General features: G+C 45.2%; 2 protein-coding genes across 2 annotated transcripts; both read right to left on the reverse strand.

Annotated features, from left to right (window-relative positions):
• Nucleotides 1-9,848: 9,848 nt before the first annotated feature.
• Kif14 (kinesin family member 14) lies at nucleotides 9,849-60,575 on the reverse strand. The gene is made up of 29 exons (XM_051183194.1): nucleotides 59,469-60,575; nucleotides 57,278-57,532; nucleotides 56,578-56,665; nucleotides 51,601-51,699; nucleotides 49,713-49,765; nucleotides 48,997-49,027; nucleotides 48,350-48,457; nucleotides 47,096-47,212; nucleotides 46,696-46,811; nucleotides 42,481-42,653; nucleotides 41,819-41,966; nucleotides 41,334-41,397; nucleotides 38,279-38,463; nucleotides 36,538-36,640; nucleotides 35,630-35,790; nucleotides 34,907-35,054; nucleotides 34,089-34,241; nucleotides 33,155-33,281; nucleotides 31,181-31,274; nucleotides 30,528-30,657; nucleotides 27,363-27,463; nucleotides 23,112-23,206; nucleotides 21,557-21,781; nucleotides 21,180-21,364; nucleotides 15,020-15,175; nucleotides 13,769-13,888; nucleotides 11,490-11,564; nucleotides 10,623-10,755; nucleotides 9,849-10,284 (listed from the first exon to the last, which is right to left on the reverse strand). Exons 1-29 carry the CDS (start codon nucleotides 60,545-60,547, stop codon nucleotides 9,902-9,904), a joined length of 4,905 nt encoding a protein of 1,634 aa, XP_051039151.1. The 5' UTR covers nucleotides 60,548-60,575; the 3' UTR covers nucleotides 9,849-9,901.
• A 17,758-nt stretch (nucleotides 60,576-78,333) lies between these two features.
• Ddx59 (DEAD-box helicase 59) lies at nucleotides 78,334-97,997 on the reverse strand. Its single transcript, XM_051183197.1, has 8 exons — nucleotides 97,960-97,997; nucleotides 96,035-96,843; nucleotides 94,077-94,244; nucleotides 90,778-90,867; nucleotides 86,091-86,342; nucleotides 84,772-84,924; nucleotides 83,981-84,109; nucleotides 78,334-78,666 (listed from the first exon to the last, which is right to left on the reverse strand). The coding sequence occupies exons 2-8, from the start codon at nucleotides 96,830-96,832 to the stop codon at nucleotides 78,406-78,408; spliced, it is 1,851 nt and encodes a 616-aa protein (XP_051039154.1). The 5' UTR covers nucleotides 96,833-96,843; nucleotides 97,960-97,997; the 3' UTR covers nucleotides 78,334-78,405.
• Between the last annotated feature and the right edge of the window lie 46,182 nt (nucleotides 97,998-144,179).

Here is a 144,179-nt window from a genome sequence, read left to right on the forward strand (position 1 = left end):
CCTCACCCCCTTTCTTGGAAAAGTGGCCAGCAGAATTAGGTCCCCTTCTTGCCTGATCATTGGCCACCAGGCTTTCTCTCCTGGCTGTTCCCTGCTCCATCCTTGGGTATGAGTCAAGTAGCAGGTGACAAAGGTCAGAGAACAGCTTCCCTACTTGCCAGGTCCCTGCAGTGGGGAATTCTGAGCCCAGCTGTGGGTAGCAGTGTCCTCTACTACTACACAGGACCAGGGCTTCGGGGACTCCATTTCCTAACTGCTCATCTTTTGCCGGATCTGCTGATCACACACATATCACTTAGGCCACTGCCATTGGCAGCCTATCCACCACGGCTCAAATGTTTGGTAGAGATTTTGGTTATTAGTCATAGAAGTTTAATTACTTCATGTAACTGGGAAAGCCCAGCTCACAGCAAACACATCTGGGCCCAAGAACAGCTGACGTCACTGGACGGCTGGGCTCCCCGCCTGCCCCTTCTTGTAGTTTAGGATGTAGATATGGAAAGGGTTAAGAGCACTGGCTGCTATTCCAGAGGATCCTGGTTCAATTCCCAACAGCCCCACAGTGGCTCTCAACCATCTATAGAGGGATCTGATGCCCTCTTCTGGCATAAATGTGTACATGCAGACAGAGAACTCACACATACACAATAAATAAATCTTTTAAAAAAAGAGTTAGAAAATGTTTGCGATGGGGGATTTGCCTCTCTTAGCCACCCTATCCACACAGTATCAGTCTCAGGGGACAAATGTAGACATTCACCATTCATTTCATTAGGACCCCAAAGACATTGGCAAGCTGCTGGCCATCATTTATGAGCCCACCCTCCTCTGAATCAATTGTTCTGTGTGACATTCATGCCTCCAAGGCATTCTTGTGGTTTTGCTTTTTTGCATGCTGGTAGCCCAACACATAGGAATTCTACCATGTCCAGCTGACCATCAAGGTAAGTTACAGATGTGAAGTACATGTCTTCCGACCTTTACAGCTCCGCGCTCTGCTTAGCCAGTCCTGCCTGGCGGAAGTCTTTGCCACAGGACCTAGGAAGGTGATGTCACTCAAGTGCATTGGTCAGTGTGCTACGTTTTACAATTGTTTTGCAGTATGGGGTTGGTTAGCTTAACTTTTAGCTCTGCAATAAGGGTCTAAAAGGACCCTCTAGGAAACCCCTGCCCTCAGCGGGCTCTGCTCAGATGAAGAATGCAGCCTCTGGGCTGTGTGAATTGGGGAGTAAACACATGACTCACGTGGCTGCCATGGTTGTCCCGGCTCATGAGTGTCCCTGCTGTGTCCTCTGTCCATGACTGCTGGAGAGTGCCAGTCATAGTCAAGCCAGGAGGGACAGAGATGGGTCACAACTGTCGCCAACTCCAGTCCAAGGACATCCAATGCTCTCTTCTGGCCTCCAGTGGCAATGTAGTATATGAACATGCCACACCACAAAACAAAGCTTCCTAATTTCTAACTTCAAAAGTGACTGTTCTGGATAGTTTTATGTCAACTCGACACAAGCTAAAGTCATCTAAGAGGGGGGTAATCTCAACTGAGAAAAATGTCTCCATAAGATCTAGCTGTTAGGCATTTTCTTAATTAGTGGTTGGTGGCAGAGGGCCCGGCTTACTGTGGGTGGGGCCATCCCTGGGTGGGTGGTCCTGGGTTCTATAAGAAAGCAGGCTGAGCAAGCCATGGGGAGCACCCTCTGTGGCCTCTGCCTCCAGGATCCTGCTCTGTTTGAGTTCCTGTTCTGGCCTCCCTCAATAATGGACTACAATGTAGAAGTATAAGCCAAATAAACCCTTGCTTTTTGGTCACGGTGTTTCACTGAAGCAATAGCGTAGCGCCCACGCTACAATCTGTTCTACTAACCCGGGGAGGGCCTTGAGATTTAAATAAGAGACAAGACAGCTGGTCATTAGTGCAGCTGGAATGCTGAATGCCATTTGTTGAGGGGAAGGAGCGGGCTTATACACTGACTCACAGCACAGCGGAAAACAATCAGGGGTCAAGCGTGCAGTTCTCGGGCTCAGTTCCTCCCCAGCAGATGTGTGTTAGCAAATCAAGAAGAGAACCAAGAACTACTCTGGGGCAAGATGTTCCAGCCAGCAGCTCCAGGCTTGCTCAGGGTGCCTCGGGGGTCCACGCAGGGCCCTACACAACAGAAATCCTAAGTAGGACAGTGACCAACATTTATCTCAATAATGACTCTTGTCTTTATTTTTTGTTTGTGGTCAAGGCCAATGGATTCCTTGTTTTTACTCTTTAACATTTTTTGTGCTTTTAACTGGCATATACTAATTACAGATACACATTTAAAAATAAATAGTACTAGCAGGGAGGTGGTGGCACATACCTTTAATCTCAGCACCTGGGAGCCAGAGGCAGGTGGATCTTTGAGTCTGAGGCCAACCTGGTTTACATCTAGTTCCAGGACACAGAGAAACCCTGTCTCAAAAAAAAAAAAAAAAAAAACCAACCCCCACATCCCCCCAAAAAAACCCAACAATAAAAATAAATAGCACTTACTTAATATTTAATGCAACTTCATCTAAAATGAGAAGTCACCCAGGAGGCAGGCGGATCTCTGAGTTCCAGGCCTGGTCACCAGAGCAAGTTGCAGGGCAACCAGGGATACACAGAGAAACGCTGTCTTGGAAAACCAAAGCCAAAACTCAACCGATCAAACAAACAAAAAACAAGCAAGGAATTGTGAAAGCCCTAGGCAGAAATCAGAACAGTCACTCACTGTTCCAATGGCGACACCTGCAGGCAACTGCAGGCAACTTGGCAAAGCTTTCAGCGTCAGCGCGGCAGCTGCCACACCCAGGCCAGTGAAGTAGATAGCTGTGTTAGTCAGGGTTTTCTAGAGGAATGACTGTTAGAATGAACCCATATACACAGGCGATTTTGTAGAGTCTGTAGTCACGCTGGTCCGACAATGGCTGTCTTCTGACAGAAAGGCCAAGAATCTGAGAGTTACCCAGTCTCCAAGGCTGGGTGTCTCAGCTGGTCTTCTGAAACCTTCTGGAGCCCTAAAGATTTAGGCTCTAACACCAGGGAAGGGAATGACCGCCTCAGCAGCAGAGTAGACGAACTTACCAGCGAGAGCCGGACAAGAAGGCAGAAGGCAAAAGCGTGGGTCTTCTGACCTCAGATGATCTAGATCTAGGATGGGTCTTCCTCTCGCAGGTGAGCCCAGCTGCTTGGCTTTTAGTTGGTTCTAGATGTGGTCAAGTTGACAACCGAGATTAGCCACCACAATAGTGTTGTAAAAGGCTCTGATTCAGAATTTCCCAACCCAAGCTGGGATGGTGACCTTCCTGCCTCTGCTGAAATTGCAGGCATGTGCCGTGACCATGTCTGGGAAAGTGCTTTATATATATACACACCTTTTCATTGTGTGTGTGTGTGTGTTCACGTGTGTACACAAGTGCAGGGGCCCACAGAGGCCAGAGGGATCCGGTCACTGTGGAGCTGGAGTTACAGGTGTTTGGGAGGGGCTGACAATTGACTTCAGGACCTCTGGAAGAGCAGTGTGTGCTCTTAACTGCCGAGTCATCTCTACAGCCCTTATGAAGCGTTTTAAAAATGATCCCCATCGCCAAGCCAGCATCTTCCCCAACAGACATGCCTTTGGTAGACCACCAGGTCGGAACAAACAAGGGACCCGTCCTGTGCGGCGGCATGAACGCCCCCTTTCCTCCTCACGAGCCGCCCTATGAAGGGGGCCTCAGGGACACCTTTGTTCGGGTTCCCGGCACTCGGCACCTAGATCTGGGCAGCAAGATGAATGGAAAATGGCCGCAGAGCAGTCATTCACGCATCCATCCATTTGTCTGTGCAGCAAGAGTGGGAAAACACGCTGGTCCTTTCAAGACTTGTGGTGTGAATGAGAAAGTCCCTCTTGCGCTCAGGCATTTGAGCACCTGGCCCCCAGGGGGCGGTGCTCTTTGGGAGAGGCTAAGGAGCCTTTGGGAGGTGGGGCCTTGCTGGAGGAAGTGCATCCCTGGGGGCTGGCTGTCTCTGCTGTGTGGTTGAAGATGGGACTCTTCCGCTTCCTGCCCTGGCGTCTTGCCACTCCTCCCCCATTACACGCTCTCCCTGTGAAACCACTAAGCCCAAACTCTTTATTTTTTTTTTTTTTCAGTTGTCTTTGGCTGTGCTATTTCATCTTAGCAACAGAAAAGTAACCAACATGCAAAGGTTTTCTATTTGATGGGGGCAGAACACATATGAAAATGAGTACCCTAACAGACTTTTTTGGAACATGATCAGGTGTTGCTTTTTATTTCACATAAGGCACCTGACATGCTTCGCAAGGGAATGCCCATAGGTTCATAGACTCCTATATTGGAACACTTAGTCACCAAGGAGTAGAACTGTTTGAGGAGGGTTAGAAGTAGGTGTGGCCTTGTTAGAGGAAGTGTGTCACTGTGGAGGTGTGTTGGGAAATTTAAGTCCTTGTCCCTCACAGCTCTCTTCCTGCCCACCCAGCTGTAGAACTCCCGTGCTCTCAAGGTTGATCAGACAAGGTTGTTCTCATAACTTTCCGGTGTGCAGGGCCCGTGCCTTGACCCCAGGTGTGGGCGGTGCATGATTCCTCCTATGCTTAGCTCATCCCCTGGCTTGGGTAGAAAAGCCCATCACTCTCTGTAATAAAGGGCAGCAGCTTCCTCTTCAGTTCTCTTGGTGGTCTGTTAAGTGTTTCAATCCCGACACCCTCCGCCAGCTCGGTACTCTGGCCATGTGGGCTTTGGAATTTCACAAGCCTACACCTCTCTGAGTGTGGGTCAGGATGTAAAGCTCTCAGCCACCTCTCCAGCTCCATGCCTGACTGCTTCCTGCTAAGTTAACAATAGACTAGCACTCAACTATAAGCAAACCCCAATTACGTGCTTTCTTCTATAAGACTGTCTTGGTCATGGTGTCTCTTCTCAGCAGTAGGACACTAAGACAGTACCTAACTGACACGGATTATTTTAAAGATTAACTGAGTTAATGTAGGCTGTCACTTATTAGTGATATGAATGAGTAAGTGATGGTTAATGAGAGATTGCTGTCATTGTTTTAGGCTGCAGTTCATATAGAGTTTTTCCCCCGGAGATCCCTCATGGAAGCCCAAAACCATGGATAATATCAAACCCTACACATATGAAGATATTACATACATAATAAATATATTTTCATAAGCACATGTACTTGTGCTAAAGCAATTGATAAATTAGGCACACCAAGAGATGAACAGCAGTAACTAATAACAAAATGTGACAATGTTAACAGTCAGGGAGAAGTTGGTTACCTGTAGCTGGAACTTCAGAAGGGGGACTAATATGGAATGAAGCTGTGGACTACCAGAACATTCTTCCTCTGCCTAGTCAGAAGCTGCCACGTAATCTTGCCACTCAGAACAAAGGTTCTTTCTTGGAGGAGTAAAAGAAGGTCAGAGGGCTGGAGAGATAGTTCAGTGGTTAAAAACACTGGCTGCTCCTCCGCAGGACCCAGATTTGGTTCCTAGCAGCCACGTGGTGACTCGTAACTGTCTGTGACTCCGGCTCTAGGGGATCTGATTCCCTCTTCTGGTCCCTAAAGGCAGCAGGCATGCATGGAGCACACAAGCAAATCATACACAAGTCACAATGTGTCCCCTCCCCAGTCCCCACATTGCCAGGGGTCTGCCTTTGTGTCCCTGTGCCCGGTTCTTCTGCCCAGACCCTGCTTCTGCTTGCTCCCGGAGCCCTGCAGGGGCCTTGAAGAGTGGCACACTGACCATTGCTTTGTTTCATAAACATCAGGGTCAAGAATGAGAGACCCTGAGAACGCAGCTCTGCGCGCAGAAAGCTGATGGCCATGAGCTTCCAGAGGCCATACTCCTGCATATTTATTGACCCGGCAGGCAGCAGAACGAGCCTGTTTTGCTTTATGTGCAAAACTTTACTCTCGGGCCAATTTTCTGGTGCCCCCAATGACAAATTACAAAATGAAATAGAAGTATCAACAACGGTACTTTATCCCTGGAATACATCTTCCAAGAGCTCGACCGGCCGTGTTGACCTTTCCTAGCCTGAACCCAAGCTGTCACCAATGTTAAATTACTTTCTAAATCAGAGGCGAACTTTACATCATAAAATGCCATTCATAGCCACATCAATCCAGTCTGAGATCTGCATTGCTCTCTCGACCCAGAATCCTAGATATCCACAATTCACAGTTCGACCAGCTTTGCTCTATCAATATGCCTCACCCAATGGGGTATCACACTAATAGATTACTGGAGCTGCCGCCCACCACATTGATGTATAAGTGCAATATGTTAGGCAAGCCCCCACTCACCTGGATGATGGACTGTGGCAATGGTCCTCTCAGGAAAGCGTGCTGGTGATGGATGGCCCATAAGTTCAAATTGGGTTCAGTTTAGCTTGTAGAGACAAAGAGAAGCAACCTAGGTCCCACCAGGACCCGCCAAGCCCCATGTTTACAGGCAAGAAGGCGGCTGTTCACACGCAAAGGCCTGCACTCAGATACCCCTGCCTGAGGCATGATCATTCCTGACTCCTGTCAATGTCCTGGAGCTAGGATCACTCTGTGGACATGTGATACATTGTATAACACAATTACTAAAAGGAATCGCACAAGGATGTCCTTTTGGAAACTGTTAACTGCCCCTAGTTTCTTTTCCATGGTCAGACACCCTGACAAAAGCCAATAAAGGCCCAGCTTATTCGGCTACCTTTAGGCTACAGTTATCATTGTGGATAAGTCAAGGCTGCAGGAGCCAGAAGCAGCTCTGCATTGGTTCCCAGTCAAGAGCAGAGAATGATGAATTAATACACGCGTTAGTGCTTAGTTCACTTTCTCCAACTTATACAGCTCAGAATCCTCTGCCAGGGACTAGTGCCACTCAAGACAACCTCACTCAGACATGCACACAGGCCAACCTGACCCAGACGATCCCTGAGTGAGAGTCCCTTCCCAGGTGACTCTAAATGGGCCATCTAGATAATTAAAACCAACCATCACATTGCATAGCCTTGGCTGTCACTCTATAGATCAGGCTGGCCTTGAACTCAGATCTACCAGTCTTTGCCGCCCAAGTGCTGGACTACAGGCATGCGCCACAACGGCCATGATCTTGTTTATATAACAAGGTTTTGCAGCTAGCTATGGAAAGGCTAACATTTGCTCGTCACCTACCATTGGCCATTCTTCCTGTCTCCCACTTAGTGACTGCGTAGTCCATGAAACAGCGGGACTTTTCCTTCTGCAGACGAGGAACCAGAGATGAGGCAGCTAGCTAGCTCCTCGAGGTTGCGAAGCCTGTATTGCCTGAGATGCAGCTTTCAAATGTGTAAAAAAAAAAAAAAAAAAAAAACCATGCAAAGCACTTGCTCAACAGGGAAGTAAGTGTTTCATGCTCAACCACCTCAAGGAAACGAGAGGGCTGATGGGGGACGGCCTTCTGTGTATGTTTCTCTTGTTGGGTGATGAATAGAGCACTGATTGGCCAGTAGCCACACAGGAAGTGTAGGCGGGGCTACCAGATGAGAATTCTGGGGAGGCGCCATGTAGTGGCCAAAGGAGTAACATGCTGGAGTGTTCTCTGGTAAGATAAGGCCATGTGGAAATACACAGATTAATAGAAATGGGTTAATAATTAAGAGAGAGAGATAGCCAGTAAGAAGCCTGAGCCATCAGCCAAACCGTTTATAATTTTAATATAATTCTCTGTATTTATTTGGGGCTAAACGGCTACGGGGCCAGGCGGGGCACAAACTTCCATCCACAGGGGATAGGTTGTAGCTCAGTGGCGGAGTGCCTGCATTCAGTCCCCTGGCTCCAGAAGTGGCCCAGTAACCACAATGATTTTAGCATTTGTTTACTGTTTCCTATTTATTTGATTTGCAAAGTAGGATATTGGCCAGGCAGAGAACTACTGTGACATTTTTGAAGTGGATGAGAAGAATTCAATAAAAAGGAGGCAATTCTGAAGCTCACAGGATTTATTAAAGCACTCTCTTTACGACACTTTCCAGTGCACATGATTCTAACAGCAACATACTTTACCCATTCACTCAAATACAGTACAACTTATCCAGCATAAATATAAATAAGCTTGCAAGCATACCCCAAACATTGCCGAGGACAGACGTGAGTGAGTCTAGACACTGGTGGGATTTGGGGTGTGCACTATGGCCCCGCCCAGCGCTCAGGAAGTGAAGGCAGCAAGATAACAGGGCAGGGCCACACTGGGCCACCCAGCAGGCCCATGTCTCAAGGACAGGAAAAACTGACAGAGAAGGGATGGAGAGAGTAAAGATTGCAGCAAGGTGTAATCTCCAGCTAATTCTGGCACGTTGCTGAGTTCGAGGAAGTACAGGCTTCAGGACAGACGGGTCCTTCCTTCTGTGCATTTCAGTTTGTCAGACAGTAACTGAGGGCTGCTTGCCAGAACACTGACTGATCCACAGTGAACCTCAGGAAGAAAGCACAGTGTCAAAAACAGAAGGCGGCAAATGGACACCAATCGTGTGCGTTGCTCCGGGAGACAGGAGTGATGTCCCCAGGGTGGCTCGGCTTACGGTGGCCCGGTGACCACACCCCAACGTTTCACAGTCCCAAAAGCAGAGGTGTCGCTGTACGCTACTCTACAGTCCCTCCCCAGAGAAAAGGACAGGTGTACTCAAGCAGTAAGCATTGACAAGTAGCGTCCACAAGTGAAGGGGTCAGGCTAGGACTCCGGAGAATTTCCCTTCAGGAGCTGCTTAGGTCACCCAGGCAAAGATGCTAAGTATCTTCTTAAATCACACATATTCTTTTTTTGTTTGTTTGTTTGTTTTTTTAAGATTTATTATGTATGAAGTGTTCTGCCTGTATGTATGCCGGCAGGCCACCAGATCTCATTGTAGATAGTTATGAGCCATCACATGGTTGCTGGGAATTGAACCTCTGGAAGAGCAGCCAGTGCTCTTAACCACTGGGCTCTCTCTCCAGCCCAAATTACACATATTCTTGTGGTCAAAAAATGTTATACTATTTCCTTAAGTTAAACTCTAAAGCAGGTAGGAATTATCTTTATTGCTTGATTGTAGATGAAGGGGTTTTTAAAGCTGTGAAATGCAGTGAGGATCTTTAATCTCCATTGAACATGTAAACAAATTACCCTTTAGCAGAGCAAGCACTATCGAAAACGGGCCAGCCTCTGATCCCCCATATGATGCTACTTTTAAATTTTATGAATATAGCCCCCATCATGGAACACAGACAACACAGTAAATCATGATGTTATCTGGTCATACATTAATATGTAATTATATTATCTTTACGTGGTTACAGCTGGAAAAGATACAAACCTCACATGAATTACTGAAGATGGCCAACAGTTAACCATTTGACAGAGTCGTGGTAAGCTGCCGTAGTTAAACTTGGGTTGAGAACTCCACCATAAACCTAACCCTCTATGCTGTATTTGAGGCAGAGAGTGCACAGGCCCAACGTAACCAACTGTTCAGATTTCCATTCATGAGGAAATACACATCTGCAAACAACTACTGAACCAGGCAGAGACAGTATACCAGGGCTCAAGGTAAGCATTTAAAATTCAAGGCAACGAGAAACTGGAGACAGTCTCGCACGTGGTCCTGAGACCTAATTCACTCTGGTGCCACGGTTCCGGCATGGTAAACTCCTAGTTTGAAAGTGGTCTGCTTGGAAGATTCTGAGCACACACGGAGGCATTTTGAAACCAGGACTCCATACTGTTTGTATAATCCACACACCCGGCAGGAGGCTACCCATGGACACGGACTCTAAGCATTGCACACGTCTCTTTTTATGTTCTCCTGTGTGAGGAAAAGCGTCACCGAGCGCTCTTTTTGGTCATGAATGGTCACAAGGTGCGTATGCAAAGTTTCACACCCACTGAATCCTGTTGCGGGTACAGCCCCGAGAGGACGCCGCTGGGCCCGGGCCCGGGCCTGGGTCTCTGTGTAGGTCACAGGCCTGTGTTGACACATGCCCGCTGCTGTCAGCCACGCTTGGCTCATGCTGTTCTTCCTTGCTGTTTTGGTTACAAGATTCCTGGGGTTTGCACAAACCAGGTCTTTCTCCATGTTCAAAACACGAGAGGAGTGATTTGGCCAGAGCTTCTAGCTCTCCATAAGCAGCCCGAGGTACTTTATCCCTGTGGCTGCCGGCAGAAGCAGAAGGCTCAGTGACGTCACTGTGAAGTTTGTGAGCCAGGCTGCAGAGAGTTTCAGTGCAGCTTCTGAGGCAGTGCAGGTCACTGGGGCACCCTACGCAGACAGAAAGGACAAGTGGGTTACCCTTCCCAGGTGCCAGCAGGTCTTATCATTGCGTACACTCCAGGCCGCTTAGGTGACACCCCAAACCACTGACCCAAACCCTGCTCAAGTGCCTCTTGGACACCTGGTACTCCACCTCCCTGACTGTGCAGGCGGAAGTACAGACTTGTGCTATGCGGAACTTAACAGCCCAAGCTCCTACACTGGTAACTAATCTCAATGGAGTAGTGGTCAGTGAGCTGTAGTCACAGCTCAGGCTGTGAGAGACGAGGCATGTGTGGGTCCTTGGATTACACAGTTCCAGGTCCAGATCCCACTGGGGCACATACCGCTCAGCGCAGATGTAATAATCTCAATGGTTTTCTCCAAACAATATTTTAACTTCAAGAATTCTGATGGGAGAGTTAGCATCTTGGAACCTTGTTGTCTAGAATTTTCTTGTATTTGAGTTCTGAAGTTTTTCTGTATAAACAAAATTAATATTAAAAAAAATAGATATTATATACTTCATGGCAGCCAATTTAGTCAAAATGATCTTAATTGCCCAGAAATTTATCATTAAAGTAGTTTATGCTATTATGTACAATGGAACTACATCAGTAACAGATTATACTGAAAATGTTCAATTTCCTCACCAGTACATAACTTCATTTCTAAATGAACACTGATTACTTTTAAAAAGCAGTAAAAATTTAATTCTAACTTAATTTAAATTATGGCTGTATCATCCTAGCACATACGAGCATAATGAAGCAGGGCGTAACAGAATCTAACAGCACAAAAGCTGACGCTCAGCTTCAAAGAATTCCGTTTACTTAAATACTCTTCGACGTGGGCATTGCTTTCCCTCCCAGTACCCGATTACGCCCTCCATCCTTTTCTATAATGTGGGCTCTGTGACGTGACACTGCTTGAATTCAACTCTGTTTGACGCTATTTGAGCTCATTAACGATGAAATGTGGTTTTTAGCCTATAACGGCTATACTCAAGCAAAAGCTGGCAGCACTGGGAAATCCCTGTGCCATCGTGGACCTGTTACTAACACTAGTGCATCAAGACTGCCCAGAGGGAGACTAGAAAACAAGTGCGCTCCGTAACACACACGACATAGCCATCCGTCTCCAGCTGAGACCGAAGGAAATACAAAGGTCTCCAAGTGAACCAAACGAGATGAACAGGACAACAAGCCTCTTACTAGTCTCCATTCGGCAAAGATGTCCGCAAGAGACCCGACCAGTTCCACAGCATTAGCCTTCATCCGCTCGGTGACCTGCAGACAATGTTAAAACCCTTTGTTATAGAAACCATCAAGAAACACATCGTTTTTAGACCTGTGTGAGACCAGGCGGAGAAGTTCTGGTCTACGATCCAGCAGAGATGGAAGCTCCACCTCTAAGGTAAGCAGAACGTGGCTTGAGAGTACTTAAATCATACAGATGGAATTTCCTTAGAAACAAATGATACATTGATTTCCGTATCATATCAAAAGGGCCACACTTGGGCTCAGCAGGCGCAGCCACTTGCCACGCAAGCCTGTGAACCCAGGCTGCTCCTGGAACTCCTCATGCAAAGGTGTGCAGAATGAACTGACTTCTCAAAGCTGTCTTCTAACTTCCACATAGATGATGTTATATGTAGGTCCCCACATGCACAATACAATAATTATAAAATGTAAATAACAATAAAATATAAATATATTATAGGTATGTTACAAACATTATATTTTATAAATTATATAGTAATATGTAAATTTATTATAAATTAGTATAACTATAATATAAAGCTGATGTCTTCTATCAAAATGATACCTGCATTTTACTTAAATATTTATATGGATGAACTTCCCAAAATTTCCCTTAGAAGTGAGGGTTTGAGCTGTGAAACAAATATGAGATGTTCCTAGAACATTACAAGTTTGATCCGAGTATCTGTTACACCCTTATGCATAAGGCATTTCCCATCTTGCAGACTGAGAATCACATCCCAGATGATAACCCTTAGATTAAATAGAAAAGTTGCTTTCTGCTGCTCACTGCTGCCCCCCTCAGGTGGAGCCAAGCATCTGCAAGGGGATTCTGTGTTGGTTTAATTGGCTTTCACTAAGCTGTAGTCTAGGTCAGCTCAAACTTGCCGTTACAGGAAGAAGAGAAGTCGGCCATGCAGTGAGAGGCCAGGGGATTACTGTAAGGTTCAAGCCAGTCTGGATGACAAAGAAAGTTCCAGGCCACCCAGAGCTCCCAAATGAAGAAAAGAATTTAGGCACACCTAAATTCTTTACTTCATGGACCCAGCTTTGAATCATAATTCCAGTGCCTTCTATGAGTCTATTTGCTATTTCTCTTATAGTTCTACTTTCTGCTATAGGTCCTTTAAAAAAATATAGTGCAGTTCTGTGTGTGTGTGTGTGTGTGTGTGTGTGTGTGTGTGAACACCATACAGTGCCCATAGACCAGAAGAGGGTGTGAGGTCCCCCGGAGTTCAGGTGGCTGTGAGCTGCCTGCTGTGGGCGCAGAGATTCAAACCCCAGTTCTCTGGGACAGCAGTGAGTACGCTCGTCTGCCCGGCCACCACTCCAGCCCGCCATAGGCTCTTACGACTTTTGTTTTTGCTTTTCAAGACAGGGTTTCTCTGTGTAACAGTCCTGGCTGCCCTGGAACTCACTCAGTAGACCGGGCTGGCCTCGAACTCACTGAGATCCTCCTGCCTCTGCCTCCCCAGTGCTGGGATTAAAGGTGTGCGCCAAAACAAATGAGCAAAACACATAATCGAGAGAGGCAGACGTATTCAGAGAATGCAACATGTACAACAAGCAAGACCAGTAATTTTTCATTTGGCAGTCACTGTTTCTAATATTTCTTTTTTTTTTTTTTAATTTTTAAAAATTTTATTTTATGTGCATGGGTGTTTTGCCTGAGCATGTATCTGTGGACCACATACGTGGCTGATGCCCTTGGAGGGCAGGATAGGGGTCAGATCCCCGGAAACTGGAGTCAGACTGCTGTGTGGGTGCAGCCCTCCATCCCTGCCCCTGCTCCTGCTTCGGGGTCAGGTGTCTGACGTCACTGATCGACACCGGGTGTCTGACGTCACTGATCGACACCGGGTCTGTATCTGTGTCATGGTGTGAAACCATTGATGTGAATGTTCCTGGAAAAACACTTAGTTCAAGATGATTGGATCTGTAAGTGCTGGCTCCTGCTTTTAGGTAGAGGAGAAAAACCCAAGAGAAAGACAGAGAAGGACATTCAGAGAGTGGACAGTAGGTGTCACTGCCATCCTCCGTATGGCTCAGGAACTTCAGAGACATGGTCTCTGCCTCTTCTTTAAAAAACTAAGTCACTAAAATACACAAATACACAACATGTAAAGATAGAACCCAATGTATCACATGATTATTTGTACATTTAAAGTAGCTTGGACAATATACATCCTGAAATAAACCTCCCTGACGATGAAGCCTGCCACCCATCATACCTCCTCGTGTGCACTCTGCCTTGAGAGGTCTCGCTCCAATTCCTGTGCCTTTTCCAGCCCGGAATCTAGGAGGCTTTCCAATCCCAAGGCTACGCCGTCCTGGAGGGCAGCTGTGAACTCCTGTTAGGAAAAGGTTTAGGCACTGAGCTGGTAAGCTCAGGTTTTACACACTGACATTGTTTTTACACTTTGTGTGTGTGAGACAGACAGACAGACAGTGTACATGGGGTCACAGGACAACGTGTAGGAGTGGCTCCTCTCCTTCTACCAAGTGGCTCGAAGAAATGGACTGAGGAATCAGGCTTGATGGCTGGTACCTTCCCCACTCTGCCATCTCATGGGCCTGGTTTTACACACTCCTCAAAATTATAAGGTAATGAAGATATAATTCATTCCCAGTTTACTAAATTCAGCTAAAGTTATTATAAGAACAATCTACGGGGAAATAAAATTAGTATTCCATGTGCTGTGAAAAGAACGTCCATTTAGGTAGGACCTTATTTGATAGGTTAGAATACATTTTAAAATAGTATAGTTTATATTAATAAATAATTAATAAAAATAAGGTGGGCAAATACAAATGTTCTACAATGTATAAACCGGATGAGACCACACTCCACAGTTGATAGCAGTCATCAAACCACAGAACAAAAGGAGCATCTTTGATGCTTCTGAGGTTGGTCTCACTAGCCCAAGTTGTCCCTGTTCAACCCCTAAGTGCTGGGCAAGCGCTCTATCCTGAGCCTCAAAACGATCCTTTGTTTTCTGAGACAAGGTCATGCTGTCCTGGAACTCACTATGTAGTTCAGGATGGCCTTGAACTCACAAAGATACACCTGCCTCTGCCTCCTGAGTGCTGGGACTAAAGGTGTGTGCCACCATGGCTAGCTCCAAAAGGATTGTAAACATTTTAATCATTTTTGCTTGTTAGTTTAGAAAGTACTCATGTAACCCAGGCTGGCCTCAATAGCCAAGAGTGACCTTGTCCTTGTGACCCTCTCGTCTGCCTCCCATGGGTGGACTACAAATGTGTACTGCCACATCCTTTATACAGTGCTAGAGCTCAAACTCATGCATGCTGTCCTAGCCCGATTTTATCCAGGGTTGGCCAAAAGGATGGCAAGTCATTTCCAAACTATTAAAAGTACAAGGTATTTTGATAAAAAGAAATGAGCTTCTTCTGTGCAGTGATGCTATCAGGAGTCTCTAACATCCCCACAGAAGTCTTTCGGAGCTAACGTTAGACATTACCTGGGTACTGGGAATCTTGTTGCTGTTCTCCAGAAGACAGAGCGTGCTCCCTTTCAGAACAGCTAGCTGACCCACACACTGAACAGCCTGCTGTATAATCTGGATGACTTTGTTTTGAGCCTCTTGTACCATCGATGAAATATCCGAACAGCACCCCTATGAAGTAAAAATCGATCAGTCAGTGTATACATATATGAGATTTTTTAAGAGGTGATAAAGAAAAATGGGACAGTGGGTGAAGTTAGCAATCGTGAGGGGCTTTCCCCCCAAATAACAACGACAGAGCTGGCTGGAGAGATGGCTCAGTAGATTAAGGGCACTGGCTGCTCTGGTTCCCAGCACCCACATTAGGTAGCTCACAATCTTCTAGAAAGGAAATTCCAGAGGATCTGACACCCCCTCCTGAGCTCTGAGGGCATCGGGCATTTATGTGGGGCCTCAGGCATGCAAGCAGGAAATTCCCATACACATAAAAATGAAATTCATAAAATGACGACCACTGGAATGCTCGCGCAGCCCTGAAGCTATACAGCTATAATGTGGGCAAGAGCCAGCTTCTTCTCCCTCAAAGACTCGACACATTAAAGGGAGACGTAGAGCAAGCATGAAGTTAAACCCAAGGCAGGACTGGTAAGGAAATGTCAGGAAGGTCTTTCAGCTTTAACTGTCCTGATTACACATGATGCGCTCGCTTGGTGCCCAGGCCTCCAAGGCACAGGAGTGTTCCCTTGAAGGGTTCTTCTTTCCGGTCCTCCCTGATGGGAGATGTCATTCTGTATATGTTTCTCATACTGGTTAATAATAAAGCACTGTTGGCCAATAGGAAAGGAAGATAGGAGGGACTAGGAGACAAGGAGGAAATAGGAAGTAGTAAGGAGGAGTCAAGATGGAGAGTCTGGAGAGAGCTGGACGCCAGCCGCCTCCCCGGTAAGAGAAGGCCATGTGAAGATACATAGAAATGGGTTAATAATTAAAGGCAGAGCTAGCTGATAAGTAACAAGTAACCGGGCCAACAGTATTGTATCAAATACAGAGTCTCTGTGTGTTATTTGGGGCTGGTGGCGTGGTAGCAGGACAAGACCGGGCAGCAGGCGGAAAAACCGTACCCCTTACAAATGGCGCCCACGTGGCTAGTAAGAACTTCCACTTAAAATTTAACAAAAGCTTAAAAAAGGGTTTTAGAAACAAAAGAACAGAGATAAGCAAGGTTTCTTGGTAGCAGCATTTTTCTCAGTTGAACTCTGCTTTGCTAGAGACAAGCAGATATTCGCGCGGCTCCTTTAAGGGAAGATTCCTGACTCAGCTTAAGCGACAAAAAAAAAAAAACCGCACAGCTTTTAAATAACTCTGCTAACAATTTATTGGTGTGTATGAGAGATGGCAATGGCAGTGACCACATCTCCAAGCCGGCAGCATGCTTTCTGGGTGGCAGCGCAGACCAAGGCGGTGAGCACAGCTCTCAGTGCTGGCGGTAAAAGTACCCGCCACCATCTTTGGTAAACCGTGGCAGAAACAAATACTTTCATTTTAACAATGTTGTTGTTTAACAGATAAAGACTCATGGCCAGAAAAAGATAAAGATTTACAGTAGAGACAGATTCACATTAAGAAAAGGTGCTAAAAGTTTACAGTGTATTTTAAAAAAAAAATACATAGGCTTGGGAGAGAAAAATAAAATGGTTTTAAAGAGACAAAGAGGAACTGGGTGTTGTAGCACACGCCTTTAATCCCAGCACTCAGGAGACAGAGGCAAGCAGATCTCTGTGATTTGCAAAGTAAACCTGGTATGCAGAGTAAATTCCAGGACAGATAAGAGTTACAAAGTGAAACCCTATGTCAAAAAAATAAATAAATAAATAAATAAATAAAATTAAAATAAACAGAGCAATAATAAAGCCATGTAAAGATGAAAAGCTCAGAGAGAATCTGGTTACTGTATGCTGTTGTGTTGTCTCTGCATTGTTTGACTGCTGAGAAAATAACAACAACTGATAAAGGAAATGCTGCTGGATTAATTCAATTTATATATTTTAAAAAATGCTTTGACTCCAACATTTAAGTTCAAGGACAAGTTACTGGGGAAAAGGATTTCTATTTTTGTTTCCACAGAAAATGAAAAGCTATGGATTCCTTCCAGACTAATGTGGTTTGATCAAGCCAGGCCCCCTGAAACAGTCGCTGATGATCCAACATTCAAAACAGCTTGGACAAAGCAGCCTCGAAGACTACAGCCAAGATTTCTGCAACTTCTCAGGATCCCCCATGACAGCGCCCCCTGTCAGCAGGAAGTAGTTTGGAAAGAACGACGCCCAAATTCCCAAATATTGTTTATAAATGTTGGTTTTCATTTAAATGGGGTTGGTTATAAATGGTTAATGATCACAGCCAGTTCTTTTTAAAGGTAAAAAGGGAATTATGGTGTAGATATGAATACTTTGTATTGGAATGGATTTTCATTTACTGATACAATTTAAGGTCAATGTTCTGATATGTATATTTCTCTTCTTGTTTAGGTATTGTGATTATATAGTTCATTTAGAAATGTAATGTGTAATGTAGTACAGATTATAGATAATTACCTATGATAGTCAAAGCTTAGAGTTAAGTTAGTTAGGTTTTTCAAGATACACAGAGATGTATTTGAGATAGATAGGCATTCTTCAAACCTTTCAAAGACCTACAGAATATGGCATTTAAAATGGTTTAGGGTTTTCGTGACAGTGAGACATAATTGCTCTTGGCAATACCACCTGCAACAGAAAGGAAGATGGACATTGAAGAAACTCGTTATGGAGTTTGCTTTCAATATGGCAAGACTAGCCATTTGGACAAGATACTGCTCTTGTCTGGACTGTTTGACTTTGTGATGTATAAACTGGACATGCAGGACCCACAGGAAAGTGACTGCTGATTCAAGATGGACATTGCTACAGAGTTCCTGCTTCATGAAAGAGTCTGCAAGACAGTATGCAGGACACAGAGAAAAGTGACTGATAAACTGCCAATACAAGAAGACAGTTTAAAGTTTCCTGCATTGCTGAAGAGTCAGCTAGACACACTATGGCCTATGGGCTGAAGATGGAAGATTACAAAAGAACTTCGGGTGACCAGGCAGTGAATTGTTTCTGTCATTTCTAGAGTTTATATACTATCCTTCTGTAGTCTTTGAAGGAGTTGAAGACAGATAGTTATGGTTATAGTTTTCCTTAGTTAGGATTCAAAGATAAGTTACATATAGGACTTTAGACTCACAAAGATGGAATAGATGATGGAATAGTTTCTTAAATCTTGATAAATGTTAATGAACTAAATATTGTTAACTGTGATTCTTATTTGGTAACTGTTGTATTATATATTTTGCTATGTTAAGGTTGAAACCCTTTTTATTTAAACAGAAAAGAGGAGATGATGGGAGATGTCATTCTGTATATGTTTCTCATACTGGTTAATAATAAAGCACTGTTGGCCAATAGGAAAGGAAGATAGGAGGGACTAGGAGACAAGGAGGAAATAGGAAGTAGTAAGGAGGAGTCAAGATGGAGAGTCTGGAGAGAGCTGGACGCCAGCCGCCTCCCCGGTAAGAGAAGGCCATGTGAAGATACATAGAAATGGGTTAATAATTAAAGGCAGAGCTAGCTGATAAGTAACAAGTAACCGGGCCAACAGTATTGTATCAAATACAGAGTCTCTGTGTGTTATTTGGGGCTGGTGGCGTGGTAGCAGGACAAGACCGGGCAGCAGGCGGAAAAACCGTACCCCTTACACCTCCCCACTGTGGCTCTGAGAGTGCCTGCCTTGACATGCTATATGGAAGATGCTCATCACACACTACAAGGTGACAGACCACACCGGCTTCACTCAAGTCTTCCTTCAAGTCTTCCCGAGCCCAACCTAGCGTCTTCCCAGTCACCCGAGTCTCCATCCTCCCTCCGTTCCTGGTATAGAACGTGTCTCACAAGCCTGTGTGTTAAAACTCTTAAGTTCAAAGCCTTCTTCCGGAAAATGAAGAGAAGGAAAGAAATTTCACGGCAGAGACTCCACCAGGTACCCTCTCTGTCATCAATGTTTCTTTTCTTTGTCTTTTTTTTTTCCTTTTTCTTTTGAGCAGGGCATCTCTGTGTATCCCTGGCTGTGCTGGCGCTCACTCTGTAGACCAGGCTGGCCTTGAAATCAGAGATCTGTCTGCCTCTCACATACTCTCTTAGGCCATGATTTCATCTGATAATCACAGCAACCCTGCCAGGTAGACATTACTGTTTTATTTTCAGGTAGGAAAATGGAGAGACTCAAGACACTAAGCAATTTGCCTGAAGATACAAATTAACATAGCATGCAGACTAAAACAGGAGTTTCTGGTTTGTGGGTATATTACAGCCCCCTCCCATGCACTATTCTAAAGCTGCCCCTCCTTAATTTCTACCACGACCATCCTGAGCATCATTCCTTCATTAGGATTTAACCTAAGTCACACCCTCACTTCTGACTGGGAGCTTCGCCCTCTGACCAACTCCAAGCTTCCATGCCTGAGGCTCTACGGCTGTCAGATCTTTGCCTGAAATTTGCCCACATCTGTCTGTAGTCCACCTCTGTGTCACATTTTTCTCTTCCCCTAATGATCAGATCCAAAGTGACCCTTCACTTGATGTGAATTTAAGATTCGTTTAACATGTCCATCACATGGTGAGGCCTTGTGAAAAGACTCAGGTCCCACACCTACAGAAATCCCAGTCATAGAAGCTCGCATGCTTACCGATAGTCTGGCATGTTAAAGGCAGAATGGGTAGCTTTACTCAGGACTAACAAAATACAAACAAGAGAGGTACCCAACCAAACTGGGGAGACTAAGGGAGCCCTCCTGGGGGGAGAAAAACAATGTATATATAGTAAATGTCTCCCTAACTCAGTCCACTCAGGAAGTACTTGTCACAATAAAATACAGTACACAATATAAGATGTGGAGAGCAGGAGCTGGGAAGAGAGTGGGCTCAGTGTGTGCAGGAGGCTGCCCTCAAGTGCCTCTGACCTCAGTTTGGTCTCTGGAGCCCACGCGGCAGAAAGAGAAAACTGACTCCTGAAGTTGCCCTGGACCTCCACGCATGTGCCTAACTCCTACACACACACACCCAAATTTAAAAACATTTAATGTGGAAATCACTACATAAAATATAGTGGAAATCACTACATAAAACCTGACCAAATATTTTAGAAAGCTTAAATATCCACCTATTTGAGAAATTCTCATAGAGATCTCTGGTACAGCAACAAAGAGATATTTTTCAACACTAGTTCCTTACTTTTTCTATAAAAATGGAACCTTTGATTTTTTTCACTTGATCCATAGGTGCCTAGAATAAAAAATCCACTTCTTAAGTATAGGTGAAGTCTGGCCAAGCATATATGAGAGTACTGTATGATACCTCACAAAAAATGCCTTTTAAAAAAAGGGCCTTTCCTTGTCCACACAACTCAGATGGTGCTCTATCGTGAAGGAGCATGAGGAGATCCCACTTCTGTGCGGAAGAACCTCCTCGCCTACCTCTGCATTCTAGCAGACAGAAAACAAGCTTTTATCTCGCTTCTTCCTGGAGGCCAAATCCAATGTTGCTTGATACAAAGTAGCAGGAAACAAAAGTACTTTTCTCTCCAAGCTATCAACAGGTTTGTTACTTTTGTAACAATGTTACTTGATACAAAGTAGCAGGAAACAAAAGTACTTTTCTCTCCAAGCTATCAACAGGTTTGTTACTAATTTAGCGTGAGCTCAACAAGACTCTGCTTCTCTCTCTACCCAGTGACCTCAACCAGAGGCTAGCAGGGTATAACCAACCAAGACAATGAGCATTCAAATCCACCCCTATTACCGAGTGGTTACATAGCCCTGGCTGAACCAGGCATTCACAAGCCTCTGCTTCCTGATCTCTAAAGTGGTGAGAGCAGCACCCATTTGAGGGTTGTCATGAGGACAAAAAGAATCAGTACCTGCAAACCACTTAGGACACAGAGGACACCAAATCTTTGCTCAATAAACCAATTGCATCTAGACTTAGCACCCCAAAACAGGAAGCACCCAAAAATCCTCAGAGGTAACCTCAGAGGTGGTAGAAAGCCAATAAGTACTTTTAGAATAAATAAATTCTTCAAAAATAAGAAAGCAATGTACCTGCAAAAACAATTGTAAATAGCCTCCCAGTTTTTTAAGATCTTGTCTCAATTCATCTTCAAGCCTCGCTGAGCTGGTGCCAGGTGGGAAATCACCCAACCAGTGTTTGAACAAAACTACAAGCTGCTCAAAGGCACAAGCAATCTGGACAGAGAATGCCTGTACCGCCCGGTCAGAAGCAAACACTGCGGAAGAAAAAGAAAATTACTGCAAGGAATCGTGTTCAGATAAAAGAACTCACGTATGGGCACCATTAAAGCATCTAAAATTGGTCGAGAGACATCAGCCAGATGCATCAAATACTCATCCCCAAACAAGAGTCAAGGGCAGAGAATCCCCGCCATGGGGGGGTTGGGAGAAGCGGTACAATTACTTACAGTTATTCTGACTGTCTTCGTCTTGTTCTTCATGGGCTTTGGAAATGGCAAACAGCCCATTATAAAGTTTAAGGAGATTATTTATCAGGCTATCTGCTACAGTTTTTTCTTCCTCATAACTCTGTCCAAGAAAGTCTATTGATGAACCAATCAATTCTTTGCAAATTCCAGAAAGAAACGATTCTGATGAATTTGAGTAAACGGTGCTTGGTTTTTCCATTAAACCTACACCAACAGAAAACAGCCAGTGTGAGCCTAGTTTTTAAGAATAAACCTTTCAAACAAATGCATGAATGCAGGTATACTGAAGAATCATTGGTCAGTAGTTCAAGGTAGGCTATTCCTATCTCAATGGGGTCAAAACAGTTTCACGTAGGGACCAATTAACCTCTGACTAGCATGAGCTTGTATTTCTTCACCCTTAACACAAGTAACTGAGAATCAAAATACCCCATGTGCCTACTCACTGAAACCTTTCTTTTTATATTTTTGTGTGTTTGGTGTTTTGCTTGCATGCATATCTGTATACCATGTGCATACCAAGTATTCACAGAAGACAAACGAGCACCAAATCCCCTGGAACTGATTTCCAGACAGTTGTAAGCTGCTATGCAGGTGCTGGAAATTGAACCCTGGTCTTCTGGAAGAGCAGTCAGTGCTCATATCTGACTTAAAAACACTTTTATAAAACACCTGGCTTTTGAAACGGAAAAAAAATAAGTTGTTACTATTTCTCTCCAAGCTAATTTTGAGAAAATAACAAAACCAAACCCTATTTCTTTGAAGATGAGTTATAGTTCCTTTTATTCTTACTCATATTCTATCAGGACCTTTACCAAATAGACTAATACATTAAATAGTAACTTTCAAACTGAAAAAAAAATAGATTATTTATTTTATTATTTTATGAGCATAAGTGTGTGGCCTACATGTGTGTCTGTGTATTGTGTGCAACCTGGAAGACGGCATTAGATCCCTGGGATTGGAGTGTGGCTGTGAGTCACCATGAGGGTGCTGGGAATTGAACCTGAGTTATTTTGTATGAGTAGCAAGTGATCTCAACTGCTGAGCCTGTTCGTCAGTCCCATCACTTGGGACTTCTTATAAGGGCCTACATATAATGAGGTGCTCAGTGCAGCAGTGTTTGTCTAGCATGCTTTTGGCCCTGAGCTCAACCCCAACATTCCCCACATGCAAACCAAAACAAATTCCTCCCTTGTCCAACACACGCACACAGACAAGCAGCACTCTCGAGCTATGGGCAGTTTTTTGGAGGGTCTTACTCAGTGAAGCATCTACATACATGCCTCCTTTCATTTCTCCTTCACACACATCACAGATGCATGCTCTGGTATTTGCTCATAAGGAAATAACAATCTAAACATATTTTCCCATATCTGAATTAGCCATCCCACTAAAAAGCTTTAAAACAAACCAAAGAACAGAAGTTGAGAAACAGACTAGCCATCGAATTCCCATCTGCATTTTATAAGGGAAGCCCGCTGCTAACGGCTGTCACAAGCCCACTCCTCGGGCAGGCTGCGGAGTACAGTACCTGACAAGTGTGAGGAGTGCAGATTCTGGATCGGATGGACCTGTATGTCATGCAAACAACCAGAAACTCGCCCATTCTTCATCAAACTTCTGCTCCTGAACCAAAGGCAACCATAGGATTAGTCGCTATATAGCACAGGAGCATTAAGAATGTGGCCAGCTCTGTGGAAACACATACTCAGAGTGCTCAGAAGGCGGGGACTTTGAGGCCAGTATGGCCTACATGAGACCCTGTCAGGGGGGTTGGGAGTCAGGGAACATTCTACCATAGGCATGTATATGTGTTCTTCCAACAAGGACGGACTCATTTCCACTCCTGAGCAAGCATTTTCCCATGTGCAGGCATTGCCCTAACAGTTCATGAAATGGGGTGTTTCTTATACACCAGTATAGGCTCTGAGCATGGCTATGAAGCCTGGCATCTGGCCTAGTTCAATGAGTGCTACTTCAGCAGGCTGGGCCGTGGAGTTGGCAAGGCGTCTCAGAAGAGTGACCCTGAAGGGTAGCAGGGCTGGTCAAACAGGGGGCAGACTTGGGGAGCAGGGGTAGTGTCTGAGACACAGGCATGGGCGTGGGGAGGCTTGGTGGTGGAACATGCAGAGAACTAAGCACAGCGCTGTCTGTGGTAGAGAGGGGAGAGAGAGAGGGAGGGGGAGGGGGGAGAGAGGGAGGGGTAAGGGGGAGAGACAGAGAGAGGGGGAGAGAGAAGGAGGGGGAGAGAGAGAGAGGGAGAGAATGTGGCTGGGAGATGTGCTAGGACCAGCCTGCCTTATCTCGGGGAGGAAGTTAAAGAAGGAAATGATCTAGGCAGAAGAGCTTCTAAGCAGACTCTGTGAGAGCAGCCCCCCTCAGGAGGGAGTGAGGCCCTCCACAGCACAGGCACATCCCTGCCCTCAGCCTACAAATCACAGGCTCTCCCTTTACCTTGAGAACAAAACTCCCTGAGCAGTGACCTACACCCAAATCCAGGTGACCTTCTGGTGTCTTCCTAATCACACATCTACTACTGTTGACTCACCAGAAGAAAATACTGCTTGTTGAAAAGATTGTTAAATCCAAGTATTCTGTCCACGAAAGTTAAATGTTCCAAATATAACCCTCCTGTGAATTCTTACAACAATAACAAAACCACAGAAATATGACTGGAGACAAAGGGGTGCTATCAATTTCCCAAGTATTTGTTTTTCTAGAGGTTAAAAGAAAAAGTAAGTTAAGCTAGGAAAAGTATTATTCTTGCGACAATGTCACGTTAAACAGTGTTTAAACTACAAAAATGCTTGTCACATTCCTTTCACATAGTTTTTATTCAACCTGATAGAAAAATTTACTTTTAAGTGTCAACCATCTGTGTGATCTGCAGGCGGCCGATCAGGCTGCTTTATTGCAGGGCAGCTGAGTACAGCAGTGCCCACGGAGGCGTCACAGCAATCTGTCAGCGTCCCCATTACCTGCAGGAACTCTCAGGGTTTGGAGTGTGTCATAAACATTCGTACAAGGCTGAAACTTCAAGCACAAGGTCTCAGACTAAGAGCAACTCATTTAAAAAAAAAAAAAATCATCACACCATTAAATTACAGACGTTCCCAAAAGTATTTGCCAAATGAAAACACTTCATTTTTAAATCTTGAAAAATAGGAACAGGAATTTTGGTTTAGGGGGAGTCACACTTTTTTTTTTAAAAACTTGTTTAATTGTTAACCCCAACTTTGACAGTTGTAAGAATCACCAACATTCAGTAGGCTAAATGCTACTGTCCTACAACTAATGACCATATTGTGGTCCACAATGCTCTTTTTCTTACAGTTAAGAAACTAGTAATCTTAAAACCCAAAGGGTCTCATAATAATTCTCTCGTTTGTTGGTACGGTTGAAATTTGGAGGAAGTCGTTATTCCTCTAGGTTGACCTACTTATCTCCAGCCCTCTACACCCATTCCCATCAAGGACCACCCTTAGGGCCCTTTAGTGACGCCACCCAGCAGAATCTTTCACCCTTAGATCAAATCACCTGTAGACATCACTATCTGTTCACCAGTATTGGATCAGAAATTCTATTTCCTCTATGCCAGAAGAGGAAAGGCACCAGACCTCATTACAGATGGTTGTTAGACACCATGAGGGTGCTGGGACTTGAACTCAGGACCTCTGGAAAAGCAGCCAGTGCTCTTAACCTCTGAGCCATCGCTCCAGCCCCAGAAATTCTATCTTCTCTATACTGTAACATTAAGAAAAGTCTTTTCTTAGTGCTCAAGATTGAATCTCAGGATGCTAGACAAGAGCTTTAACCACAGACCTAAGATTTAACTGTATAGATGTGCAACAGTCTAAGCAACCATTACTGAACAGCCCAGTGAGAGGTTTGCACACTTTATCTCCTACCCTCGCTATACTCTGCGGCATCGTTGCCAAGCTGCAATCAGACGGGATTCAAGGCAGCGAGGGTGGCAGGTACTCCTGGAGGAGCCAATGCCTGGAGATGCTGTGTGTGTGTGTGTGTGTGTGTGTGCGCGTGTGTGTGTGTGTGTATGTGTGTGTGTGTGTGAAAGGAGCTCAGGGTCTGTGTGGAGAATCTGTAATGCATATTTCACTCAGGACCATTCTGGTGATGGTTCAACTTCTGCATTTATAAAATGGATGGTCATAACAACACTTTACCTCAGAGGTCTGTGGTGAGTACTGAATGAGGTCATCTCATCAATAATTGATGTTTTCTTTCTTTCTTTCTTTGTTTTGAGACAGTGTTTCTCTGTGTGGCTTTGGAGCCTGTCCTAGAACTCACTCTGTAGATCAGACTGGCCTTGAACTCACAGAGATCCTCCTGCCTCTGTCTCCTGAGTGCTGCCCCCATGGTGAGCTTGTTTGTTTAAGACAGGGTCTTGCTGGGTGGTGGTGCACACCTTTAGTCCCAACAATTGGGAGGCAGAAGCAGGGGAATCTTCTGAGTTTGACACCAGCCTGGTCAACACAGAGAAACCCTGTCTCGATAACCAGCTCCCCTCTCCCCACAAAGAAATATGGGATCTTACTATGTTGCCCAGGTTAGGCATATTCCTCTTGGCTCAATTTTCAACATCCTGAGCCCCCAGGCATGCCCCACATCACCAGGCTGATGAGTATTATTGGTGATGACTGTGCTCTGTGGTTGGGACAATGGTGCTGATGCTCACACCCTGAAAACTCCCTCACCCAACACTCCTGACTAAACATAGACTTCACATCTGGAGGAAACCTCGGTTTTTTTCATCACCTTAACTGCACAATCAGTCACCAAGGCCTATTGACTCTGCATCTCAAATACGTGTGACATCTGCATCTCAAATACGTGTGACATGTGTTCTGTCCAGTTCTCTTCACCTAGTGCCCCTCCTCTCACTGATGCCTGGGTCATGAGGACAGGGAGGTTTTTACTTACCTGGGATTCTTCAGAACATGGTAGCTATCACAGAAATATTTGTTTTTAATAAATAACAACAACAATTAAAGCACTAAATGTTCCTCTCAGGCCAAGGCCTTTCCATACCATTTGCTTCTACACCAAGAGCATCCAAGAGCATCTACCACTATGGATGTCTTTATGTTTTGCTTTGATAGATAACACTTGTCATGTATAGATGTTCTGTATCACACTGATTTACTCTTTTGTGGTGCTCAGACTAACTTGATTGTATTCAAATGTATAACTTACAATAAAACATCAGAGTATGGCAAATTCTTGAGGTGTTAGAAGTAATGCTACTCCTTTTCCTTTTCTAAGTGATTTATTTTTATTTTAGGTGCATTGGTGTTATTCTTGCATATCATGCATGTCAGTGTGAGGATGGTGGATCTTCTGGAGCTGGAGTTACAGACGGTGGTGAGCGGCCATGTGGGTGTGAGGAGTTGAACCTGGGGAACCTGAGGAAGAGCAGCCAGGGCTCTGAACTGCTGAGCCACCTCCAGCGCTTACCGTGCTATGCCTTTCCCAGGTGGGAAATTAGATGTATGCCGTTCTAGGCTGCTCTTAAAACCAGTATGGTAAAATGCTGAGCAGTTTTGCTTATATAGCGAGCTAATCAACAATGCAATGCTGTACGCACTGTAATTTAATCGCTAACATCAATGCCGTTCATATCTGCGGGTCCCCATTACAGACATATCATGGCAGCAGGTCTCTGAAGATCATTCTATATATGCATGCATATGTTAATCTGTAACTTAAATACTTGAACATGTGCATACACAGAAGAAGAAAAGCAACGATAAAACAACTTTACCTCCTTCTAGAAAGGGAAGAAACTGGCGTATTTGTAATGTCGGGTTCCCACTCATCTTCAGGGTCACAAAAGACATCCTCAGCCTGGTTACCACCGTCACTCTAAGAAAAGTAAAGTATAGCCTTTCCATTCATTGTCATGTTTACAATTCAACAAAAAGACTATGTAAATAATTTTAATTTTTAAAACACAAAACTAGCAAATCACTGGTTATCTACTTAGTCTTAAAATACCATATTATGGATCAAACTTAACAACTAATAACAAATTATAATAAAAACATATATGCAGATGCCATTATGAAATCCATTATTTTGTATGTTAACCTAAAAACCATTATTTTGAAAGCTAACCCACCCAAAAAAAAACCTAAATAACAATAAAAACCCTAATCACGTGATGCTGGGAATTAAAGTAAGTCTTATAAAAACAACCAAAATTATTAGATACTTCAAAAACAGTCACCCGGACTGGGGAGATGGCTCAGGCAGCAAATCGTTACCTTGTACGCACAGGACACGAACTTGATTCCTAGAACCCATGTGAAAAGCGCATGGTGTGAGGGCACTCATTAGTCCCAGTGCTGGGGCCTAGACTGCTGGATCTCTAGGGTCCACTGTTGGTGAGCCCAGCCCAGCCCAGCCCAGCCCACACGGAGAGATCTAGGGCCAGAGATCACATCTAAAATGGGAAAGTGGATGGTGCCTGAGGCTGTCCTCAGGCTTGCTCGCTCACACACACACAGACATGCACACAGACACACGCACGCATGCATGCACACGCGCACGCACACAGACTCTCTCTCTCTGACATGAGTGTACACACACACAGACACACACACACAGACTCTCTCTGACATGAGTGTACACACACACACAGACACACACACACGCACACACACAGACTCTCTCTCTGACATGAGTGCACACACACACACACACACTCTCTCTCACATGAGTGCACACACACACAGACTCTCTCTCTGACATGAGTGCACACACACACACACACACACAGACTCTCTCTCTCACATGAGTGCACACACGCACACACACACTCTCTCTCTCTCTGACATGAGCGCACACACACACACACATACACTCTCTCTCACATGAGTGCACACACACACACACTCTCTCTCACATGAGTGCACACACACACACAGACACACACACACACACACACTCTCTCTCACATGAGGGGCTTCGAGGGCCCCTGCTCTTTCAGAAGCCCTGGGTTCGATTCCCAGCACCCAGAATGGTGCTGTTAATCCCAGCTCCAGGCCACAGATGTGCACATTTAACATAAAGGTGCATAGACATATAAGCAAAAATAAATCAAACAACAATTGTTTAAAAAGCACTTGCACTTAGAAGAGACGATTAACAGTAAAAACCGAGGGAGGGACAGAATAGTCTGGCAGGGTTAAGGTACAGTCCTGGACTAGAGAAATGTCTCAGTGATAGATAATCACTTGCTTAATTCATGTGAAGTCTTGTTTCTCATCCCCTAAATACACAGACATGCTCTTACAGCACACATCACTTCCTGGTTGAATGTACTAATAATAATCTATATATTAGATATTTAAGCAATCTCAATTAAAATTGTACCTACATACATACTATAGCGCTTCTTTCAAAGAGTGCAGTATGTGTAAAAACTAAGTAAAGAATTTGGAGATAGGATGAAGGGATGGCTCAGAGGTTAAAAGCACTGACTGCTCTTCCACAGGACCTGAGTTCAATTTCCCATGAGGCTCACAACCATCTATAATGAGACCTGGTGCCCTCTTCTGGCCTGCCAGCAAACATGCAGGCAGAATATATATATATATATTAGACAAAAAAATTAAAAAAGAAAGACTCAAATTTAATATATAGGAAGGGCTTTAAGGCAGCATACCATACAGATACTTCAATATCCATGCACATGGCTAGGATATTTACAATACTACAACAACTAGAAAATGGAAACCAGCCTAGATGTCCATGAAAAAAATGAGTGTATACAGAAAATGTAGTACATATACACAATGGACTTTTTATACAATTGCCAAGAGCCCTGAAATCATAACATCTGCAGAGGAATGAATGGAACTGGAAATCATTATGTTAAGCAGAGTAAACTAGATTCAGAAACACAAGGGTATTTAGTTGTTTTCTCTTAGATTTAAAATTATGTAAGTGTGTGTGCACATATGTGTAACAGGAGATCATGAGAAGGGAGGAGGAAGAGGTCTAGCCAAGGGGAGAAAGAGAGGGGGACACAAAGAAAAAGAGATTTAGAGGGAAGGGGGCCAACGCCAGGGAGCCCTGCCAGACAGCAAGGCAGGGCAGAGACAAATGATGACAAAGCATGTGTGTGCGTGTGTGCGTGTGTGTGCATCTGTGCATGCGCGTGTGTCTGTGTGCGTGTGTGAGTGCACGCGTGTGTGTGCGTGTGTGTGCGTGTGTGTGTGTGCGTGTGTGAGTGCACGTGTGTCTCTGTGTGTCTGTGTGCATGTGCGTGCGTGTGCGTGCGTGTGTGCGAGTGTGTGAGTGCGCGTGTGTGCGTGTGTGTATGAGTGTGTCTGTGTGTACGTGTGTGTGTACGTGTGTGTGTGTGTCTGCGCCTTTATATGGTATTGTTTGAGTGATTCGCAGTTGGGCAAGCAAAAGGGACTGTGCTATTAACAACACTGAATTTATTGTCATTAAGAGCTTAGTATTTTCTTTAAAGTTAAGCATCTGGTGAAGGTGAGAGCTGGTGGCTATTTACACTGCCCAAGGATGAGCAGGCTTACTGCACTGCCCAGGGATGAGCAGGCTCACCGCACTGAAATCCTGTAAGGGGAAGATCCCCAGAAACAGTTTCTAAAGGTACTCAGAAAACAGTTCCCAACAGGACCCACAAATTACGAAAATATTTTAAAAACTGTTAAGAAGTGCATTTGTTACAAAAAAAAAAAAAAAAAGCACCCTGGCTCTTCCAGGCCTCACATGGTAGCTCACCACCCTTTTTAACTCCCATCCCGGGGGTCCAGCACCCTCTTCTGGCCTCTGAGAGTACTAGGCACACACACGTTATGCACACAGACATTCATGCAGGCAACACACACACACACACATGCACTCACACACGCACGCACGCACGCACTCACACAGAGAGTTTAATGTCACAAACCTCATAAAGCTCTTTCATTGCTGCAAGTTTAGATTCAAACTTTTCCAGACTCCAGAAAGTCGAGATCCCAAGCTGCAGGTTACGAACTCGAACAGAAGTACCAGAATGACCTCCGTCTGATGTATCGTGTCTGGAAAAAAAAGCCAAAGGGAAATCTTAACCTAAAACATATAGACATGCATGGGGGCAGAGACACGGCTTAACGGCAAAGAATACACACTGCTCTTCCGAAGGGCTTGTGATGGGGCTCAAGCATCCACACTCACTGCTTCACAAGCACCTGTAACACCAGCTCCAAGGGCCCCGACACCCTCTCCTGGTCTCCAATAGCTGCTGTGTGTACATGGTACACACACACAAACATACATATAAATAAATCAATCTTTTAAAAAACTGGAATGCAAGACTGGGTGGGGTGGCTTAGTGATACAGGAGGCCACGGATTCGAGCTCTAGTACAACAGAAATAAAATAAAATGGTAAGCAGATAAAAAAATTTCAACCTAAAAGAAAAACAAGTAAACTCTTTAAAAGCCTCTGGGTCAGGGGTTATGATATCTGGTCTTTCCTGGAAAGACTACTATGTAGACTTCAGAGAAACTTAAATGAAAAATATAAAGTACAAACAGGTTAATGAGTGTAAAAACTACTCACCTGCCAAAAACATAGTATTTTTTGAATTTGTCACTGATGGCATTAGCTTCCTGGATCATCATGGAGAGTTTCATGGAGTTCCAATTTGGCTGAACTATGAAAAAGTATACAAATTAGAACCAAAATGTTTGTCTGATCATTAGCATATGTCACTAGTTAAAATAATCTCATAAAAATACTGACATTAGGGGCTGGCGGGATGGCTCCGTGGTTAAGACCACTGGCTGCTCTTCCAGAGGACCTGGTTCAGTTCCCACATGGCAGCTCACAGATATGCATGTAAGCACAATACCCACATATATAAAGGGTAAAATAATATTTGAAATGACATTAAATGAATGGTTTTAACTCTCTATCACAAGGGTTTTGTTTGGTTGGTTTTTGGAGACAGGGTTCTCTGTATTCACCATGGGGGTCCTGGGACCCTGAGCCCTCAGGTCATCAAACTCTCGCATGCCCAATGAGCTCACCAGCCCAAAAGTCGTTTTTCTAATGTTCCTCCTTTCTTTACTATCTCATTTTTCTAAGTCATCAAGTGAGGTCTACCATGGGCTCCTTTGTAAAGAACGACACCCCTTTAAAAATTTCTAGGCAAATACGAAATTAAAAAGGTTATCTGGAGGTACGGCACCACAAGAGAAATACCTGTTTATCCTGGGGCTTTGCTTTAATCACACACACACACACACACACACACACACACACGCATGCAGACACATACACACACTCGCACACACACATGCGCGCGCGCACACACACGCACAATAAGTAATAAGAGTTAAGAATAGCAATTTAGCTTGCTGCCTCATTTTCATACAGCAAAGTTGAGATTTCTCCCTGAAGGGCTGGGGGTTTAACTCACAGCTTCTCCCATGCTGAGCACATTCCTAGCACCGACTTCCAACCCTTGCCCCTAAGTCTGCGGTGTTAATTTTCTCTACATTATGTCCCGCATAAAGCCATGTTTTATCCCACAGGTGACCTTCACCATCGGTCTTCAGTGTCCCCACTGAAAGCTTTTGCTGGAAGAGGCCCACTCTCTTCACTTCTGTTCAACCAAGTATTGTGAGGCCTAAGTGGAGAAACTGACAAGGAAGAGGAGGAAGAAAACTGCCCTGTAGAGATGAGGGGGCCACCGAAGACTGTTCCTGCACTCTGCGATGACACTATGAAGAAGCCCAGGCTCGACTGCACCACAGCCGGGCTGTAGCTCAGGACTGAAGGGCTTGCCTAGAACACACAGCCCTCAGTTCCGTGACCAGCGCTCACACACTGCACCAAAAGCAACATGATACTCAAGAATACATTTCACCAAAGAAATCAAAGATCCGTACACTGAAAACTATGCAACTTTGATGAGAGAAACTGCACATAAATAGATAGGAGGACAGTGTGCATACATTAGAAGAAAAAAACACTGTTAAAAGAGCTGCACCGCCTAAAGCAGTGATTCAGTGAGCGCCTTCTCAAAATTCCAATGGCTTCTTTCACAGAAACAGAGAAACACTTCATCTGGGGCTACAATTTCACTAAATTAATTTCGGGGCGGGAAGACAAAAACGTTCGGTCTATGGGGCCGATACAACAATTCTAAAAACAGTATTTTAAAACCATGCATACAAATATATTTACATTAAAAAAAAAAAACTAGCATCTAGAACAAGCTTCATCTATCTACCTATTTTTCTACCTATCTCTCTCTATCTATCTACCCACCTCTCTATCTTTATCTACCTCTCTCTTTCTCTATCTCTCTCTTTATATCTCTATCTCTCTTTATCTATCTGTCTGTCTGTCTATCTGGTACTAGAGATTAAGCCCAGGGCTTTCTGCATACTGGAAAAACACTGTCCTATGAAATTCCCCCTCAGCCAACCATTTTACATATGTAAAGGTAACTAACATTTTAGTAACTATATTATAAGAAGACACAGAACTTTAGAAAAGTATATGTTAACATCAGTACATACTCACTTGTGAAAGTTTTATCCCTATTTCCCCGATTCTCCTGAAGAATTTGTACTTCTCTGGCAATTTTTTGCTTTTCATTTTCTAAAGCTTCTAGGATTCTTGCATGGCGGATGCTATGGTCCTCCAAAGCCTAATTGATATTCATTCATATAGACCAGCAGATGAGGATATGCAAAGAGAGAATTTATAAAATCAGAAGTTGGATATGTTCATTTGTTTCACTATACTAGCCATTTTCCTGTTTATATGTACCTTATAACAACATGTTATTTATCTTACACATACGCAAGAAAATAATTCAAAAAGCAGTTAATCAGGCCAGCAAAATGATACTTGCTGCTCTGAGTTCCATCTGTGGGACTCGCGTAGTGGAAAGAGAGAATCAATCCCAAAAGTTGTCCTCTGACCGCCCACATGGGCACCATGACATGTACATGAGAAAAGGAAGTGCTTGACAAAACAGACCAGCGGCCGGGGAGGCGGCTCAGCGGGCCGGGGAGGAGTATGTTTGAGTCCTGCCACTGCACTGTGGGAGAGACAGCTGCCCGCTGGAGCTCCCTGGCTAGCCAGTGCTGCCAAAAACAGCAGGTAGATGGGAGGACCTCTGATGGGAGGACCTCTGATGTCAACCACGTCAACCTCTGGCCTCTGCGCGTGCCCACCTGGGCAGGCACACCCTGAGCGCACAGGAGCCCATGCACAAGAACACCACCCCCAAAGAGAATGATCACTCCAACACTGTATTGGAATTCCACCTCACTCATTTAATTACGAATGCATGCTTAACATATTTTACTAAACACAAGAGCTTTGTAAACACCGATTTATAAGCTTTCCTAATGATTCTCATAAAATCATTAAGATTCTAAGGTTTTATTTATTACTATCATGTTTGCATGACTGTGGGGGGGGGCGCACACGCCGAGGCAGAGGTCACCTGCTTTGTAGCCAAAGTCTCCATCTCCAGCCGTCTTCTGTTCACATACACTTCCTGTTCAAGATGCTGCTTCGCCTTTTCCAGCTCCTCAATTTTGTCATTAGCTTTTCGGTTATTGATTTCCTCCATTTTCTTCCTTTTCGACTCTTCTCTCTTTAAACAACATTAATAACAATTAACTTTGGCAAAAACGCAAACCAATTTTTCCAAAACAGTGGTCCTAGGGTATAGAAGTTCCCCTTGTAATCAACGGACAAGCATTCGCCTGAGGCAAAGCTGTCCTGGAGCATTCTACTGCACTCGGGTTAAGTAATCTCACCAAGCATGAATGTCACTAGTCCAACTGTCAGGGTGTGTCCTCTAAAATGGGTCCCTGGGGCTGAAAGGTTGCCCCTAAATCGGCATGAGGAGCCACGCCCTGTGTTGCGGGGCAGGGGTCTATTTTCCTCTCCCAGCAGCCGTGATCTGCCTTGTTGCTAGGAAATGTGTAGCTCTAACTTGTTACTTGGAACACGTAACTCTAACCCCAGCATCAGACACCTCTCCAGCTACATGTTAAGAACTTTTTCCTTCATTTCACGTATCCCTGACTAGTCAGCCGTGCACCTGCTGTGTAACCGAAGACGCCCTTGAACCTCTGACCCTCCTGCCACCGCTCACGTGCTGGCATGTGCAGCACCAGCCGCAGTTAAGGGTCAAACTCGGGGATGCAAGCATGCAGGACAAGTCCTATACCGCTCAGCTTCACCCGGGGCAATCAGGGTTGTCCCACACCAGTCTAGGACACCAACAGAGAAGGGGAAGGCCCTGCGTGTTACCAGCTCTGCTTGAAGGGCCTGGATTCTGCTTTCGTACGCAGCTTTTTGGGAGGAGAGTTCTCGCTGAGCCATTTCTTCTGCGATTTGAATCCCCTGCATCATTTCCTCCTTTACCTTCAACCGGGCATCTTTAATCTCTGCTTCAAGCCTACAACGTGGCAAGACAGTTTTAGGACAGTGAATATTTTATACACCTAAGCAGTCTTCAGTTTTATTAAAGTAACATTTAAATCTGAAATTTTAATTTTTGGCATTCTATCTACAGTGTTTTCTGACTTTTCACTGGTTCTGAATGGTATCCATACCAAAAGAAAAAAATAGAACAGGATGAAAATAGGGTTATTCCCAGCTTAGTTGTTATTGCAGATGCCTGATATTTAAATTAATATATTTTCTAGTGAGTAAAGAAAATATATCAAAAAAATGTTACAGTAAACGTTTTAGTAAATATTATAGCTAACACAGTGAACCAAAATAAGGTATTTTAGGTTAAGCTAAGAATGCTCCGATTCCATGTTAAGACACTTGGAGGCCGCATCCTAGGCGGTCCTTCACCGCGCTCTGTGTCTGAAGATCCACTGACTTACGAGGAGACCCTTCTCCTTCTCCTTCAGCCAGCCTACGCAGTATTTCAGGGTCTCTGAGCTCAGCCGCAGCCTGGTGAGCATTTAACTGATGCATGCCTCCCCTGCACACAAACACCCACGCCAGCCACGCACTTACTGTGACCTCTGTGCCCGAAGTAACTCGTTTTTGGCAAACTCAAAGTCTTTTGGACCTTCGATTGTGAGATTATGTCTACTCGACGGTCTCATCCCTTTCTGGACTTCGACAGGATGATTAAATCGAAAATAATGATCACCACCAAGAATCACCCGATCACCCTGAAACACAGAAAAACAATGAAAAAAATTACAAACTTTTCCTAAAAAAGAAAAAAAAATTAAAAATTGGAGGAGAAAATAATAAAATATTGACAGTGGTTTCCTATGTGAGATACAGTTTTAGTGTTTTATTTTTCCCATTATTCCTTTAACACCACAATTCAAGATGACACAGTAACATTGATGATAGACATTAAAATTATAGCAACGGTCACATCTAAGTATTTTCCACATGCCAAATACTGTTGAGGAATTTACATTCGCATGTATGCTTGTGTATCTCTAAAAAACATCTCACGAGCCACATACTGACCAGTGTTGGGAAAGAGGGGACGAGACACACGGAATTTTTGCCTAACAGCTGACACCACCGAGCGCCTACCCTTCCCGAGCAATGGTGTGAGACTATACAGGAATTACTGCTAGTTTAATTCTCCACTGCCCCGGAAAAGCAGACGTTATTCTGGGCTTGACTGCAGCAGCTCGAACCGGTTCTCCTGAGACAGCGGTTAACAGCACCCTAAAAGTGTCCTTACTAGGCGGTGTTGGCCACCACGGAACACACAATGATGCTGTCAGTGGTAACATGACTGGTTCACGACACGGTGACTTCTCTTTGCACAAAGGAAGGCTACTAATGAATTAACCAACAGAACTTCTGAAATGGAAATGTTCTCAAGTCAGATTAGTGACTCGGGAGAAAACATGAGCACCATCGGTTGGCAGTTTCTTCCACTGTTCACTCACATGATGTAAAACTGTGGGCTTCACGATATGCATCCCATTTACGTATGTCTTCGCTTCTCCAGCCGGGACAATACTCACTGTTCCTCCAAAATTTCTGATAGTGCTGTTAAAATAAAAACTGCACTGTTATGATATGATTATAGGAAATTTTTAAAAAGAAAGGATAGGAGGGAATAAATCTTAATTTTAAGTTATTTTTATATTATTTTTTTATTTCCTCCAGATACACTTTAAAGTCTGGTGAAAACAAAAACCAAACAGCAGCATCCCTGCCTGCCAGTGGAGGGGAGCTTCACCATATTTTGATTGCCTTCTGGTCCCTGCAAGTAGAGGGAGCCCACAGGACAAAGTCCAGGGAAAGCCAATCGTATTGGTAATGGGTTACTTGGGTTCTACGTGCTCTTACTATCCTATGCTTCTGGCTTTGTAACTGATTGCATCACTTGTCCTATAGGCCCTGAGATTTGAAATTAGAGAATCATAGTTGCATTAAAACACCTCCCCCGCCCCAAAAGAATCTGAGCAAAACAATTCACTGCTAGGCCACATGCCTCCCGTCAGGAGCCCGTTTTCGGCAGGCAGACTTAGCAACCTCTTACCCTCTCTTCCCTCTCCTACTTCCAACTACTCTGTCGTCACAGCTCCAGGGCAGACAAGCCAGTTCCAACCACCAACCTCTTTCATAAGCCACTATTCTCCACGCGAGCCCATTTCAAGTCCATTTCACTGAGTCCTTCCTCAGGGAGGGGCCTCCTCTTCTTACCAACACCATCCTGGAACCTCACCCTGCATGCCAGGCCTCTGGGAGGCTTGTCTCTGAGAGGTCTCCAGGGGATCCCTCCCACCAAGCACGCAGGGCTTGTCTGGCACTTGACATAGGGACTGGCGGGCACTGAAGTCTTCACTCACTGCACCCCATGAGCCAGAGGAGCGCCAGCGGTGAGGACAGACGCGCAGGCAGCCCTCACGCGCATCGTGTCTAGGGAGGAAGACAAACGCTGGCGAGTCTACTGAGGGCTCAAGACAAGCAACGGACTTCCTGCTAAGTACCCCACGGGCTCTTCATTCTTGTTTAGTTCAGTGTCTGTGCCACGGATGTAACTGACGCAGCACTTATGTTATATAAAATAATAATCAGAGCCGTGCAGGGTTAGACCAGAGTCCCATCTTGCTTATAAACAGCCACAAGAGAAAGAAAGAAACACTTAGTGTAAGGTCCAAGGAGAGCTGGTCACTCGGGCTGGCTCACACTCATAGGCCTTTTGCTTAAGGCAGCCAGGGCAGCCAACAAGAGTCTAGCAGCTGCTAATTAAAGTCAAACGGCCCTGTCCCGTGGCTCTTGGCTCACTAGAGGAAGATGAACACCAGGAACGCTAGGATGAGGAGTTAAAGAACTCGTCATTCACTCCGATAGTGACACATTCATGAAGCTTTCCTCTCTTGAAAAGGGGGTTGAGCTGAGTGTGGAGGCGCATGCCTTTAATCCCAGCACTCAGAAGGCAGATAGATCTGAGGCAATCTCTGAGCTCAAGGCCAGCCTGGTCTGTGAAGAGAGTTCCATGACAGCCAGACCAAATGGAGAAGCCCTGCCTCAAAAATCCAAAACCAAACCAAACAAGAGGAGGGCGGGGAGGGGGTGGTTGGAGGAGCAACGACTGCCTCCCATACACAAACGCCCCATTAACAAGGCCTAGCAGGCTGCTGACCACAGACAAGCGGTGCTTGCAGGAGGCTGACTTACCAGTGGTCATCTGCAATCAGCACTCCCGATAACTGGATGTCGTGGCTTGAGTCTGCCTTATACTTCCCGACTGTAGTTATTCCTTCCTTTACCATGTATAGTAGCATCTCTGACAGCTGGGGGTCTTCATTGAGATTAACAAGGTTTGGCAAATGGTTGTCCATTTGAAAAGTAACTCCAGATTTCTGGTGGGAGGGAAAAGAAAATCTTACCTATAGCAAGAGATTATTAAACTCACCTAAAAAAAAGGAACCTATGTTGAACATAGGGTTACGTTATACAGGGTTTCCTGACTAACAGGGCCTATGTTGAACATTAGGGTTACTGTATATAGGGTTTCAGTGACTAACAGGGCCTATGTTGAACGTTAGCGTTACATTATATAGGGTTTAGTGACTAACAGGTTCACTGAGGTTAAAGTTCAGTGTAGATCTCAGGCCTGTGAAGTGCCCTGGTTTTCATCCCAAGTGCGCACACACCCGCTCACACTCACACGCACACTCTCACACGCTCTAACCCAGCTCACTGTTGGGAACCCTCCTTTGTGGTTTCTCTATGTACTCCTAACTCAAGAGCTCTGCAGCTCTTTCATGCCTCTCCACTCTCAGGCAGGGTCGCATCTACCCGTCACCCGCTTTAGAGTAATCACATCTGCCCATCCCATCAGCTCCGCCTTGAAGGGACACAGCAGAATCCCCGCAGTAGCCTCTGGAGCACCCTGGCAGCCATGCTTTGCTGCACATTCCATCCACACCTGGTAGCTCCTCACCACCTGTCAAACGCCCCTAAGAGCTTTCAACTTCCTAAAGAGCAAGGGCTGAAATCGCTCAGCCTGGAAATCAAAACTATCTTCCTTCCTATTCACTCAGCCTCGCCTACCATGGCCCCTGCGCTCACATGTCCCCTTCTACAACGCCTCGTTCTCACCCAACAAATCTCACCCAACCCCAAATCTCGCCTCTCCTCTTGTTTTGTTTCTTCTTGTGCAATCCAGGCTGGCCTGTAACTATGTACTCCAAGCTCGTTTCGAACTCAGGATCCTCCTGCCTAGCCTCAAAGTGCTGGAATTAGAGGCATGGTCCACCACACCTGGCAAATCCTAACTCTTCTGTTAGGATGTCCTGGCCATTCCCAAAGAACTTTTCCTCCCCTCTCTGAATGTGAGTGTGTGTGTGTGAACGTGTGTGTGAGCTCATGTGTGTGTGTGTGAGATCGTGTGTGTGAGATCATGTGTGTGTGAGTGTATGTGTGAGGGTGTGTGTGAGTGTGTAAGATCATGTATGTATATGTGTGAGTGTGTGTGTGAGATCATGTGTGTGTGTGAGCTCATGTGTGTGTGTGAGTGTATGTGTGAGGGTGTGTGAGTGTGTAAGATCATGTATGTATATGTGTGAGTGTGTGTGTGAGATCATGTGTGTGTGAGATCGTGTGTGAGTGTGTGTATGTGTGTGTGAGGGTGTGTGTGAGTGTGTAAGATCATGTATGTATATGTGTGTGAGATCGTGTGTGTGTATGTGTGTGTATGTGTGTGTGTGAGTGTGTGTATGTGTGTATGAGATCATGTGTGTGTGTGAGTGTGTAAGATCATGTATGTATATGTGTGAGTGTGTGTGTGTATGTGTGTGTGAGATCGTGTGTGTGTGAGTGTGTGTATGTGTGTGTGTGAGTGTGTGTATGTGTGTGTGAGATCATGTGTGTGTGAGTGTGTGTATGTGTGTGTGCATAGGAGTCCACATTGGCTGTCTTTCTCATTCACTCTCCACCTTATTTTTTGAGACAAATTCAGTGACCTGGGCAATTCTCATTTTCAGAGTGCTGTGTGCGGCTCTATTCATTCTTACTGTCCACTCAACTGTCCTCTCCCCCCCCCACACACACTTCAGGACCTTATGAGTTTACAAGGCCACACCCACATTGCTAAATGTGGGACTCACTGCTGACTTCCGCTTTCAATACTACCAAACCAGTTACCCAGGGCTGGGGACACAGCGCACGGTAAAGGTGCTGCTGCACAAACTTGAGCGCCACGCAAAGGTGGGAGGGAGGGAGAATCAGCTGCACAGAACTGCCCTCTGCCCTCCAAATGAGTGTTAGGCAAGTGTGCCCTATGACATATACATATACATGCACACACATTTAAAACGCATATACACCATAATTAAAAATTGAAAATAATAAAGACGTTGTCCCTTTTCCCACACTTCTGCTCCTGAACTCACCTCCTCCACTATCATCAGCGCCCTCGCTCCAAGCTCTAAGCTCTCCCTCACTCATGCCTTAACCACACCAGCAGCTCCTAAATGCCTCTCCTTCCAACACCGGCCTTTGCTTCTTCTAATCCACCTCCCCCGTTGTTACTAGAAGAACCCACGGAAGGAGCGTTTAACTGGGTGTAGTGGCACAGGGTTACAATCCCTGCACTTGGAGGTGCTAGGCAATCCCAACCTAGACCCAACCCCACCCCACCCCCCCACCCCACCCCCACCCCACCCCCCTGCATCCTGATTCTTCTGCTCTGGGTAGTAAAGCTCAGCACACACCAGCAGGGGCAGCTGGTGATCCCAGGCAGCCTCCATGGTGGAGAGGATAAGGAAGGCAACCATCAAAGAGAAGAGCCCCGTGCCTCAGACAGGGCAATCCCAGAGTGGAACAGGAGAGCTCCTGCCAGAGGGACTGGCTCCTGATACAGCCAGTAATCAAGCTGCCAAACAGAACTCCAACGCCAGGCCCTGAACCAGCCACACCAACTGTGGAGGCCCCAGCACCTACGAACTTGGCCGCCTGGTCATCGTCCCGGGAGCCAGCACTGATCTGGCCACCTGGACAGGGGAACCTCTGCTCAGGTGGGGCAGACACAGGCCCGACTCCCGGAACAGGAGGAGATCAGAACCGGAGAAACCAACAGGGCCTTTGTGGTCGGCACCTTCCAGCTTTAGCCCCTGGTCTCTACCAACTCTTTAGGTTAATCACCTCTATGTATTTCTCTGTACAGAGTCATTGTATAATAAAGATGAAAAATGAAACTTAAAATTAGTTTAGGAAATTGAAATGATACCTGTAACTCCTTTGTCTCTTGAAGTTTTCTCTTTTCAGCTTGTTCAAACTTTTCTTTCCATACCCTTTCCAAAAAGAAAAAGAAAAATTGAAGTTGAAACATCAATTTATGCAAGACCGAAATCAAGAGGCCATCTGTGAAGTCTGCGGATTACTACCATTTAAAACAGGACAACTGGACGGGTGGTGGAGGCGCACGCCTTTAATCCCAGCACTCAGGAGCCAGAGGCAGGCAGATCTCTGTGAGTTTGGGGCCAGCTTGGTCTGCAGAGCAAGTTCTAGGACAATTAGGGCTAAATAGAGAGTTCTAAGACAGCTAGGACTATTCAATGAAGCCCTGTCTTAGAAAAAGAGGACAGTTAGTGGAAAGCAAGCTGCTCTCTTCTGAAGGCGTGAGAAAGATTCCGTGCGCACGTCCCTCCCAGTCTGGTCTGCAGCAGTAGAGCCCCTGCCGGTGGCCCTGCCGGTGGCCCTGGGGACACTCACCTTTGCATTTCTACCATGTCTCTCTCCTGCTGATGCAGCCTCATCCGTAAGGATGTTATCTCTTGTCGATAGACTCTATACCGTTCAGGGTCAACATTCCGGTTGTTTCTCTGAGCAGCTTTTAACTTTTCAATTTCTGCTTTCAATTCTAAAGATGTATAAAAGACGTGACAAATGGCTGAATCTGGAAAAAGGTGTTTCCACTTGCTGCTTCCGTCCACTCACGCTCTTTTGTAACCGTTCCCCGATTTCCTTCTCGCTACTTCCTCTCTTTTTCACTGAATACCCAGCTTCCTCCACCACTGTCAGGGTCATAACTAGGGTGTACTCGCAACAGGCATGGAAAAAATAGTTGTCAACAAATCTAAGGAGATGGCTCATTTGGTAAGATGCGTGTGGTACATTCTTGAGAATGGGATTAGCACCCATATAAATGCTGGGTGGGTGAGGCAGCCTGTCTGTAATCCCACGACTTGCCAGGCAGAGACAGGGAGCTCCCAAAGCAAGCTGGCTGGACAGCAATCTAGGGAGACTCCCAACTTTAGCCTGGGGCTTCCACAGCATAGCGTACAAACACACACGCATCTACACGCAAACGCATGGACAGTGTGCACAAGCATACACTCGCAAACACGAACAGCGGTGTTTGAGACAGTACCCACCTCTAATTAGCTTTGCATTCATATCTTCATTGACTCTGGCGACATTGACTATCAGACGGGCTTGGGTGGCGTACCTAAGCGTGCTTAGGGTTTCCTCTATGTTGCTGGCTGCAGGGCTCACAGTAGCAATCATTGCTGTCTTTGAATTTCCACCCAGGCTTTCTTTCAATAGCCTTTAGGAAGAAGAAGGGAAAACACTCACGATTACCCTTTTCTTCTACAACCACCTAGTAGCACTAACCGTCTAGAAAACCCAAACCAATGACTAACAGCACGAGACACAATACTGGCTCTCCACTCACACCATTAAAGCCACTTACATCTCATAAAGACGTCGTTTTCTCTTACATTTTCTTTTCATTTCTTTCTTTTTTCAACTATTTATTTATTTATTTGGAGACAGGGTCTCACTATGCAGCCTTGGCTGGCCTGAAACTTACTATGTGGACCAGGCTGGCCTCGAACTCACAGAGATCTGCCTGCCTCTGCCTCCCGAGTGCTGGGATTAAAGGCATGCACCACCACTGTGCATGGCTCACACTCCTGGCTTATTTTTTTTTATAGTGCTTTATAAAGTAATAAACTGTTTATAGGCTTTTAAACATGATTAAACGTGAAATATTTAGTAAGATGTTTTCCCTTTCGGCTGTCAGCTTCTACAGCAAGGAGACTATGTCTTGATCATCTTGGTGCTCCAAGCACTAGCATAACCTGCAGGAGTGAGTTCCCAATGCATGCTGAAAATGATGAACTAACACATAAACATGCAGTATTGCACTGTGTGCAATATAGAATAAAAGACTCGAATATATCTTTATTAACACAGAATGAATTTCACTATTCCTAGCTTTTCAAGTCTTTAAAAAAATGATACTTTCCCTTTTAAGTTTCAAAATAAAAACAACATTATAACTAAGCAATTAAAATTTGGGCATGGTATGAGCCACTCGGAAGGCTAATGCAGAAGGATTGCAATGGGTTCAAGGCCACCCTGGGCTACACAGTATATTCTAGAACAAAGTTAGAGCCTGTCTAATAAAAATAAAACCTAAACTAAACAAACAACAACACACCAATTATAAGGGTACACTACTGTTGTAGGTGTGGCTCTTGCCCAATTGTATACCAACACTCCTTCGCTTGAGTTAAGGTTACACAACAATAAATCCATTAGTAAACTGAAAATACCATGTATTTAACAAAGCAAGTGGAAAACTTGTATAATAAAACATTAAGGCAGTAAAGAAATACATCGAAGAAGATGGAAAGCTCTCTGATGTACATGGATTGGAAGGATTAATATTGTGAAGATGTCCATTCTGCCAAGAACAAGCTATTGGGTCAACGCAATCCCCACAAAAATTCCAACACACTTCACAGAAATTAAGAAAAAGCAATCTACTACTTCATATGGAAACACACACACACAAATTCAAAAACAGTAAAAGCCCCAAACAACAACAACAACAAAACAAAACAAAACAGAATAGCCTCAACAATCCTGAATCGTTAAAAGAATTTCTGGAGGTGTCACCTTCCCAGATTTCAAGTTGTAGTATAAAGAGAGCAATAATGATAAAAAGACATGGTATTACCATAAAAATAAACAAGTTCATCAACAAAGTAGAACTAAAGTTACATACATCTGCAGACACCTGATTTTTATCAAAGAATACAATATTCACACTGGAGAAATCCTCAACCAATGATGCTGCTCAAATGGATAGGTCTGTATGGAGAAGAATGCATATAGATCCATATTTATCACCTTGCACAAAACTCAACGTCAATACAAAATCAGATACCCTGAATCAAGTGACAGAAGGTAAAGTGGGGAGTGGGGAGTGGGCTCAAACCCATGGGCACAGGCATTAACAACATCGGGTACAAACGGGACTCACAAAGGCAAGAAACTTCTGCACCGCAGAGACCACTCATTCAGACAAAGTGACAGCCTACAGAACGGGGAAGATTTTTACCAACTACACACCCGGAAGAGGGCTAACATTCAAAATATATAAAGAATTCAAAGGCCAACATCAAGAAAACAAATAACCTGATTTAAAAACGGGGTACAAAACCAAGCAGAACCTCAAAAGAAGAAATACGTAAAGGAATGCTCCACACCCTTAGCCATCAGGGTCAATAAAACAAATGCAAGCACACAGTGTCAATGGTGCAGGGCAAGGGGAACTCAATCTGCTGCTGGTGGAGCGCAGGCCTGTACAGTCACTGTGGAAATCAGAGTGGTGGCTCATCACGATGCTGGAGCAGATCTACCTCAGGGTCTTGGACACATGCCCAAAGGACGCTTCAGCACACCACAGAGATGCTCGCTCACCCATGTACACTGCCGCTCTCCTCTTAATAGGCAGGAACCGGAAACAGCTAGATGTACATCAAGAGGTGAATGGTGTGTTTACACAATGGAATTCTACTCAGCTGGTGAGGAAATGAAATTAAGGAGTACGCACGCAAATGGACGGAGCTAGAGGAAGTCATCCTGAGTAAGGTGACCTTGTATGTAAGACCTCTGCATGCATACTGCAACATGGACACGCAGGATAATGTCAAAAGAGAAAAAGGAATCCCCCCAAAGCAAGGAGTCATTTCTCCTGAATACTTTCCATTTCCCACACCATCATAAAGTAGGTAAATTTCAAGGAAAACCATTATAAGCTGCAGGATATCTACCTATATTAGCATTTATTAGAAGTTGAACATTAAATGATGCATCAGAAGTAAAGTGTATAAAAACACGGGAGAGCTATGTCTTAGTTGTTAAGTGCTAGCAAACAGAATTATTCACTTTACACAGAGTGAGCGTTCTGTAACACACCTAACGTACTAATGAGCATAAGCAGAGGGCTTCATACATGTCTTAAGACTTTTACATTAACTTCACTCCGCTTTAAAACAAAGGTTTTGATATGATCTCTATTTCATAGCTGAGGAAACAGGACATACTATTAAGTGAGGTTATCAAGTCAGGCTTTAGAAGATGCAAAAGCTGAGATTCAACCTCAGGTAGATTGTTTCCAGAATTCATAATTCTCTTCTATGCCAAAATTACACGAAATCAGTCCACCACCTTCCACCCGTGTGTGTGTGTGTGTGTGTGTCTGTGTGTGTGTGTATGTGTCTGTGTGTGTCTATGTGTGTCTGTGTGTGTGCATGTGTCTGTGTGTGTGTGTCTATGTGTGTCTGTGTGTGTGTGTGTGTCTGTGTGTGTGTATGTGTCTGTGTGTGTGTGTCTATGTGTGTCTGTGTGTGTGTGTGTCTGTGTCTGTGTGTGTCTGTGTGTGTGTGTGTGTCTGTGTGTCACTGCTGTGCAAGATCATGCAGGCACTCTACCATCCCAGCCCACTGTATCTTATATGATTATTTATTTTCAGGCGCTGAAGAGATGGGTTAGTGGGTGCTTGCGGTGCAAGCGCAAGGATCTGAGCTCAAGTCCCCAGTGCCCACAGAAAACTTGGGCACGACTTCCTGTGGCACACACCTTTAATCCCAGCACTTGGAAGGAGAGGCAGGAGGATCCCTGAGTTCAAGGCCAACCTGGTCAACAGAGCGAGTTACAAAACAGCCAGAACTGTTACACAGACAAACCCTATCTCAAAAAAACCCAAAAAGCAGGAAAAAAGGTTGGGCACGGTGGCACATACGGGTTTGAGCCATTCCAGTTAGGACCCCCCCACACACACACACACCGCCCCCATACACACATACTCCCCCCCACTCCCCCACACCCCTTCCCCATTCTTTTGCCCCATGGTCGTGGGCCAGGTGCAAAGCGGCTCTCAGCTACTGCTCCAGCCCCATGCCCGACTTTCTCCCCACCATGGTAGTCGAGGACTAGCTCTCCGAAACTGTAAGTCTTCAGTTAAATGCGTTTTTATGCGTGGCCTTTGTCACAGCAATAGAGGCGTAGCCGAGACACACACCTACACCCCGGTGCTGTGGAAGCGGGTAGACTCCAGAGGCTCCCAGCCACTCAAACAAGAACACCGAGTGAGCCCCACTCAGTGAGAGGTCGTGTCTCAAAAGTCCAGTGGAGAGGCCAGAGGAAGACTCCTGAATTGGACCTGGCTTACACACACACACAGGCAAGCATACCTGCACACATATGTACAATCGTGCACACACCATAGACACACACTAAACATACACTGAAACAAAACCAAACCAATTACTTATGCTTTGGAAGATACTTGCCACGTAAGAACAGATTCGCGGTATGGAATGAAAACCCTCTTCCCGTTTGCTCGATCAGAGAGCGCAGATATGACCTTCCCCAGAGTCAGCAAAGACTTGTTAATGCTCACACCTTCCTGTGTGCAAGGGCAAAAATGGTATTTTTCTTAACATGTCAGCAACCAATTTATTCCATAAAATAAATACACTTCTCTCGTACAATTAGTGGTAAATACTTTCTTCCACAACTATCAACATTTTGTTGTGTTTGTTTTTCAACACAGGGTTTCTCTGTGTAGCTTTGGAGCCTGTCCTGGAACTCGTTCTGTAGACCAGGCTGGCCTCGAACTCACAGCCTCAGCAACACAGACCCCACCTTATAACAGAGAGAGGAGGAAATGGCGAGCAACCCCATCCTTACCTTCAGTCGCTCCCCACTGCTGTGGGCTGTAACACAGCGCTCACTGCCGGCCAAATCTATTAGGTTGATGCGGCTTGTGATCCTGTGGTCATGGTCTTCCCCTTCTACCTCCTCTGTCTACAGCATCACAGGGGACAGCGGAAGAGGCTTTAATGACTTACCATCCTTGCCATCAACATAAGCCTTTTTGGGGGTGGGGGGGGTGCTTTTCAACACAGGGTTTCTCTGTAGCTTTGGAGCCTATAATGGAACTCACTCTGGAGACCAGGCTGGCCTCAGACTCACAGAGATCCTCCTGCCTCTGCCTCCCAAGTGCTGAGATTGAAGCCCTGTGCTGCCATCACCCAGCTAACATACACCTTTAAGAGGCAAAGTTATTCAAGTTACAAGTTATTTATTTTTAAAACCACTTCAGGGCTGTCTTTTTTTTAAATTTTATTTTATATAACCAAGTCCACTTAAATGAAAACAAACATTTATAGACAATATTTGGGAATTTGGGCGCCGTTCTTTCCAAACTTCTTCTTCCTGCTGGTGAGGGGGAGAAACACTGTCTTGGAAAAAAAAAAAATGAAGACTAGAAACAGGAAAACATCGCTTATTTCATTTGTTGTTTATCTCGGCAGTATAACAACAAAAAATTTTAAATCAAATGTCTAACACCAGAGAAAAGTTCTAAAACTTTAAGAGTTACCTCTACAAAGAATTTCTATGCATGTGATTATTAAAAGTTATGTGAAATTTCATTGTGATTATAACCAACTGAAAGATTATATAACGAAACAGAAACTTGATGAGTGGAACCTATGGGTTATTTTCTTTTAAATCCATTACTCTTTTTTTCTGACCCGGTACGTGTATGTGTTATGTGTGTTATGTGCGTTATATGCACATGTGTGTGAATGTTCATGCACGTACACACGCATACGGAGCTGGAGACTAACCTCAGGGGTTTCTCTCCTGCACTGTCCGACCCTCCTTGCCCTGAAGTCTAGCACAGCTCCGGCGAGACCTATACCCTGTAAGTGCTTATCCAATACCAAGTGGTCAACTCCGAAATCATACTCCTAAAAACAAACTGAGTAGTGTGTGTGGGTGTGTAATAACAATTTAAAAAAAAAAAAAAAACAGAGGTCATGAATTGGCGAAGGAGCAAGGTGGGGGTCACGGGAGAGACTGGGGGAAGGGAAGGGAGGAGGGGGAATAATGTAATTACATTTTCTTTAAAAACACTATTAATCGCAATAAAAATACCTTGGTCTGGGCCATCACCAGGGTGAAAACCGAGTGGGATCGAGAGCTTTTGTCGTTCATGCCGGTAGCCGCCGTTGCTCTTTGCTTATTTCCCAGCTCCAGCCAACTCTGAGAACAAAGAGCCAGGCCAGGCCAGCCACTGTCATTTGTTTGGAAAATTTAAGTAACAAAAAAGGAAATACAATTGATTCTTATATACATTTGTAACTTCCACACTGTTATTTTTCAATCATTTGCAAGGCCACTGCCTCTCTTTTTTTTTTTTTTTTTTTTTTTTTTTTTGTTCTGCTTGTTTCTGTCACAAAAACCTGTACCAGGAAATAATGCCCTTAAGAGGCTTTTTCTACCCTGGTCTATGGAGTGAGTTCCAGGACAGGCTCCAAGGCTGCAGAGAAACCTTGTCTCGAAAAACCAAGAAAAGAAAAAAAGCTTTTTCTAATTAAAAAAACCTTTTTCTAAAGTGACACGATGTCACTTTATTTTAACTGAGAAAATCAACTAGTTTGATTAAAGCTTAACATGCAGACTTAGCTCACAAGATTTTCCTTTTACTCATCACAACAATTCAGGAGAAATAGTCTCATAAATGTTTATCACTGTGTTCTATCTACTTAAAATAAGATAAAATAAAATATAACCCATCTTACCTGAATATCAGAGTAAGAACTGACAACGTTCCTATTTTTAAAAAAGTAAAAAGACAAAAAACAATTTTAGTGATGATTTTACTCTTGTTCTTATAATTACTAATCTTTCAATAACTACTAACAATCTTAACGAACTAATTCACAAACATTATTATACTAGATTTCTCTAAGACATTTCCTTAAAAAGACAAAAAAACATGATAATGCCTTAAATTTTACCAGGGATTATGATTTTTTTTTCTTACTAAAGCCCCTTGGAATTATAATATTATAATATTCTACTGCATGCAGAATACACATGTATGGGTGTAGGTACACACACGTCCAACAGAATCTAGTTATGAACAGGGCTGAATGTACACTGACTGCTTTCCCTTTCCTTGATGAAAAGAACTATCATGCTGAAAGACAGGGAATGACTTAAGGCAGGTGTGAAACTCTTCACTCAGCCTGAAAGTAATTGGAATAAAAAGTAAATGCAAAGATCCTTAGTTGACAGGGGAAGATGAGATTAGAAGGAAATCCATATTTAATGCTCAGATTATACCAACACCTGCTATCAGGCACTTCACAGATATCTGGAAAGACACAGAAAAGCAGTTAGATGACAGGTTTCGGAGCTGTGATGGCAAAGGCAGTGTGTAAGGACCGCGGGCGAGCATGCTCTCTCTCTAGTCATCGGCTCTCCCGCTCGAGCTGGCTGAGCAGACACTTACATGGACAGACCTTCAACGTATGGTCCAGAGACAGGGCACTCCCTCACTCTCAGCTGGAGAAAGAAACATTCATCTTTAAGAATGGGACAAGTATTTAGTAGGAAATACAATTCTGAGTCTTTATTTTTATATTCAGGTTTAAGATAGAGCTTTATCTTTACTCTATCCAGAAAAAAATACAAAAGTTCTCAGGAAATACATAAGACACTAAGAAATGTCATCAACAGAAAGAAATATTTACAGTATCATAACATACAGTGTGCACATGTCTAAATTTTTATCCTTAAGTTAAATCCTACAACAGCTGTTATATATGCTTTTAAATCTAAAACAAATTCACTGTAAACTTCAGATATTAAAATTTTTCACCTATACTTTAAACTTTATCCAGAAAATTTAAAATGCATAGAAATCATTGAACAAAATTTTAAGTTTCTCAGTGTTACCAACTTCATAATATTGGGGAAAGAAAATTATTTTAGAATTTCCATTTCTTATGCTGAGAGGTCCTTCATAAAATTAAAACTTAATTCTAAATGCAGTTTTGTTCTGTTTTTTAACTGAAATCTATTTCACAGATGATCTACAAAGCATCAAATAAGTCAGGTGGTAGGTGGTGGTACATGTCTTTAATCACAGAACTCAGGAGGCAGAGGCAGGCCGATCTCTGTGAGTTCAAGGACAGCCTGGTCTACAGACATCGTTCCAAGACAGGCTCCAAAGCCACACAAAGAAACCCTGTCTCCAAAATAAAACAAAATAAATAGAGACTAGGGCACTAACTCGGTGAAGTGGTGGTTCTCACAAGTGAGGAGACCAGATTTAATCCCTAGGAAGCAAATGAAAATGTCTGTCACAGTGGCACACACTTGTATCCCCAGCACTGGGGAAGCTAACCTGGTCTAACTGGTGAGCTCTAGGCCAATGAGCCGCTGTCTCACAGTAGGTAGACAATATTGTGAGGGTATTTGAGGCTGTTCTCTGGCCTTCACATGCAGGCAGACACACATTCATTTGTGCACACACACATGCATTTTAAAAGTCAAATAATCCATTTAAATGAATATTCTAGAACACTGGTTTCTCAACCTTGCTGTGACTTTTAATATAGTTCCTTATGTTGTGGTGACCCCCAACCATAACATTATTTTCATTGATACTTTATAACTGTAATTTTGCTACTGTTATAAATGATAATATATAAAATCTGATGTGACCCCTGTGAAAGAATATTATTTGATCCCCAAAGGGGTCATGACCCACATCTTGAGAATCACTGTTCTAGAGTACAATTTTTAAAGCTTTTAGATTTTTTGGGCTCGCAAACTATTAGAAATTTCGTATTTGACTCACACAGTCTTACTAGGGAAAATATTTTATTTTTAACTTTTAGATAAAATTAAATTAAATTATTTATTTATTTACTTGTGGTTTTGAGACAGGGTTTCTCTGTGTAGCCCTGGCTGTCCTGGAACTCACTCTGGAAGACCAGACTAGCCTTGAACTCAAGAGATCTGCCATGCTCCACCATTCCTGGCTACTTGATTAAAATTAATTTCCCTTGTGCTAATGTTCAGATACTTTCAGTTACCAATGTAACAAATGCCAAGCCCTTGTTATCACGGGAAAGTATTTTTTAAAGAAATTAAAGCCATGTTCTCACAAATATATGCAGTTACACAGAGAACTGGACACAAATGATAACTAAGTCAGCAGGGAAAGGGCTTGTCCGCAAGCGTGACGACCTGAGTCCAACCCCTGGGATCCGCATGGCGGAGACTGGATTCCGGCGACTTGTCCAGACTTCCCCAAGCGTGCACTGGCAGGCGCTCCCACCGCTATCCCCCGTAAGCAGGTGAGTCAGCAGTAAAAAGGATTTAACTCTTACTGGTTGTTTTCTCTTCGAGTTTTCACCTTTACACACCAGAAGGTCGTGAATCTTCTCATTATAAACTTCAAAGAAGCTCATTTCAAGATGGTAGCTGACCTGGACGGACAGAGACAAAGTACTCAATTTACTCTAAAATCCCTTGCGTTTCTGCAAATCACATGTCTGATACGGATACAGATCCAGAATACATGGAAGACTTTTACCACCAACGCAACATAAAAAATACAGTTAGAAACCAGGCAAGGAACTTGAACAAACGTCGCTCTAAACACACGAAGGGGGCAGCATCACTGCCAGCCCAGCGGGAAAATGCCGATGAAAACGACACTGAGGCAGCACGGCATACCCATGAGGACGCTGTACACAACAACAAATGGGGCTGAGTGACGCTCGCCACAGCAGGGAGTGTCTGAGTGACACAGCGGGGAGCATCTGAGTGACACAGCGGGGAGCATCTGAGACAGCGGGGAGCGTCTGAGTGACACAGCGGGGAGCATCTGAGTGACACAGCGGGGAGCGTCTGAGACAGCGGGGAGCATCTGAGACAGCGGGGAGCATCTGAGACAGCGGGGAGCATCTGAGACAGCGGGGAGCATCTGAGACAGCGGGGAGCATCTGAGACAGCGGGGAGCGTCTGAGACAGCGGGGAGCATCTGAGACAGCGGGGAGCGTCTGAGACAGCGGGGGAGCATCTGAGACAGCGGGGAGCATCTGAGACAGCGGGGAGCATCTGAGACAGCGGGGAGCGTCTGAGACAGCGGGGAGCGTCTGAGACAGCGGGGAGCATCTGAGACAGCGGGGAGCATCTGAGACAGCGGGGAGCATCTGAGACAGCGGGGAGCGTCTGAGTGACACAGTGGGGAGCATCTGAGACAGCGGGGAGCATCTGAGACAGCGGGGAGCGTCTGAGTGACACAGTGGGGAGCATCTGAGTGACACAGTGGGGAGCATCTGAGACAGCGGGGAGCGTCTGAGACAGCGGGGAGCGTCTGAGACAGCGGGGAGCATCTGAGACAGCGGGGAGCATCTGAGACAGCGGGGAGCGTCTGAGTGACACAGTGGGGAGCATCTGAGACAGCGGGGAGCGTCTGAGACAGCGGGGAGCATCTGAGACAGCGGGGAGCGTCTGAGACAGTGGGGAGCATCTGAGACAGCGGGGAGCGTCTGAGACAGCGGGGAGCATCTGAGACAGCGGGGAGCATCTGAGACAGCGGGGAGCATCTGAGACAGCGGGGAGCGTCTGAGACAGCGGGGAGCATCTGAGACAGCGGGGAGCGTCTGAGACAGCGGGGAGCATCTGAGACAGCGGGGAGCATCTGAGACAGCGGGGAGCGTCTGAGACAGCGGGGAGCATCTGAGACAGCGGGGGGAGCGTCTGAGACAGCGGGGAGCATCTGAGACAGCGGGGAGCGTCTGAGTGACACAGTGGGGAGCATCTGAGACAGCGGGGAGCGTCTGAGACAGCGGGGAGCGTCTGAGACAGCGGGGAGCGTCTGAGACAGCGGGGAGCATCTGAGACAGCGGGGAGCGTCTGAGACAGCGGGGAGCGTCTGAGACAGCGGGGAGCATCTGAGACAGCGGGGAGCGTCTGAGACAGCGGGGAGCGTCTGAGACAGCGGGGAGCATCTGAGACAGCGGGGAGCATCTGAGACAGCGGGGAGCGTCTGAGACAGCGGGGAGCGTCTGAGACAGCGGGGAGCGTCTGAGACAGCGGGGAGCATCTGAGACAGCGGGGAGCGTCTGAGTGACACAGTGGGGAGCATCTGAGACAGCGGGGAGCGTCTGAGACAGCGGGGAGCGTCTGAGACAGCGGGGAGCGTCTGAGACAGCGGGGAGCATCTGAGACAGCGGGGAGCGTCTGAGACAGCGGGGAGCGTCTGAGACAGCGGGGAGCATCTGAGACAGCGGGGAGCGTCTGAGACAGCGGGGAGCGTCTGAGACAGCGGGGAGCATCTGAGACAGCGGGGAGCATCTGAGACAGCGGGGAGCGTCTGAGACAGCGGGGAGCGTCTGAGACAGCGGGGAGCATCTGAGACAGCGGGGAGCGTCTGAGACAGCGGGGAGCATCTGAGACAGCGGGGAGCGTCTGAGTGACACAGTGGGGAGCATCTGAGTGACACAGTGGGGAGCATCTGAGTGACACAGCGGGGAGCGTCTGAGACAGCGGGGAGCGTCTGAGACAGTGGGTTAGGTCACATGGAAATTCACTGTTTTATGAGCTTATTAAAGCTATAATTAAAAAAAGTATACCCCATGGATGAATAATGTTCCTCCCAGAAGCCATGGCTTATTAAACAAAAGTCTTGGTGCCAGGTGGGAGACAGCTCCCTACAAGTTATCGGATGGGGAAGCATTAAAGGCTCCCAAACCATACAGGCTCATGCTGTTGCTTAGTTGCCCACCAGAACTAGATGGCACACCTTTATTGCTGAGGACACTACCATACAGCTACACAGAAAGCAAGATGGAACTGGTTGGAAGCCCCCGGAGTAGCGAGCATTCACAGGGACAGAGTTGTTATATAAAACTCAAGTCTTTCTCCCAACGTGAATCTCACGGGCTACAATAACGACCTGCCAGACGATCTGTGCCCTCTGGTACAGTAATGGCATCGCTGGTTTGGGGTAATTAACTGCTCCACAGCAGGGACTCATGCCTGGCTCTAGAAACTGAGTCAAAGGCCTATGCCTGGGGAGGTCCCAGGTACTAGGGGTGAACTAACTACTGCTGCTTCCCTCAACAGTCATGATGTCACACTGTTAGCTCCTTGTCATGATTTGTCCACCTCGAGTCCCAAGTCCCAGCCAGTGTTTTATTTAAATCTAGTATTATTTTCCTTCAACTCATTTCCACATTTCAGACAGGAATATATACAAATACATATGAATAAATATGAGGATCAATCAAAACTAAGTATATGAAATGCCATAAAGAAATCTGTTTCTTTTCTTTTTCTTTTCTAGACAGGGTTTCTCTGTATTGCTTTGAAGCTGTCCTGGAGTGCCCACTGTAGACAGTCTGGCCTTGAACTCACAGAGATCCACCTGCCTCTGCCTCCTGAGTGCCCCATCACCACCTGGCTCAGAAATCTGTTACCTTTTAATGTTGATTAAAATATAAAATACCAGAATTGGTAGTATACACCCAGAGGCTGGGAGATCTCTAGAAGTTCAAGGCCAGTGTGGTCTACATAGCCAAGGTTTCATAGTTAGACTTTGTTAACTAAGAGCTGGCTCAGCAGTTAAAGTGTTTGCTGCACAATCAGGAGAATCAGAGTTTGGAAAGCCAAACTCATGTAAATGTTGGGCAGGCCTGTGGTCCATCTATGATTCCAGCCTTAGAGAGCGGAGACAGAGGCTTCCTTGAACAAACCAGCTAGCAAGAATAGCTGTAGCAGCAAGCTTTGGGTTTGATTAAGAGACCCTGAATCGGGCTAGAGAGATGGCCCAGTGATTAAGAGCACTGGCTGCTCTTCCAGGACCCAAATTCAGTTCCCAGCATCCATAGGGCCGCTCATACCTAACTCCAGTGGCACAGGATCAGACACCCACATGCAGACATGCATGCCAGCAAAACACCAATGAATATAAAATTAATAAATAATAAAAACAGAGAGGGAAAGAGAGACAGACACACATGTATACATGATGCACACCCCTACACGTGTGCCCGAACACATAGGCATATACATACATACACATGCATGCACCCCCTACACACACACACACACACACACACACACACGAAAAGAACAAAAGTTAAAAGATTATTTTTTAAAAAAATAGGGATATGTTGTTTCCCTGTTTAAAACCTTCCCATGGCCCAAAAATGTCCGGAGCTTGGCTTGTGAAGCCTTCCAAGAGCCAGCCTCTGCCTGCCTGGCCTCTAGTTTCATCTCTTGCCACCCTCCACCCTCAAATCCCACTCACATCAAAGTAAACAGTTTACACATTCTGCAAGGCTCCCTGCTTTGATTCTCATCTTGGTGCCAGCTGGCCCTCTGCGTGGAGTGTCCTTCCGGCTTTTCCTTCCCAAGCCAATAACCCTTCCAAGACGAGAGCAGCTGTCCCTGCTCCTCAGAAAACTGGCCTCCGATTCACTCACTGTCCTGTTTGCTGTGCTTTGCATGTAACCCTCAAACGTTCATACTTTGTGGGATAACCAAATAACCCAAATTCTCTCTCGTGTGCATGCTGTTTGGAGGGAAGACCTTTAGGAGGCAATTAGGGGCAGGAAGTTTCCCAGGGTAAGACCCTATTATGATAGGAGTAACGGTTAAGAGGCAAGCCAACACACCCTGTCATGTCATGATGTAAGAAGGCCCACACCGTGACAGCGTCTTGACATTGGGTTTCCAGTACTGTGAGAATCTTTACTTTTACAAATTTACCTTTGCTATGATACAACAGAAAAAGGGCTAATACAATGTAACAACATAGCCTTTGCTTGACTATAGTTGGCACGTAATTGATTATACTTGGCTGTACACTGGTCCATCTCTTCTGTTTCTCTCTCCTGACTATGGAGAGTCCATGCCCCCAAGTCTACTGTATGCAAGGATAGAAGCTATACATTCTCATGGCCGCACTCTACGGCAACTGACATGGGTTCTCCAGGAGAGATTTAGCGAGACACGCCTGCTCCCATCAGACCCGATGACACTCATGATCATCGTGACAAAAAGCTAGGCACTCCCTGAGGGAGAAGGAGTGAATGAGACAGGAAGCCAGCAGACTATTCTGTTGCAGAGTGGCCGAAGGGCCTGGCTTTTAAAGCTGTCTGGGTCCCACTCTGGCTCACTAACCCTTTGTCTCAAGTTGCCCAAGTGTTGCCTACTGTGTCCGGCTAAGTCTGTGTGTGTACCTACTCGACTACAGATCTATGTGCTACACCAAAGGACCACGTGGAGAGGAGAACACCATCTGTTAGACCTCGTGATGGGTCAGAGGTCAGGGGATTTGAATTTGAGCATACCTGGGAGGTTTGCTTTTTGGCTACTTGAGCAAAAAGATCTTCACAAAATCTGGGAATTATTCCTGGCTCTTCATTAAGTCCCATCATCCTGGAAATACATTATGAACAAGAAGAAAGAGACACTGATTAGTTTTGGAAATCTTAAAAATATTCTTTTAGGAGAAGTGGTCTGGGACGGGAACAGAGAACGTGCAATCCCATCACTAATAACTAAGAGTCTAGGCTCCGAGGCCAAATCTGCCCCATCTAAATTGTACTTCTCTTCAAGTCAGGCTCTCATGTGCCCCAGCTGGCCTCAAACTCACTATGTAGCCTTGGATTTCTTCTGTTGGGGGGGATGGATAGGGGGCGAGGGTGAGCTCGAATTGAACCTAGAATCAGGCACCTAGTGTGCATGTGGTTTATGGACATACATGCAGGCAAAACACCCATAAACATAAAAGGTTAAATTAAAATAAACTATATAAGTCACAGCAAAACAGAAACAATTATATTTACAAAGTAAATTACTGAATGTAAAGTAAAGCCTAGAGAGTCAAGTGTCTGCCTAAGTATAGAAATTTAGTCTAGAACAATGGATGAGACCCCAGCACAAATCTGTATGATGTCAAAACTATAAACTATTTTTTCTACAGCCATGACACTGACAGAAGAAAAAACGTAAACCTTTTCAGATAGTTGCACGATCAGTGTCACTTACGTGTACGACTTTCCGGAGCCCGTCTGGCCGTAAGCAAAGAGACAGGTATTGTAACCTTCAAAAGCTCTTTGTAGGAGTGGTACCGCCAGCCTCTCATACACCGTCCTCTGGCTAGCATAGCCAGGGTGACAGTCATCAAAAGACCAGAACGAAACATCGTAGGTAAAACTATACACTTGCTTCATGTCGGGATGCTCCACGGTGATTTCTTCCCCACTTCTGAAGACAACCTGGGATGTTCTCTCCATCTTCTCGCTTTGGAAAGAAGCACACACAACAATGTGCCTGTCAGCACTATGACCATCATCTCCACAGAACACAAGGAAGGCCCCTCGAAGCTTAAGGGCAAGACAATCCTTTACCTTTCTGCAGAAAATCAGGGAGCCAGGCTCAGTGGGTCCCCAAAATGCCTGCTTGTCTCGAGTACAGCTACTCAAGGGGAAATCGGAATTTCAAATTCCTTCTTCGTAAAACCAATTTTCTAAAGTTTTCTATGGAGAAGTTTTAAAAGGTTCTCATCCTATGTATACATTTCAATTCAAATCATGAAATGTCTTTTTAGACTACAAAAAAGGTATGGAGGTAAAAAAAAAAAAAAAAAAAAAAAAAAAAAAAAAAGAACCTATATAAAGCTGGCATAAACTATGAATACAATTTTAATGAACCTGGAGCAACACAAATTTAAATCTGAAGTGTCACTGTTAATACTGTTAGCAATTCTTTGCATGAGATTCCCTCATTAAAATCTCCATGTCCATCCTTCTATCCCAGACTTACAAATCTTCACATACTCAGTAGAAAAACACTAGTACTGGCCCAAGTGTCAGCCTCTTCTCCCTTCCCGCTCCTTCCCGCAAGGATCCGCTTGAAAGGCTCATTTAGCCTGCAAACCCTCTGCCTCACCGGTCTCCTGAGTGCCACGCCCACCCCCAGCTTTCAGAGCCTTGGTCCGTGACTTCCCAGGGTCACCTATCACGCTTGGGGCTCGTCTTTCCACGGCCTCTCTTCCTGGCACGGCTCGGAAGCTTCCCTTAGCTTCTTGACTTTCCCAGATCCCCTCACCCCAACTTTATGGACCCTGTCACCTTACCTCTAACTACTGAGTCTTTCCAGTCCCTTCACTGAAACAGCAGTCACCACGTACACTGCTAGGTTACTTAGGTACACGTCACACTACTGACCCCGTGACAAGTTTACTGTCTTCCCTTAAAAGTATTTAAAAGTAATTCTATTCCATGCTCACATTTTATATCTACTTTAAAAAAAAAACAAAAAAAACAAAAAAACTTTTTTTTAAAGACAGGGTTTCTCTGTGTAACATCCCTGGCTGTCCTGGAAACTCACTCTGTAAACCAGGCTCGTCTTGAATTTAGGGAATTGCCTGTGAGTGCTGGGATTAAAGGCATGACCACCAGACCCAGCTGATTTTTATTATTATTATTATTATTATTATTATTATTATTATTATTATTATTTTAATCTTATCGTTAATCTGTGGCTATTGCAACCATAAACACCTTTATAGATTTTGATGGCATGGAATATTTCTATAAAGTGTGAAAGCCTCCGTGTTTATTACCACGACATATCAAATACAGGTGACACTGTTGACTATCACCATTCTGGAACATTTTGGGGGAAGCTATGAACTGGTGTGGCTCCTTTTAAAGGAAAGGCAGACATTACCAACCTCTACAAGTCATGAGTATGAAAGGAGACTGCATTACATACAGAATTCAAGGACTCTCTCAGCAACAACCCTTCAGAACGGAACCTCACTCACTCTGTGGCCTTGACTACAAGCCTGGAACTTGCTAAGTAAACCATGACAGCCTTGAATTCAAAGACCCACCCGCCTCCACCTTCCAAACGCTGTGATTAAAGGTATGCGCAATTATGCCTGGCTCGGCTTCTACAAGCAATATGTCTAGGAGCATGGATACAAAGTACAGATTTTAATTTTTGTAGTCTATCATAAAAAGCATCAGTGTACTACAGTTAAGCCTAAACATTGCTGGGCTGGGGATACGGCTCAATGGTAGAGCCTTGGGTTCAACTCCCAGCACCATGAGAAAAATTCCAGCAAGGTTGAAGACACAAGACTGCTACACTCTACTAAAAGCAGAGAGGGATTAAAGACACATGGTGACGTGGGACTGATCTGGCCTGAGAGCTGAAACCTTGGACATACCGTTTGCTGAAAGGCCTCACTCGAACAGCCACTGTCACTTGACTATTTTCTACCCTTAAGGGGTCTGCTTCCGTGAAGGTATTCTGAAGAGCCGATTGTTCTTCTGGAGGGAGCGTACTTTCTTGTGAGCGGTCCCTTTTATTTGCAAGAAGAGAACTTTTGGGCCTTTGTCTAACCTGAGGGCTTGCCACCCTGTTTCTCAGGGTAGATACGGCTGGGCTTTTAGGCGGAGGCAGGTCATGCCTCGGTGTCAATCTGTGTTGGGAAACACATCGCACAGGCGCCCTTGTTTCCAAGCTTCCACACTTCAGGACAGTTTTTGCAATGTCCTTCCCGCCATTTCCATGGTGTGACTCTCCTGCTCCTGACACTCTGACATCGAGCTTGTCCTCAGTGGGTTTCACTGCTGGGTGACCTGATCTCACCGAGACAGTTTGACACTGGGAGCCGGCAGGCAGACCGATGTTTGAGTTCTTAACTGTCTCCCTTTCATTTGCTGTACCGAGGGCAGGAAGTGTGTCTTTGCGTTCTTCACCAACCATCATTCCAGCGCCACTTGAGCCTTCCGTGGACACTACAGGGGGCATGGCACCAGTGTTGTGGTTGCTCACAAGCTTGGCTTTGGTCCTAGTTCCCTGTGAAGCACAGATATTTTCCGTGTCACCTCCCACGGTACACGCTGTTCCCAACTTTTCCACGAAATCTGTTTTAGCATGATGACGACGTTGTAACCTGAGACTTGTGTCTGTGTTTTGCCCAGTGGTGTCTCCCAACTCACTACCAAGTAAAGAAGACTCTTTGTTCCAAGTAGCCCTTCTCTGAAGGGTCAGTCTACTGCGGTCAGGGGCAACCGGCATCTCTCTTGCTTTTTTACAGGCAGAGATAATGTAAGTGCTATTTATGTCTCTGGTTTTACTTCCAGCACTCAGCACTGGACCATGATTCTCACTCTCTGACGTATTTGACTTCAGGTGTGTTCTAAGTCGGCTGCTGTGGGTGAGGCCACTTGGCGACGAGCTTTTCTGATAGCCCTCCAGGCTGTCACTGTCCTGTCTGTTAAGCGAAGTGTGTACCGACATCTTGGCAGCGAGTTATTTTAAAAGGGATGTTAAGTTTAACCACTTTAGGCTCTTGTTTGATTGCTGGACATTTTGGGCTTTTCAGTTTCCAAAAGTAGTTGATCAACTACAAAAAAGAAAAACAGTTACTACAAACTCCACAAACTATAGAAGCAGATTCTCAGAGGTATGCATTAGACCAAATCACACCTCCCACCTCCCCGGAGCTCCGGACTACCTCTGCCCTCAGAAAGCTTTCACTCACTATTCAACAAATATTTACTGCCACGGGCATTCCATACCACGAATTGCATGTACAGCCACGTGTGATGGTCCTGGCCTGTAATTGCAGCCTCGGGGAAGCTGAAGTAGGAGAATGGAACTTTGAAGGCCAGCCTGACCATGTATATTGCAAGCAGGAGCCTGTCATCGATGCCCACTCTCCCCCTCAAATTAGATACATGGATTGCCATCTATTCGTTATACAACAACCTAGCCAGGCATGTGTGCAAATACCGGTAAACGTCGGCCAACAATGTCTATTGGGCATTACTTTAAAAAGAACAGCGGCACTCTCCCGGCTGTGAGCCCGCTAAAAATCACGCCCCTTAAAAAGGTGTAAAACAAGTCTTTAACGCTGAGTCTATCTTACACAACGACGCTGCTTCAAACTAATCCAAGCACTGTTACAAAACAAGGGACAAATGACCAGAACTCGTTTTAAAAAGCCTTTTAAGGTTTGACATAAGTAAGAGGCATCGCTGCAACAGACAAACAAACAAGGGTCCAACTACAAGCATCCACAGCCAACCTTTCAACGGAAAAGACAGAAGCAGCCGCCCATTACGAAGAGGCGACAGATTCCCTGGGTCTCAGACTAAAAGCCATTTGCTTTCCTGCACCAATGCATCAGCGCGCTCTCTGCTTGCAGGGCTCGGCCACCGGCTTTTTCCAGGACAGAGGGCTGGAAGGAAGGAAGGAAGGGAGGAAGGAAGGAGACAGGACAGTCGGGGGCGCCCACAGGCCGCGCGGCTCCCCACACCCCCGGCCCCCGGCCCCCGGGACAGCGTGCCTGGACCCCTGGGCCCCGGGACGGACCGAGGGGAGGGGGCGCCCCGCGCCCAGCCGCGCTCCCGCGCCCGCCGGGCGAGCAACCGCAGCGCTCGGGGCCGCGAACCTCCTCCCTGCGAGCGCCCAGACGCGCAGCACCCACCATTCCCGGAGCTGCTCCCGCGGCCGCAGCGATTCGAACGCGCGCCTCGCCCCCTGATTGGTTGCTGGGCGCGCGTCAAGCGCCGCGCCTCGCCCGCTGATTGGTTGCGGGGCGCGCGTCAAGCGCCGCGCCTTCGCCCCGCCCACCGGAAGCGAGTCCCTTCCGCGAGGCCGCCCCGCCCTCGTCTCCTAGGCGACGCCCGGCGCCTGCTCTGGGCTCCACCCGACCCCGGCAGCGGCAGCCGCAGTAGAGGGCTTGCAGCTGGGCTCGAAGATGGAAGGGAATGGCCGTGTGCATGCACCCGCGTTAATTACAACAACACACCCGCTGTTTCACGCGCTAGCCGCCGAGCGATGGCAAGGGCCGAGGGTCTTGGATGAATTGAAAATATTTCATCCTGAAAACCTTATGAAGTATTAACGCTGCCCGGCCTGAATGTAGATAAGGAACCGAGGTTTGCAAACGTGTGCGTGATCTCACCGCCAGCTAGAGGTGTGGTTCGAAGTGTAAAGCTGTTGCGGTAAAGGTTACAATAGCTTAAAAAAAAAAAAAAAAAAAAACTGGAGAAAAAAAAAGGTAATCCCTAAAATAACCATCTCAATATGTATTCCAAATGAACAGTATGGAGATAATTGAAATTATTCAACAAGACAGAAAAGGAAGCCAGAAGTAGCTTCACCTGCATGAAAAGTTACACGATAAAGTAGTCATTTTTTTCTAATACTTTTATTTGTTCCTTGACAATTTCTTTCTTTCTGTTTTAAGTGTATGGGTCTTCTGCCTGTACGCATGTCTGTGCACCATGCTTCTGGTGTCCACAGAGGCCCTGGAACTGGGGTGCTGGGAATTGAACCCAAGTCCTTCAGAAGAACAAGCAACGAGTGTGCTCTTAACCATCTCTCCAGCCCTCATTCTTAAATCCCTAAAAATCTTAAAATATACCCATGGGGAAATCCTCCAAATAAAATATATTGTTTATCAGATCAATTGAGAAACCATTCAGCTAGTAGTAAGAAGATGTGATAAGGAAAAAGACTAATAAATTCAATACATGAGGATTTCAAAATCAAGTATAACTCAAAACATAAGTAAGTGTAAGATAACTAGGGAAATATGATATATAAGTAAAAAATCTTCAACTTAGATGACAATAACTTCATAATAGACTATAACCTGGGTAAAGATGCTTCATTACAAAAAAGAATTCACACACATACGAAAAGAAAAAAACTTCATGTAAAACAAAAGGCAAGCATTCCAGACCTTAAAAAGATAGGTATGTATTAAAAAATCTTCTTAAGTTTTGGGGCTGGTAATTTGTACAAAAATTCAAAGTCTAAATTTCTAGTCGTATTCATTGGCATGTTTCTTGAGGTCAGAGGCATGTCTATTCACTGTCTCTCTAGAGTTCAGTATAGGGACTGATATGTAATAATGCTCAGTAAACATTTGTCAAATAACAAATCCTAAACCTGTAAAAACATACAGACATCTGTTGGGAATTTAAGTCCTTGTCCCTCACACCTCTCTTCCTCCCCACCCAGCTGTAGAACTCCCGTGCTCTCAAGGTTGATCAGATAAGGTTGTTCTCACAACTTTCCGGTGTGCAGGGCCTTGACCCCAGGTGTGGGCGGTGCATGATTCCTCCTATGCTTAGCCCATCCCCTGGCTTGGGTAGATAAGCCCATCACTCTCTGTAATAAAGGGCAGCAGCTTCCTCTTCAGTTCTCTTGGTGGTCCGTTAAGTGTTTCAATCCCGACACCCTCCGCCAGCTCGGTACTCTGGCCGTGCTGGTGCAGCAGTTATATAGGTCAGAGACTTACCAGAGACAGCCTCCTTCCTCGGTGGGATCTGGGGGCTGGACTCAGGTGGTCCAGCACGTGTATGTCAAGTGCCTTTACCTGCTGAGCCATCCTGCCCACATCAAATCCTGAACAACCTATCCCCTCGCCTTTTAAAAACATAAAGCAAGTGTTTAATTTTAAAAGCCTTGTATGTACATCTTCTTTGCATGCACGCTGTATGTGTATGTGTCCCAACCTAACTCGTACAAATTCCATTCCTTACAAAACAGACATAACCTGACGGGCCCGTGATTCCTGCTCCATCACTGCCCTGCAACTTCCCTTACGTCTCTCTGCTTGCATTTTGTTTTCAGCCATTTGGAAGTGGCCCTCCCTTTGTTCTGAATGTCACCTGCATGTGCTCCTTGGTGCCCAGGTAGCTGTCAGGGAGCAGATATACTCACCCTACTTCTGCCTTCCCCTCCAAGAGCCCCACTCAGATACATTCAGAAACAGGGTTTAGAAATTCTGCAGCATGAACCGGGCTGAGGACAGATGAACTCGTTCCTTGAGCAAAAACCCATCCCAAGGCAGGCATGACTGAGCACTCCTATGATCCCAGCGCTCCAGAAATAGATGCAGGAGGTGGCTGTAAAGTTTAGGGCCAGCTGTATCTAGTTCTACACTGTCTAGGCAAAGTAGACAAAACAAATAAGCTGCGTGGTAGTCCCCAAAACAATTTTTTAAAGTTCCACTAGATGTCGCCAAAATGAAAGAAACCATGTAGAGTGAAGCCTCACGCAAGCCTACGTTAATTGGCCTTCATCGACAGTCTTTCGCGCACGCACAATCTGTTATAATTTTCATTTCACAGTTTTACTTTCAGTGCTGGCGATCAAACCCAGTTATTGCACGTGCTGTTCACAAGTTCTATCTTGAAGCCACATCAATAGCCCTTGGGTTTTTTGAAACAGGGTCTTACCATGCTGCTGAAGCCGGCCTTGAACTCCTTATTCTGCCTCAGCCTTCTCAGTGCTGGGATTACAGACTGGCGCACCAAGACCATGCACAAATGCTGGCTGGTTTTACTCCTTCGTAAGTATTTGCTCTTACTTGACGGTCCAGTGTCAAAGGGAAGGTTTTGATGAGCGGTAAGAACATTGAAACTTCCTGGTGCAGGACACATCCATTATCAAATGTCACCGTTTCCCGTACAGTGAGGCACACACAATCACTATTCTACAGGCGCAAGAGGCTGGTTTTCCACACAAATAATTCACCTTGTGCCTTGCACCTATTGATGAGGACACCCGGGGTCATTGTCTGTACTCCTCATCCCTTTCTGGAACAGACAGATGTCTTCATAGACTTTCTTACAAAAGGAGTCAAATCTATACAGGTGAAGATGTGTTAAAAACTGTTAGAGTTTTTGTTTTTGTTTTTTTAATTTTCTAATGTTGCAGTAGCTTCAAATTGTTTGCTTTGCTTTGTTTTTATTTTTCTGAGACAGGGCCTCACGCTGCAGCCCAAGATGGTCAGGACTTGTGGCAATCCTCCTGTCTCAGCTTCCAAAATGTTGGAATTACAAGCATGCACCACCACACCCACTGTAGTGAGACCTTTGTGATTTCTTAATGAGGCAGTCTAAGTCGTTCAGCGGGATTGCCCATCATTTTAAAAGGAGCAATTATGCTAGGCAGTAATCCCAGTTAGTGCATAAAAGAAAGGAGCCAGGGATTAGTGAATGTTACAGAATGCTCTTATGCTTTGACTCGGGGACCACACACACACACACACACACACACACACACACACACAGAGTGCTTTCCTCTCTTGTTTTCTGAAGTGTGTTCCTCACGTCCCAGCCTCCCACACCTCCATCTCATGGCATTGTTCCCCTCAAATGAAGTGGAGGACTCAGGGACCAAAGAGGAAGAGAGCTTGGAAGTTAGTTCCTTTATTTTCTACAAGAATTAAGTGGAAAGTGTGCAGCTGTCCACTTGGATACGAGGATACAGTGGCTGGAGAAAGGCCACTCCCTAGGGATGAGAGGGCAATGATCTTCCATGACAGCAACATCCACATCAAATCCTGAACAACCTATCCCCTCGCCTTTTAAAAACATAAAGCAAGCGTCTAATTTTCAAAGCCTTGTATGTACATCTTCTTTGCATGCACGCTGTATGTGTATGTGTCCCAACCTAACTCGTACAAATTCCATTCCTTACAAAACAGACATAACCTGACGGGCCCGTGATTCCCCCTCCCCTGACTCCTCTGCAACTGCATGTATGTATGTGTGTATGTGTATACACACACACACACACACACACACACACACACACACACACGGGACCATCCAGCCATGGGGTAAGATGGAAAGTAAAGAAATACAAAAGTAAGAAAAAATAAAAGCCCAGAGGGAAAAGATAGATTTATTTTAGAAAAGATGGCTAGTAACAAGCCAGAGTAAGGCCAGACGCTCTTAATTAAGTATAAGTTTCCATGTGTGATTTCCTTGGGAGCTATGTGGCAGGACTCCCATATATATGTTTATACGTATATATTTAAAGTTTTATTCTTTTCTCATAAATTGCATCCTAACTGCAGTTTCCACCCCACCACCCTCATCCCTGGCCAGATCTACTCCTCCTCCATTTCCCTTCAGAAAAGAGCAGATTTCCCAGGGACATCAACTAAACATGGCATAAGTTCCAAGAATACCAGGCACAAACCATTATATCAAGGCTGAATGAGGCAACCCCGGAGGAGGAAGAGGGTCCCAAAGGCAGGCAAAAGAGTCAGCGAGCCCCCGCCCCACTGTTAGGAGTCACACAAGAAGACCAAGCTACACAAGCATAACATACACGCACAGGCTCCATGCCTGTTGGTTCCGTCTCTGTGACGGGCTCTGTGAGCCCTGGTTAGTTGATTCTGTGGGCCGTGTTCTGTTCTCCTGTTGACCTCTCTGACTCCTACAGCCCTCCCCGCCCACTTCCTTGGGGTTCCCCCTGACTCCCCCCAATCTTTCGGTGTGGGTCTCTCATCTGCTCCCATCTCTGATGGTGGTTTCAATAGGCTCTGACCTCTCTCTCGCTCTCTCGCTCTCTCTCTCTCTCTCTCTCTCTCTCTCTCTCTCTCTCTCTCTCTCTCTCTCTCTCTCTCTCTCTCTCTCTCTCTCTCAGTCATGTTTGCTTCCTACCCCAGGCCTCTGAGCCAATCAGGCAGTGCCCAGCATGGACTGCCCCTTGTGGCGCGGGACCTCAGGTTGGACCAGTCATACATGCATTGGCCGCTCCCACAAGCTCTGAACCACCATTTTATTGCTTGTTTAACTTTTGATTGATCATTTCTTTTCTGAGACAGGATTTTCCACGCAGCCCTGGCTGCTGTCCTAGAAATTGCTATGTCAACTCAGAGGTCCGCCTGCCTGCCTCTGCCTCCAGAGTGCTGGGATTAAAGACGTGCACCACCACCACCACGTGGCCAATTAGTTAAGATTTAAAAGGTGTGGCCATCCCCAAAGCTTGGTGGGCAACATCTTTTCCACTTAAAGGAAATTCCGAGTCTTCCATGAGTTCTTGCAGAAAGAACAATTGCTTTTGTTCTTGTTTTTAATTTGTTCTTTGTGCATGTGCGTGGGCAATACTGTAGGGGGCGCTGCTGGCTCCTCCAATTAGGAGTGCCATCATTTGCTCCGGTGGTGAAGGAAACACCTGGAGTCACTTTCCTGGTCAACAATGTAACAGGAAGCCTCGGATGATTTCAATAAGGGCATGGAACGTGTGTGGACCACTCAGCTGTCCCTCAAATAGTTGGTAATCTAATTTCTTTATTTGTAAAATCCAATCCTTGTCTGGACGTTTGAAAGCGCTTGCAGTGACACACATTATGCCGTGTTTATAATCATGGTCTGAATTGTGGGCTCGTGTGTCTATTCTCTCACTTAAGAAATAGCATGAGAGAGGCTCTGTCCAGCAATCTCTCCTCCCATTAGTAGTTATAAAAGGGCAGCTGCCAAGTAAGAGGCCACCTGCACTGCAAGAATTGGGCATCCTGCCAGCTTTTGCAGAGGGGGAAACTGGGTGCTTCTTCAACCGTCCAGTTTTGAAAATAACCCCACAGCCATCCATAAGCCTTTACCCATTTTTTTAAAACTCCAGACCATAGTCAGTTCCCTGACTCACCCAGACAAGAAAGAAGTCCCCACGGAACAGTCTGAGGCACAAGGGAGCTCAGTGTACAAAGATGAATCCCGGATGACACTTCTGCCCTGGTGTGAACAGCCACGGCGTGGGGTTAGATGAACTGAGTGGGTCTCTCTCAATTCACACACCACAGACAAGGAGCCCGTCTGTTGGCTGTGCCTTCCAGTTCTCCCCGCTGTGTCCGTTGGGAGTTATCAATTGAACGTCACAAGCATTTACTGAGCTCAAACCGTCACTCTGAGAAACAGCTGGCCTGAGGAGTCTGGGTCAATCCCTGAGAAAGGAAAACGAGAGGAGGACATGGCCTAGTAGGAGTCGCTTTCCCCACAGCTTCCGCGAGAGCAGAGCACACTACTTCCCTGGGGATGGATTCCACTCTGTGGAAGTCCACGAAAGCGTGGAGCTACAAGCTCATGGCTTCTATGTTAAGAAAACAGGAGAGAGCAGCCCACTCTAAACCATACTCTACCCCGCTAGATCAGAAATGTCATCTCCATGCATGATCTCCATGCATGATCTCCATGCATGATCTCCATGCATGATCTCCATGCATTCTTCCTCCCCCTCTGCTGCTCTTATTGCACGTGAAATAAAAGCTAGATCTCAGGACATGGTTTCACAACGTATGTGGACAAGCACAAGACAACTGGGGTCCAACAGCAGGTCAGGTGGAGAATCCCAGCTCCCAGTGTCACGCTGACTCATGCATCTTGGCCTTCCTGCTCCTCTGCCCAGGGTTTTGCTGGTCTTGCAAGGCTGTTGGAGGTCTGTCTGTGACTTAAAGCTACTTAGGATACCGTTACGCTAGCGCCCGCCATTCTACAGTACGCTGATCTCAGATTCTCCAGGCTCAAGTAAATGTTAAGTTCAGAATTACTCCATGCCCAAACCAGGCACGATAACACATGCCTGCAAGCCCAGGGATGGGGCATGGAGGGAAGAGGATCACAGTTCAAGGCTAAAGCCTGTCTGGAATGTCCGAGACTCGCCTTTTCCTCTTATTCTCGGCGTAAATACCCTATGCTCTACCTGCCATTAATCCAAAAGCCTTATACCAAACCATAAGTGACAAATTTGTACAAATGAAGATAAAAGCATAAAAAGAATTGCCGGGCCTCTGTCCAGGATGCATGAGCCTCGAGCCAAAGGTTGATTCTTCTGTAGAGCAACCAGGCTCTACAGATGGCAGGAAATGCCTGCCTGGAGTACTGTGGCCACCGCGGGGCACACACCTCTAGTGCCAACTGGGTAGGCAGAGGCAGGGGGATGTGAAGTTTGCAGTCAACTTGAGCTACACAGTGAGTTAGAAGTATGTCTGGGCTACAGAGTGAGACCTTGTCTCAAAAACCAGACAAGCAAATGATCACAGCATGTTTCTGTGCCTTACAGCAATTCCTGCTTTTCTCTATTGGCCCCTCCTTAGCTGAATGTCATTTCTGGGCAGCAAGCCTGGGTGCTAAATGAGATGTTGCCATTTACAGGGAAGCCTGCACCCACTCGGAAGGCTCCTGTGGGCAGCTAGCCTCCCAAGGTATCATCTAGCCAGCCCTAGGGCCCCTTCTTCATGATTTACTGCGATTCTACCTGTTGAAGCTCCATTTGAATGTCCTGTGAGTCCTACCTTAATGCTTGACCGTACTCTTTGTGAGACTGGGTTTCATCCGCCTCCCCTAATCTTCAGCCATCTGGCCAGTTCCTGGAATGTAGCATCCGATACTCCTTCCTCGAGTTTCCATCCGGAAGCATAGCTCCCTGCCTGAGGACACAATGGACCGATTCTGTGTGTGAGAGGTGCTAATGTGGGGTGGTGGAGTGGCTAAGAGTGGACACAGGGCTTCTCTGAGGGGTGGATGTGACCTGAGGGTGGGGGCGGGGCCTCCCCTTCCCCTCCCCCTCCTCCCAGCTCTTCCTGGCCGTTGCTATTCACTCTCAGAGTTTTCCCCTAAGTCCAGATGTACCTGGGCATGGGCCCTGGCTGGAGTTTCCTTTCTGGTTCTGTTTCTAGGAAGGAGGGAGGTATTCACTGAAGAGTGAAATGGGCTGTGATGCAGAGAGCCCTCCCGTCCCTTGCCCTCCAATCGGTTGGTCGAATGCACCCGTCCCCACCTCCCCTCATCAAACGGGAAGCTTTCATCACAGCTGGTTTTGAGCTGGTGATGCAGCTGGAAGTGGCCTGTAGCTGTGGGCTTTTGCCCTTGGCATCACAAGCTGAGCCCTTAACCCATGCTCAGCTCCAGCCACCTGTGTCTGTGTTCCACCCCCATGTGGAATCTGCACAAAGACAGAATGTCAAACTGGAATTCCAAACGAGGCCAGCCTCTGGGGACACCCAGCGGACGATTGTGATTGTGTGGAATCCTTAGAGAGGTGGGTGGAGCCCCCAGGACAGGGAGACCAGAGGAGAGGACCAGACGAGGTACAGAGTCAGTGTGATGAGTAACCTGATTGGCATTAGGGGTAGAAGTGAGGCAGATGCACTTAGGCTGAGGAAGAGGGAGAGATTAGCTGGCTGACACTCAGACCACCAACCAAGGACTCAGAGAACTCTGCTCTTCCAGCGGACTGGAGTTCGGTTCCCAGCACCCAGGGAGCTCACAACCGCTGTAATTCCAGCTCCAGGGAATTCCGCACTCTGTCTGGTCCCAGTGAGTGGCCTCTCAGCCCATTCACTGTGGATGTTAAGAGTGAAGCTCTTCCCTGTGTTGGCAGGAGGATAGAGGGTTCAAGGCCAACCCGGTCCACAAAGCTCCTGCTGAAAAAGGAGACGGAGACCCTAAAGGGCACTGCCTGGGTTTGGGTTCCTGCTGTGGCATTTAGCTGCAAGGTCGGGAACAGCTTGAGTAAGTTCTGTGCCTCTGTTTCCCCACATACAAAATGCAGGTAATAACAGTACCCAGCACACTGAGTTCGTAGGAGAATTAAACGAGACAGCACATTTACCTGAGACGCAGTATTTAGCAATGCACATACCCTATTTCCTAATTCCTAATAACCTACCTTCACCATCCATCAAAACAGCTCATTGCTCATGATGAATTGGCTCATCAGCCATTCTCACTGAGTGGCGGCAAAGCTTGTTCCTCCAAAGCAGCTGGGATGAAGGGCGTGGCCCAAGTACTGAGGAGCAGAGACGGGTAGAGAAGAAGGGGCGGGGCCTGGGGACGGGCACTGGGCGGTTGACAGAAGCCTAGAGGAGTGGGCAGCACTCCAAGAAGAAGGGCACAGAATGAGGAAGGTGACCTCGACAGCTCTGCAGGCACTGGCTCACATGTCCAGAGTTGGGAGGAGAAAGAAATGCCACAACTCTGGGGAAGCCAGGGTACCCACTCGTGCCCACCGCCATGGGGCCAGGCAGCAGGAGCTCAACCACGCCACCAGTGGCCACTGAGGGGCAGAAGAGAGAGTTTGGGTGACCTGCCTTCTGCCAGTCTCCCTCTGCCGAAAGAGCTCAGGGACCTCTGAGGACAAGGCTGTACTCACACGCTGCTGTCTCCGCAAGCATGCAGACGAGCTTTCCCAGGAGTGCTGGCCCGTCCTCTGGGGACGAAGGAGAGAGAGTTCCTCTTAACCATGCCACTTTGTCACGGAGACAGGATCTACTACACCCTTTGCTCTTATTCCTAGTAACTCTAAAGTGGTCCTAGGTAGGTTTGTCTCCTTCACCAGCGCCTAATAAGACAGATCCGTCTCCTCCAATGCTCCACACTAATTTTAAATATGTAAAATCAAATGTTCCATCTCCAATCTGTATTGTTTCCCTCCCCTGTACACACACACACACACACACACACACACACACACACACACACTCACACACACAAATCCTTTTAAGGCTGTTGAGATGGCTCGGAGAGTAAGGACACGTGAGCCTGGCAACCTGAGTTCGATCCCCAGAAGTCACATAAAGGAGGAGGGACAGAACCGACTCCAGACTTGTACTTTAACCTGCACACGTATACACACATGCTACAGCATGCACGCCCACACATGCACCATGCACACACACAATAATAATTGAAATGATAATTAAAACAAAAAATAAGAAACCTTACTATTCCAACAACAAAGCTATTGGAATACGTAGGAGTGACAGGGTTTTACAGTGATATATGATGTAGCAGTGGAAAGCAAGCTTGGATGTTTTGTTGTTCTTATTGTTGTTGTTTGGTTTTTGTTTGTTTTGAGACAGTTTCACTATGTAGCCCTGGCTGTCCTGGAACCAGGCTGGCCTGGAACTCACAGAGATCCACCTGTCTCTGCCTCCCGAGTGCTGGGACTGAAGTGTGCCCCACAACTCCTAGCTGAAAGTTTCTTTTTTAAAAAACGTTATGTGCTTGTGTGCTCAGGTGTTTGTCAGAAGACAGCGTCAGACCCCCTGACCTTGGGCACCTAGGGGCCCCTCTGAAGTCTGGGTCACGACGTCTACCTCCCAAAGGGCTCTACATCCTTACAAGGATAACACGAGTCCAGTATGAAAATTAATTAGGATGCCTCTGACAGGCAGGGAAAGCTAGTGATGGGGGCTTCACTGCTTCTGCTAAAGTGTAGAAGTCCGGTTTATCACTTTTGCTCCGTAAAAAACTCACTAAAGGTGTGGAGAGACGGCTCAGCAGTTAATAGCACTGGCTGCTCTTGCAGAGGACCCGGGTTCAATTCCAAGCACCCACATGGTGGCTCACAACTGCCTGTAACCCCAGTTCCAGGGACCCAGTGTTCTCTTCCGGACTCCATGGCATGGTACCATGTGCATGCAAGCACATCTATTCATGCATGCAGTCAAACCCCTTGTACACAGAAGATAAAAATGAAGTTTCATTAACTTGCTAAATAAACTGTAACTTCTATAGGTCCTCTTCACTTATTGGAGAAACAGTGTCTGTTATCTACTTAGAAAGGAATCCCAAATCTATTGTCTTAGAAGTAATGTAATTATCAGCTTTGCAGCAGCCTTTAAGTTATGCAGCTAGTAACCAGTCTATCTAAGAAAAGGCAGTTGCCCAGCCTCTTGGGGCCACTGCAGCCCACTTGGATCACATTCTTGCTCTCCCTCCCTGCCAATGCTAACCCCAGTCAATCAAAAGGAACCCAGTCACCCGCACACTCACAGCCTCTCCATCCATCACTTCCCTGCTCTCCCCAACTGCAATGCTTGCAAATCATTATTGAAAGCTTAGAGGGGGCCCATCTAAAGCAGCCGGCGGTTACCTGTTGTTATTAGTAAGAATTGTATTAAACACACAGTTCTGTTTTCATAATTTCCACTATACATCTGGTGATCTCTATCACTGTCCTAACGGAGCAAAGCGTTGTCTTTTTATGTGTTCTTGAGAGTTCTGCTTCCTCTCATAAAATCAAAACAAGATCCAGCCGTGATGCTCATGGAGTCGTGAAGAACAAACCTCCTGGCTTTCCTTACTGTCAAATGCCTGCCTTTGCCATGCACACCCACACCTGCTCAGCAAGCCAAGCTGTGATGCAAATGTAAATGGTGAAGGTATCAGAAGGATAACCAAGGGGCTCAGAAAGGCCACGTGGTGGCTAAAGAGGCCAAGTCACAGTTACCTCAAACTTGAGGGACCCTCCTGCCCAGGCCTGGAAGACTGTGACAGTAAGTGAGCCACAGTGCAGTCTCATGCAAAGTGCTATGGTTCCTTCAGCTCACAGGGAGTCTCAGGACAGGGAGGTCTGGCTTCGGGGAGACCCAACAAGCTAAGCCTGGCCACTGGACTCCAAAAGCAAAGGGCAAGAGAAACCGTGAAGAGAAAGGGAAGCTAACTGATCATGGCCCTATGTGGGAGTCAAGGGGTCCAACATGCCTAGCTCTGCCTCGAGCAGGCAGTGCTGTGGTTTTCTGGTGAAGAGGGAGGGGGAGGGGACTGGAGCCGGGAGGAAGAGGCAGTCCTCTCGGGAACAGGAGCAGGACTCTGGTGTCTGGGCCCTTCCCCAGGCTGCTTCTGGAGGACCCGGGGAACCCTTATCACTTCCACAGGCAGTTTGGCCCCCATCATGAGAGGGTTCGTCCCTCCTCCGGGTATGCAGTTTGTTCCTTCATGAGCTAACCCTCCCGCCTACGGGCCAGCCTTATCCTGGGTTAATCTGCCTGCAATGCAAGGCTCCGCTGATCCTGGAGCCCAAGCTGCCTGCAGGAATGCTGCCATGTGGTGGCCTAGAATAGGATGTTGTAAAAGCCAGTACCGTGTAATTACGTTGTCCCTGCAAGTCTTGAAAGTTCGGTAGTTCTTATCTTGGTGCCTTCATCCCTGAAGGTGAGGATTACCAGCTTCAGATGAGCACTCCTTAAATGATTGGCGTGATTGGCGTGCCTACGTGCTGAACTGAGGAACAATCTGACCCACTTTTAAGGTAGGACAGGAGGCAGAAAGTGAAGGCAGAGGAACCAAGCTCGGTATTGCTTTAAATTACCCCCTGGGCATCTACAGACGGAAGTGAGACAGCCTTTACTCTAACAGGGCTGAAAGAAAATTGAGTAACCATTTATCGGTTACTCAGTGGGAAATCTGTAGGGCGTTTCAGGACGACATCCCGAGAGCTTCCCAGCTCCCTGAAGCTTGCTTTTCTTACTGTCCTCCTCAGAATCCTTGGTCTCCTCAGAATCCTTGGTTTGGAGGAGGAGAAGGAATGTGGAGACAGGGTGTGGCTATGTAGCCCTGACAAACCTACAGTAATACGGTGACCATGCTGAGCTTGAACTTGAACATGCTACAACCTGCTTGCCTCAGCCTCCTGAGTGCTGGCATCACAGGCCAGAGCCAAGCAAACTTTATGTAAGACATTATTTCCACTTAGGAATTTTCTGCATACAGTATACGGGTACATTAATGAAAGTGGTAACTGACTCCAATTACAGAGGATGTCTTAAATTTTAAATTTATACGTCACCTAGCTTCCTTTCCCCAGACTGCTTTAATTGAACACGCTGTGCGCCCCCTCCTGCCTCTTCCATCGTGGTGGTGGTGTCAGTGGTCCACGCTTCGTTACCAGTTCCTGATTCCCACCCAGCACTTAGGAACACCGATAATCCCAAGGTAAATATCCCCAGATACTCAGAACGGGAGAAGGGCTCTCGCTGTGTAATTAAACTGGCCTTCCGTGAACAGATTCCCCGCTGCCTGTAGTTGGGAGGGAGGGAGCTCATCAACACATGACACATCAGTTCTCATTGCCAGCAGTTAGTTATTCCTATGACATTCTGGAAGTTCTGACGCACTGCCCGGTCCCTGAGCGATGGCGCTGGGGACTGCTGGAACATGCCGTCAGTCGAGGCAGATGGTTGGAGCTGGCGAGCAGTGGGCAGAAAGCTGGAGGGTGGACTCGATGAAGGAGGATGAAGGAGGGATTCGGACAACAGCCCGAGGAGCTCCGACTCGATGTGGTCAATGAGGAGAGGCTGACACTCTCTGAGCGAGGAGACACCAGAGAAGGAGTTGGCGTAGCACAGACCGTGTCCTGCTCTGGTTGGAAAGACGTTGGACAGACAGCGCAGCCACTTCAAACACTTTCAGGGCTTCGGTGGCAGTACGGAAGTGTGGCCATTTTGAAAGCAAGCGTCTGACAGGACTTGGCGACTGAGCTGATATGGAGAGTAGAGGAAAGGGGACTCAGTGGTGACATCAGGGCGTGAGCATGTCTCAGGGAGAGGCGGCTCCACCAGCAATGCAGAAGTCAGAAAGACAATCAGACGTCTCGGAAGGAAGATGCTGAATGTGGCTTCGGGCATGCTATGCTGAAGACTACAGTCAGGGCACAAGTAATGGCACCGGGTAGGAAAGTATACAAAGTAAGCATCCTCCTCTAAAATCCAAAGTAAGCATCCTCCTCTAAAATCCAAAGTAAGCACCCCTCCTCTGAAAATCCAAAGTAAGCATCCCTCCTCTGAAAATCCAAATTCAGGGATACTTTGAAACTCTTAAGATGGCATGACACCACAAATGAAAATTCTATACCTGACTTCACGCCATGAGGCTCGGTCAAAACACAAGCACTCTGGAAATGTACAAAACCATCTTCAAGCCAGGCAAGGTATGCATGAAACATAAATAAATTGTATTTCAATTTGCAGCCCACCCTCAAGACAGCATTATGCATGTACAGATATTTGGAATGGAAAAGAATCTGAACCCCTTCAGGTAAAGGACTCCCAAGCAGTATAAAAGTCAAATGCACCCCAAATCCCACGGCCTCCGCTGTCTATACCCATCGCCCAGCACCAGTGAGGTGGCCTTCTTGGCCAATCTGTCCCATCTGTCCCATCTTATACTCCAAGGACTCTGAAGTGAGTTTGAGATGGAAATCGTAAGGGAAGTTGGAACCTCAGAAAATGGAGATTGGAAAAGACCTCCGAGAGCCATAACACAAACCTCGTTTTATAGGGTTGGAAAGCTAAAGATTAGGATAGTAATTAATTTATGCTAGTTGAAAAAAAATGGCCGAAGTTCTATAATTGGGAGCTAATTACTCACAAGCAGTTTTTACCAAGTTTCGTTTTCTAAGATGCAAAGAGAAAAATAAAGACAGGTGAACTGTCATAAACCCAAAGTTCGCCTTAAAGCTTATTTGTCTCAGGCCTTATTTGTGGTATGGTCCAATAATGCCACAAATGCTGCATGTTATGGAGTGACTCCTGGCGTGTTTTCTTGGTTACCATTGGCTGGTTTTTCACGCTGTGGGCCTTGGGCCTCTGAGGTCACGGTAAGTATGGGCGAGAGACAACAAGAGAGCTATCTGTGTGGGTCAGGTTACTTCCAGCTGCCAGGAGAGTCACCTTGGATGACTGGTCAACCCTGCCACCGCACCTGGGATAATGGAGGGAGTTCTGTGTTGCCTTGTGGAAAATAGAGAGGGGGTATAAGGTGTGCTAACAGGAACCCAGAGCAGAGCCCAGCCCAGCAGTGTTCACGACCCACAGAAACAGTGAGGCCTCCTCCGAGCAGGAGTTAGTAAGTTTAGCTGAATTTATTAAACTCTGTTGGTGGTGTGGGTCGTGGGTGCAATGTGTGGTTCTCTGTAAGACGTTATGAAACCACACATTAGAAAGACCCTCTGACTCCCTGAAGATTTTCTGAATTACAGAATGTATTTGGTATTAGAAGTACTAAAAGAATTATGCTAAAAGCATCTTATAAACTGGCACTTGAGTAGTTCAAAGTCTAAAAGCCCCACAAAACTAAGATGTCTACAATGAAAACCTGTTAAAACAACCAAGAAATCAATTCAGTGCCTGTGTCATATAATTAAAGAAGAGAAATGGCTGTACTACTTGTTTTCAGCTAATTCATATTTTGAACTGTACAGTAATTTTTAGAAAACTATTAAGATGCTTACAATAGGTGCCTTGCTGTCTTTTCTTAGCAAGATCTGCCCCTATACTTTCCCTTCCTGTTTTGCTTGGCATGTTCTTTCTTGCATGGAATAATGATAGTAGATGGTAAATCTAAAACTATCTGCCATACCCTGCCTTTCCTGGCTACTGTGGGTTCTGGAAGAAGGAGGTCGTGGTCTTCAGCAAGCTCCAACAGGCAGTTTCAAACCCGTGATCTCACAGATGGCCTGGTTAAACTCAGTGGGCCACAGAACTAAATGGAGAACTAAATGGAGACTGTGGGAAGGAGACTTGTAGGGAGGAGGGGGTGAGGGCAAGAGAAACCAGTAAGCACTGTGGTGTGTGTGTGTGTGTGTGTGTGTGTGTGTGAGAAACTGATTCAATCTCATGTAATCCTGGGTGGCCTTGAACTCAGAGAGATGAGTCTCTCTCTCTCTCTCTCTCTCTTTTTTTTTTCTTTTTTGTTGTTTTTTTCAAGACAGGGTTTCTCTGTAGTTCTGGAGCCTGTCCTGGAACTAGTTCTGTAAACCAGGCTGGCCTCGAACTCAAGAGATCCGCCTGCCTCTGCTGGACTTACCACCACCTCCTAGCTTCTGGCTGCTGGGGTTAAAGGAGTATGCCGGGCTCCTATGGTTTGTGGCTGACTTTGCTTTCTGAATCCTCAGGCAAGCTTTAATAAATCATAAATATCACCACATCAATATCTGTATGACTTCTCCTAAATTCAACAACAAACGCTACTAGTTTCTAATGAAATGAAAGTCAGCGTGTAGCTTCCTTTCTGTCTGAATGAGAAGGCCTCCAGAGGCTCATATATTTGAATGTCTGGTCTCCAGTTGGTGGAATTGTTCAGGGAGGAAATGTTTAAAGCTGCTAACCAAGCCAAAGGGGAAACAACGGGAACAAAACTAGACATTTAGTTCTTTTCTCAAAGCATTCCTGAGCAGCTTCACAGTTGCAATCATTCACGGTCTTCCTAACATTCAACAACTCACGCATCGGTCCCTGAGCCTCTGGCGCTGCTGGGGCAGGGCAGGGGCCGGTGCAGGGCAGGGGCCCGTGCAGGGCAGGGTCCTGGCCCGGACAGCGATAGCTCTGGGAACTACTCATTTAAACAGCAGGAAATGCTGGACAGACTGTAGTTTTCTTTAAGCAGTTTATCTTCTGATTTTGTTTTTAATGTACAAGGTTGTGAATTGAAGTAAATACAATATTGCTATACAAATTTTATTAAATTTAAAAAGATTCTCTGTTCCTCGTACATGTTTATTTTACTTTATTAGCGATTCTGCTGATAATAAATAATAAAGTCTACCGAGAGTGGCATACCGGCTCACTTCTGTGAAGCGCTCCTTTCATGCTTCCTGATAATGTCCATGAGATTGGCCCCCGTGACCAGGCTCTGGGATTGTCTGTCTGTCTGCTGCTCCTTTCTCTTCTGCTCATGAAGGTAAGGGGAGTTCAGCAGTTGTGGGGGGAGAATGGACCCTGTGGGCTTCACTCTTTTGGCAACATCCCAGAAGAGCCTTTTAGAGTTGTTATTTATGAAAGTAATGGCAGTTCCGTTTTGACCGAGTCTCCCCACTCTGCCAACCTGAAACAAAAGGAAAGACATTTTCAAGTCTCATTCATTTCAAGAGAAATGAAGACCATCATTAAAGATATTTATACAGCTTAACATTCGTTCAGATAGGTTACTTTCCTTTTTCCTTTGTCAGCGTGTGGTGTGTGTGTGTGTGTGTGTGTGTGTGTGTATGTGTGTGTGTGGTGAATGTGTGTGTGACTGTGTGTGTTTGTGTATATCTGTATCTGTGTGTGTGTATGTGTGTCTGTGTGTGGTGTGTGTATGTCTGTGTGTGTGTGTGGTGAATGTGTGTATGTCTCTGTGTGTGTATGGTGTGTGTGTGTGGTGTGTGTATGTGTGTGTGTGGTGTGTGTATGTGGTGAATGTGTGTGTGGCTGTGTGTGTTTGGGTATATCTGTATCTGTGTGTGTGTGTGTGTGTGGTGTGTGTATGTCTGTGTGTGTGTGTGTGGTGAATGTGTGTGTGACTGTGTGTGTTTGTGTATATCTGTATCTCTGTGTGTGTGTGTGTGTGTATGTGTGTATGTCTGTGTGTGTGGTGAATGTGTGTGTGTGTGTGGTGAATGTGTGTATGTCTCTGTGTGTGTATGGTGTGTGTGTGTGTGTGTGTGATGAATGCGTGCGTATGGTGGGTACTGAACCCACGACCTCAGGAATGCCAACCACTGAGCACGCTCGCTACCCCTGAGCCAGGACCCTGACAGTGCTCTCTGGACTGTGAGTCTTGATGTATTTATGAAATCAATTTAGAGGGCCGATGTGGTGATATCTTATTTATATAACAGATAAAGCTTGCCTGAAGATCAGAGGGTGGATCTAGCCACTAGCTAACCACAGAGGTCTGGAGGTCTGCACAGACAGACAGGAAGTGATGTGGCTGGTGGAGAGAGGAAGGGGTAAGATGGAAGGAGACGGGAGCTCAGTCTCTCGGGTTGGGAGGCTGAGTAGGTGAGACGGCTGTGGCTGGCTCCCTCATCTCTCACCTCTTAGCATCTCCCCTACATCTGACTCTGGGCTCTTATTATTAAGACATGGAATTCACGCTACAGGACGATGTCAACATACGCATTTTCTTGCTATCTTAATTTTAATGAAATTGCACAAAAGGACTGTTTGTCTAACTTTTGTGCCTTGAAATATTAGATTTAAGCTATCTCATTTTTATAGAGTTCTCAGTTTGACAGAAATGGACACAAATTTGTGACTCAAACATTGAAATCGATAGCCAACACAAGATCTACTTGTTTCTAAATACAAATGAAAATGCTCTGAGAAAGTTTTCAGGAGAGGGGAAACAGAGTCACGGTCAACTTCTTCTGTTCATCCGTTGAAATGTAAAATCTAAAGTCTATACTTAGAAAAACTTGACGAATCGCAGCACTCGGGAGGCAGAGGCAGGGGGATCTCTATGGGTTTGAGGCCGCCTGGTCTACATAGGAGTTCCAAGACAGCCAGGGCTAGAAAGACCCTGCTGTAAAAAATTTAAAAACAAAGAAAATATTGAGGTGAACTGATGGTTCCTACCCATACAGTTAAACGAGCAAACAAGACACCTGTGAAGAAGTCACAAGAGCTGAAGGCCTCTAGGGATCGAGGCTGGTACAGTAAGGAAGCAAGTGGATTGGTGCCAGCTTTTAGCCTTTTTAGCTTTATCTGATTTGCTTCATTATATTGCTGGACTGTTCACATAAAATACAAATTTATATAAAACAGCTACAACCCACCAAAGAGGAGAAACTATTCACAAATCCTGTATTGGATGAAAGTCTTCTAGAGTTGCAGAGAAATATTTAAGGCTTACTAATAAAGACCTAATTTAAAAACTGGACAAAGGCTGTGATATACAAATGGTCAGGAAAGGCTGGCTACTCCTGCAGCTCCATCACCACTGAGGAAATGCAAACCAAAGCCACAACAAAACACTATTTCATGTTACTAAGGGTGGCTATAATCAAGAAGACAGGTCAGAGTGTTGATAGCGTGCTGGCCTGGCCAGGAGGAGGCCCTGGGTTAGATCCCCAGCACGACATGAACAAGGTGCAGTAATGTGTCTGTAATTGCAGCAAAAGATCAGAAGTTCAAGGTCACCCTCAGCTACACTGAGCCAAGTTCAACATGGAATATGAGAATCCATGAAACCTTGACTTCAAAATCAATCAATCAATCAATCAAAGAATAACAAACATTGGCAGATGTACAGAAACTGGAACTCACATATTGCTGGAGAATATGTAAAAGTTACTTTGGAAAACAGTCTGCCAGATCCTGAAAATGTTAAAAACAAAGTCACCACATAATTGGATGATTCTGATCCTAGGCACTAGCCAACAGGAATAAAAATGTGTGGACAGAAGCAGGGCCACTGATACTAATAGTAGCCAAAAAAAGTACATTAGTGAATGGATCCACAAAGGTGGTGTACCATAAATGGAATATTTTGACAATAAAAATAAAACAAATTGTAAATATACATGCTATAACATTAAAAACATGTTAAGTAAGAAAAAAGTTATTTACAGCATGATTCCTTTTACACGAAATGACCGCAAGAGTCAAATCTGCAGAGGCAGAAAGCAGAGCGGGAGGGGATGCTCAGGGATGAGGGGATGCTCAGGGATGAGGGGATGCTCAGGGATGAGGGGATGCTCAGGGATGAGGGATGAGGGTGTCTGTTTGCTCTGGAGGGGGATGACTGGGACATCTGGAATGGGGATGATACGGGGCATCGGTTTTAGGTCGGAAAACATTTTCTAGAACTGACTATAGCGTTGTTTGTATAAAGCTGCATGGCTATGTTTACACATTTGACTGTTCGGGTTCGCTTTAAATGAGTGGGTTGTGTAGTGTCTGCCCTGCACCTGTAATCCCAGCTACTTGGGAGGCTGAGGCAAGAGAACCAAACATTTGAGGTTATTGCCTGATCAACTTGGGAAGACACAATCTCAACATCTAGAAAAATGGAGGGGCGGGTTGTCTGGGGATGTGGCTTAGTGGCTGAGTATTTGCCCAGCATACACACTGCCCTGGGTTTGATACCCAATAAAAAACAAAAGCAACCTCCAAAATTTTCTAAAGGCTAAGGTAGCTGATGCTATCTAATATCAAGTTACTGCTCCTGAAAACTTTCTACCATTAAAATTAAAAACCAGCCACATGGGAATTTCTGTTATACTTATCTATGCTGCTCAGGTTATCCAGAAACTTCTGGGTTCAAACAATCCTGATTCAGCCTTGCCCATAGCTCCAACTACCGGTTTGACTACCATGCCCAGGGTCAGAAGGACTTGCTCTGTGGTAACACTCATAGAAAGATAAGCACAGAGTGTTAGTTACTGGAGCATTCTTTCATAGGAAAACACAGAAAACATAACCATCAATAAGGGTTTATCAAGTCACAGCCCACTCGCACAGTACATCATCTTGTAGCAGTTGAAACAGGACAAGCCACCAGGTAAGTCAGGGAAAGCATGTAAACAGCCCGGCCACAGAGTAAGAGCTCCCTACCTATTCACATCTAAATGGTACCTATTATGTATGCTGACGAGAAAAGACATCCGAGATACATTTCATAAAGCATAAGGCATAGAACAATAGGTATGATGTGGTCCCATTTACATGTATGTGATAAACATGTATACCTACATGTGTGCTTAATAGTATTTTAACTATTATCTGCCAAAACTCAAAGGCAGGGAGGAACGGTAAAGAAGACTTATCGTCAGGCACAGTGGCGCACACTTCTAATGCCAGCACTCAGGAGGCAGAGGAGGCGGGTCTCTGTGAGCTGTGACAGGTAGAGGGTCTCTGTCTCAAAACAAAACAAAAAGCTTACTTCTCATTTTATGCCTTGTTACGTGTAACACTTGTTCCTGTGATTATGTATGTCCAGAACTGAAATAATCTAAGGCACGGACCACGGACAGACAGAATTAGAAAAGCAGCTAGCTCTAGCGTCACCCGAATTGAGTGAAGGAACCTTACACATTCACCAAGCCCAGAAGCTGTCCCTGCATTGTAGTGGGGGGGGGGGACACTGAAAGCCAGGGTCAGCCTTGGGATGTCACAAAAGGTTAGATGACTAAATTCAGCATATTCTAAGAGGCAAAGAAGTGTCTCAATAGTGTAACATTTTAGAAAAGTTTCTATCTAAAATCACGGGATATTTGAAAGGCAAAGTTTCATTTGTTGTAACACTATCTCCTGGAGGATACTTGATTCCAGATTAAGCCTAAGTAAACGCAGTGCAGACACTGAAGACTAAGTCAGGGTGGCACTGGGAGGCGAGCCCAAGAGCATCGGAGGAAGGCTATGCCTGAGGGTTTGTAAGTGATGCTGCAGGAGGAAGACAGAGCAGGTACCGAGATAACAGCACTAAGCGAAGGCTCTGTTTCCGCCAGAAAGAGGAGCCATTGTTGCTTCTGGCAGGGAAGGAAACAGATGAAACTTTACCAGCTGAAAGACTAGGACGGGTAAGGCTATGAAGAGAAGACCAGATTCCTAGAACGACAAGCATTTTAAAAGATCACCTTTACTGTGACCAGCACAGCAGCTTAATGCAATCTTCTAAACAGGTTTCTTTTCTAAATATAAAGGCCACCTAGGGACTCGCTGAAGGGAAGCAAAATTGGAGCAATAACTGAGTGCCCGGAGTGAAATGTTTTTCAAAGAGCTAATTAGTGTGTACGTGTATTTTGTCTCTTATGTCTGTGTGCCATCCGCAGGTCGTCAGAGGAGGGTGCCCGGACCCTGGGACTGGACTGCCCAAAGGTGCTTTTGAGCTGCTCTGTGGGTGCTGGGGATTAAACCAGGTCCCCTGTAAGAGCAACAAGTACTCTTATCCACTCAGCCATCTCTTCTACCCCCTAACATCAAAAAAAAAAAAAAAAAAAAAAAAAAAAAATTTTAGCCGGGCAGTGGTGGCGCACGCCTTTAATCCCAGCACTCTGGAGGCAGAGGCAGGCGGACCTCTGTGAGTTCGAGGCTGGCCTGGTTGAATGTTTGGCCTACATGTACATATGTACACTATGTGCATGCCTGGTACCTAAGGAGGTCCTAAGTGGGTTTCAGCTCCCCGGGACTATAGCTATAGATGGTTGTGAGCCACCATTAGGTTCTGGGAACTGAACCAGGGTCTTCTAGAGGAGTAGACAATATTCTTAACTGCTGAGTCAACTCTCCAGCCCTAAGCATGCATATGTATATATGTATTTATGTGTATGTATGTAAAGTTTTATGTCCTGCTTTTAAAGAAACATTTTCTCACCCAGACAGTGCCTTAGCTAATCAAACTCATCGACAAACTGGTAGGATAGGAAGCCCCTTACCTGATGAACGTATTCATCCATGCTTGAAGGCATATCAAAATTCACAACCAGCTTGACGTTGACCAAGTCCAGGCCTCGGCCCAGGACCCCCGTGCTCACCACGACCTCATAGTCTCCTTCCAGTAATCCCTTTCCAATAAAGGAAAAAAGTTCATTATTCAGGCCAGGAGTGGTAAGGCAGACCTATAATCCCAGCACTCACGAGACAGAGGCCAGCAGATCTCTGTGAGTTCAAAGCCAGCTTGGTCTAGACCAGAGTTCTAGGCAAGCTAGAGGTATGTAATGAAACCCTGACTAAAAAACAATAAACAGTAAGCAATAAATCATTATCTTGAACTTATTTTATATGGCTTTGTGTAATTTGACTTTTTAAAAAAATGCTCACTTCAGTATTTTGTTGTAATAGCCTTTCAATAAAAAGAAGTCTTAACACTTGAAAACTGCCTGCACGTTAAACTCTCCCGAAGCTCTGTGGGATTTATTTTATTAATTTACTCAAGCGAACGTCTTCCTAAGGTGAGCTTCTTTCTGCTCTGCCCCAGACCAAACTGACCTGGTGTCTGAAACGGCTTGTGTGTGTATTAGCTGTCCATTTAGCACACACCCTCCAGAGTGCAGGCTTAATGCTCTCCACACACAGAGGCCTCAGCAAGAGAAATAATGAGCACCAGAGTCACTGCTTGCTTTGTGTCCCCGTCACTGAAAAGCTCTATCTTATAACCAGCTGGTAACAGGTCATCTCCTGAAAATGCAGTAAGACAGATTTGGAGGACAGAGGGCTAAGGTCCAACCTTCAGGATATCTCTCCTTTCCACCTGGGGTTTCTCTGAGTGGAAGGATGTGCTGTTCAGACCTGTGATTTTCTGAACTGCCTCACTCAACAGATCTGCTCCCAGCTTGCAGTCCACAAACACTAGCACTGGAGGCTTAAAGAGCTTCTTGTCCTGAGGAAACAAAGCAAGAAATTAATTATTCATAGAGCATAATTTATGTGGAAAGCATCTCTGAAGTCATTAGCATGAGCTAATTATTGAAAGGTTTACAAATATCACTAAAAGGAAGTTATAATTATTTTATAATATAAAATAAAAGCAAACTCTTTTAAAACTAATGTTCTACTTAAGGATGCACACACTGCTCATCTCACTTTTTCATCATTAATATTACAAATATTTTAAAAATTTAAGGCCCATTACATAATTCTAAACCCTGCTTACTAGTCAGTGCAAGCTATCATTAACTTTATACCATATTCATAGGTAATACTTATGAATAATTAATACCACTTTCATGTATCAGCCACTCTTAACAAGTTTGTTTAAATTAGTTCAAAGATTCTCAAGGACAGAATAGATAATAAGCACTTTGAAAAAATACCTATAATTTTGAAAGTTAAAATATTGAAATGTGTGTGTGTGTGAGTGCGTGTGTGTGTGTGTGTGTGTGTGAGAGAGAGAGAGAGACAGAGGAGATCATTTTCTGTATTACAGGCTCACTCTTTTGGAGCTCATTTTACAGCCCTAGCTACTTCCAAATACTGGGATTGTAAGCATGAGTCACTATGCCCAAGTCAGAGGAATAATCTTCATATTTAAATACCTTTGCATAACCAGGAAGAGAAAAACAGATTCTGAGTCAGAAGGGATGACGTGAACACTACAAACTCAGCCCTCCATGTGCTGAAGGAGGGTTATGAGTTCCAAGCCAGTTTGGCCTACAAAGTGAGTCCTCAAAAACAAAACAAAACGTGTCCACCCCCAAAATCCCAACTAGGCATCTACACATTTTCAGAAATAAAACTCTGAGTTGGGCATGGTAGCAAATGACTTTAACCTCAATCCTAAAGAGACAGAGGCAAGAGGAGAGTCTGTCATGAGCCCGGGCTATATGGTATCAGGCAAGCCAGGGATACACAGCAAATGCCTGTCTCAAATAAATATCAGAAGCAAAATTCAATTTGACCCTTACAGAATCCAGATGTAGGTAAAGGGGTTCACTATTAAAGATTTTCACCAAAATCCTTCCAAAACTACTCTTAAACATTGGTCTTTCTGGAGCTGAGGAAATACAAACACAGGTCACAAACATGACTGACTGCTCCAATACTCACATTTAAGATTTCAAATAACTTCTTCTTTTTGCCTGGATCTTCCACCCACAGGACGATCTGCCGCACACTGGGGCAGGGCAGGTTCTTGTCCCCAGTGATAATCCTCACAGGGTTGTGCAGAAGCTGGTCTGCGAGCTGTTCTATGCTGCCTGGAATCGTGGCAGAAACCAAGATAGTCTGAGAGTCACCAGGAGTGTTTTCCAAAATGTCAAGCACTTGCTGTTGAAAGCCCATGTTTAACATGGTGTCAGCCTAAAAGGAAGGCATTCTCAAGTCAGGCTTACTCAATACTACTACCTAGAACCACCCGGGATAAGACATGAGGGCCCATAGGACAGTGACTGCTGACTCAAGATGGACATCGCTACAGGGTTCCTGCTTCATGGACGAGTCTGCCAGACAGCCTGCAGGACATAGAGAAAAGTGACTGACGAACTGTCAACACAGGTAGACAGTTTAAAGTTTCCTCCTTTGCTGAGGAGTCTGCCAGACACACCATGGCCTATGGGATGAAGATGGAACATTACAGAAGAACTTTAGGTGACTGGCCAGGTAGCAAGATGTCTCTGTCATTTCTAGAGTTTATATCCTTCTGTGGTCTTTGAGAGAGTTGAAGACAGATAGTTATGGTTATAGTTTTCCTTAGTTAGGGTTAAAGATAAGTTACATATAAGACTTTAGACTCATAAAGATAGGATAGATGATAGAATATTTTCTCTAATTCTTGATAATATTAATGGACTAAATATTGTTAACTATAGTTCTTATTTGATAACTGTTTTGTTATATATTTTGCTATGTTAAGGTTAAAACTTTTCTTTTTATTTAGACAGAAAAGAGATGATGGGAGATGCCATTCTGTAAATATGTTTCTCTTATTGGTTAGTGGATAAAGCACTGTTGGCCAATAGGAAAGCAAGATAGGTGGGAATAGGAGACAAGGAGGATTTGGGGAAAGGTAATAGGAGAGTCAAAATGTAGGACCAAGTGGAGTTAAAGGTCCGGACCCTCTCTCCAGTAAGCCAAGACCACGTGGAGATACTTAGATCGATAGAAATGGGATAATATTTAAGACAGAGCTAGCCAATAAGAAACACTAGTAACAGGCCAACAGCTTTCTATCTAATACAGCATCTCTGTGCGTCATTTGGGGCTGGCGCGGCAGTAAGAACAGGCTGGTGGGAAACTGCTCGTAACAGGTCCCTCTTCCTAAAGCAGTAAGGAAGGAGCAGGATGGGGGTCGGGAAGAATCTAGACAAAGGGAAGGTCTGACAGGAGACACAGCTGGTGGCCCTGAGCAGAGGTTTCGAACTATAAGGAATAGCCCGAGTCCTGGCCCTCCCTCGGTGAGAGCCAGCGCTTGCTCTCAGCTCCTGCCTCAGGTCACTCTGCAGACTTAGCAGCCAACGCCAATGCCAGGCTTCAGTGCTCCCCACTCACTCCCCTCCTCCAGGCTTCTTCTCTGGGAGAAACCAGACAGCACAGACTCAGACAGTGTCAGCAGGCCCGGCATTTACTCAATAACCCTTTTCTAAAGTTAAAAGCACAGCTGTAGTTTACAGTCACTTCTCCAGCTGCCTCGTGCCTTCCTTCCCCATATGCAGTCACCAGAGGCTCACAAATGGTGACTTCAGTTTCACCCTTCCATCCCTGGGCCCCCACCCAGCCCTTGATCCCTCCACTCTTGGCTGGTGTGCTGGCTGCTTGGTCTGAGACCTTCCTCTTTAACTCTCCTTGTACTGGGCAGGGGAATGGCCTCCCTAAACCACCACTTTTACCAAGCTACATGCAACTCATAATTTAGACAGCCTCATTCTCTCCCACATCAAATCCAGAAGCTTCTGCCTCCCTTCCAGGGCCCTCTATAATTTGACTCCACCCTAGCTACCCAACTCTACTTCCTATTATTTCTCAGGAAGGGTTCTGCAAGCTGGTTGGTCTCCTTCCATCCTCTCCACAAGACACTCGGGCTCTCTGACTCTGCTCATCTCCCCGTGCAATATCTCATCTGTCCTCTGGTTTGTGAGTCGTCCCCATCTTCTGAGGAGCAGTTCAAATTCCATTACTATTTTTTTTTTTTTTTAACGGTGCCAAAGACTTACTCTCTTAATTCTACTCCTGACCTTAACTGACATGGAAAATTAGCACATGGTTTTCATAACAGTATTTTCATTTTACAGGAGCTTCCCCTCTAGGTGACAACCATGGCTCTCCAGACAAATTCCAACCTTTACCTGTTTTGTGGAAACCTACCACACCCAACCATTTTCTTCTTCTAACACATATTTTAAAAATGGCGCAACAGATGGAATGCAACACCTTGCAGATAGACACTAGGCAAGTACTCTACAATTCGATTGTACTTACAATCCTTTTCTTAAGATTCCTTTTTAGTTTATGTGTATCCTGTTTGTCTGCATGTATGAACATGTACCTGCTTGGGCCTGGTGCCCAGAGAAACCAGACGGCCTCAGATTACACAGAACAGAGTTACAGATAACTGAGAGCCACTGAGTGGATGCTGGGAATCAAACCCGGGTCCTCTACAAGAGCAGCAGGCCCTTTTAATCACGGAGCCTATCTCCTTCCCCTAGTCCCTGGTGATTTGAATCTGAGCATCTCTACATAGCTCAGGCTGGTCTTGAACTTGAGGATCCTCCTGCTTTGGTTTAGTGCTGTGTTAAGAGGCATGTGTTCCCATGAGCCTCTCTCCCCCTCCCTCTCTCTGTCTGTCTGTCTGTGGTGTTCACATACGTGTAGCTGTATGCATGCAGACACTCATGCCTGTGAAGGGCAGAGGTCAACCTTAGGTGCCATTCTCCTGGGTATTTTGAGACAGGGCTTCCCAGTGGCCTGAAGCTTGAAGCAGGGTAGACTAGCTGGCCTCTGAGCAGGACTCTGCCTGTCTCCACTTGCCCAGCTCTAGGATTACACTCAGCTTTTATTTATGTGGGTTCTGGAGTATCAAGTCAGGTCCCCTTAGCCCCACATCCGGGTTTGCCTTCACTTCTGTTTTATTGTTTTGGTTTTCTTGACGCACACTCTAGCTATGTAGCCTAGATTGGCCTTGAATTTATGGTTCTCCGGCTTTTGTCACTACCGTAGGCAGATTATAGGTGTGTGCCACTATGCCAAGCTGGTTATTTTCATATTGCTATGGTTGTACAAGTTAGTTTCAAAAGATCAGACTGGCCCTCAAAGCCTACAATAGTGACCATCTGCTCTTTTACTTAAACTTAAATTTTTTTACTTCATTAATGCTTAGGAGTGTTTTGCCTGTGTGTAGATCTGTGTACCCTGTGAATGTCTGGCACCCACAAAGGCCAGAACAGATCATCAGATCCCTTAGAATCGGAGGTCCAGACTGTTGTGAGTAGCCATGTGGGTGCTGGGAATTGAACCCGGGTCCTTTAGGAGTGTAGACAGTGCTCTTAACCACTGAGCCATACCCCCATCTATTGTTTTAAAGACAGTATTTGCTAATCATTGGCCTACATTGTTTATCTCAGCACTTTTTAAAAGTAAAATGTTATTTATTTATTTTGTGTGTGCTCCTGTTATGTTATCTCTGTAGGTTACGGAAAAGCTTGCTGGAGTTCCCACCTTCTATCATGCAGGTTCTGGAGACCGAACCCAATTGCCTGGCTTGGCAGCAAGCACCTTCACCTGCTGAGCTGTCTTGCCAACTCAGGAGAGGTAGCTCAATGGGCTGAATAGTTGCTTAGCATGCAGAAGGTCCCAGGACCAGTTCCAAGAACTGCAAGATAAAGCAAAATATAACAGAAGCCCAAAACCTTATCACTGAGATTATAACACCCACGGCACTAGGAAAAGATAGCTTTGGTTTAACTAAGTGATTTGTGCTGTATTTTAGCTGCAGTGTACATAGGAGTCAGCATTAGACCCAGTGAAATATATTTTTACAAGTACCTACATTTTTTTCATTCAGAGAACGCTCTGAATATACAATGACCTTATATATACTATAATACACTTTTAGATAAATTATATACAATCAAGTGATTGTTTTTTAATATGTATATATAATATATGTATGTTTGCAGGTACATGTACAAGAACATAGCGATTATCTTTCTTATAATCCTTTTCCACCTCATTTTACACACACACACACAGGTGCATACACACGCACACACAGGTGCATACTCACGCACACACAGGTGCATACTCACGCACACACGCGCACATACACGCAGGCACAGACACACACATTTATTCTTCTAGGCATGAGTGTGTGCATGATTGTGTGATAGGGTGCAGGTGTACATGTCACAGCTTTGTCCGAGATGCAGTCTCTCTTAGTGTGTATTGCTGTTGGTGTGCCTGGCTTTCACAAGGAAGGGCTCCAGAGATCTGAACTCAAGTCATCAGGCTTGAACGGCAAATGCTCCGCCAACTGGGCCACCTTCGCAGACCCTCACCTTAGTTTTTGAGACAGTCTCTAACAGAACCCAGGGCTCCCTGGTTGCTATCCTGGCTGGCCAGCATCCAGGATCCCCCTGTCTCTGCCCTTCACACACTGCTGTTTCAGACATGGGCCTCCATGCCCAGACTTTACAAGAGTGCTGAGGGCCTGAACCTAGGTTCTTACACTTAACCAACATGCACTTTAATCACTGAGCCGTCGCCCCAACCTGACAAATTACTTTTAAAAATTACCACTTACTTCATCTACTACCACAATTTTTATGCCACCGAGTGATATGGAATTCTGTTTTATTATATCCAGAAGTCGTCCAGGGGTTGCTATGATAACCTGAATAAAAGAGCAAAATCAAATTGAAAATTAGATAACATTCATTCATTCACTAAATATCTGTTGCTTTCTTTGGGGAAAGGGTCTCACTATGTACCCCAGGCTGGCCTCGAACTTGCAATCCCCTTGCCTCTACCTTCTGAGTGCTGGGATTACAGGTGTACACTACCACACCTGGCCTTTCATTCTGTTTTTGCTATTTTATATATACTAGATACTGTGTAAAGTACCACAATGAATAAGTCATACAGTTCCTGCTCTCAGAAAATAGGCCATTTACAGGAAGAAACAAGTAAAAAATGCTATTGTGGTCCATATAATACTATATACTATATACTATATACTATATACTATAAGTGGAGAAGTCGATTCTGTACACAAAACATAAAGAGTTGTCTGAAGGTGACCACTTCAACACACAACAGCAAAAGTACACCCTTTCAGTTCCTAGAGTGGGTGCCTACCAAGGGCTCCGTGAAGAAAGGCATGATTCCAGCATGGCCAGGGGCAAAAAAATAAGGCAAATGGACCTCCTTAAGTGGATAGGAAGTACTCAGAGATAATGGAGATATGTCAGAAAGCCACAGAAACCAGCTCAAGATACTCCTACTGTTCAAATCAGGGTCAAACCAAATCATAATACGAGACTACACCTTTAAATAAAACAGAAAACCCCGATGCCATACTGATGAACACAAGACATTTGTGTATCTCCAAGTACTTCTCCCAAAATATTTACTAAATACAAAAGGGAAAAACAAACTTTCCAGTTAAAAGACAAGCTCACATACTGCAGGCAGTGGTGTGGCTGAGCGCTACAGCGCTTCCCTCGTGAAATGGTTTGAAAGAAAACGGCCCCCAAAGGGAGTGGCACTATTAGGAGGTGTGGCCTTACTGGAGTAGGCGTGGTCTCATTGGAGGAAGTGTGTCACTGTGGAGGTGGGTTTGGGGGTCATATATGCTCAAGAGTGCCCAGTGTCTCAGTTCACTTCCTGCTGCCTGCAAGATGTAGCTCCCAGCTCCTTCTCCAGCACCATGTCTGCCTGTGTGCCGCCATGTCCCACCATGACGACAACCAGGACACCTAGCACGCATGAGACCTGGAGTTCCACCACGGTATGTCAAGGAAGAAATAAAAAGCTGCCCAAAAGGATGCAGTAAAAAGAACACAGTGTGTTTCTCTTCAGAGTGGATTACAAGCTGGCCATGGTAGAGCACATCTGTAAGCACAGCACTTCAGATGCAGGAGGAATGCCGAAAGTCTGAGTGGGGGGGGGGAGCTGACTCTGCAGGCAAGGGTACGTGCTGTACAAGCACAAGGGCCTGTGTTCGAGGCAAATGACGTGCTCATTTCTGACTTATTCCAGTACGTCAGTGTTAAATTCCTGAATCTGTAATTGCACTACGGACAAGCATAGTAATGTCCGTGGTTATAGGAATCACATTCTGAAACATACGAGAATGACAGAGAATCAAGTCAGAAATTTACGTCCAAAAAAAAAAAAAACGGGGAGAAAGAAGTTCTTTATATTGTACTGGTATTTTTTGTTCACAGTGAAGATTTAAAAAAAAAAAAAATGTACGAAAACACATGACCAGCCATCTCAGTGACTAAATATTGCAAGCTGGAGTTTACTCCTGATGTAGTAACCACTTTTTTTGTCTAGAAATGGAATGCAGCCAGAGTGACAGAGCAGGCTCAGCACTCAGAAGGCCGGGGTGGATGAACGTAAGCTGGGGCCAGCAAGCACACAAGATCTTGTCTTGAAAAACCAAGGGAAGGAGAATGAACTTCGGGCTACTTATCTGAAGGCGGCTAGAATTGGACCTACATGTCTATATGCATCATAATGTTTTAATTGCTGTGCAATAAAAACAGGCCAGATGCTTACATGAGACTCTAGCAAGTTCTACTAACCCAATGCATTTCATAAAATATTTTAATTGTTTACCATATAAACATAAACTGCTGAAATTATAATTTTTTACTTGTAAAATATTACCGTTCCCTGTTTTAGATAGTGGAGCCCTACAATGAAAATCAATGACCCAATTCCACACTAATTACCAATCAGCAGTGTCTTTCCAGTGTATTTGACATGTTTTAAATCTCTCAGACATATATGATGAGATGTATGATAAGCAAGATAGGTATTAATACAGCATTTTTAATACTGCAATATTTTCGTACCTGTTGGTAAGTACCTGCTGTCCCTTCTCCACACAGTGCTTCCTTAGATCTCAGTTTCTCCCTTGGGTCTTCAGAACCTCACTGCCATCCCAGAAACTAAAAAGGTAATGTCCAGAATAGTAGGGGACCCCCAGGACCAACAGCTGTACCTAGGCTACAGTCTACTGTTACTGGTCAGCCTCTGTGCCAACCTTCCCCTAAGCTGAACTGACAACCACTCTAACTCAAGAATACCAGAGCTCACCAAAGCAAAGTTAGCCACATATGGCACTGTAGGCAAGTCCCAGAGCTACCAGATCACATTACTTTCACAAATCGGAAAACATAACCTACACACAGTAGCACACTGAAGGGGGGTAGCAGAGCCATAAATTAAGGTTCCACCTTGGGCAATTATTATTTATTAGCTATAAATATCTAGATTAGTCCCATGAAAGACGGGATACACAAGCCTCCACAGCAACACGTGGTTACACGAGATGAAGTACACAGGACATCCAACAGAGCTTAGAATACAAGTACTCAGTAAGTTGTGTCCTATTCCCCTCCTACATAAAATAAACCTTTGTTTTCTTTCTTTTGAGACGAAGTCTCACTCTGAAGCTGTGTACTGGCCTAGAACTCACTATGTAGCTCAGGTTAACTACAGACTCTCAGGAATACTCACTATGTAGCTCAGGCTAACTACAGACTCTTCAGCAATACTCACTATGTAGCTCAGGTTAACTACAGACTCTAGGAATACTCACTATGTAGCTCAGGCTAACTACAGACTCTTCAGCAATACCCTTGCTCCAACCTCCAGTGTGGGCATTACAGACATGAATCACTACACTTGGCTATAAAATTAACTTTAGGAGGAAAAAGAAAAAAGAAAAACTTAGTTGGCAAAAACCTAAAAGCTACCTAAAAATCACATCCTCATGTAGAATCACACACACACAAACACGCACGCACGCACGCACGTTCCTCGATCGCTTACAACACTTTCAAAGCCTTCTCCCCAACAGGTGCTTACCTTCACGTGCTGTCGTAGGCGATGCAGCTGTGGGGGTAAAGGTAAGCCCCCCACGAGAAGCACTGTCTTCATGCGCGGCAGGCCGCTCATCAGCTCCTTGGCTTGCCTCTCTATCTGGATGGCTAATTCTCTCGTCGGCGTAAGAATGAGTGCCGAAGGAGTCTTATCCTGCGTAGAGGAGGAAAGCAACTTAGAGACCCCAATGATGAACTCCTGCTGACATGTGCCCTTCACGGGGACACCATCAGCCCCAGATATGAGCTCTCTGCGCACCTCCCGCACAGTTTTCCTCCGAAAATGATCGGAAACTGAACCCGTTTGTTACACAACTTAGGTAGACAACTGAAGACCAAATGTGGGCAAGGCAAGAAAGCTCTCCTCTGTCAAGGAGGAACCCACGGTCGACATGAAGAAGCTTAGCACTGTGTCTTGATTTTCCGCCCTCACACATTTACATGGTTTTTGTTTTTTTTTTTTGTTTTTTTTTTTTTTTTTTTTTTTTGCCAAAGAACTTGAGTTTATGCATGGCTGCATGAGAGGCATCCACCGTCTTCTCCCTAGCTCTGCTGTTAATGGCCCGAGTCTGAGCGTACTTTAGACATCCGGCATTTTGCCTTCTATTGCTTTCTTTCCTTTCCTCTCCGCCTACCCTTCCCACTCTCCTGCCACATGTGTAGCCCACAAGCCCGCCCAGACAGGCTGAGCGTCCTCAGCCCGAAAGTCTGAAACCAAAACGCACTTTAAATGCCAACACCAACACCGTGTTCAGGAGTTCCAGATCCTGAGGGCGGCAGGGATCGCTCAGTGGTTAGTTAGAGCACTGGCTGCTCCTGCGGAGGACCCAGGTTTGGTACCCAGCTCTCCCAAGGCAGCACACTACCTCCTGCAACTCCAGTTATGGGAGCTCCAACATCCTCTTCTGGCCCCGAAGGACACAAGGCTCATATGTGATACACTGACATATATATAGGAAAGCACCCGTACACTTAAATAAAATTATACTTTTTATAAAAAATAGTTTCAGATTCTGGACCACTTTGTGTCTTAGATTTCTGAATTAGGGATGCTCAACCTATGTAAATATTCTAAAATTGGAAAAACTCCCAAATCTTAAATACCTCTGGTCCAAACCATTTCAGATGACACTTGGCATGTACTAGGAAAACATACGCAGAGTTTGTGAAACTCTGCGTGAAGATGCCTTATGCAGTACCAGCAAACAAAGAAGCCCGTATTTCTTGCTCTGCTTTGCTAGAGACATGGTCTTACTACACAGTCCAGACTGTCCGAAGCCAGTTCTCCTGACTCAGTGCGGGGCGACAGGCCTGCGCCACCAGGCCCAGTACTACTTCTTAAAGATAAGCCATGAGTCACAACTAAGAGTATACGTTCAGCCAGGCAATGGTAGGACATTGCCAGGAGGCAGAGGCAAGTACACCTCTGTGAGTTTGAGGCCAGCCTGGTCTTACAGAGTGAGTTCCAGGACAGCCAGAACTTAAAAGAGAAACCCTGTCTTGGAAGAACAAAACAAAACAAAAAAAAAAAAAACTTTGATGTGGTGCATCAACATTAAAACTATAACTTTAATATACAATGTCAGTTTCTCCAAAACCCAAGAGGCTTAGCTGACATAAACTACAGCTCATCCATCTGGTATACAGGGTTTTTCTTTCAGATCAAAACTTTGTTCTTTTATAGAAAACCTGTTAAAAATAAAAACTGTTTTGTAAGGAAATTAATTTTTAGACCTTCCGGGAAGAGAGCTTTGGTTCAACACAATAAAAAGAATATTCTTTGAAATGATGCCTTGCACACAAAACAGAAGCAAAATCACCAGGCTCTTCAGCGACTTCATATACAAACGCCGAGCTGCAGCTTGCAAACGTGTTAGTTACAAAGAAACTCGGTAAATAGTGCATCTGTGTCTGAGAAGAATACATGGCAGGTCTACAAATTACCTCCAGTAAAGCTCGGATGATGACGGGGAGGAGGAAAGCAGCTGTTTTTCCCGAGCCAGTGTCTGCACTGGCCAGAATGTCTCTCCCCAGAAGGCCCACAGGGATCATCTGCATCTGGATAGGAGTTGGTACTTCGTAGCCCGATTTCTTCAAGTTCTGATTCAAGGTCTCAGGGAAGCCACAATGCTCAAAGTCAATAATGGGCCTAGCAACTTCTTGCCCTTGAACTGAGATTCCCAGCTGCTGTTTAAGGGTTTCAATCTGGTCCTCCCTCAGGGTCACAATGAAGGGATGCTCTCTGTAGACATAAGCGGCACCCAGCAGGGGCTCTGGCTCGGAAGCCGCTCTGGGCGGGCTGCTGGCCTTCGAGGACTCTCCCTCTTCCTTAACTTGTAGCAAATGTTTTGCTTTGCACTCCAAGCTGCACACATCTTCGTCAGTCTCATCACAGATATACTCTCCGTAGCGACCACACACAACACAGACAGGCTCCCCAGGCTGTGCCCAACGCTGGGTCTTAGAAAAGGACTTCACAGGCTCTTCAGAAGAAACACTGTCCTTCACACCCTCTTCAGGTCCTACCAAACAAACCTCAGCCAACTGGCTAGAAGGACTGGGTGAGGCCCTGCCAGGCCCGACGGCGGTGACAGCTTCTTTTGTAACTGGAGTGTGAACTGGAACATTTCCATCTCTGTCCAGCGGAAGGTCTTCAGCTTCTGGCTTACTTTTCTTACCTACACAGCTTTTGAGGTCGTCATTAGAACTCCTCTTGATTTTCAATGATCTGGGAACAAACATTCTTCAATATCCTGTTGAGGAAAGTGCACCAAGAGACATATTTTACCTTCAATTAAACTCACATTAGCACCATATTACTTTGTGTCAGCCAGTTTTATTCAATGCCTGTCACACCATTATGCCAACTTTCCTTCCAAGACTTATCAATTTCCTGTGGGGGAGGAGACACGGTCCTTCTCCTTCACACACACACACACAGCTCCTCACAGCCCTGCTGAGCACACCACCTGCTTCTGTTTATGGGTCATTTGTGCTTTCAAAAAATTCTATAGCTAATCCTTCAACTGCATTTCCACAAAAGAAAAGTGGACACTTCACAATTAGAATCTTAAAAGGAAAAAAAAAAAATCAAGTGTGTGTATTATCTTTAAATCACATATACATCATATATATGTGTGTGTGTGTGTGTGTGTGTGTGTGTGTGTGATTGGAGATGTACTTCAGTGGTACAATGCTTTGCTAACAGGTGAAGGCCTGAATTCCACATTCCAAAGAAAAACACTGATAAACACATTAACACACACACACACACAGATGAAGAATCTCAGCCACCCAAGGATTAATTTTATTTATTCAAAACACAATTCCTAAGTGTTTGAAACCAAGTGTTCTTGCTCTGGAGAGAACATTAAAAATGTTTTCACGAATCAGTGGGTGGGGAAAGAATGTTTAGCCTCATCTGGGGAGTAAGAAATAGACTGCTAATTCTCTCAAAACAAAACCAACACAACACAAAACAAAACAAAACCCAATGACTTAAGAAATCGCTAGATCCCATTTTCTATTACAAAAAACAAAACAAAAACAACAAAAAAAACCAACCCAAATCAGGGTACTGAGCCTCACAGATCAGAGGATGGGGCGGGGCCGTCGGGGCGGGGCCGTCGGGGCGGGGCCGTCGGGGCGGAGCCATCGGGGCGGGGTGGGATGGCCGAGGGCAGCAGAGAGCTTGCAACCCGCTCCCGCCGCCCCGCCCTCCCGCGCGCGCCTCCGCCCCGCGCGCGCCCGCCCCGCCCTCCCGCGCGCGCTCCCGCCGCCCGCCCCGCCCTCCCGCGCGCGCTCCCGCCGCCCGCCCCGCCCTCCCGCGCGCGCGCACGCCCGAGGACCCGACCCCCACACACACACACCCGCACTGCGGGCCGGCGGCGAGCTCGGTCAGCGCCGCAGGCCCGGGCTGCAGGGCGGCGCACGCTCACCGCGGACCCGGCCGCGCCCGCTCCCGCTCCCGCTCGGGCCGCTCCTTCCTCTCCAGGCCGAACTTCCGGCCGCCCGGCCCGGGCAGCCCCGCGTCTGAGGGCCGCACGTCTGCGCCTGCGCGGGGCGAGGGGCGGGGCTCCGTATGACCACGCCCTCGCGGAGCCGCGCGGCGGGCGGGGCAGGCGGGGCGGGGCGGGGCGGGCGCGCAGAGGGAGGAGGAGGGAGAAGGAGAGGGAGGAGGGAGAAGGAGAGGGAGGAGGGAGCCCTTTTGCAAGACCGGAGGAGTCAGGGAGTTGCAGACTGGCCAGGAAGGGCGGGGCCGCCACGCGCAGCAAGCGGGGCGTCTGAGTGAGCCAGACCGCCCCCCTCTCCCCCAGCCGCCCGAAATAACTGCAGGGTCCCCGCCTCGCGGTGTGCCGCTCTGCCCACCGCACCAGCCACCAGCGCCCCGCCCCGTGCAAAGCTCCACCAGAAACAGAAGAAATACATGAAAAGAAACCCTCCGAGTGTGTCCGCCGTTCCAACCCGGGGCTTTTGCTCTGCCAACTTGTGGGGCAGCGGCTGTGCCAGCGTGGGGAGGAAACGGGAGACGGAAGGCAGCGGGTTCAGGCCATGTTCTGGGTGTCCAGTCGTTTGCTTATTTTAAATATACTTTGCTCTAATAGTTGATGCATACAAAATTTAAGTTTGGCAGTTACCTTAAGCGTAAATATACCAACCAAACAAAAATCCTTTTTACGTTGTCGTTAGTACATTAATAAATGCTAAAGCGTTTGTTTCTGTATCCTCTGGGAGTCTGATTCTTGCTTTGGCCTGATTCTGTGTGTGTGTGTGTGTGTGTGTGTGTGTGTGTGTGTGTGTGTGTTCAGCTTGCCATTTTTGCTACATACATTTTGGCTGACAATGTTTCCTTTCCCTTTTGAGTTTTGGAAAAACAATATATACCACATATTTATATAGCCTTCCAGTAATTGCTTTTATTAACTTTTTTTTCTGATTCTCTAAAGTTGCTAAGTATACCATTAACAATTCACTTTACTAACCAGACAAATGGGATATCATTCCTGTCTGGAATGTATTCGTCTCCACAGCAGATGTGAATATGAAATCACTTTACATCCTTTGTCTATAGGAATCGAATTAAATGTATTTTTTTTTCTGAATCTGAGAGTTACAAGCTTGCAATAACTCTTACCTGAATTTGGTGACATGCATTTTGCCTTTTCCCATTATAAATAAACACTAACTTTTGAACTTAATGTTTATTCATAACTTTATTATTTTTTTTTTCTTACTTCGATCTTTTAAGACAAGCTCTCAGGTCTTATGTTAGACTCCCAGTGTGGCAGAGTATGGCCCCGACCTCTTGATCTTCCTGCCGCCACCTTCCAAGGGCTGGGCTTACTGGCATGTGCCACAGTTGCCAGCTTGTATCTTTGTCCTTAAAACCTTCCTCTTTCTCCAGTCTCTGCTAGGCTTTGCCCCGGGGAATCACAGCATCCCATTTGCCCCTTGGAGGTGCATTGTAGGGGTCAGAGGATTTAGAGGTGTTTGGCTTTAGATTTTTCTCTTCAGTTTTTAAAATTGCATTTGCCACTTGTAGATGGAGGTCAGAGAACAACTTTAGGAAGCCGGTTCTCTTCACCTTGGTGAGACGGTGTCTCTTGTTTATGCCACGCTGGGCGGCGGGCTGACTGGCTAGAGCTGTGACTGTCTCCGATCACGCTGTAGGGTTCCTGGGATTACAGATATGGGTCACTATATCTAGCTTCTTAAATGCGTTCTGCACTTCAAACTCAGGTAGTGAGATTTATGGCACAAGTGATTTTTACGCTCGGAACTATCTCCCCAGCTGGGAGGTGTTCAGTTTCATAAAACAGTTCTGAAATATTTCCAAAGTGGCTGCACTTCTTTCTGATTTCTGCTACTCTCGGACTTCTAACTTTCTGATCGTCTACCAAAAATGAGTAAATGTCACATCATTTTAATATGCATTCTCTACTGATAAGATCGAACATTTGTACACGCACTGTTTTATCATCCATAGCTCCTCTTCATCTCAGCGTTTATTTATAATAATCTTTTGTCAACTGCACACATTGCAAATATGCTTGCCCTGTGTGCAGCATGTGCTTTCTACGTTTTATACCAGCATCCCATTTAGTGTTTTCTAAAGAGAGAGAGAGAGAGAAGGCATGGTGTTGGGTGAGTAAGAAAGCCGGGAGGATTTGAGAGGAACTGAGAGAGGGGAGACCATGATCATAATACATTATATGAAAAAAGATTTTCAACAAAAATAAGAGGTTTACTTTGTGTTTTGTTTATAGGTGTTTTGCTTGCATATGTCTGTATACCACACATGCGCAGTGCTCACCGAGGTTTTGGAACCCTGTAGACCTGGGGTTAGAGATGACTATGAGCTGCTGTGTGGGAATTGAACGTGGGGCCTCTGGGACAGCAGCCAGGGCTCTTAATCACTAAGCCATCTCTCCAGACCCTATGTTTTCATTTTTCAAAGTTGACTTTGGAAACATTCAGGCGTATGAAAAGCTTTGACTAATATAGCATTTATGGGCGCCCTGTATATGCCCTTTATAGTCACAGTTTGTATACTTAGAACTTCTTACAAGGACCTTTTTTATTGAACAATTAGAGAATGAATTATAGCATGTACATATAGAAGCAAAGCCATTTTTTCTCTCGTGTCCATAACTATTAGTCTCACTTCCTAGCTCAAACTGGCCTGCAACTCTGAGCACTGGGATTCCAGGCCTATGCTTTCTTTATGGCATCTTTTGATGTATAAAAGTCATCATATAAAACTTAATGCCCTTAAGTTTGCCAGTCTCTTCTATAGCTAGCAACTTTGATGTCCAGAAAGCTTTGAGTACCCTAAAGCTAGGAAGGTTTTATCCTCAGTAATTTTTGAAAACTTTTAGTTTTATCTTTTATATTTAAATCATGGAGCCATGTTGGAATTGGTCTATGTTTGCTATGAGGTAAAAAAAAAAAAAAAAAAAAAAAAAAAAAAAAAAAAACTACTTCTTGGTTTTCCAAATGGCCAACAAGTTGTCTGAATACTATTAACTGACTAGTATCCTTTCTCAGATGATAGCCATTGTTATATCTGGGATGTATCGATGCTTCAAAATGCACAGGTATGTTTCAGTGCTCATTATTCTCTATATCATCTCTCCTGGTGCCAGCACCACCCTGCCTTATTATTGTAGCATTATTATAGGCTTTGCTAGATGGTGGAACACGTAGTGTTCTCTACGAGTGTCTTAATTATCCTTAATTGCTCTTCATGAAGATTTTAGAACCAGCTTGTCTTTTTTTCAGTGTCATCATATGGCGATGCTTGGAAACACACTATATTTATAGAATGATGAATGTATAGGAAGGGGTAGCTGGACACGATGGTACCCTGCCACAATCCTAGCACTCAGGAGGGTAAAGTGAGGGAATCAAGAATGCGAGGCCAATCTGTGGACGAGGAGAAAGCAGAACTTGATGGGACAAATCTCATATCTTTTTGAGTAGTCATCTTCAGATTAGTTCATCAGTCTGCCCCAAGTCCATCAATAGTTCAATATCGATCAGTCATGCTCCCGTAAAAAATGGTAGATTCACTCTAGTCTTTTAGTTTTATAAACTTGAAGGCCATTTTGTTTTATGTCGTATTTGTAAAGCAATCTCGACTTTCAAGCAGGAGAAATGAGTTTATATCCCTCTGCTGCATGCCCGGCTGCATATGCATGACTTATAACTTCCTAGAGCAGAAGCTCACTTCCCAGGGCAGCCCAGTTGTCCACTGAAGAGCTCTCTCTATCCAGGCACCATCAAGAAATTTTGCATGCATTGTCATGCTCCATTTTTTCAGTATAACGCTCTAAGGTAGGAATTGTGTCCCCACGGTACCGATGACGGAACGAGTTAAGGTACTCATACAACTTTCCCATGGAGACGTCACAGGTTTGTACCCTCAATTCATTAGTCTACAGTGCTGTGCAGGGTTAGATTTCCTTCCCCCGACACACTCTAGAGTCATTAGGGTAGAGGGAGCCTCAACCGAGGAACTGGCTTTGTCGGATCGGCTTGTAGGCTGTCTGTGGAAGCATGTTCTTGATTAATGATTGACGTAAGAGGGCCCAGCCCACTGTGGGTGGTCCAAGGGAGGTTAACTAAATTTAGCCTGGAAGCAAGCCGGTGCTTCGTTCTCTCCAGGTTCCTGCTTGAGTTCTCTGACCTCCCTCAATGGTGGATTGTGCATGGATGTGTAAGTCGAACAAACACTTTGCTCCCCCGGGTTAGTCTGGTCATGATTTTATCACAGCAACTGCGGCAAAGTAGGAAAAGCACCCGCAAGTTCTTTCCGTTGCCCTCGCAAGCACAACCCTTTAATGTCAATCAAGGGACACAGTTCTAGCCACCATTTTTTAGTGTTCCCAGCATATCCCAAACCCTTTGAAACCTTGGAAACATGCAGACCCAGCCTCAGAAACACTCATGCCTACATGTTCCCCAGCCCTGCCCAACGTCTCTTGGGTTTCCCACGGAAGCTTTTAGGCCGCCGTGTCCCAGGTACTCATGTTCTTAGTGTTATCTCAGAGACAAGGGTGGGGTGATTTATTCATAATTCTCTGTTTGGTGAGCTGCAACTCATTTCTGCACATGAGCTTGGCAAAGTTCCGTCTCTATTCCTTTAAATTCTCTTTAATAGGATGCTCCGGTTGGAATTTCCTCACAGATCTGGTCAGAGAAGTCTGATTCAGCGAAGCTTGTTTTTTTGTTTTTGTTTTGTTTGTTTGTTTTTGTTTTGTTTTCCACAAGAGATCTTTAGTGAAATGGCTTATGGTGGTCATGTGGTTGTCAGGTTGTGGGGAGCATTACTTGTAATAGACCACAAGGAAATCCCAGATAGCATTACTAATGTTGTCTTATTGTTCATTATGCTTTATTGCAAGGAGGGACAGGAAAATATGCAGGAATGACTCAATCAGACAAGAGTTATGAAGTGCGTCCATCCTGTGCACCCACCCTCAGAGTTTGCCTTAAGGTGAATCTTAGAACAGGAAATGTTACACTAATCTGAGCTGACCTATGTGTTACTCTCGTGTGCTGCTGAGACATGTACAGAAATAACAATGCCTAGCATTCTTTCCCGTCAGGGGCCTTTAGTCTCATGCCTGTCAGCTTATAGCTAACTCCTTACTCTCTCATTATGAAAGCTTGGAAAGCCTGTATAAAGTTACAGCAAGGCAGGCAGGGAAGTGTGATTGATAGCATTGGACTTGTCTGGATTTTTTCCCACTTGTATCATCACAATGAATCAGAGCAGGAATCGACTGTCTCTATGAGTTATAGTCTTTAAGATCCGTCCCTGATACATAGATTTTTTTTTTCAGATTCTATAAGTTGAATCATATACTCATTCAGTAGATTCATGACATCTACCACGAACCAGACCTGGGAATATAATAATTAAAAAGAAAGCCATAATAGTTTCTGTCCTCATCGACCTTGGAGCAGAGGAGAGGAGCTATACAGCCAGGGAGATGCATGCTGTGGGGTGTGTAGTATAGTATGTATGATGGGCATAGGAGGTCATGGATCGCTTTCAGAGAAAGACGGCAGCTAAGACTAGGTGTAGATTAAACGATTCCAAGAGAAGAGAAGGAGGAGGACGGCGAAGACAACAAGGAGGAAAAGCCGGCCGCCGCCGCCACGCACAACAAGGAAAAGAGCAAAGGATCAGTAAGGAACAACCAAGGAACTGATGGAAGTCAGCTCCAGTCTGCTTGGTTCAAGTGACATCTCACTAACGAGTGACTGGAAATGCAGTGACATGTAACAGTAAACGCTTATTTCCCATCCACGCCACAGTATGAAGAAAAGAGTGTGGGGGGGCGTTAAATTATTGGGGAGTAAATCTGAGGTGGGGGGACCTAGGCAGGAAGCCAAGGCAGTCTGACTGACGAACATGGATTGAACTAAAGTAGCGGGGGTCAGAACCCAGAGAAGCGGACAGAATGAAGAGATGCGCAGAGAACAGAATCTCTGTTCATATTTATGAAAACCACAAAGCCGAACATGATGATTAAAAACTCTCTCTCTGCTGTTTTTGAGAAAGGACCCCTCTGTATAACTGGCTGTCCTGGAACTCATTATGTAAACCAAGCTGGCCTCAAGCTCAGTGCCCCACCAGGCTCTGCCTCTTGAGTGCTAGGATTAAAAGTGTGTGCATCACTATGCCCGGCATCATTAACAACTCTTACATTGATGAACTTAATACAATAGCATGACTGACAAATATAATAACACAGTTGTCCTCATACTTATCTCTGTGGCCTCGCTGACTAATATTATCCTTTACTATTTCAACTTTACTCTCACAGGTCTGAGGGGTTCATTCCCCAGCATTCTCCGGGATACAGGTCTAATCATGTACGTCTTGACGATGGAATGTCTGAGGTGACAAATCAGGAAACTCTCAATTAAGTTTAGGTCTATTTTACAGCTCCATATCCAGCCAACATCATAAATATTGCAAATATGTCATTTGATGGTGAAGAAAAATGGGCTGGTAATGAGCTATGAAACCTACTTTTGTAAACTTTACAAGAGCGAGGCCACGAGCAGAATTTACTAGCCTTTACACAGCAAGGCCATTGAACCCAGAAGGCACCATGGCCATCCGCACACAGAACCCTACTGACTTTCCATAGATAAAGGCTGGAGCACTAAGTTCTTTAAAAATTAAAAGAAATATTATATTTAAAAATAAGAGGATCTCAGATTTCTTTCTTTTTTTAATTTTATTTATTTATTTATTGAGACAGGGTTTCTCTGTAGCTTTGGAGCCTGTCCTGATACTCACTCTTGCAGACCAGGCTGGTCTTGAACTCACAGAGATCCGCCTGCCTCTGCCTCTCAAGTGCTGGGACTAAAGTTGTGTACCACCGCCGCCAGGCCTGGAGGACCAATTTGTATTCTCTCTGTAAAGTGCTCGGGGTGTAACTGTTGGTGTTTCTTTAATCCCAGCTAGATCTGAGCAGGATGTATAGGCAGGCAGAAATCTGCAACGTGGAAGCTGTCCGCGATTCGGACCTGAAGAGTCTCGGGAGGAAGCAGGAGGTCAAGGGTGAAGTTAGCAATTATGGACAACAGAGAGGCTGACTGGGGCTGGAGAGACAAATGCAAGCAAGATGGCCTCCTTCTCTCTTCTATGATAAGAGCTCTGTTTGCCAACAGAAACACGTCACGCTGCAGGGGGAAGCGTAGTCAAGGTGCAAGGTGCGCAGTCTTAAAGATGCGTGGCCCATTGTGTCTCAATGCCTACACCAGTGTCTCAGACACAGGCAGCAGCATTGGCCGTCAAAATGGTACAGCATTTGATCCACAGAGCTAGGAGGCTCCTAATGATGGGTGCATGCAAAGGGAGTGTGTAACAGGGAAAATAAAAGAGCCAGAGACTGATATTGGGGTTCCAACTTCAAGCCGAAGGACAGAGAAGTTTGGGTGGCCTTTGCTTTTATTTTTCATGTTATGGTCCAAAAATGGCAGGCATAAATTGGGGTTGGGTGGTATAACCAAAGGGTTTAAAAGTATAGATGTCAATTAATTTTCTTTTGAGCACAGGAACAAGAACAGTCAAAGACATCTACTAGGATCCTCAAGTGTACTAGACACACTCGCTTGAGATTTGTTGGGTAAGAGTGACTGAGCAAGATTTAGCAACTCTAATTCAGGCCAGAGAGGGCAGAGCAGCCAGGGCTGGGGCCTCGCCTGCCCGGGACTGCAGGAGACAGAACAGCTAGGTTCTAGTGTTTGCAAGGGAATAACAACAAACATTTCCCTGAACTTCTAGCTGAGTAAATTGGGGGGGGGGGGTGAACACATGGATCGTGGATTATAATCAGGAACAAGGTCTAGTCTATGAACATCCTTTATTTTTGTTTGTTCTAAAACAGTGTTTTAATTATAATTTAGTTTACTTTAAATGTGTGTGTGTATGTATGTACATATATGAGGACATGTGAGTCTCTGTGTCCAAGGAGACTAGAGGGCCAGACACAGCCTCTCTAAGCGCATTTTGGGAACCTAACTCAAAGTCCTCTGTAAGAGCAGTACACACTCTCAACGGCTAAGTCCTCTCTCCTGTCCTCTCTTTGTTATTTTATTTTAAACTCGTGTGTGTGTGTGTGTGTGTGTGTGTGTGTATGCCATAGGTGTGAGGCACCCTTCGTGGCCAGAGGAGGGCACTGGATCCCCCGGAACGAGAATTACAGGCAGTTAGCTGTGAACTTCTCTGACTGGGTACTTGGAACCGAACTCCACCTTTCGGGAGAGCAGAATGTGTTCTTAACTGCTGAGCCATCTATCCAGCCCCCAACAGGCATGCTTCATAAAGTCAGGGATGAATGGGACAGGAGTGAAGGGCACCTGGGGATGGGGACAGTGGTCAGCGTGGCTGGGGACAGTGGTCAGCGTGGCTGGGGACAGTGGTCAGCGTGGCTGGGGACAGTGGTCAGCGTGGCTGGGGACAGTGGTCAGCGTGGGCTGGGGACAGTGGTCAGCGTGGGATTAGGTAGTCAAGACTAAAGAAAAGATGTAGGCTTGATACAAGACTGTATACAAGGACAGTGAATGTCAAGTGTGCTCTGGGAAAGGGTAAATCCAGAACATAAACACTTATGACCTATTGCCAGCGAGGTACCAATACCTAAAAGGGGAATTGTGGTGAGATATCCACCCTGCTGGAACCTGTTGCACTGACCACGCCCATTGGGGGTGTGGCACTGAACCAACTGAGCTATATCCTCATCCTTTCAGGCAATTGTTAACAGTAGTTACATAAGAATAGATGCTGATGAGGAGGGTAGAATGTGAAGTGTATAAATACACTCGTATTTCTAGTCTATTGATTTTCTGTAAGTGTGCCCAAACAGTCCAGTGGAATAAATAACAGTCTTTTAAAAAAAAGACCCCAAAAACTTTTAAAAAGTTACCCCAAAGTCCTGGGGTAACTGGGTCTTCACCTGACAGAGAATGACACTACAAATCAATTAAAAATGGATGGAAAACTGTAAAGCAAGAGCTTAAGATTAGAACACGCCAAGAAGAAAAGACAAGATTAACCTTCACTACCTTGGGTTAGGCAATGAGATTAACCTTCATTATCTTCAGATTAACCTTCGATACCTTAGGTTAGGCGAAACCTTCTCACGGAGCATGGAGCAACAGTAAAAATTGATGTAACAGGCTGCAGCAAATCAGAGACATTTGTGCTGTGAATTCTACCTCAGAGAAAGCGAATTATGACTCAGAGTCAGAGAGATAATTTGCAATTCATATTTATGCAAAGTGTTTGTACCCATAATAAGAAAACTCAAGAACAAAAAAGAAAATGTGACCTAAATTGTAAAAGGGCAAAGAATTTGGATAGACATTTCTCCATGGGAGACTTACAGGTGGCTAATGAACACAGGAAAAAGTGCTCAGCTTTCTAGTCACTAGCAAAATGCAAATCAAAACCAAAAAGAGATGCTGTGTCACCCACTCTGGGACACACTATTCCTCTCCATAGGTAATAACAAGTGATGACAAATTAAAGCCAACTACATTATCATACATTGCTGCTTGTGATGCAAAATGACATTTTTGCAAAAGTATTCTAGCAGTTTATCAAACTAGTAAACGACATTACCATGAGACCCAGAAATTTTAGTCCTTGATTCCAGAAGACAGCTGAGTATGGTAGGACATAGCTACTACACCAGCTTCTGGGAAGTGGAGGCTGGAGGATCAGAGTTCAAGCCTTAGTTATGTAGTAAGTTCGAGGCCAGCCTGACATGAGACTGTTCACACAAAGTCAAACAATGTAACTTCTGCGTAAAGTTCATAACAGCACCTTTTCATGACTCAGGAAGCAGCCACAAGCCAACATTAATAGTAATGAAAAGCCAAAATGTGCTGGGTGAATACACTGAAGTACTCAGCATGAAAACAAAATCAATGCATGCAGGAGAGAAATCTGCTCTCAGAAGTGATACACTATGGTCATGCCTACGTGCCGTGCTCAGAATAGAAAAATTGATAGACAGAAGGTGGATTCATGTTTGTCAGGGCTAAGTAAGAAGGGAATGTGTGTTAGGGAAAATGAGGAATGATTACAAATAGGTTCCTTGTGGGGATGGCAACATCTAAAAACAGATGCAATGGTTAAACAAATCAGAAAGAAAAAAACCATCAAAATATATTGAAACTGTGCCTTTTAAATATGTAGCTCATATCATGGGTCTCAATGATGTCAATAGTACACATTTCTGAATAATGGGCTTATGATTGTAGCTTATTTTCCTTTTTATTTTTCTTGATTCTTATCTTCCACAATCAAAATGTATCTCTAATTGCAGGAAAGAAAAGAAACAAAGGCATTGTTTTTAGTACTTAATCTTCACAGGGTACTCAGAGCTCCCTGTAACAGTTCCTAGTTTTAAGGGTTCCTTTAGTTACATTGTTACCCCTTAACAAGCCTGCCCCTGGGCTGGGGAGATGGCTCAGCAGTTAGAAAGCACTGGATGCTCTTCCAGAGGACTCTATTTTGATTCCCAGGATGCACAGGATGGCTCACAATAGTAACTGCCGCTCCAGGGGATCTGACATCATCTTCTGGTTGTGGGCACTGCACACATGTGGGGTACAGACATACATGCAGGCAAATCACACCACACACATGAAATTATTATTATTTTTTAAAGAGCATATTGCATTCCCCTTCTCTCTACTGTAAAATCAAGGATGCTTTTTTTTTTTTTTTCCCTTCTTCTTCTTAAAATAATGAACCCGTGGGTGTTCTGTTTCTTCTTTGCTGTGGTGATTCACTCTGGCTGACTCTTTTCCGTTTCTGACTTTTCATTGTTTGTTGCATCACAAAGTCTCCTGCACTTTGCAAGTTTTTACTTGGATGGTAACACATTTAATGTCTTTCTCAAATGGACTTTACTACTTCAATCCAATTTAGCGGTTGCATTCTAGCTCCCTTTGTTATCTTGACAAGTTAATGATTTGGATACAATCCCCTAAGAGTTATTTTTTTGCAATGAAACAATTAGTTCAGGTTGCAAAGGAAAAAAAAATCTTCAATGCCAGTTTGAGGGCGTATGTGCTATAGAGTTACAATGATTGAACTAAGATAGTTTATATATAGGGGTTGGAGAGATGGCTCAGTGGTTAAGAACACTAGTCGCTCTTTCTGAGGCCCCAGGTTTGATTGCCAGCATTCACACGGTGGCTCACAACTTTCTGGAACATCAGATCCTATGCCTTCTTCTGGCTTCTGTGAGCACTAGGCAATCATATGACATACAGACATAATGCAAGCAAAATACCGATATACATGTTACAAGTAGTTTTTCTGCCAGCCTGGTCCCACAGCCACATTAGCCCCAAATAGCACATTGGACGCTGCATCAGATATAAAGCTGCTGGCCTGTTACTAGTGTTTTTATTGGCTAGCTCTGTCTTAAATATTAACCCATTTCTATCAATCTAAGTGTTTCCACGTGGTCTTTTCTTACCAGAGAGAGGGTCTGGACTTCTTCTCTCTCAAGTCTCTACATGTTGAATCTCCTCCTCCCTCTCCCTGAATCCTCCTTGTCTCCTAGTCCCGCCTATCTTGCTTTCCTATTGGCCAACTGTGCTTTATTCATTAACCAATACAAGAAACATATTTACAGAATGACATCTCCCATCATATACATAAAAATAAATTAAAGAAAAAAACATAAGATAGATTATATACAGTCAGAAAAATTACATAGGCATGTACCAAACTAGGGATTTTCTCTTTATTACAAGATACATAAATATATCTGTGGTGGTTTGAATGAGAGTGATGCTCACACGCTTATCTGTTTGCATACAGTTAGTAGTAGCACTGTTTGAGAAGGGTTAGGAGGTGTGGCCCCTTGTTGGAGGGAGTGCTCAGACATCCACATCATTATTAGTTAGACTGTATGTTCTTTTCCCCCACTCTGCCCCAGGCTCCTGTTTCAATATTAAGCTCTTCCCATGCCAGCCTGCCTGATGCCAACCTCCCTGCCATTAGGTCATAGGCTTTAACCATAAACCCCAAGCGAACTCTTCCTTCTATAAGTTTCTGGGTCGCAGTGTCTCTTCACAGCAATAGGAAAGGGACCAAGACAGTATGAACCGATCGCTTTATTACAGGTGGATAATTCGGTCACTATCAACTGACGACTGCATTAAAGGTAGTGGTTCTCAGCCTTCCCAAGGCTGTGACCCTTCAATACAGTTCCTCATGCTGCGGTGACCCCCAACCATACATTTTTTCACTGCTACTCCATAACTGTATTTTTGCTGCTGTTATGAATCGTAAATATCTGAAATGCAGGCTATCTGATATGTGACCCCTGTAAAAGGGTCATTTGACACTCCCAAAGGGGTCATGACCCATAGGTTGAGAACCACTGATCTAAGAGATGACTCTACATTTACAAACACTCAGAAGGCAACAGGACTTAAATGGAGGCGCAGGTAATCCATGCACATCAAAATATCTTAGACACACACACACACAAATTAAAACTGCAGAGGACACGGTCCTCTAAAGCCTGAGATAACCCATGGGCAAACACTCCAAGGAAATGGAAAGCTTTAGAGACACTGTTATCATCACATAAAGCAAGCGGACCTGTTCTTAAAGACCACGAGTAACGAGAAGTCAGCGTGATGGCACACAGTGGGACTTCTGTAGAAGCATGGGGAACAATGGCTTCAGTTTCACACCAATTTCATCAAATGCTGGTTCCTTCTGAAACGTGGCCAGGGCTGAATACAGAAAGTTTGAAAAACCAGCAACAGCTTAAGTCCCTCTTTGACCTGCCCCTGAGTTTCAACATGAAGAAGGGAAGCTTCACACTGTGAGGCAGGTAGACCTACATCTGGGCTAAGAACTGCTGTCAGAAGCCATGTGATTCATCCCCCCCTTATCCACGAGAACTGTGCTTCAGGACCCACAGAGGATTCCCCACACCGCAGAGTGCTGAGCTCGGGAATACCAGGCTTTCCATATACATACATACCTTCAGCAAAGCTTAATTTATAAAGTGAGCTCAGTAAGAGATACCAACAAGCAATTAAAATAGAATAGAATATTATAAAGCTTATGTAAACTCCCCCATCATAATTTGCTCAATTAAACTCATTAGTCAACAGGGCAGGAAAAAGACAGGAGAATGAAGGGCAGCTAGTTGGGAAGAAGAGAGAATTAGAAGGACTAGGAAGGAAAGTACAAGAGGCTACAGAGGGGGAGTATGACCAAAATATGTCTAATATATGTTAAAAATGTCAGGATGAAGCCTGTAGAGGTGCTCTGATGCTAAAATACAAGATACACTGTCCCCACCATGTCCCCTACCCCCCCCATTAAAATGTAACAGTTACTTTGGGAGACCAGGGGTTCTCTATGGATTTATATAGCCCTTCCCTAAGACTGCCTGGCCCCTTTCCCCAAGGACCTCACCTATGCTGACATAAAGTCTTTGAGAGGGGATTTCAATTTCGATTTATTTCTTTGCCTCTGGGTCCCTAGCACCTTGGCAGAAACCGGCACATGAAATTATTTGAATTCCATCCAGAATCGAACCATCTAGCTTTCTACCATCGCAGAGATAGACATCTATTCTTAAGTCAAGGCACCTGGTGGATCTTGAGGTAAAGAGCATCATCATCCTGCACCATTAGTGGATTCTCTTCTGACCGGGACATAACCACAGGGAGTTTCTGGCCCTCGCTACTCTCTCCCGAACAATCTTGCTCCTACACCGATATTAAAAACTTTTATGAACTGGGTCACACACAGGCTGGTACTACAAGTCTGGCGAGTCTGTTTCTCTACAAGGCTCTAGATAGGTGTTCCAACTCCATTGTCCCTCAAGCAGTATCTCAAGGGAGGAAGTATCAAGATGACTTTGGATTTTGATTAGATCTTTACAAATCTTGAGTATGTAACATTTTCTGAATCAAAGTTTACTCCAAATATGGTTTCTATGACTTCATTTGCTTTCTTTAATAGGAAAATGTCAAATTTTCAGTCTATGGATTTCTAAATTTATACTTTTTATGTTGCTGCTAAAAAAATGTTCAGTGTTTAGTTTACCTTTCTATTACTATAAAAATCACCATGGTGGTTGACAGTAGTAATATGTGAAACAGGCTTTCTCTCATATGGAAAAATTAAATGTCATCAATAATAATATTGTTTGATCTTTTTTTATTTTTTACTTTTATTTATTGATTTTTGGTTTTTCGAGACAGGGTTTCTCTGTGTAACAGTCTTGGCTATCCTGGAACTCACTCTGTAGATCAGGCTGGCTTTGAACTCACTGAGATCCACTGGCCTCTGCCTCCCGAGTGCTGGGATCAAAGGCGTGCGCCATCACCGCCCGTCTGCTTGATCTTACATGTAGGTAGATTCCACAGTTATTGGAGTGGAGGAGGAGGGAGAGGAGAGAAGTGGGAAAAAGGAGTACCCGTGATTAACTCAGGAAAATGCTAGAAAACCAACAAGCTGGAGATGCAACTGTCTCTCTCCCGAACAAACTGTTGCAGCTAAAAAGTTCTCCAGGTGTGACGGGCTTAGAAAGTCACAGTGCTGCTTGCTCTGATGACGCGATGGGTGTGAGCAGCGACCATCAGCCCTTGCCAAAAGCATCGGGTGAGAACTTGGCAGCTTCCCACTCAGCACAGCAGGGCCGGACTCTGCCCACCAATCCATCACAGAACACGCAAAGAGCTAGCCAGGGAGCTTATGCTTCTGGATGTAGACAAAAGAGGGCGCTTGGTTTTGGTTTCTTTGACTCTCTCTATGTGTTCCAACATGACTGAGCATTTAGAGGGTCAATTTAGCAAGCTTTCTTTTAGGTCACCGACCAGCTCCCAAGTCATGACATGGACGCACCTTCCTTATTAGTTATGAGTGCTTGGCCTTGTCTTTGCTTGCTTTTGGCTAGCTTGTTTTCTTTAACTCAACCTGTTTCTCTTAATCTATGTTTTGCCTCAGGGCTTATTTTCCTTCTTTCCTTCCTTCTTTCCTCCCTCCCTCTCTCCCTCCCTCCCTCTCTCCCTCCCTCCCTCTCTCCCTCCCTCCCTCTCTCCCTCCCTCCCTCTCTCCCTCCCTCCCTTCCTGTGTGTCCTCTCCTGATTATTATGTCTGGTTGGTTGGTGGCTGCCTGGCTCCTGGCTCCAGGCTTATCCCTCTCTTTCCCTCTCATTCTCTTCTTGTTCTCTCCTTTCCCTAGATTTCTCCTCCTATTTATTCTCTCTGTCAGCCAGCCCCGCCTATTCCTCCTCTGCCTAGCTATTGGCCGTTCAGCTTTTTATTAGACCAATGAGGTGCCTTAGGCTGGCAAGGCGAAACAGTACATCTTTACATAGTTAAGCAAATGCAGCATAAACAAATGTAACACATATTTACATACTTAAATATTCCACAACATATCAACTATTTTGTATAGTTTAAACATTTTGTTTAGTGTGTGTGTGTGTGTGTGTGTGTGTGTGTGCGTGCGTGCACATGTGTGTGTCTACATGCCACAGCAAACACGTGCATCTCAGAGGACACAACTTACAGCAATCAGTTGTCTTTCCTGCCTTGTTTTGAGGCAGAGTCCCTCTTACTGTTTCTGCCATGCTGTGTGTGTTGGGCTAGCTGGCTCTGCAAGCTTCTGGGTGAATCTATTTCCACTAGTGTGAGTGCAGGGATTACAGACGCACACGTCATGTCCGTTTAGGAAAACGATGGTTAGGGTCTCAGACAGTTCCCGCTGTGGACCTCCGACCACGTTTACAGCACGGAGTATGGATTCCCTCCTGCGGAGACGTCCCAATTCCAATCAGAAAACGGCCGTTTAACCCCACAGCACCAGCGTGCACATCTTACCCCAGGAAGCAGGAATGTGGCACACAGAGCCCATGGCTGAGTAAGACTTTGGATGACCAAGCTGCCTGGGTAGCGCCTGCATCACGGCCAGGGCTACTGAGTTTCCAGCTCAGTCCCAGCTTGGGCTCTTTTTGGCCTTGTAATGAAGGCCATGTGGCTTCTTCAACAACAGGGTCTCGGTACCGGTGGGCAGTCAGAAAGAATGAAAATTCATGTAATTTTTTCATACAAGACCTGGTTTCTTTACATAAGTGAATTTGGTATTATTACATGGAAAGGGAGTACAGAGTATGCGGAGATGACAGGCTCCCAAAACCAGCTTAAGTAGACTTTCTGGGGCCAGTGAAACGGATCATCAGGTAAAGGCACTTGCTGCCTGACGACTTGAGCTCGGTTCCCAGAACACGTGTAAAATTGGGTGGAGAGAACAGGCTCTGCAAAGCTGTCCTCCGACTCCACACATGCACACTGCGGCACATATGTGCCCACAACCCATGTACATACGCATATCTCTCACCCACTAATAATAATAACAACAATAATACATTAAATTTGCAAAGCATTCTTTATCCTACAGATTACTAAGTAACTAGTATTAACTTAGATTCAAGAGTTAAAATTTCAGTGACTGTCTTAGTTTTCTCTGATGCTGTGATCAAATACTCTTACGAGGTTTCCAAATCCCGGTCACAATCACCCTTTGGTATCTGGGTTGCGATAACTCTTTGAGGGTCATCAGGGCAGGAACCTTGAGGCAGGAACCATGGAGGAACATTGCTTGCTAGTTTGCTCACTGGCTCATCCTTGGCCAGCTTTTGTACACAGCTTAAGCCTACCTGCCCTAGGAATGGGGCCATCCGCAGTGTACTGGGCCTTCCCACACCACTTATTCAAGATAGTACCCACTGGTTTGCCCACTGGTGGACCAATCTGATGGAGACAATTGCTCAGTTGAGGTTCCCTCTTCCCAGGTGACTCTAGGTGGTACCACATTCACACACTCACACACACACTCACACACACACTCACTCACACACACTCACCCACTCACACATATTCACACACACACACACACACACACACCATAACCAGGACAATAACATCAAAAATTCAGCTGCTGGGAGCTGGAGAGATGGCTCAGTGGTTAAGAGCACTTGGGGCTCTCCAGGCCCAGCACTCGAGAGGCAGAGGCAGGTGGATCTCCGTGAGTTCAAGGTCAGCCCAGTCTACAGAGCAAGTGCCAGGACAGGCTCCAAAGCTATACAGAGAAACCCTGTCTCAAAAAAATAAATAAATAAATAAATAAATAAAATAGAGAGAGAGAGAGAGAGAGAGAGAGAGAGAGAGAGAGAGCACATGCTCGGGGCTCTTGCAGAGGGCCTGGGTTCAGTTCCAGTCATCTATATGGAGGTTTACAATAATCTGTAACTCCAGACCCTGGGACCTGGGAGACTCAATGCCCTTTTCTGGTCTCTGGGGGCATCGGGTTAGCACAGAGTACACAGGCACACATGCAGGCAAACAGTGAATACACACAAAGTCAATAAACAACCTTAACGGTTTTGTTGTTGGAGGAAGCAGGTTTAAATGAGTGTCATCAGGCTGTGTCTTCGTACTGGCTTCTTTTCTGAGCACAAATTTCTCAAGAGTACTGTAACTGTAACACTTTTTCTTACCACTTAGCGGAAGTAAATAATTCAGGGTAGCATATCCTCCAGCACGGTGCAGGGTGAATGGAGCTCCCTCTGCTTCCCCTTAGAAACAGCATCAAGAGGAGACATCGAGGGACACTTTGTTTGTTTGTACAGAGACAGTATCTTGCGCTGTAGTTTGGACTGGCCAGAGATTCACTATGTAGCCCAGGCTAGCCTTGCACTCAATGGCAAGCTTCATGCAAGACCTTCCCAAGTTCTGGGCTCGGAGGTGTGAGCTGCCATACCCAGATGACACAGTGGCTCTTCGAAAAAAATGTCCTGATTTTTCCAATAATGTCAAAATAATTTTTAAAACAACAACAACAAAAAAAACATCTGTAGTTGGTGTTTTCTATTTGGAAAAGGTCCATTTTTTTTTTTTTTTAAGCAATGACACAGATCCCCACAGCTTGTCATCGTGTAAGAATCAGACTGCTTCTGTCACCCGCTTTCTCAGGGACGATGGCCCCAGAATGTCCTAGAAACAAGGACTTCCTCTCTTTCTGAAGACTGGAAGAAAAAGTAATTCCATTTCCTTGTAGGAGTGAATTGTAGTGCAAACCAGCCTCACAAGGAATTTATCAAACGCATCTCCTCTGTGCTCTGCGAGTAACAAGCGCCCGTGTGAGACAGCCTTGCAGGCTCTGAGACCTGGGACACCCTTCCCTGCCTTTGAAAGCTCAGTCTGCAGCCAGAACTTACTTGGTTGCTGTTTTCCACGTTTGTTGATTTTCTTTTTCACTAAAATAATACACATCTTGCTGTGCATCCCAGCCTGTCCTCAAATGCTCCATTCTGCTGCTGCAGCCTCCCAAGGGCTGGAGTGGCATCGCACGCAGCCTGGTAGATTTCCAGACTTTGATGTGTCTTTAATCTAGGTGACTTTACATCTCCTTTTGGTTGTCATCACATAAGGTTAGTTATTATTTCCAATTAAACTAACTCTCCTCCTCTTCCCCTTCCTCTGTCCATATCGCCCACCACAGTGCTTTCTTTCCTATGTGTCTGGTAAAGCCTTATGTACATATCTAAAGTACGCTGTCTGATTTCCACTGAGTGGCATACGTCTTGTTTGCTCCTGCCATTCTTTCTCAGCCAGACTGCAGCATCGCCGGTAACTGCGATGTTTCCATCAGCCCACACACAAATGCTATTGCTTAATTTTTTTTTTTTTATTAAAACACAAAGTAATTAGCCAAACAGCAGTGGTGACACTTTAAGCATTCAAGAGGCAGAGGCAGTCAGATCTCTGCAAGTTTCAGGACAGAGAGAAAGCCTCTGTATAAAAACAAAACAAAAACCCACAAAGCAATGTGTTATTGGTGCCACAAAACAGCACAACCAAGAAGCATCATGGGGAGGGAAGGAGTTTATTTGCTATACACGATCACCGTTCCTCCTCTAAGAAGTCAGGGCAGGAACTCAGACAGGGCAGGGACTTGGAGGCAGGAGCTGATGCAGACACCATGGAGGGAGCTGCTCACTGACTTGTTCTCTTTTCCTTGTTCAGCTTGCTTTCTTATAGAACCCAGGACCACCAACCAGCTCAGGGATGGCCCCGCCCACAATGGGCTGGGCCCTGCCCCATCAATCACCAAGAAAATGCCCTTCCGGCTTGTGTACAGCCCCATCTTAGGGAGGCATTTCTCAATAGAGTCTCCCTCCTCTGAAGACTCTAGCTTGTGTCAAGTTGACATAAAACTAGCCAGTACAGTTGTTACAGCAATGAGCAGATTTTCAAGTTCAGCACTTAGTTTGTGTCCAAATGTTAATTATCTTCATTGTTCGTGTGTTATGCAACGCTTTTGTGTGTAGTGTGCTAAAGGCTACTTGGTGTCATTAAAATGTAGATGTTCGTTTCTCGTTTCTATTTATCACGATAAATACACAGTCTTAAAAAGTGAAGCAGTTCGGGGTGGTGAGCTGGCTGGACAGGTGAAGGCACTTGTCAAGCCTGATGACCTGAGTTCCACCCATATAGCCTACATCGTAGAAAGAGAGACCTGCTTTCTGCAAATTGTCCTGTGATGTCCACAAGCGTGCACATAGAATATACATTCACTTTTAAAATAAAAATTGAAGTCCTCCCTTATGATATATATTTGAACTTTTTGTTTTTGTCGTTTTGTTTTGTTTTGTTTTTGGTTTTTGTTTTGTTTTGTTGTTTTTCAAGACAGGGTTTCCCTATGTATTTTTGGAGCCTGTCCTGGAACTAGCTCTTGTAGACCAGGCTGGTCTTGAACTCACAGAGATCCGCCTGCCTCTGCTGGGACTAAAGGCGTTCGCCACCACGGCCCGGCTCATATTTGAACTCTTAATTCAATGGTTATCAACGAGAGTCAGTTATACCCTCAATATAAAAAAGGGCATTTGGCAATATCTACAGTGTTTGCTTACTCATTTGCTCCTCTTGAGACAGCGTCTCGCTGTGTGGCCCAGGACGGTTAGTCTTGAACTCAGCAGTCCTCCTGCCTCAGCTTTCTGAGAGCTGGAATTATAGGCTTGAGCTCCTAGGCTTGGTTTGTCGACAGTTTGGGTTATTACAGCTATCCAGGAAACAGTATTAGTTTTTCTTTCCAGACCACAATAAGCATCCATATGTTCTTTGAACCACCTTCAAGTTCACATTATCCCGTTTAGACTTGAAACTGCATGGTATGACCATTCCTGAGTCTGAAGGACAGACCGCTTTGTATGCCTCCAGGCTACAATGTTTATTAAGACATAATGGAAAGTGCCGGTGCTGAATGAGGTTACAGACACCAACGCCGTGCGCATTTAGACGAACACATCTGGCGTTGGTGTGCACAGGCACACAGGGACTGAGAGCAAAACATGGGAGCTGAGGGCCTAGGGCAGGGAGGGAGGGGCTGCCTGAGTGGGAGGCACAGAATGGAGATGACTGCATATGGGAGGGAAGCTTCCAAGGCTCTGAGAACTCCCAAACTCTCAACATGGGCCACCGAAGAAAAGGGGCTGAGTAAGTGTTCCTAGCATTTGCGGCACCGTGGCCCCAGGACGTGCATTTAAGATGACTTTGGCGGTTTCTTACATTTCTTTCCAATGCTTGTTTACTGTTAACCCCCATTTGCCAATAACGTGGAGAGCTAGCGACTCTTAAATTCACAAGCTTGTGAGCAGAGAAGGACGGAAACACAAGCCCCAGTTCCAGGCATCACTGTGGGTCGGGCGGGGCGGGGGGGGGGGCGGCGGTGGGCGTCTGAGGAAAACTGAACTGGGCAGGACCTGGAGGGGGAACAACCTATAAAAATGCTGAGATCGTAGGAAAAGAAATTGGGGGTCCAGAATGGACTAATGCTTCAGGATCTCAGAACAGATGGGGCGCGCTGCTGTACCCAGCTCCTCACTCCTGGGAGAATTTAATGCATGCTCTTCTGATTTTGATTAGCATTCCGTTTCTAACTACTGCTCTTAAATTCAAATTATAGCTTTTTAGAGGATACAAAGAGAAAAAAGAGAAAGAAGAAACGCGCTGATGTTTGCACGAGATCAAATAGCCAGTCCTTTCTAAAACCATAGACCCTGCCATGGATTGGCTTTCAGCTCCAGGTCTGACATTTTCCATGCCCGCTGTCTGCATGTAAACAACCGCGTCGAAGGGTGTGAGCAAACTCTTCCAGTTGGGTTGCACTCTGTGAGGAACACGAAAAACGTTCCACGAGATTCAGGTCCCCAGTGTGCTTTATATTTGCACGGCTCACAAAGTCTTACCTGCACGTTGCCCACCTAGAACAAAAGAGGGTCTGGATGGGATTGGAGAATAATTAATTTCAACTTTATGCAAGGGGAAGATGGAAGTGTCCCACACTCCTTCCATTCCAACTCCATCTGCCAGGCCATTCTGAGGGCCTGAAGGGATTTGACACCATTTTGATTTCATTTGGCTCTGGCTGTCAGGTTACTCTGAGTGCTTGACACCTCCCAAACGCATGGTTAGGAAGACATAACTACTTGATAACTAAAAAAACATCCAGGCGGGAGACACGGCTCGGTGGTTAAGGAAGCTTGCTGCTCTTGCAGAAGACGAAGGTTTGCTTCTTGTGGCGGTTCACAACCATCCATAACTACTCAGGCACCAAGCATGCACACGGCACACATACATACATGCACATGAATGTGGCACACATATATACATGTACATGCATGTGGCATACATACATGCTGGCATCTCTTGGGGTGAAAGGACTCATTTTTACCCCTTATGCAGACAAGGTAAGGAGTCTCCTCTTCCTGGCAGAATTCAGCATAATGCTTGGAAGTATAGTCAATACCACAGGTAAGAAGAACTAAAAATTGTAGGTTGGAAAAAAGAAATCCGTTATTTACCAAGGATAAAACTTTCCATATAAAAATCTCAGGAAGTCCACTATAACATCAGAAACAAATCACCCTGAACGAATGTCCTAGAAGTAGTAAGTGGCTTTAATAGGATCACAGGATACAAAGTCAACCCCTATAAAACGATTGCATGTATGTATACTAATAATGAACAAACAAACAGAATTCACAGTACAGCACTGTTCACGATTACTCTAAAAATAAAGTGAGATACCAGACATAAAGCAAGAGATACACAGCCTACAATCCACACCCCAGAGAAGCTAGAACCCTCTTCCAGAAACAGATGGAAGCAGATGCAGAAATCCACAGCTCACCAATGAGCCAAGCTCCTGGAGTACAATCGAAGTGAGGGAGGAGAGATAATATGAAGAAAGGAGTCAAGACCATGATAGGGAAACCCACAGAATCAGCTGACCCGGGCTAATGAGAGATCGCTGACTCAGGTCTGACAAATGGGAAATCTGTATAAGACTGAACTAGACTCCCTTAATATAGGAGACAATGGTGTGACTGGGACAATATTGAGGTCACCGTCAGTGGGTCCAAGACCTAACACTAATGACAGACTGACTTAGTGGAGCCCACTCTCTATGGAGAGACACCTTGCCCAGCCCAGACACAAGGGTGTGGAGTAGAGAGATGCCTTGGTCCTGTCTCAGTGAGATGATGGGACAGACTTAGTAGACTTCCTAGCGGAGGCCTTACCCTCTGGGAGGAGCAGATGGGAGGTAGGGTGGGGGGGGGGGAGTGGGAGGAGCAGGAGGGGAGGAGGGAGAAGGAACTGGGATTCGAATGTAAAAAAATAAATTAACAAGTTAAAGAAATGAAGTGAGGCAGAGCTCATGCATTGTCTGTGCACTGGCGATTACCCAAGGGGACCTAAATACACAGGGAGACAGACCGTTCATTGGCTGGGAGCCCAAACAAGGGAAGACCATCATTTCCCCCAAATTAGTCTGCAGATTCAGTTTAATTCCTATCAGAATGATAAAATGTTTAATATCACACTGAAAGAAATACATCCCAGAACAATAAAAACAATCTTCAGAAACAAAACAGAAGGGATCACAGTGCCTGGCAGAGCCTCATGACGTACTCCGTGACAAAGGGTATGGTGTCAGTAAGAGGAGACATGGAAAGAGAAAGCCACAAACGCCGCCATGCAAACACACATGGGGAGAGGTGGGGAGGCAACCCCGTGTGAAAGCCAACCTTCAGACACAAGGAAAAGAGGGGAAAAGGAAAAAATAAATAAATAAAAATAAATGAACCTTATATGTCAAGCAAAATTGTACCAGCGGATGCTTAACTGTAAAATAAAACCTTTTGAAAAATTAGTGAGAAATCTTTAAGCTGTAGGACTTAACGTTGAACATATGAATCACAAAAGGAAAAAAAGATGAATCAATTGGAACTCATAAAAATTAAAAATTTATTCTGCCAAAGGCCATATAAAGAAGACAAAAAAAAAAAAAAAAAAAAAAAAAAAAAATCAAAGTCAAAGTCAGACTGGGAGCAAAGATTTCCAAATTCTTAACCTGGCAAAGAATCAACACTATAATACACAAAAGTTCCCTTTAAATTCAACAGCAAAAAGTCAAACAACCTGAGCAGAAAGCAAGCGGAGACAGAAGTGTTCTGAGCAGACTGTAGAGAGTGAGGAGCAGGTGAAAAGATGTTCAGAGGAGTCAGGTGTGGGTAGCTCTGCCCTAGAACCCCAGCACTCTGGAGGCTGAGGCATGAACATAAGGCCAGCCTGGGTTACAGAGTAAGACCTTGTGGGAAACAAACGTAATTCGGTACACTGGTAAACATGCAAAGAAGACAGCATCTCCTTCTGCTACTGCTACGGATGGGAAGCAGTGCAGCCATCCAGGAAGGGCTTTTCTTTTCCTTTCCTTGTAAGACCAAACACGCAATGAACACGCAGTTACCGTACACTGAGCAATTATACTCTTCAACCTCTGCCCTGGGGACTTGAAAACTTACATGTTCACTCAAAAACTTGTAAGTGAATGTTTATACCAGCTTTGCTCCTAATGAGCAAAAAAGAACCTGAAGCCTGGGGCTAAGATTGCCTTCAGTAGGTAAAGGATGAAATGAACCATGCCACCACTGTGGAACACCCAGCAATAAATGTGAAGAATAAGCGTTTAACAACAACCTGGATTCTGCGGGAGGAGTTGGGGAGCCAGCCCCCAAAGCTACATGTAACTCCATGTATTTGACTGTTATGAGCATGTTTTCCCCGCCGGTCTGATCCCACAGCCGAGCCAGCCCCAAATAACACACAGAGACGCTGTATTAGATATAATTCTGTTAGCCTGTTACTAGTTTCTTATCGGCTAGCTCCGTCTTAAATATTAACCCATTTCCCATCTAAGTATTTCCATCTAAGTATTTTTCTTACAGGAGAAAGGGCCAGGACTCTCTCTGTCCTCCATCTTGAAACTCCTCCCTACTACTTCCGGAATCCTCCTTGTCTCCTAGTCCTGCCTATCTTGCTTTCCTATTGGCCAACAGTGCTTTATTCACTAACCAATATGAGAAACATGTTTATAGAATGGCAGCTCCCATCATTTGACACTTCTGAAATGATTCAATTTTAGACGCAGAGAAGAGTTCATTTGGGGCTGGGGCCGAGGCCAGAGGATCTGTAGCGAGAGTCAGCAGAGAAGAGCATCATGAGGGATGTTGCTGCGAAAACACGCAACATCTTGATCATGGTAAACACATGTTCCCACACATATGGCATCTATGAAGCCAGACATACAGACAAAAATGAGTGCGTGTAAATGGCAGAGATTAACTCTGAGTCGTACTCAAGTTTTGTACAATGTCACTTTTGTGACAAATGGGTAAAAGACATGGGATCTCTCCAACTCTGTGTCTTTTTGAGAGGGGGTTCTCTTGTGGCGCAGACCAGCCACAAACTCTCTATGTGGTTAACAATGGCCTTGAACTTCTGAACCTATTACCTCCACCTCCTAAATACTGGAATTACAGCTGTGCACTTCCTCCACACCCAAGTTTACACTTTACCAACTAAGCTCCTCCCCTGACCTCTCTGTACTGTGTGTGTGTGTGTGTGTGTGTGTGTGTGTGTGTGTGTGTGTGTTCAGGTACGTGTGCACCACTGAGTACATGTAGACGTCAGAAGATAAGCATGCTGTATTCTCACCCTCCCACTCCTTGGAGACAGGGTGTCTTGCTTCCAGCTGTGGACGCCAGGCTAGCTGGCCCTCACACTTCTGGATTCTTCTGCTTCTGCCCTCTGTGCTGCCACACATAGAATGACAGGGGTTACAGATGTACGAGACTGTTTTCAGCTTCGCCCGGATTCTGGGGATCTGAACTCGGGTCCTCGTTCCTGCACAGCAAGAGCTTTACCCACCGAGCCGTCTCCCCAGCCACCTGCATTGTTTCTTATAACTACAGAGAAATCAGTATTTAACTGGATTAAAATGTCAATTTAAAAAAATGCCCCTGAATTATTTTTCAGTATTTCAAAGGCAAAAAAATAAAAACCCCTAAAAAAACAAAAAACAACAACAAAAATCTCTTATCTCTTAGAAAGAATGTGCATCACTCCCAACCCCCATATTTATTTATTTATTTATCGTTATTGTTGTTTGGAACAGCTGGTTTTTCATCTGGAAAAAAATATATAGGCAGAATCTGTTATGCTGTGGGGGATCATAAACAATAGAAACACTCCCCCACCCCCCAAGAGGGGAAGGAGGAGATGGAGAGATGGCTCAAAGGGTTAAAAGCACTTGCTGCTTTTTCCATTTTTTACTTGTTTGAGTTTTTTGTTTGTTTGTTCTGAAACAGAATCTCATTGTGTAGCCCTGGCTGTCCTGGAACTCACTTTGTACATCAGCCTGGCCTCTAATTCCCAGAGCTCTGCCTCTCCCTCCCAGTGGCTAGGATTGGAGATGTGCACCATCATGCCCAGCTGCACTTGTTGCTATTTGATGATTCCCCGTGGAAGGCCTCACCCTCCCTGGAGAGTGGATGGGGTGGGATGGGGGTTGGTGGGGGGCATGGGAGGGAGAGGAACTGGGATTGGTATGTAAACTAAGATTGTTTTTAATTTAATTTAAAAAAAAGTACCAAAAAATTTCTCAATTTCTCTCTCTCTCTCTTTGGTTTTTCGAGACAGGGTTTCTCTGTGTAACAGCTCTAGCTGGCCTGGAACCCACACTGTAGGCCTTGAACTCACAGGGATCTGCCTGCCTCTGCCTTCCAAGTACTGGGATTAAAAGTATGAGTCACCACCACCCGGTTAGCAATCATTTCTAATCTATGTATTGTTCCTGGTTGTAAGTCTGGAGAAAACAAACTATAAATCAGATTGTACACACAAATTCTCTGCACGGAAAGGGGTGGGGTAAATGAGCGGAGAAGAAGAGGGAAGAAAAAGTAAATGACGGAGAAAGGTCAACGATAGAATCGACAACAGGACCACAGGCAAAACAAAATGAGCACGTTCTAGGATATATGGCATTAACTTGTGAAATACTCGTGTGTGTGTGTGTGTGTGTGTGTGTGTTGTGTGCATGCACGCACACGTGAGCATGCACACCAGGTGTGTTGGCTCATGCCTGAAACCCCAACATTTGGGAGGCTGAGGTACAAGAACTGAAATAAGTTCAAAGCCAGCCAGGGCTGCAGAATAAGACCCTATCTTAACTGCGAAACACACAGAGGAAAATTTTAAGTCATCATAGATCCTCATCTACTATTTCCAACGATGTGTAATGATGACCCGCCAAGTGAAAACTAAGCTGGGCTGTACGGATTTGAGTAGGAACACTTGTAAGGAGGTTGGAGATGGCACGTGGCACACACAATAATCCCAGTGTCCCAGCACTTGCAGCGTGAGGCAGGAGCGTCACCAGCTTCATGCCGGGCAGCAAAAGAGAACCTGCCAAGAAAAGAAGGGAAGGAAAGACAGAGAGGGGGGAGAAGGGAAATACCAGAGAGAATTAGAAAGAGAAGATAGAGACACGGTACGGGACCTCCCAAGATCGGAACCTACATGAAGTATGATTACACGCCTGTAATGACCAGCGAGCACACCTCTCATGAGCCTGAGTGTGCATTTGAGCATTTGTCAACAGAGCGTGGGCGCTGCGATGGAGAGACTCTATGCGGCAGAATGAAGAGGCGGTGGCTGGCTGTCCATTCCGTACACTTGTGCCTTGTTATTTCACTTGTTAGTGGAAGCCTGGGCAACTGCCACGACATCTTTAAAAGCAGAGCATTTTAGAGAAACTCGGCCCAAGCTTTCCCTCACGGTACCACACAGATGTGCGCCCTGCGTGCAAAGCACTCGGTGCACGATAATTCTGAAGATAGCTTATAGGCCCGACTGGCTTAAGGGCCTTAAGTTGGTAAAGAACGTAGTATCCATATCTGGGTGCACGAACGTGTGTTTAAACTTACCTTGGGAAAAATACTAAACAGCGACTGCTAGGAAAGAAAGCGTGCCAGCGATCTCTGATGGCAGAGTTCAGAGAAAGGCTGACTCAGTGTGGCTGGAAAGACAGTGCTCATGACTGAGGCAAAACACAGCCTTTCAGGCCCAAGGAGCCAGGTTAGCCAGGCAACCAGCCAGGTTGCACAGCAAAGACCCTTGGCTGCAGAGAGGTGCCAGTCCCTTCATTGTCTCCCTTCCCTTCCCTTCCTTCTTCAGATCCCTACAGCCTAGCTGCAGGATGTAGAGCGGGAGTTTATTTCCTCAGAACTTGAGCCTCAAAGCTGTGGGCAGCAGGTAACAATTGCCCCCACGCTCAAAAGAAAGCAGTAGAAAGAGTCGCAGCGGCACAGAGAACATGTCTTCAGTGGCCAGGGCCATCACCCATTTCCAGCTTCCGGAAGGAGAGATTCCGTAACAAAGATGCTTGGTAGCAGAGAACTGTTGTGAGCAGGAAGCCTTGTGTTTTCTATCACACCGAATCAAAGCTGGCCTCTTTTGGAAGAGGACCAAATGACCTGATTTAGACTTTGGCTCTAACTACAAGAGGGGAGGGCTGTTATCTTATTCTCCAGCTGGAAGCTGGATGCCCCGCTACCACAATGGCCCACATGATCATTGGGGGAGGAAAATGTTTTCAGGAAATTGGATTCTATGGGATGAAAGTAGGGCCTCCCTCCCTTCTGGAAAACTCAGAGCAGGGATGGATGTTAGCTAGCCAAGGAGGAGACACGAGGATGAGCAACTAGAGAGGGGACTGCCCTGAAATGCTGCACCCAAAGAACCATCTGCACGGATGGGTGGGGTGGGAAAGATCAGGGACCGGGTTATCTCGAAATGGAAGGTGTTAAGCAAGACTTCCCCTATGCCCGGTGGGAAGCAGGAGCATTTAAATGCCTGCCCAGCACTGGTCACCAAAGAAAACTGCAGCTACAACCTTTGCCTCTGTCCCTCTCGGCTACTGTCCCCAACCATGAGGAAGTAAAGAGCTGCGCAGGCATGCGGGCGGGGGTGGGGGATGGAGCGAGAGGACAGGGCAGACCTCTCACCCAGAGTTGGTTCCAAACCCACAGGTCTGGCCTGAGAGAGCAGCTTAAGTTGGAGGAGGGACTGGAATGTTAATTAAGATGTAGAAGAAAACCCTAAAATTGTTCCGAAAACTAGCGATCTTGCTCAAAAGTAATTTAAGCAACATGGAAGGGAAGTCTTACTTGGAGTATGCTAGATAAGAAATGGTAAGTAGAACTCTTTCCTAATCGCCCCCCAGCCAGCCAGCCAGGATCAGCCCATTCAATGGTGGAGTCGTGGCTGTGGTGTCCTTTGCCTTAGCAGACACAAACTGTCTTTGACCACCTGGCCCTTACTGGCCCTTAGAGTCTCTTCAAGCTTATTTAGTATTCTTCCCTCCGTTCCTAGCAAGCATGACATGTGACTCCCAGTGTTGATGACATTTCCTCCTTTTGGAAAGCACTCCTGGCAGCCGTCTTCCCCCCCCCACCCCCCCTTGGGTCCAAACCCCCACCTCCTCCACAAAGCCTGCCTATCTGGCCCAGATTCGCAAAAAATCACTGCTTTCTCTGAGTTTCATATTGCTGACTGGCAACAAATCAGATTTTTCCACCCCATCATCACTGCCCTGCAACCACAATCCCATACTCATGGGATTGAAAGCTGTAGTCACTGCATGCACCTAGCCTTTGTCTGTTACATAGTATTCACCTTCAAGCCTCGGCCTGCCATTCACCATGGGCGCCCTAGGCAACAGTTTTCACCCGCTATCCTCGCCCTGTTCCCAGGGGTGAAATCTGGGTACATTTTTGTTATGGGTGTTATGTCGCTGATGAGTCTGGCTTCGCCCTCTTTTCTGGATCACGGTCTCACTTCCTGGGGGCCCCCTCAGTGCTGATTGCCCACAAGCTGTCCTCTGGATGAACTGGAAATGAGCCACGAGCCTGATGCTGTGCTAATGTTCTGTGCACCAGGTTTCCAAGAGAGTTTTTTAACGCTGCTTTCTCTATTTTTAACAAGGGGAACAACAGTATGTTTTCCTCTGCAATAACCACTAATTATATTAGCATAAGCAAACAAGATGATGTTAATTGTATTTCTCTGTAAATCTGATTAAGTATCATTAGTACTTTGTAGCAGGATCATTTCTGGGGAGATACAGAAATAACTCATCTAAAAGGAGACTGGCTTCCTAAAGGGGTTTGTCCTTTATCCTTAGAAGTGAAGATTTTAGTTCTGTAGAAACAGAATAGTTGGGTCATGAATTGATTGTGACTCATTCCAAGGATTCGGGCAGTGTAGGAAGAAACGCTTACCTCGCTGCTTATTTTCTAAAGGTTAAAAAAGACGATGACAACCTATTTCCCATTTCCTGATTCTCAGTTAGCCCCAAGGAGAATTCCACTGGCCCCTACTTCAACATCAGGTAATTGAAGGAGAGCCAAGTGTCCTATTTCATCTGGAGATGAGTATGTGTGGAAAAAGTGAGGGCTGGTGAGATCATCTGGTGGATTTTACTTGCCATGCTAATTCCCTAAATAACCCAGCGAAACAAGCCCAGAAGTTCAATTACCTAAATCACCTGGCCGCATCCGAGTCTGCTTACTCTGCAGATGAATCCACCGTGCCCTCACTTCCCCTCAGTTGTTTAAGAGTAGAGCAAGGCAGCCAGGGTGTTAACTGTTTCTCCCTAGGCGAAGGAGGAGGAAAGACTAAGAGACAGAGGGCTGGGGATGTGGCTCACTGGTCCATGCTTGCCTGGATGTTTCAGAGAGAGAGGGCAGATAAGGGAATGAGGGCAACGGAGACTGCAAAAGTATAGTGCTTGCCTAGAATGTGCAAGGACCTAGATTTGGTCCCCATAACTGCAAAAACAATGACAGTAGCGACAACAACTACAATGACAACAAATAAGACAGAGAGATTACGGCAGAAGAGACAGGTTAAGCATTTCAACCATGGGCCTGTTGTGACGGCTCAGGGTTCACTCTCTGGAACCCACAGAAAAGTGAAAATTGAAAAGGCGTTCCACAAATATGTGCTCTGAGCCCCTGTGCACCGTGGCATGAACAACCAACCCTTTACACACATCACAAACTCATGCACAGTACTAATAAATTATACAATGATACTACATTTTTTGATTGTGTGTGTAATTTTTTTTTTCCAGACAGGGTTTCTCTGTGTAGCCCTGGATGGCCTCAAACTCAGAGATCCCCCTGCTTCTGACTCCTAAGTGCTGGATTAAAAGAGTGTGCCACCACTGCCCTGTCCAGCTTGCCTAAATCAAAGGCATGTGTGAATTTATTTTTATTTGTATTATTTTTAATTATGTGCGCGTGTGTACCTTTGTGCTCATGAGAGCAGGTGCTGAAGGAGCTGGATCTCCAGGCATTGGAGTTACAGGTGGCTATGAGCTGTGGTGCTGAAAATCAGACCCGGATCCTCTACAAGAGCAGTATGTGCTCCTAACCATGAGTGCACTGAGCAGGGCTTTTGTTTGAAGACAGTGATGACTCGGGTTTCAAATCTTTAGTTAAGTGTTGTGTTGTACAGGATTCTCCTGTTTTTAAACACAGTGACACACCAGAGGGTCCTTTCCCTTGAGAGCGCTGGCGAAGTATCATCACCCATCCACAGAAGTCTTTCTAGCTGCCCTGCTTCTTTTTAAAATTCATTTACTTCTATTTTATGCATACTGGTGTTTTGGCTGGGGTTACAGCCAGTTACGAGCTGCCATTTGGGTTCTGGGGAATTGAACCCAGGTCCTCTGGAAGAGCTAACCACTGAACCATCTCTCCAGCCCCTGCTTCTGCATTGTTTGTGACTGTTTTTTTAGCTGAGCTGCTGGTTCACATTTTACTAGAGTCTCCAAGAGCAGGGCTCATTGTCTCTAAGCATCAGGAACAGGTTTTCGATGATTTCAGAAAACAACAAAACAAAACAAAACAGAACAAAAACAAAAACAAACAAACAAACAAAAACAAAACAAAACAACAACAACAAAAAATGAGCCCACTAAGGTTGTCTGGGAGTTAATAAGAAGGCCTAGTGTCCAGCCTCAGAATGGTCAGCTGCAGCACAGCTACCGGAAGCTGGGGAGCCAAACCCAGAGGAATGCGTCACCAAAACCCTCTAGTCCTGTGGTTCTCACCCATGCTAACGCTGGGACCCTTTAAGAGAGTTCCGCTGTTGTGGTGAACTTCCCCCCCCCCCACACCATAGAATTATTAAGTTGTCCTTCATAGCCGTGATTTTGCTACTCTTCCGGATCATAATGTAAATATCTGAACCTGGATCCCGAGGGGGTCGGGACCCACAGGTTGAGAACTACAGCTCTACTGCTTTTGCAATGCTGCGATGGTGGGAACTCTGCTTTTCAGTCTCATATCTGATCAAGTGTGCAGGGGTCTGGGCCCTCTGAAGGACAGACACTCATGACCCTTGATTCCCAGCACCCACAAAGTACCTTACAATGCTAAGTGACTCCGGTTCTAGGGGATCCAACGCCCTCTTCAAGCAGGCAGACTACTCATACACATGAAGTAAAAATAAAGGTTAAAGAATTGAAGAGATGGGGCTGGAGAGATGGCTCAGAGGTTAAGAGCACTGGTTACTCTTCCAAAGGTCCTGAGTTCAATTCCCAGCAACCACATGGTGGCTCACAGCCATCTGTACTTGGGTCTGGTGCCCTCTTCTGGTGTTGAAGCAGACATGTAAGCAGAGCATTGTAAACACAATAAATAAATCTTTAAAAAAAAAAAAAAAAAAAAAAAAAAAAAAAGAATTGAAGAGATAGAGGGAGAAACAGAGACAGAGACAGACACACAGACACAGATATTTGGTAGGCATACCTAAGTATTGACTATTAAAAAGAATGATTATAATTTAATTAAAATATTTCCCATAAAATGTTCATACTTTTGTCTCACAAAACTATCCTCCTCTGAATATTCAATAGGAACGGTCATTGCAAATTCCTTTAAAAGCCTGGAATTTAGGGGGAACGCTTGTAGTTGGTATTTAGCTTCTGGGAATGAGTTACAGGATGCATTTTTAAGGTGCATTTTCTTTATCTCCCTTACTCTGTATTGCGGATATGCAAAGTGAGAAACTTCTAGTTAGCATGGTAATTAATTACGGGGTGTTACCTTGCCTTGCCAGGGTTAGGGTTACATACAACTCAGGGACCAGAGCACTTGTCTAGCATTCACAGGGCCGGGGGTTCTATTCCCAGAATAATAAACACAACCCCAAGGCAAACTTCCATGCCAAAATTATCAGGCAAACATCTCCTATTGTTTCTGATAAATGCTCTAATTACAAAAATAATCTCACATCACTTACTTATTGTTTTAATGTTTATGTTGGAGGGCTTTTTGCTTTTGTTATCCCTCTCAGCCCTTTGTAGGAAAACTATGCATTAAATGAGTCTGAGCTAACATTTTAGGGGAGTTATCAGGCCATTTACCCAGCTTTCACTAGTTTCTGTCCATCAGTGCTGCGTCACCATGGCTGGTACAACTTCCTGCAGCTGCTGTTAAGGATGCTGCTCACTTCATGAACCGTTCTTTGCTCAAGTAAATTCTGTTCAATTTAACTTCACCAAACTTTTTTTTTTTTTTTTTTTTTTTTTTAGCACCAAAGACTGTGTTCTCTTTGAAATGTCTCCCTGCTTAGCTTCTTGAAAGACTAGGAGGGCAGAGTGGAGAACACAGGCCTTGTTTCCAGGTGGTCCGGCTTTAAAACGCCGACTCCAAAACCTATCACATATGGGAATCTTAGTGAGGTTATTTACACTTTTCATTACCTTCATCGTGGAAATAATAACAGTACCCACCTCAGTACAGGAGGGCAGATCAATACACGCAAAATACTTAAAACAGCCCTGGCTGGTACTAAGTGGCTGTGTTTGCAGTTAACAGCCTATTAAACGTCTGGTTCATTTCTGAACTCCTGGTTTGGCTGTTGCTCTCTCTGCAAGCTCTGCTTGTTCCCAGTTCCCTGTTCTTTTGTATCAGCATTTCCCTTAATGGCATCTTCCTGCTCAACTTTATCTCTGCCTCCAGATTGAATGATAATTTACCTGTTGATGGCTCTCTATATTCATCCACCGTCCTGAACTTCCCACATAAGCCCCCAAATCACAGTTTTAGCTGATTGGTGAATGTCTACATCTAGAAGTGTCCCAGACACACGCTCAATACTTAGAAAAGCAAATTATTTCCCCTGCCTGCCGCCTCCATCTTCCCACATGTCCACAGGCAGTAGGGAACCACAGAGACATGGGCAGAATGTTCTCCACTAAGGTGGACACGTAGTGTTCACACTTACAGGTACACATTTTGACCCTTTGTAAACTGTCTTTAAGGTTTTGGATCCAGATAGTAAGTTCTGACATATTTGGAGAAAAGCAAGTGTGTGTGTGTGTGTGTGTGTGTGTGTTTGAGTGTGTGTGTGTGTGTGTGTCTACACCAGTCCAGAGAGTAGGGAACTTATTTTCTCTCCCCAGTAATGAGAGCTAAAGCTCTCACTAAAAGCCAGAGAAGGGCAACACTGTGCAGCTTACTGAACACAGGAAAGAATTTTTTTTTTTTTAAAGAAGTGAACGTTCTGGAAAATGGAAGAAATGGATATAAGGAGGCGTTGGGTGATACTATTCCTGTGGAGATGTGAGCAAACATCTACTCACCCAAGACAGGGAACCGATGATAGATCAAGGTAAGGATGCCACCAAAGTCCAAATGGTGACCCAAAGCTGGCTTGTTTTATTGAAGTTACTCACAGGAACGCAGGTGAGGAGCTATTTACAAGACTCAGTGATAGTTGCGTCACCAAAGCCCACCCATCATGGGTGACAGCTCATGAAAATTAAAAACGTAAGAATGTGCCACACAGCCCGAAGGCAGCTCAACAGGTCAGGGAGTGACCTTTCCATCCCCTCAGTCCTACAAACGTGTAGAGACTTCAAGCTGAGTAAAAAAGCAGAGGCTGATAGCCCTTCCCCTCGGCAATCTTTGAAAACATTTCTTCCTGGGATTAGGTAATGGTGAGGTGACCATGTCTCTCGTAGAGGCACAGTAAGGTGGACCCCTCAGATTTCACATCTCTCTTTGGAACCAAACCAAAGCGGAACAAAACAAGGGCAAGCCTGCCTCCTCCAAGAGGTTGTGGGTACTGGGTAAAAGCATCACGTGCCTCTCTTCTTGCCTTCATCCAATGGTCTTAGCATTCTCCCTAGAAATGTGCTCCTCCTTCCCCCATGACAGTGAGAGCCATTTCCCCGTTTTGCTACATTGGTGCGTCGGGAACCTTCTCCTCTGCGGCCTGTGTCTCTGACAGCCTTGTGAGAAGACATGTCTGTGTTACCCCTTCGCTTCAATAAACCAGTGCCGCCCATCGCTCTCACAAAGATGCTCTTCAGCTTATACCAGGAGTTTCCGAGAGAGGCTCACGTGGAGGGCATAAGATGATTATAGTCGGTCCCATGAAAGGATTACTCCGTTTTATCGGCATGTTAATGTGTGTCATTAGATCCATGCCTCAAAACTGTGACTTCACGGATGTTATCACCCACAATGAGGCTAAAACGGGCAGCACGGTGGTAAGCCGCTTATATTGACACCGGGAAAAGGAATGTTGTCACTGTTTCTTACACAGAAACCTTTGTCCCCACTCCTGAGGGACAGACATGACCACCTATGAGAACTACAAAATGGCATTGTTAAAACTGTCTGTAACGTTAAGAGGTAATAATGTCTGAGAGCTACCATTGCCCAATGATGAAAGTCATGAATCCTCAAATTTGGATACAACTAGGAATCCCAAGAATGTTTGAGGGGGGGAAATAATAAGGCACATGGTGGTAACACCGTAACTCTTGATAGTCAAGGAAAGGTATTCAGTGCAGAGGGGAGCTAACCTGTCAGCAGAACCGTTAGCAGAGCGCTCTTCACTTAGAAATTGGGGGCGGCATTCACATACAGCCCTAAAGAGGGGTAGAGGGGTGTGTGTGTTTACAAGAAGGGAGGTCAGGTTCTAGAAGCAGGGTTCCTAAGGGGATGGATCAAAAGCAGAAAGAGATTATGCACAAAGGTAATCACACTTTAATATATATATATATATATATATATATCAACAAAAGTCAAGGAAGACTAGAAGCCAAAGGTGGTCTAGATCTGTAATCTCACAACTTGGAAGGCAAGGCAGGAGAGAGAAGGGTTATGAGTTCAAGGTTACCCTCCACCACTAAACTGCAAGCCCGAGGCCAGCTTGAGGGCTGTGAAGCCACAGATAGGATAAACAAATAAATAATTTCCTGAGCTAGCGTGGTACATTTAAGAACAGACGGGAAACAGAACAAAAACAGGAAGACAGTTAGGGGAAACTGAGGCGAAGGCTCACGCAACGCCGAGCCTGCCATACAAGCAGGAGGAGCTAAATGTGGACCCCACCCCCGGAAGCCAGTGAAGAGGGGTGGCGATGTCCCGGGCAGATCCCCGAAGTTCACTGACCAGACAGGCTGAGTTAGAGACCCTGTCTCAGAAAAAACGGTGGGGACACTGAGGAAGGACTGACCTCAGACCGCCACGCCCGCACACACATGTGATGTGCCTACGCCCGCACACACATGTGCCCACACCATACATGTGCCCACACCCAAACACACATGTGCCCACACCCGCAATACATGTGTCCACACCTGCACATACATATGCCCACACCCGCACATACATGTGTCCACGCCCGCACATACATATGCCCACACCCGCACATACATGTACCCACACCATACATGTGCCCACACCGGCACATACATGTAACCACACCATACATGTGCCCACACCCGCACACACATGTGCCCACACCCGCACACACATGTGCCCTCACCCACACACACATGTGTCCACGCCCGCACATACATGTGCCCACACCCACACATACATGTGCACAAAAGCACGCTAACAAGTACACACACCACACCAACCCCCCCAGCACACACAACGAAAGTTAAAAAAAAAAAAGGAAGGCAGTGAAGTGAACTCAAAGACAGAAGGAGGGAATGACGGTAAGAGCTGAAAATGAACAATAGCAAAAGGAAAGAAGACATAAATCAAAAAATAGTTTAAAAAATGCCAGCAAGATGCTAAGAAGTAATACTGGAGATGAGAAAATGGGCATAAACACAAATACAATGAGAATAAATTATGGGATGAAGAGGCAGGTCAGCAATTAAGAGCGAATATTGCCTTGTAGAGGACTCAAGCTCAGTTCTCAACTCCAGCTTTGGTGGCTCACGAGTGCCTGTCATGCCAACTCCAGGGAGCTCAGACATGCTTGGCCTCTGTGAGCACCTGCACATACACACAATTAAAAATAAAGTAAGTCTTTAAAAAAATTACAGGCGAATGAAAGAACAGGTTTACTCACCTAAATAAAATATAGATGAAATGGATTTTTTTCCCTTAGAAAAATACAGCTCATATAAACTGAATCAAGAGGAATAGAAAGCCTGATTAGACTTTCAGCCCTTAATAAAATAAATGTTAAAATTCTTCCTACAAAATCACCATCAGGCCAGGATGGTTTCTCAGGATAGTTCAGCCAAACTTCCCTCAGCAAAAAGATAATCCTATTTCATATCATTTGTTCCAGGTAATAGAAGAAGATAGAATGCCTTCCAAAATAATTTGTGAAACTAGTGCAATATTAATTCCATAATCAGACGAAGACGCATATAAAGGAAGTTTAGACTTAATCTCAGGCATAAACACACAAGCGAACAAGTTAATGCATTAACATGTCACACCCAAACTGATAATTCAGTTAGAACAAAAACGATTCAAAAGGGTAAGAAATCCTTTAATCTGGAAAGGTCATCTTCCCAAGCCCTACGCAAGCAAGACAACCCATCATAAATTGTTAGAATTACTTTCTGTCAAGAGCAATCCACAGACACATTACTGCAGCTTACGGTCATTCGGGATTGGACAGGAACTTCAAGCCACAGCAGGAAGGTAGAAGGGAGGGAAGGAAGGAAGGAAGAAAAAGCCGAACACCTGGAAACTAAACTAACACTTCACAGATGACCAGTTCTTACAGAAAATCTATGAATCAATAAATTATTCAAAAACTAAGCTGTATTTTTCTTTTTTTTTTTTTTTTACTTTTTTAAGTTAAATTTTTAAATTTTCAGTTTGCATTTTAATCACTGTTCTGCCTCCCTCCCCTCCTCCTACCCCTCCTCCCCATTCTGCCCCCCACCAATCCTGCATTAAGGCTGAGCATGGCATCCCACCATAGGGAACGGGCTCCAACGAGCTGTCTGGAGCTGTATTCCTATAGGGATCAATAGCATCAGAATCCTTAAAACTTTTAGGACTAGATCTCGCAAGACTGGTCAGAGAGCTTTTAGAAACTGGATATGAAAGCATGTACAATAAGTATATGTTATTAAATTAGAAAAAAAAAAAACCTCTGAAAGTAGCTGGGTGGTGACATCCCTACGTAGTTCCAGCTCTCAGATGGAGGAGGGAGGGGGACCAGGAATTTACACCTTTATCAGCTACCTGGTGACATAGAATTCAAGGCCAACTCAGGTAACAACAGACTTTGCTCCTTCCCCAAAATAGAAGGAAATGACAGGAAGAAATTAAAGACTAGGAAAACACAGAGATATATCTTGCTAATCAGAAAAGTCAGTATTGTAAAATTTCAACCATCACCCGAATTAATCTCTGAATTCATAATTTGCCTAGAGGATCCTAAAATTTGCATGGAAAGACGGTTTGATGAAATGAAAAAGGATGAGGATCTGGCCTATACCTGCAGGCCCAGCATTTGGGCATGAGAGGCATTAGAACCCTGTTTGAGGCTAACCTGAGTTATTATATACACGGGCCACATTAAAAAAAAAAATAAGGGCAGAGAAATTTTCTCTACGGCATGGGAAAACTTACTAGAAAGCCTTGATGGCTACAAGTAGCCACGAGGCAGGGATAGAAAATCAGATCAATCGTGCAACATAAAGGGTTGTAAAATGGGGCCATCCGCCTATTAAAGCCATACCTGACACAGAATTCAGTGGGGCACTCGGTGCCAGAAGACCCGACCAGTCATACTGGAAAATGGCATGCCTATTCACACCATCCACCGAGGAAATTTTTCCTGTAGAATCCAGGGGACAGAGAAGAAGGACAGAAAGAGACAGGATCAGGAGCCTGAGAAGGTAAGACACTCCACACGAATAAAATCACCCAGTGCCCTTGTGCTGAGAAGTTCCTCGGTTACACGCAGATGCCAAGTGATGATGCCAAGTCCTGGGATTTGAGAGCACTGTATCAACACACAATTAGCTCGAAAACAGAACCTGTGCATGTTCTTACCACCTCTTACACATATAAATACGTAGAGTGTTACTTCCGACACTGTTTACAACAGTGAGAACTTAGAAACCTTCTAAGTGCACACTAATAGTAAAGTGGATAAATGGGAAGGGTCTGTCCTGCTGTGCGGTTATTTCCTCTGAACTGACTCATTCCCACCTGGAAGGAGGAACGTGGCCTATAAGACGCAGGAAAATAAAAAAACACTTAAGAGGTAGAAAAACAAACAAACCAGAAAGAAGAGGAATTGGAAGCCCAGAAAGTTGAGGAGACACACAAGATTCCCTTCCCAAGGTTAGGAAGTCAGTGAACTGCTCCGGGACAGAGAAGAGACTCTGTAGTGAACCACCGCCAAGCTGGACAGAGCACCCCAGAAAAACAGTGCTCCTAAGCTGTCACTCAGGCTGTGCTGGGCTTTTTGATGGCGCAACTGCATTTAAGCCACCCGTGTTCCTATGAATAGCCCCTCACCACACTCCCATTTGTAACCTTGACAAATTTATTGGTTCACCAATAAATGAATTCGCTTCTGTCTGGAATGGTTAAGTGTTCACATTTCCCTAGGCAAAGTTACGCAACTTTGAGAATTCCATGCAACACTAAGACGAGCAAAGTTCAGCTAAATATGTCAACAAAGGGAAGTCTCGGCACGGATTGAAAGCTCTATGGTATTGCTAACGTGAAATTTAAAGACATGCATCAGTGTGTTTTTTATTATGGTCATGTGTTATAAAAAGTATAACATGATGAAAAGAAAAAGACATCTGATATAAAATGGTGTTAGGCAGGAGATAACGTAATTAGCACGAAGATAGGGCTGTTCATAACTCTTGAGTAACTCCTACACACATGCCCATGAAAACAGGGCAGTAAGGGTGTAGCTCTGTGGTAGGACACATGCTTGGGGCCCTCCTCTCGTGGTTAAGGGGTGAGAGAGGTAAGATATTCAGGTGTGTGTGTATGTGTGTGTGTGTGTGTGTAAGAATGGAATCTAGGGCTTCATTCACTCCAGGCAAAGGTTCTACACTTCCACACTGTACTCCATCACCGAGGGAAGGAAGACAGTAAAGGAAGAAATCCCAGGGGAAGTTTGTTTATTTGCTTGCTTACCTGGCTGTCCCAGTTTACCTTTCAAACCAGTACTACCTGCTCAGGGGTGGCACAGGGGTGATACAGCCCGCAGTGACCTATTCCCGGCTCCATCAATTAGCACTGTTGTAGTTGGGATTTCTATTAGGAAGATGAAACAGCATGGCCAGAAAACAAGCTGGGAGGAAAGGACTTACACTCCCATGTTATAGTCCATCACTGAAGGAAGCCAGGACAGGAACTCAAGCAAGGCAGCGACCCGGAGGCAGGAGATGATGCGGAGCCCATGGAGGAGAGCTGCTTACTGGCTCGTTCAAGTCTGCTTTCTTGTAGAATCCAGGACCACCAGTCTGGTGGTCTCTCATGACTCTCACTAATGTCAAGCTGAGAAAAAGCTAGCCAGTACAAACACAATGCCCCAAGATTTATGCACAGACTAGTCTGTAAGGAGTTGGCTTTTCCGCCCGCTGCTGGTCTTGTCCTGCCATCGCGCCAGCCCCAAACAACGCACAGAGACTCTGTATTTGATATAATGCTGTTGGCCAGGTACTAGTTTCTTATCGGCTAGGTCTGTCTTAAGTATTAATCAATTTCTGTTAATCTATGTATTTCCACGTGGTTTCATCTTACCAGAGAGTAGGCTGGCATTGTGCTCTCCCTGGTCTCTCCATTTTGACTCCTCCTTACTACTTCCTCTTTCCTCCTCGACTCCTAGTCCCGCCTATCTAGCTTTCCTATTGGCCGACAGTTCTTTATTCATTAACCAATAAGAGAAACGTATTTACAGAATGACATCTCCCATCACTAGTCTGATGGAGGCAAGACCACAACTGAAATTCCTTCTTCCTACATGTCTCTAATTTGTGTCAAATTTGCAAAAAGTAGCCAGTTCACCAGCCTCAAATATTTATATTTAACTTTATAATAGTATTCTCTGTAGGGTTGAAATACTTTCATATAAGAACATTCTAAGTGTGCTAAAAAAATATTCCTGCCAAATCTATAACATCAAATAGTTACAGGGGTGCCAAGATAATAATGACATGCATGTTATGTGTAGTTAGAAATATTTTAATATATTGAACTGAGATTATCTTGTGAAATATCGGTTTAATAACATTCTTTTTCTACTTAAGCCACCAGAAATGAAGACAGTGTTTAAAGCTAGGTAGAGCCTGGTGAGATCGCTTTGCAAGGGCAGAAGGGTGAAGACAGCAGTTTTTAGGGGAAATGAGGAGACTCTCCATCTTGACTCCTCCTTACTACTTCCTATTTCCTCCTTGTCTCCTAGTCCCTCCTATCTTCCTTTCCTATTGGCCAACAGTGCTTTATTATTAACCAGTATGAGAAACATATATACATAATGGCATCTCCCATCAGATGTGTGTGTGTGTATGTGATGTGTGTGTGTGTGTTTGTGTATGTGATGTGTGTGTGTTTTGTGTGTGATGTATGTGTGTGTGTGTTTGTGTATGTGATGTGTCTTTGTGTATGTGATGTATGTGGTAAGCTGTGGACACTCACATGTCACAGTATGTGTGTGAAGGTCAGAGAGCAGCTCTGGAGGTGATCCCATCTTCCATCTTGTTTGCTGCCATGTCTTTCTTCTTTTCTTCGAATTCAGGTGAGGTTTCCGCCAGTCTCCTGACCCGACCCCCCAGAGGGGCACATGGTGCCACCCAGCTTCTCTGTGGGTTTGTGTTTGTGTTCAGCCTAAGCCCCCAGTTTTTCACTGAGCTACACACACACACACACACACACACACACACACACACACAGAGCCAACCACGCATACTAATCTGCTACTGAGACGTTTTGATTGGTTTTTAGCCATTCTGTTACCACCCCATGATTTCCGTCGTCTCCCTCTTGATAGGGTGAACTCTATCAAATTCTAACAGTAATGCTTTTTAATGCTTGGTTTCTCCTCTTCAGAGATGGTATGTGCCTGAAGACAGAATGCAAAGTTATAGAAAACAAACCCCAAAATTGGTTATGCGATACAGGGAGCTTGAAGTTTCTTCATTCTATTACACCACAAATGTTTCCTGATGAAGCATGCTTGATTCCTAAGCAGTCCAGGCACCGGAAGATACCAGGTACCCTTTATGTTTCTTTCAATGACTCCGAGTTCTCCTGACAAAGTTCACTAACAGCCCCATAGAAGTTTTGTTGGCCACAGTGTGGAGCACGAAGTGGCTGGGGAGACCCATGAATGCGGCTTTGTTTGGGCAGAGCCCTACTACAGCGAGGGCACAGACCAGCCCAACACTTGCCATTTAAACCTCCCTCTGTGGCACGTCATGACTTGGCTGGAATGCCCAATTCATCATGCAGCTTAGTGGCGTTCTGAAAAGAGCCACACCAAATGGAACAAATCAGACCCTTCAGTTCCACTTTATCCCGTCTCATTTGTGCTCTCAAAGTTTTTTGGGGAAAGGGATAAAATTAACGAAGTGTTTTTAATGAGACGTCTGATTAAAAAATCATACCCCGGGTCAGGCCACATTACATAATATTGTTTTGCTTCTATTTGGAATCTAGGGAGAACTGACATTTTATTGGGAAAAGTGAGGTAACTTGCTCTCAGACTTTTTTTTTTCCTCCCCCAAAGGAAAAGTACCTGGGATCCTAGTAATACAATTTAAAAGAACATCTTGTGATTTAAAAAAAAAAAAAAAAAGTCACATAATGTTCTAAGCTGATATAAATGTTTTAAAAAGTGCAGACCTCTGTCTTTGGATTCCGTAAGACCGTAACTAACTACTGAAGTGCGGAAGGCCTTGGGATGAGGGTCACGGCCCACCCACCCTTCTTTCCATGGGCAGAACCTCCCTGGCATTGTTTTCCTAAACATTTTCTCCAGGCCCACGAAATGTCTAAAGGACACCACTCAAAGCTTTGAACTATGGTTGCTTATTGCAGCATTCTATCAGCTGGAACGATGCGGAGAATAAATGATTTCTCTAAATTGAACGCTGCTTTTATCTTTTAAGGAGAGACTTTAAAATGAAGACATGGGTGTGTGCACATGTGTGTCTGTGTGCTACTTACATGTGAGTGTGCGAGCTTATGCACTCATGCTCACAGAAACGAAGGCTAGAAGACATGAGGTTCCTTCTATTGCTGGCCGTCTTACTGCCTTAAGACTGGGTCTCTCGCGCTGACCTGGAAGCTTGTTGTTTCAGCTAGGCTGACTGGCCAGTGAGATGTCAGGAGCCTTCTGCTGGCTCCCTCCATATTACTGGGGACATGGCCACTCATAGCTTTTTTTAATGTGGATCCTGGGAATTTAAAATCAGGCTATCATGCTTGTTTCCGTTGCTGTGAAGGGACACCATGACCATGGCAAGTCTTATAAAGGGAAACATTTAATTGGCTGCTTACAGCTCAGAGGTTTAGTCTATTATTGTCATGCTGGAAGCAAGGTAGACATCGTGCTGGAGCTGAGAGGCCCAGCATTTTCATCCAAGGGCAACAGGAAGTGAACTGTCTCACTGGGTATGGCTTGAGCATATACTCGACCACAAAGCCCACCCCTGGAGCAACACACTTCCTCCAACAAGGTCCCATCTCTTTATACTGCCACTCCCTTTGGGGGTCTTCTTTGAAACCACCACACCCACTGAGTCATGCCCTCACTCTCAATGTCTTTTATTATTATTATTATTTTTAATGCCTGGGTGTTTTGTATGTGTGCTCTCTCCTAGTACTGGGGACAGAATCCAGGGTCCTGAGCTTGAACAACTCCTTGACTCTCCCTTTAAAAAAGACGTCGGACTGTTCAATCCATATCAGGCGTTTGTGCAGTATGCCACGCAAAGACTAAGCGTCGGGTGAAACTTTTACACTTAGTTCTATCTTACTTTTAGTTTTTAGTTTGGGGGATTAGACCCAGAACCTCACACTCGTTAGACAAACTTCTACCACCGAGCTGCACCTTCGGCACACCAACTAGATTTTATGTTTTAGAAGAGGTAACTGTATGGAGAGTCAATAAGGTCCCACCGTAACACACTCTCCCTGGAGAGTTTATGGCTTTATCACATATAATTACGCCATAAAATGATATGCAACCCATTAGAAACATCTTGAAGTGTCCAGTGCGAAATGGTTTATTGACTGATATGAGTTTCCTCAAGATAGAATATACACTGCTGCCTAGGAAGTAATTGCTGAGGTGTCTACCAAAAAAGCATGAACAAAACTCATTGTTTGTGGACCACAGGGATAAGTGCTAAGTCAAAGATTTCACACATACTACCAATAGATCATTTTCCCTTATAAATACCCAACTTATTACAGGTAGAACGGACAATTCTTCCAGAAACTTTGCCATGCTAATGCAAAATATTTTTTTTGAGAAACAATACAAATAACCTCTGTCTGTGTGTTTTTTTTTAAGCTGTTTGTCTGATCTGTGCCAGAAAGCTTTCTTCTTGGCGAAAGACAATGTGGTCTTGAAAATCTATTCTTCCTGTTTGGTTCATTAATGAAAACAACAACCTATTATAATTGGACTACTCATAATTATTTTAAATGCCTCCTAAATCTTTTGCTAGGCAACTGGTATTTCCCCAAAGGCTCACTTGGAGTCCTTGGGATGTCCGTCCGCAATGGGCACAAAAATAAGTGACCAGACGGCAGGACTTTTGGGTGTTGAAAGCCCCGCGAGCTTGAGTATTAATGGCTTAGTGCTATTGGGAGCCGGGGTGGGGGGGACTTGCAGAGGGGCCTGGTGGGGGTCACTGGGAGATGCTCCTGCTGGCCATGGAAACTCCACCTCTTTTCTCTTTTGCTCCCTTCCTCACGGTGATTTTGGTTCCACCATGAGCTCCTTCTATGTGTGCTATCTTGCCTCAGGCCCAAAAATGAATGGGGTCAACAAATCATGGAGAAAACCATCTAGAGCTGTGGGACAAGCTTTCCCCTTTAAGAAGTGGAGTTAACACAAGGAGGGTGGAGAACATCTGTCGTCTTATAGGGCTGAGCTTGGAAGGGGTGGGTGGGAATGCTAAGCTAATATTCTACCACCGAGTTACACCCCTGAGTACTACCTAAGCAACCCAAAATGATGCAGCCAGTATCAAGAATTCCAGGATAGCATGGGCTACAGAGAGAGATCTTGTCTCAGAAAAGAAAAAAAGAAAAGAGGCTGGAGAGATGGCTCAGTAGTTCAGAGTGCTTACTGCTCCTGTGGAGAAGCCACATTTGGTTTCCTGCCTCTGCCTCCTGGATGCTAGGATTAAAGGTGTGTTGCCTGGGCTATTATTATCCTGTCTTATGTACAACTGAGTATTTGTTATGATACAAAGTAAACAGTAAATATTTTTCTAAGCAAAGTAAAACGTTCTGCACTACACAGGAATAAGACCTACGGAGGTAAGCCCCTCTATGTGACATCCAGATGCTCACACACAAGGCTTGCTGCAGGGGAGAGGTGACTTTTCTTTGTGCCCACATCCGCGCAAGTCTTAGATTTTTCACTTTTATTTACGAATGGAGAAAATGTTCTCGGTTTTATTTACAAGTGGTATTTATTATTCTGAACGTGTTCATTTAATTTGATCTTTAGCAAATGTTTCACAGTACCAGAAGAAATCTGCTTAAGCTGATTTACAATGGATTAATAAATGCACTCTTGGATTTCCTTCTGCCTATAGGAACCTCTTGGGTTTGGAAACGGGAGAGGGTACCTCTGTGAATCTTTAGCACACCAGGCCTTTTGTTGATTTTCTTTTCTTGCCAATTCCAGCTTGTATTTTGAACACCCTAAAAGCAAAGTATTTCTCGAAGTTACCTAATTTCTCTGAGTCATCTAAATTCCATAAAAGATAACGTTTCAGATGCCGGACAGTTGTGTCTTTTCAAATCCCCAACGACGAGCTATAGTTCCCCTCTCCTAGTCTTTCCCAGGGCCTTTAAATGAACAAAAGGACACTGGACAGGAAGTCACCGTTCTCTGGTCTAGAAAACTATGGGGAAGAGGAACAGATGACAAACGGAAGTTAGGATAAGGAAGGCTGAGGTTCATTAAAAACCCTCCTGCCATCCTAGCTTAAGGAGCGAACATCCTGAAGAAGTGTGGTACAGTTTTCCAGCTGGAAGGAATAAAGTGAACATTTTCACCGACGGTTCAAAATCTATTTTAAAGGAAATCCAC

This window comes from Phodopus roborovskii, unplaced genomic scaffold, assembly GCF_943737965.1.
Source record: "Phodopus roborovskii unplaced genomic scaffold, PHOROB, whole genome shotgun sequence".
Taxonomy (NCBI): domain Eukaryota; kingdom Metazoa; phylum Chordata; class Mammalia; order Rodentia; family Cricetidae; genus Phodopus; species Phodopus roborovskii.

Coding starts and splice junctions, on each gene's coding strand:
- Kif14 (XM_051183194.1), bottom strand. CDS start 60,547: ATGTCGGTACACACTTCGCTTAACAGACAGGACAGTGACAGCCTGGAG. Junction 35,055..35,629: donor CTTCGGGCACAGAGGTCACA/GTAAGTGCGTGG, acceptor GCCACGTTGTAG/GCTTGAAGCAGAGATTAAAG. Junction 30,658..31,180: donor AAATACTATGTTTTTGGCAG/GTGAGTAGTTTT, acceptor TTTTTTTTCCAG/ACACGATACATCAGACGGAG.
- Ddx59 (XM_051183197.1), bottom strand. CDS start 96,832: ATGTTTGTTCCCAGATCATTGAAAATCAAGAGGAGTTCTAATGACGAC. Junction 90,868..94,076: donor GCCTACGACAGCACGTGAAG/GTAAGCACCTGT, acceptor TCTTTTATTCAG/GTTATCATAGCAACCCCTGG. Junction 84,110..84,771: donor AAAGGAGAGATATCCTGAAG/GTTGGACCTTAG, acceptor TTTATTGGAAAG/GGATTACTGGAAGGAGACTA.